Raw genomic sequence first — 115849 nt, 5'->3', positions numbered from 1 at the left:
ATCAAAATTATAATATCAATTATGAAATGTTTATATTGAAATAAGTTAAAAAAAATTGGTATTTTTTGATGAGCTAGGAATTAGTTAAAATTGAAATGTATTTATCGAAAATAGGCTAAAATTGGTGTTGCTGAAAGTTTTGATTAGAATTGACTACATTCGAAAAAAAATCGTATTTTTAAGACATTAAATTTAAAACCTATAGTGTATACTAAATACCATAAGTTATAACAGTAACCATTACAATAATGGACAAATAAGATCAATCTGAATTTGTAATTTTGATTTATTTGTTTAATTTGAGAGCATTTTTACGCACATCAGAGTAATAACAACCACCACATTAGACTAAAGCAAAAGTGAAGAAAATTAAACAATTCTCTTCAGGTTGTGGCACTAAAATATTTCAGAAATGAAAATACTTTACCTTAGAGATGCATTATATTTTAAAAAGAAAAAGAAGAACTTTACATGGAATAATTGCTTGAAAAATGCTTGATGAATTGTTTGATCACTACGTATAAGGTATTTGATGTCATTCAGTGATTGACTTAAAGATGAATAATGTACACTAATAATAATTATATTATTTGATGATAACTCTTGCCTGTGTTGAAATTAGACATGTTCATGGGTTTGAATATCCAGCCTGTCCGTCCAGATCCGTCCTTTTAGGGCCGGGTTTGGACATTAATTTTTAGTCCTAAGTCCGGTTCGAGCACAAATTCGAAAAAAGTCAATTTTTTTATGAACGGACTCGGACTTCTAATCTATATCTATACTATATATAAAAGCACGGATGGGGGGGGGGACAGGCAAATTTACTGAATAATCCTTTTCAGTTTACTACTAACTAAAGGTTTTATAGTCATTAACTAATTAGTTATTTAATTAATCACTATTGTAATTAAAGTTCTAATTAAAATAGATAGCTAAATTATCTCCAATTTGGTTTTTAGTATGTAAACAATAACTAAATTGTCTCCAAATCTATACTATATATAAAAGCACGGATGGGGGGGGGGACAGGCAAATTTACTGAATAATCCTTTTCAGTTTACTACTAACTAAAGGTTTTATAGTCATTAACTAATTAGTTATTTAATTAATCACTATTGTAATTAAAGTTCTAATTAAAATAGAAAGCTAAATTATCTCCAATTTGGTTTTTAGTATGTAAACAATAACTACAAAATTAGTATGTAAATTAGTAGGAATACCTATCTTTTAGTTTGATTGAACTACAAAATTAAAATACTGTATTTGGTCAATATATTATTATTTAAATTTCTATCTTATTATTTTTAAAGATATTATTAATAAAATTAAGTTAATTATTTAATTATGATTATTATAAGACCAAAAGAAGAATAAATTCAGTATGGAAATTTTTTTAACTAATTTAATAATAATTATAAATAAAAAATTGATATAATTATAATAAATTTACTAATATGTTCATTGACGAGTTACGTTACGAGCCACGTGCATAGCACGAAATGCGAAACTAGTATTATAAAAGAAACAATGTAAGTCCGTCCGAATTTGGTCCGAGCCTGTAAAAATAGTACATTAAAACCGGATTTGCATAGTATATTTAAAGCCGAACCGGGTTTGGGCGTGCTTGAGCTTGCCTTTAAAAAAAATCAAGCCCGCCTACGACCGGCCCGAGCCCGCCCAAGTCCGACCCATGAACAGGTCTAGTTGAAATTCAACCCTGTAAATATAGCAGTGATATTTACAATAGATTTTTTGTTTAATAGTAAATTACATTTATAGTATTTTCTAATTTTTTTAATGTTTGTATTGATAGTCTAGTTTCAACATTTTATTATTATTTTAGCCATTTTTTTACAATCAATTTTTTTTACCTTAATACAATATTTATTAGATTTATTTGACTTTTTCATTTTTTTATTTCAACCATTGAAAAGTTAGAAAATTTAGAATTAAATTTTAATAGTATTTTTTTTTTAAAATATTAAAAGTTAAATTTTGAAAATATAAAAATTAATTTTTTCTAATTACATAGTTAATTTTATAATTTTATCTAAAAATTGTAGATTAGAACAAAATTGGCTATAATTATAATGAAATAATAAAACGGGCCAATACTATAAAAATTTAAAAGTTTGGATAAAAATACAACCAATCATCAATTTTTAAATTTATTTTGCTATATATTTTTTTACGACAAAAACAAAAATATGAAAAATGACAAAATTATTTATAAATAAAGATTAAATCTTTTAATTTAGAATATATATTTTTGACTATTATTTTTCGAATAATTATGTAGTTTTTTCATTTTTAGTTAAATTAAAATTATTATTTTGGTGTCATTCATTTATTTCCTTTCTTTCACCAATCTTCCATATTTTTTTTGCCAAACCAATTTTCCGTTCATTTCCTAGGAAACAAACAAGTCCCTTAAAATAATTTTTTTTTTGCCAGAGCCCTTAAAATAAATTGAGAACCTACTTTTCCTTCAAAAAAGAAAAAATATTTGTCTCAATTACGCATCACCACTACCACCACCACGACGACGTCTGAACCCTAGCCAACCTTGCCGGACACTGAATCGGTAGAAATCCCTAACCACCGTCACCCATGAACCGTCCTATATTAATCTAAACCAATTATCGTTTCATTTACCCTTTTCACTGCCGCTGATGTAGAGAAAAAAAAAGTAAAATCTTTTCACATTTTCCGTCAATTTTCAAAGTTCCGCTCAGTTTTTAATTATTGGTGTGATCGCTATCAGTAGCAAATAGTAAGCTTCTGAATTTTTTTGTATTATTCTAGAATGTTTTTATTCTTGTTTGATGGCTGAGAAATTTAAAATTTTATGCATTTTAATTATTTTTGTTAGTTTGACTCTGAGTACTGCAATTTTAATTTTAGGCTTCCAATTTCTACATTAAATTTAAATTTTTTTGAGCATTTTTTTTTTGTATTTTTCTAGTAGATATTAATTGCTTATTATTGCAGTGGAGTTTGGAATTAATGGTGATGCTAATAGTCTCATGGTGGAAACTGTTGAGGTGGACAGTAGCAGGGCAGGTGATGAGAGTGGCATTGGTGTAAGTTCTTGTGAAGGGGATTTTCAAGAAGATGAGGACGATAAATTGGATATAGAATTATTCAACAAGGATAAAATCGGAGATGAAGTTCCGTATGTAGCTGCGGTTCCTGCAGACGAGCCCTTTGTGGGACAGGAGTTTGAATCTGAAGCTGCAGCACATGCATTTTACAATGCTTATGCAACTCGTGCGGGATTTATCATCCGTGTAAGTAAACTCTCCCGGTCAAGGCGTGATGGAACTGCTATTGGTAGGGCACTGGTTTGTAACAAAGAAGGCTTTAGAATGCCTGATAAGCGTGAAAAAATTGTAAGACAGCGTGCTGAGACTAGGGTTGGCTGCAGGGCAATGATTTTGGTGAGAAAAGTTACCTCTGGTAAATGGGTTGTAACAAAATTTGTAAAAGAGCACAGTCATTCATTGACACCTGGCAAAGGCCGAAGGGATTGCATTTATGATCAGTATCCGGTAAGGTTTTTTTTTCTCCTGCTGTTATACTTTCTTGATTGTTTTTTGCACTATTAGATTGTATAGTTTCTTTTTTTTTTTATATATAATTGTGGTCTTTAATGTTGTTGAAGAATGAAAGAAGAGGGACATTAACGTGATAGGATTCACCGCGGTTCATTCTTGTGATGCGAGATGCTAGTGTATGGAATAGTCTTTATATTCCCAAATATGTCTCTGAATTTTAAAGTTACAAAGTAGATAAATAGTTAGGATCATTAAAGTACTTTTCCATTTAAAATATTGTAGCAGGTAAAGGTATTTCATTCAATGATGAATTTGCAGAAATGTCGAAATAGTTTGAAGAATCAGCAGCATACCTAGGCTATGAGAGTTGCTGTCACCCAAATTGCATAGTGTATATATAGTTTTAAACCCTCAATAACCTTAAAAATTTACTGCAGATTCAATGTATTTATTTACCTTGCTTTACTTTCTAATTTGTCGTCCAGAAACTTTGAATGAATAACTCTGTGAATGATTTTGACAAAGTATTAGCACGGATGCATTTTCCTAGCAGACATGCAGGGTTGTGCTTTGTTTATTTAGTATTTGATAGTATTGATACTAGTCCACTATTCTGTAATCTATGCAGTTCAGGCTTTAAATGTCTATGATCAACATGAAATTTCTATTGATCATATGATATTTCTTTTGATTGCTGTTAGCTCTTTTTATATGGATATTTCAAATGGTTTTTGGTAGAAATGACTGACTGAAGCTAAATTCTATTAGGTTCTTGAATTTGGTTTAATTGTGATGTTAAGAATACTGTTGAATGTTGTGTTCATAAGAACAACTTCTGTTTTTTACTGTTCGATAGTTTTGTTTTGAAATTTCCTAACTATGCTATGGGTTTTAATCTTGAGTTTATTGAATATTTCAGTTGGCTTACTCTAGTCCTCAACTAAAATAGGTCTTTAAGTCTTTTTGTCATTTGGCAGCTACAACTCTCATGATAATTCTCTATTGATTATATCTTGGATCGACTCCAAACTTATTCTTTTGTGCTATTGGCAAGGTTCTCTTGTTAGCCTTGAGTCCTAGATCCTACTGGTAGGAGATCATCTTATTTTGGTTGCTCAGCTTTCTTTGCAATTATGATCATGATATCATCTGTTTGTTATCCTTAGGTCCTGACCCTATATTTAGATTAGATGAGTTTTTCCCTTGGCGTCCTATATCAATTGTTTATTGAATTTTACTTGGACTATTTTTATTGTATATGGTGTTTATCAAGCTGCAATATGAGCTGGTCTAAATAAAAATGTCAACTAAGAAGCCTTATGGCTATTAGTTGACATTTGAAGGATAAAGTTGGAAATCAACTTACTATATATGAACTTTCAGTAGGTATTCCATCTGATATGCTAAAGTGTTTAGAGCGATGTCAACTACTGTGTTGCGTAATCATGATATTGATGGTATTGCAACTTAATTTGTAGTCTAATTGTTGGCAGAACGAACACGATAAAATTCGGGAGCTATCGCAACAGTTGACTATAGAGAAAAAGAGAGCGGCGACCTATAAAAGACATTTGGAATTATTATTCGAGCAAATCGATGAACACAATGAAAGTTTATCAAAGAAGATCCAACACATAGTACAGAGTGTGAGAGAGATTGAAAACCAAGAGCAGCAGAACGGTGTATAGTTCCAGCAATTTTGTTTCATTTTTTTTTGGAAGTACAGAATCCACAGTCGATATACAAGAAAGAGCAGCCGAGTAGAGTAGATGTCGCATTCTGACTGGCTCTAGTTTGTTAGATATCCAGATAGTTACACAATGTGAAAAATGTTGAGGGATAGCAGAATTCCTTGGATAATTGGTATAGTAATGCTCCTATGTTGGGAGCACATGGTGAGTAGGAGATGTGAGGTTTGTGTATAGTTCTCCTATCCATGTCTGCACAGTCGGGCCAATTTTATCTTACTCAAGAGGAAGGGGTTAGCTTAAGCTGCAAGGAACCTGAACAGTGCATTTTATGCAGAATCTGGTTTCAGCTTCTGGTTTTGTATAGGATGAACATTTTTTCCTTTTAAGATATTGTATTTATTTTACCCTTTAAATTCATTTATTGTCTCCGGATTTGGAACTTGTTTTTGATTTCCCTAACAAGGATGTCAGCCACTTGTGGCCATTCTGCAATACCCACAATCTGCTAGGATGTCAGCCAGTTGGGCGTGTAAAATATGAACCAGGCCAATAAATTGAATCGGTTGAATAGAAAAAAAAATGTTGGGTTTGGATTTTGGTTATTTGATATGTTTGCAACTAGAAATATTTAAAAATATATGTATATTAAATATTTTAATTATATAACAATTTTTTGAAGGGATCGAGATGTAACTCCTAATTAAATAAGGTACCAAATATGTTTTCTATTTGACTAATTTTTTATTCCTTGTATTTTTATAAATTAGAAATAAAAATACACCCCTTCTCAGTTCTTATATCTTCTATGATTGTAAGTCAATGTGGAGAACAATCAAAGCGTGCAATTCTATGTCTCTTAAGAAATTCTAAAGGTAAACACAAATTCTAGAAATACATTTTCAACTTTAGAAAGTAGAAAATTATATGAAATGATCTCCAATAGCTTAAATGGTATAAGCGCTGGGTAGCAATTTGTGAGATCTATTCCTCCCACTGCCCAAAGCGCTCCCCCTATCCCAATTATAAAAAAAATATATGAAATGATCGAAAAGTTAGAGCATGGAAAATAAAGTTAAATACATTAGATTAGTGTTTCTTTTAGAAATTGGAATAGTGGTTTAAATACCAAAAACCAGCAAGATAGCCCACAGTTTAGCAGCTCATTATATTCTCCTCAATTTAGCTTTTAGGCCTAATGCTCAACATCTGGAAAAGAAAAAGTCGAGCATTATGCCCCACCTAATTGATTTATTACCATATATGTATATTTATGGACCTCACAATCAAGCTTACTTTACATTTTCACCCCCCCAAAAAATCAAGATTACTTACATTTTCACCCAAAAAATCAAGATTAGATACACTCATGTTATTTTAGGTTAGTTGACAAACTTAACTATCAAGTATTCAAAGCACACAGGATTAGAAAAATTAAAATCTGATATATTTTTCCATTTAATAGACCTGTTACTAGCTTCTGTTCTGTTCCTTCCATTCCAAGTCTTTCTTTCTTTATACGACAAACAGTTTTTAAAGAAGCTAGCACCTTCAAGAACCTCCAAAGCTTATATTATATATAAGCCTGGTAAGTTGGTAGCAGAGCTTACAAATCTAAAACAAAGGCTGAGAGAGATATAGAGAAATGGAAAACGCTCGTAACGTTGGGATAGCCATGGATTACTCTCCGACTAGCAAGTTAGCTCTCCGTTGGGCAACTGAAAATCTGATCAATTCTGGGGATTTGATTATTCTTATCCAAGTTCAGCCGCCTAATTCTGATCATACCAGGAAGCTTCTCTTCGAAGCCACCGGATCACGTAACATTTCTTTCAGTATATATAATTGCTGATCATCTTTTTTAAAAAAAAATTGGTTGAAATTTAATTTATAGTATTTGAAGTAATTTTGGTTTTTTTGACGAGTTCAGCTTTGGTGCCTCTTGAGGAATTGAGAGAGATAAACTATTCAAAGCAGTATGGCCTGACTCATGATCCTGAGGTTCTTGATATCCTTGATACTGTCTCCAGGACCAAAGGGGTACGGATATTTGTCAAATTTTTATATTCAAGTTTTATTTTAATAGAAAAATAAAATTTCTACCTCCGTTCCATTTTAGAAGTCTCGTTTTCCATTTGAATGTAAAAGTGAGTTTGGTTTTGGAGATGCAGGCTAAGGTGGTAGCAAAGGTTTATTGGGGAGATCCAAGGGAGAAACTGTGTGATGCTGTGGATGATCTCAAGCTTGATGCTCTTGTCATTGGAAGCAGAGGTTTAGGCCCTATTAAAAGGTACCAAAACTACGCAAAATTTAATCAAACTAAATTGATATTATTATTTTTTTAGTTCGGTTTGATTCGATGTTGATAAATATTTGGATATGACAGGGTATTACTTGGAAGTGTGAGCAATTATGTGGTGATAAATGCTACATGTCCAGTTACTGTGGTTAAAGGTGCACATCCATCCAAACCATAAATTATTACATATGCTTATGCTTTGAGAGCTTCGACAAATTGATGTGGTTTGAGTTATTGAGTGAAAGCTATGGTATTGCTTGAGATATTTTTATATATAATGAATTCAATGTGTGGTTTTTTATAATTGGCTAAGGTCTTTGTATGACTTGTTGTCTTTCTTTTGGCATTTTGCAATTATTGTTATGAAAAAGATAAGTATTGATCAATCATCATGCTATTGCTAACCACTCCATCTCTAAATTTATGAATAATTACCATCACTCTCTAAAATTAGTTAAAAATATTGATGAATTTTCTCTACATTAAAAAAATGCACTACTTATCCTAAAAAAACACCATTTTCTTCTGTAATTTTAATTTTATTTAACTAAAACAATTTCAGTTAGATATAAATGAAATATAAGAAACAATAATATCTAACAATTAATATTAAAATGTAATAACATTGACAAATTAATATTTAAATTATTTAGATTTTGTTCATCAAACAAAAACAAAAAAGGAGTTCTCATGAATCAAAATTGTGGAAATAAGCAATAAGATTGTAATAACATAGAGAATTAGTTCATGATTTATAGTAGCTAGGTTGATGAAAAATGTTTTCAACAAACACCATTCATCTTCTTCTTCTCCATAACAAACTTCCTCCAAACCATGGTTACCTCTCTTTGAGTCTCTATAGCAGTTTTCTTGACAACTACTTTATCATCTGCACTTATTGAAACCCTAGTCTCAAGTCTCGATGGCAAAGAATCAAGTTCATGTAACACTTTCCCTATATCATTCAAAAGACGTTCCGCAAGAGTTCGAGAAAAATCTTCCCTAATCACCACTCGAAGCACCGTCACATGTTGTGCATCCGGTGGCATGGTGTACGCCGGAATGATCCAGCCATACCGCCGGAGCATGTCGGTAAGCTCAAACTCATTGTGTTTGCTGTTATCTTTCAAAGAAAATGCTACCAATGGTACTCCGATGTCTTTCGATACAATGTTGAATCGTCCTGTTTTCTCCAATCCGTCTTTTAGTACTAGCATGTTGTCTATACAATTTTCCATTACATTTTTGTAGCCCTAGAAATTACATTAACATGTTATTGTTAGACTTTATATTTGTTCGTGTCGCACCTCTAGGTCGTGCCGATATAAAAAATGCGGAAAACAATTAAATGTTAGACTATATATGTATAGGGTTGGAATTACCTCGAAACCCAAGCGAATCAATTGATAGTATTGAGCAATGACTTGACAAGAACCTGTAATGAACCAAACAAGCTTTTTCAATTCAAATGTAAGGTTTGACGCAAGTGAATTTAGAAAGGGAATAACTTAATATTTTGCAGAAGTTGATTTTGCTATTTAAATATATATACCTTTAGAGAAATTGAGAGTGAAAGTAGGCTGATCAGCTCCAAGATAATTAATATGGAAGATGAGATCTTCAGGCAAATCATCTTTGCTTCTCCAAATGACCCAACCAATACCAGCATAGACAAGTCCATACTTATGACCACTCACATTAATACTCTTCACCAATGGTAATCTAAAATCCCACTCAAGTTCTGGATGCAGAAATGGTGCAATAAATCCACCACTTGCTGCATCTACATGAATTGGAGTATCCCATCTGCATAACACAATTCCATATTACTAAATAAGGCATAATGTGGCGGAAATAGAAAGTGTTTTCGTGAACAAAAACAAAATGTTGAAACATAGGACTCAAAAGTTCCCAAGCAATTAGCAGCTTCCCATTATAACTAGTTGATTTTTTGCACATAGTGTATATGCTCATATAGGCACACGCACACGCACACGCGCACACAACTAAATGAGCGGAAAGAGACAAGAGTAGTTTACCCAGTTTGGCTGTTCTTCTCAACCAAAAGATCATTCAAACGCTTGACATCTTCAAACTCTCCATTTAAAGTAGATCCAAGGATAGCAGCTACACAGATTGTGTTTTCATCAACCATTTCCGCTGCCTGTTCGGGGTCCATCACATAATAGCCTTCCCTTAGTTTCACCTCTTTCAGCTCCACTTCAAAGTACCTTGCAAATTTCTCCCAGCAGACCTTCATAAAAAAAATGAGAATCACAACCAATAAAATCTTGAGCTATAAAACTTTATTGATTTGAGCATTGGATTTAAAGGCCCAAACTAATTCTAACTGTCTCTGTTATAGGTCCGAATCACACCTCCGTCACATCCTAAACACCGGCTCACCAAGTCATACGAAATCCATCGATAAAGAACAGTATGGAAAAAAATACCTGAACATTGGCACCAGTGACAATGTTAGGATTATCAAATGGTTTTCCCTCAGATTTTCTCCTGTGCTGCCACTTCCTCTTGAAAGCTAAACCAGCAAGCATTATTGCCTCAGAAGATCCAACAGTCCCTACTCCAACTGCTGTCTCCGACTCTCCAAGTGGCGCATTAAACAGATGTGCTATCATGTTTACACATCGGTTCTGTTCCACCATGACACAAGTTTCCGAATAATTAAAAGATAAACATAATCATTACGTCAATAAATCAATTTATACCCACTATATATTACTCATAATTCATATGATCATACATGCATAACGGACCTAATAGGCATATATAAATTTACATTTTACTAATTTTTCTCATATTATAAACTTCCAGTGCCCATCTTATAGAAAAAAAAAATCTGTCATGAAAGAAAAACAAGGTTTAGAAAGCTCAGGACGAGTACTAGCCTGCAATTCAGTGGTGACAGGATACTCATCCATGTCAACATAATTCTTATTAATAGAAGCCATGATAAGCTTATCACACTCAGGTTCCATCCATGTCGTCACAAACGACGCGAGGTTAAGCCTTGGATTTCCATCCAACATTAGCTCATCGTTTATGAATTGAAACGCTGCCTCCTTCGGAATAGAATTATCAGGCATCCTGAACCTGAAAAAATCAATAAAAAAACACATTATATATTTTTAATCTATTTTTTTTAAGAAAAAACCATGGATGTAAAGAAGCAATGAATGATGATGATGACCTGGGAAGGGAAGTTCGAACATAACGAGAGGCGAATGTAGAATGAACAGAGCCATCTGAGTCTATACCAGCCCTGGAGAGAGCCATAGTTATGTAATAATCTGAGTTTAATTAGCAAAGTGAAATGTGATTAAAATTATAGGAGGATGATTAAAAGAGATCGATGATTAAAGTGTTTAATGTTAATAGTTTCCTAATGAATCGGAATTAAGAGTGAGTGATAAGCATGAATATCGGTTTTGTTTGATCAGTTCTTTGTGTCCGCTTTGGTTGGAATAATAATTGGTTAGAGCGGATCATTTTTGTTAAACTTCAAACAAAGCTAAACTTGGTATAAACTGTAACTATGCTTTACTGTAACGCACACGTGTGTGCACGTACGCAAGCGCTTGACACGTTATTGTGTGCACTTGGCACTTGCTGCTTGGGTAAGTGGCAAGAGAACATGCCAACGTGGCTAAATCAGCATATTCACTATTTTTAGGAAAAAAATTACAAAATGACACTAATATTTACCTAAAATCTCACTTTAATTTTTTTTTCGGCTCTCAATTATTACTTTCATATTTGTCTCCTCAATTTGTAAAAATTTGTTAAAATGGGACTAATTATCCATGATCAGCGAATTCATAACTGATTTATCTACACAATTAATTTATATATTAATTATCCATTATTTATAAGATAAGGAAATAAATTGCTACTTAAATTGAATTGCCGCCTATTCATTTGGCATGTGAAGTAGCTCCACTCTTAAAAACCCAAAAAACAGCTTTATTTTATTATGGAAAAGTAAAAAAAAGCTGAATTTTATTTAATTTCATGAAAATATATATAAACTTGTATTTAATGAAACATTGTAAAACTATAAATCTGAATAAAATATTCATTTTATGAGAATAAGAAACTAACTAATTTTATGAAAAATGAAAATAAAAATAAAATAGTAATTATCTCGTTTTATTTTAAAAAAATAAAAAAGATTGGATTTTATTGCATTTCATAAAAAGATATTTGGGTTTAATTTTCAAAAAAACATGTTTGATATTTGTTTATTTTTTGTATATTTATTAATGTTTTCTATTTTTAACTATAGAAGATACTTTTTTTAGTTTTTAGTTCTTTTTTTATTTTAAACATTAAAAGAAATAAAAAAATTAAGAAAAACTAAAAAACAGTTTAAATTAGAAAAATATAAATTGAAGAACTCTTAAAACGATCTTGAAAGCCTCTTGCATTGCGGAGAGAGCTACTTCAGTTTGCAAGGATTCTCCAACAATTTCATTAGGCCATTAAATTTGAAAATAAATTTTTTATTTATATTTATGTCAAAAATACATTTAAAGACTAAACTAAAATTATATTTTTAATTAAATTTCTTGAAGTAGTTGATTAACACTAAAATGAATAAAATTAAAATATTATCGGAAATAACAATAAAAGACCGTGCCATTTGATTTTTAAAAACGAAAAAAAAACTATAAACTACGACAATATGGGAGTAGTGTTGGAGTAATTGCTCTTACTCTCTTAGTAAAATAGTATGATCACAAATGTATTACCCATAAAACAACAACAGATTCATAAGATTCAAATTGGTTCACATATAAGTTTATGATACTTAGATACTATACATGAAAGTTAAGTTATGTAGCCACATACAAACACATAATATAATTTGCTCTCATGAAAAATCCATACAAACGATACAACAAAAGTGATACAAACTCATACATAGATAAAAAGAAATCATCATCATCATCCAATTGAAAATAAATTACCTCTTAACAAACACCATTCATTTTCTTTTGAAGAACAAATTTCTTCCAAATAGTAGTAATCTCCTTTTGTGTTTCAACTTCAGTCTTCTTCCCATTTTTATTTTCACTCTTTGCTTTGTCTTCAAGAATTGCAATCTTTTCAGTAATCCTAGAAGGAAGAGTGTCGAGTTCATGCAGAACCCTTTCGATGTCAATCACAAGTCTCTCAGCAAACGTGCGAGAAAAGTCTTCTCTAATGACGACGCGAAGAACAGTAATGTGTTGGGCATCGGCAGGCATTGTGTAAGCAGGAACAATCCATCCGAACCTCCTTAGCATTTCCGAAATTTCGAATTCGTTATGGCAGCTGTGGTCTTTTAAGGAAAATGCTACTAGTGAAACTCCGACATCCTTTGAGACTATGTTGAATTTTCCTGTCTTTTCAAGTCCTTCTTTTAGTACCATCATGTTGTCCCTGCAGTTTTCCATTATGCTCCTGTATCCCTGCAAATGATTGAATACTTTCCGAGTCTTACATTTTGGCGTTTTTATTATATTATATAAACGGTTCTGAAACTACTAAAGTTTAACCAAACATTTTCTCATCAATAAAAATCCACTTATATACTAAGTAGGAGTACGCAAAAATCGAACCAAATTAGTTTTAACCGAACTGAACAAGTACTAATGAATTTGGTTTAGTTCGGTTTGATATTTTAGAAAGCTAAGCAAGTCTATATCAGTAATTTATTTTTATAAAAATTGCGGTTTCGACTCTTTTCTATGTAAGAAGCTATGATTGCAGAATAAGCTGAATATGAATGTTGGACTCACCTCATAACCCAACCGAATGAGTTGATAGTATTGAGCAATGACTTGACTAGAACCTAAAAATAGACGCACATAGAAAGGGGAAAATTAAGGATTTGATTGTAAAGAAAAAGAAGGGTCTGAAGAGAATGATAATTAAGAATAAATAAAAGTACCTTTGGAGAAATTGAGAGTGAAGGTAGGCTGATCAGCTCCAAGGTAGTTAATATGGAAGATGAGTTCTTCAGGCAAGTCTTCTTTGGTTCTCCAGATGGCCCAACCAATACCAGCATAGACAAGCCCATATTTGTGGCCACTAACATTGATGCTCTTCACCAATGGCAATCTGAAATCCCACTCTAGTTCTGGGTACAGAAATGGTGCAATAAATCCACCACTTGCTGCATCTACATGGATTGGAGTATCCCATCTACATAATAAATATTTAAAGATATGTATCAAATAAGTAACCAACCCACTTCAAGAAATTCATAAATCTATCCTACATAAAAAATTAAAAATAAAATACAATTTGGGTATTAAGTTCTTTTATGACAAATTAGTCCATATTTTTTTTAAAAGAATATCATAATTTATTTGATAATTACATAAAAATCTATAAACAGGTTTGATCATAATATAAATATTTTTATAAAATTAGATAGGTAATTTTTTTTAGAAAAATGATAAATTTTCTCTAATTATAAACCTGTTTTTTTTTATAATTAGAGAGTGGAAGCGCTTGTGAGAAAATTTATTTTTATCAATTAAACATTTTTTTACTATATAAATATAACTGAGATAAATTACAAAATTCAGACGGGAGTTGCACGATGTTTTGTTCATTAATCCATTTTTTCCAATAAATAAATATTAGTCTAAAACTTTGTGAAAGATTTGAATCAAGTTGTATTATAATGCATCAAAATTGGGAATAAAGAAGGAGAAAAATACCCAGTTTCTTCGTTCTTGGCAACCAAGAGATCATTCAAGAGCTTGACGTCTTCAAATTCTCCATTAAGGGTGGAACCAAGAATAGCAGCAACACAAATTGTGTTCTCATCAACCATTTCAACTGCTTTCGCTGGATCCATTACATAATACCCTTCGGTCAGTTTCACTTCCTTCAACTCCACTTCAAAGTACCTTGCAAATTTCTCCCAACAAACCTGATCAACACAAGTTTAATTTAATATTAGACACTACAGGCCTCTAATTAGGAGTGTCATCATACCAAATCGAGTTGAAATATTATCAATGTTTTCGAGCCAAATTATATTTAACATTTAACATTTAAATTTGATACAGGCAGTTTAGCTCATGTACTTTGAGATAGAGATTGACTCAGATTAATATCGAGTCAATCTCGAAAAGCTCATGAATTGGCTTGACTCGATTACACCCTAGCTCGAATGAAATGAATATGTATACCTGAACGTTGGCACCAGTGACAATATTCGGTTTATCAAAAGGCTTGCCCTCAGCTTTTCTCTTGTTTTGCCACTTTCTTTTGAAAGCCAATCCAGCCAACATAATAGCCTCTGAGGATCCAACAGTTCCAACTCCTACTGCTGTCTCTGACTCTCCAAGTGGTGCATTAAACAGATGTGCTATCATGTTTACACATCGGTTCTGTATCCTCAAACAATCATAATAGTCAGCTCCATGCTCATTTTTTTATGGCTACATGATTCCATGCCATTCTAAATTACCATATATTCATTTTTTTCTTTACTACAAATTTTATATGCAAATTCACAACATGATAATATTATTATTTATGGCATCTATTACAAGGTTAGGATAGCTCAGTTATACTGCATGATCTATCAATATAGGCAAATTGTGGAGGAAAAAAAACATGGAACTTTTTCAAAAGTTATAAAAATCAGCCGTAAAAAAATTAGACATTGTTCGCGAGTTTTTCAACATTTTGCCATCAATATAAGTATCACTAATTTTAAAAAATTATTAATTGAAAAAGAGAGAATACTTGTGAAAAAATTTAAATTCATGACCTAATAATTTACTACCCAACATGATTATCCATAATTAATTCTTCATTTCATCTGATTCCTATGAGACTCTTTTATAAACTAATTATTTAAAATTATAAATAGTGAAAGTACCAATCAATATAAATTTGGATAAAGATGTGGGTAGATATGACCAGTTGAGTTTAATTCGGTTAAGATACAATTTCTTTTATTTAAATCCAATTCACGAATTTGATTCTTATTTTATATCATTTTAAAAGAAAAGTTTAAAATTCTAATTTTAATTAAAAACTCAAATTAAAATTTATTTCAAAACAGATTTAAAATAAATAGAAACTTGCATTAAATTTAATAATAAGATTAAGTGTTTTAGTTCAGTTTAAAAAATATCTAGTCCGTTCAACATGTCTAGATGTCGGCAACAAATTATGAAAAACTATCGTTTTGTCAAAGACCATATAGACCAATACAATGATCACTTAATTTCCCTACAAAGCAATTGTGAGTACTGACCCACTTTGCACCATAATTTAATAACAATATTCTCATTATCTTTTTTAAAAAATTGACCAATTAAATTAAAAATATAAAAAAATTAAAGATAAAGTTGTGAAAAATTAGAGTGTTAATCATATTTCTTAAACTGTGTGAAAAAAAAAATTAACTATTATTTTAGGACGGAGTGAATATTATATTTCAATTTTTATGTATTACTTAATAATTTTTATTAGGGTATTATTAATATTTTTGAATAATTTGAAAATATATATTATATCAATTAAATAAGAGAATAAAAAATTAAATCTCCAACGGCAAAAAAGTAATTTTAATTGACAAGTTGTTTCTTCTAAAAAAATGTTTTTTTTTTGCCAAATCTTCTAAAAAAAAATGTTACTGAGAGGTTCATGCATGTCCGTCGTAGGACCAAAAGAAAAGACAGGCAGGTGATTGTTGACTGTGGGATGTATTTTAAAATCGCAAGGCTAAGCTCAAACCATGTACCGTGAATTGACCACACCAAGTTGATATAATAGTATAATAGTCTATAAAAGTCTCTGTATTTTTATCTGCTTACAAGTTCTATCAATTTTTTCTATTTCAATTTAAAAATTAATATGCATAAAATTTTAAATTTCCATATCTCACAATTATTGAAATAGTACAAGCATGTGAAGCCATTTCCTCAAAACAGGAATAATAAAACAAAAAATGCACCTCGACAAGGATAGATTGCTAAAGCAGCAAGTTTTTTTCTTAAGGAAATTCACATATGAATGTTTAGATATAAATAAGCCTCCTTTGATTACTAATTAGTAATTAATTACTACCATAGAATAGACGAATGATTCATAAAGTGACTAAGGTTGCTTTAAGTCCAATCAACCATATAATAATGCAAAAAGATATTTCAAAACAACCCAACTCCTAGATGAAGATGGGTATTAATTGGATATTGTTTTGTACATCTATAGTCATTTTCATCTAGAAATCTAAAACTATATATATTTGATTTGTAACTTGTCAAGAAAAGTAAAAGGAAGAAATAGTGTGGAGCTACAAAAAATTAAAAATCTAAACCATCATTATTTGAGAGTGATATTTTTACTTTAGGCTATAGATTTTGAGATCCACTTGTCCTTGTTGAAAATCTACATATAATAGTAATACTATATCAAAGGGCATCAAAACGCGTGAATATTGCAATTAGGCAGGCAGCTAGCCAATCAGCTATAAGGCAATTACTTAATTGATGGAGGTAATCACTTTAAATCATGTGGTTGCCATCGCATATTACCCGATTTTGATATTTTAAATGAATATTAAAATTGTTTTCATTTTATAATATTATATCAAAATATCATTTTATTAAATTCTTCATTAGTGGATATCATTAATTAAAAATAAGTACTAGTACATACATAGAATATTAGCATCTTATATTAATTGACAAAAAAAAATTAATAGAAATAGAAAAGTAGATACTTAGGAGTAGATGAAAGATTGTTTTTAAATATTTTTAAAATGCCAAGAATAGATCTGTGTAATATATTAAATTTTAGGGAGTTTTTAATAATAACTTACTATAAAAATGGATTAAATTTTTAATCTTTTGGAAAATATGAATTTATAGCGTTTATAGAAGAATTTAGCACCACAATTTGAGAAGAATGTTGCTAAATATATGTATTATCTGAGTTATAATCCGTTCATAATAAAATGGACTTTTAGCATAAAAAATAAAAACAAAAAAAAAGTTTAATTTGTTTTTTAAAATTAAGTAAGTCTAATTAAAAAATATTTTATTTGGAATGTAATGGATACTAAACTATTGTAGTCTTAGTTAAAACTGCGGGAGGTAACATCTGGTGAATTAACGTGCAAATACTAACCTGCAAGTCGGTAGTGACAGGATATTCATCCATGTCAACGTAGTTTTTATTAATACCCGCCATTACAAGCTTATCACATTCAGGTTCCATCCACGTCGTCACAAATGACGCCAAGTTCAGCCTCGGATTTCCGTCCAACATTAGCTCGTCGTTTATTATCTGATACGCTGCATCTTTCGGGATCGAGTTCTCCGGCATCCGAAACCTAAAAAAATAAAAACAAATTTAAAAATGCATTCCACGATTCCAGCGGAGATTATAATTAATCTAATCGGACATAGTCAGATACTAATTAAAATTAATTTAAAAGAAATTAAAATAATTAAGCGTTGAGTGAGGATATTGTACCGGGGAAGTGGAGCGCGAACATATCGGGAAGCGAAGGTTGAGTGGACGGAGACGTCGGATTCGGAGACTGTTTTGGAGAGAACCATGGCGGAGAGAGAGGAGACAAGTGGAAGAATGAGTGAAATAAAGTGGGAGTGATGAGGAGGGTGAGGAAATGAAGTGGTGGGCTGGGTTTTTATAATTTAGAAAGACATGTGAAAATGGAAGGACAATAAAGAAATTTAACATTTTTCAGTCATTGTATTTGACTATTTGTAGTTTTGTAGTACTCCATATAAAAATATTTTGACATGGGATATATGGTGTAAAAAATTTAATTATATTTTACCTTGAATTTTAGGTATTTCATTTTATAGTAATAACTTATAAATAATAAAAATAATTGATGACCGACGATTTAAAAAATCGTACATGATTTTCTATCATATACTCCCTCCGTCCCGCTTAAAACGGTACAACTATTTTTTACACATAAATTAATAAAGCAATAAATATTAATATATTTTTATCCCTATTAATAGCGGTCTTATGCATAGAGTAAAAGTCATTAGCATTAGAAAGAGAATGAGGATATAAGAAAAATTTCATATAAAATGTCATAAAAATCATAATGTGGCTTTTTAAATATCCAAAAATGTGATATGTTCCTTATTAAACGGGACGGAGGGGATACATGTGTTTGTCATATATATATGTATGTGTGTGTATATATATATATATATATATATAAGAGTTAAATAATAGTGTTGATACATAAATTTCTTATTTTAAATATTTTATTTTGTTTTATTTTTTTAATTAACGTTATTTATTATTTCAAGGATTAATTATAATAAATTTTATTAATGGTAATACAATATATTAATAAAATTAAAAGAGTAAAATATTATTTTCATATTAAAAGGTAAAAATGTGATATGTATTTAAGATTGACTCATCTTTTTATAATTTAAATATATATTTTAGACGGGAGGAATATAAATAAAAAGCTAGGAATGTGAGAAGAAAGAAAGGGGCTGAAATTGATTAAACTCTCTAATAAATGGTGGAAATGAAAAAAGAATGTTACTTCGGTTTACTTTTTGAATAATCAGTTTTTAAAAAAAAAAAAAACAAGTGGGACAAAGTAGAATTGTTATGCCATTTTTAAAAATTTAACATGTGAATTTCATTGATATAGTTAAAAATAAGTAGAAAATAAAAACCCTTGCCGCATAGCATCCTCTCCCAATAAAAAAACAAACCCTAAACTTGGTTTTTTTCAAGACCACCACCGATTAATATTTTAATCGGCGGTGGTTTCGTTTTTTTTAATTCAATTTTTATTTATATATTTTTTATATATAATCGTTGTTTTTGCTATTTTATGTTTTATTTATGGTTGTTTTTATCTCTCCTTTTATGGAGTTTATATTTTCCTCCGTGAAAATTGTATATTGCCCGTTATGGGATTTGATGTTCACTTTGTGGATCTTCTATTGCGGTGCAGATTTAAATCGTTTATGATGGAATTTTTATTTTAGGTTTTCAATCAAATTCATTCAAAGATATAATCCAGTTGAACAATTTAGATTGAAACTGTCAGAGCTGTAGATTGTATTTTGATAAAGTGCAATTTGAATCTAATGTCCAGTTGACGAAATTCAAATCAGTTGCTTTCAAAAGATATTGTGATACTTTATCAACAATTTGCAATTGTCAATTTTATATAGCTATCATCGGGAATTATTATTTTATTGATTTGCACAAGAGGGTTACAACTTTTGTTATTTATTTATCTTTTAATATATTCGCAAGAAGCTACATGCATGAGTTGTAATACTTTTTCTAGTGTTGCAATAAAATCTTATATTTTTACTCGGAAAAAAAAAGTGAATTCCATTGAAATCGTAATACTATTGATATTCGATTCACAAGCTACAATAGTTGCAGAAACTCAATTTTATAAAAATACAAATAAAAATCTTCTAAAAAACAACTTCAAATCAAATACTTTTAATTTTTTTCCCATCATGATAGTAAAAATTTAGTTTTCCTAAAAGATAATAATTCTGATATCGTTTATACAAAACAATTCCAGCCATTAGATCTAATTCAAATATAATCCAACAATTAAAAATATAGTCATATATTTAATTTTTATGAAAATGAATTCTGCTCTCAAAACGATTGCCCTTTATTTGATCAGGGTAAACATATAAAAGATCATTCAAGTTATTCACAAAGAGAAGATAAGTCTTTTTAGTCCTTTTTAGCATTTAAGCCTTCTAAGTTTTTAAATGTTGCAAAAAATCTTTTAAATTTTTCAAAAAAAAAGCACTTTAACCCTTTTAGTTTATTTATTTGACATTTAACCTCTCATATCTTTAGTTATTTATGTATTTTTTTATTTCCAAACATGAAGTATATTTGTATCATTTTAAAATATTGATGGTCCAAATGGCTAAAAAAAAACTTAAAAAATGTACGTATTTTATTTAATTATTTATATAAAAAAAATTAACCTTCCGCCTTCAATTAATATCAGCCACTTTCTTCATCCTATTATCTTGTTTATATTTAACATATACCTAAAAAGAATAAAGGATCAACGTGCCCTCCTGAATTTGTGACACATGATCATTTAATCCGGTTTTTACTCTTTTGAGCAACTGACCCAAAACTATTCCTTTTTGGGTCAAATTACCCCATAATTTATATTTTTATTGCAAAAATAGGTTTAGGATAATTTTATCGCAATAATTGGAGAATTTTCTAATTATTTTTTCACATCACTCACCTCCAATTTGTATTTTGCGGGTTTTTAAAATACAATTATGGGATAATCTGACCTAAAAATGAAAAGTTTCGGAGTTAATTGCTTAAAAAAATAAAAATTAAATTAAATAATTTTATGTTATAAATTTTGAGGGCGCGCTCACTTTTTGATGTACCTAAAAATAACTAGGTTAGGAATGTTCAAAAAGAAAGAAACATGATGTTGGGCAGCAGGAGTGACCATTATCCAAAATAAACTAAATTATGCACTATCGATCTAACCTATTTCCTTAAATTTAAAAGAATTCTTTCACATCATTGACATAATTTTATTATTAATTAAACCCTACCTACTTAATTAGTATGATTTTTGGAATAATATGATCAAGTAGGTATATATCACAACTAATATTTTAATTGCAAGACATCAACATGTGGTGCAATTTTAAAAAATCCAAATCGAACATCTACTCCATAGTGCATTAGCCATGGATGGACCACAACAATTTAAGTAAACATTAGCCGCCATCACCTAAGACTATTGATGCTTCCGTTTACAACTCTGTGAGCTTCCTTTTCTCTCTAGGTATTTAAATCCAAGTTGAATTTTTTATAGTAAACAAAAGTTAATTTTACTTCATGAACTTGGCACAAATAATCGATTAAAGCCAATTTTATAACTTTAGAAGAAAAAACACATTAAACTTGGCATTTTGGATAGTTTTACCTTTTTAGTTTTAAACTGGCAATAATATTACTACATCAGTTTTTTAATTTTTTTATTTTTTTAACAGAGATAAATTCATATTAAAAAAAAGATCAAAGTACAAATATGAAAGTCATACAACAACAAACAAATATATGGTCTTTCAAATACTCTAATCTAATAAGAAAATATGAAATAATAAAAAATACAAGCAAAAGATAATAATCGAAAAAGAAAAATTAAGAACCAAATCCCGCTAAGGTGACGCAACGAAGAACAAAATTCCGTTGGAGCGGCGTCTTAACTTGATTCTCGATCGACTATACCGTTAAACCGCTTGATCCTTTAAAACTTCAAATCTTGTAGGCACATTCTTCATCATGAATTTAAAGTTAGAAAACCATCAACAACCATCAAAGCATATATTAAAAAATCAAACAATTAAAATAAAATATTGAAGAAAATCTTCAATATTTAAAGGTTCATGGATCATCATCTAGACAAGAAGTTTTTTACATGCAAACCATGAAAAACTTCAAAATTTCTTCTTTGGATCATGGAGAAATTTTGAAGTTTTTCATGGTTGAAATAAAAACAACATAACAATAAAAATTAAAGAAAAGGGTGGTGGAGGAGGTGGTTTTCCGGCCAAAAGGCCAAAAAACCACCCCATCTAAGCTAAGTTTGTTGAGTTTTTAGTTTAGAGAGAAGGGGGAGGGTTTTTTTAGAGAGAGAAAGGGTTTTTCAGCTTCAACATTTATATAATGTTTCGATTATTTGTTGATACGTCATCTGAGGATGTAAAACAAACTAAATATCAAATTAATTGTGTTTTTATTCCTTAAATTTGACCTTAATTTATCTTTTGTGCCAATTGTAGGCTTTAAAATGAACCTTTGTTGTTTGTATAATATATCAAGTTAACTTGTTAAGTTTTTATTTTCTTTTTATTTAGGCCAAATGTTGTAAAAAAGTCAAACCTTTCATAAAAGTTTCACAAAAGTCATGACCTTTCAATTTTATCGATTTTGGCCAAAAACTGATTATTTGGTTTCACAAAAGTCCTGACCTTTCAATTTTATCGATTTTGGACAAAAATGAATTATTTGGTTTCACAAAAATCTCAACCTTTCAATATTTGGCATTGCCACATAGGCGGCACATAGGCGCCACATAAGCAAATTGAAATCAAATTGAGAGTTGGCCACAATTGAAACCAAATAATTTGTTTTTGGCCAAAATCGACAAAATTGAAAAATCAGGACTTTTGTGAAATTTTTATGAAAGGTTTGTCCTTTTTACAACATTTGACCTTTTATTTATTACACTAGCAGAAAATGAGATTTGCGCATACCATTTTTACATTTTAAAATAATTTTACTATTAGATTATACTTAACTGAATTTATTATTATGTTATATTAAATTTGCAACAATTAATATAAAATTTATTTGTTTATATCATTATCAGTTACGGAGCTATAATTTCTACATCGGAAGGGTAAATCGCTGTATATGATATATGTGGAGAGAATTTTGTTTTTCTTTAAAAAATAGAAGAACAAATCGCAAAATATTAAATTTACAATTAAGTCGATTCCACATGTCATGGATTAAAAATCCATAATTTAGTAAAATATATAAATTTTAAAAACACTCAATTCAAACGGTGCCTTAATTATTTATGCATATTGTTTTAAGAGAGGTTATTAGGAATAATTGTATACTTTTACTAAATGCCTATACTTATAACTAATGGAAGATTTCTTTTATCTCAGCATAAAAATCAAAGGTTAGTTTTTAAAAAATTGGGTCAAAGGACTTAATAAATAGTATTAAGAAATAATTACTACTGTTTACATGAGATTTTATCAAAAATATTACTTTTTCTATAAATTAAAAAATGATAGTATTGTTTCCCCTTTTACAAGGGGTATAATTAACTGAAACATAAAAAAAATATTTTTTAAAATTCATTGTATTTCAGACAAAATCTAATTGGAATAGTAGTAATTCTTAGAATTAAATTTCATCTTAGTCCTTAAAATTATTTTAACACAAATATAAATAAAAGTTATATATTTACAATATTTAATAATTTAGTGAATTTATTTTTAATACTTTAATTAGTTTAATTTTTTCAGTTTCAAAAAACAAGAATAAAAAAATTACAAAATAAAATAAATAAATTTATTAAGCCATTAGATTTCATATAACTATAGTTTTTGTTTGTATTTATATAAAAAATAAAGTTAAATATTTTTTAATTATACCATTTAATTTAATTGACTTTCATTAAAAAATAAATGGGGTATTGGCGAAACAAATCCCAACGTTTCATTTTTTTAGCGATTTAAGCCTAACGTTTAAAACTTTACGAAACAAATCCTAACCTTTTCAATTTTTGTAAATTTGTAGCCCAATTTCTAATTTTAGCCATTTTGTCATCTGTTTTAGGCTACAATTTGCAAAAATCCGAAATGTTGAGATTTTATTTGCAAAAGTTTAAAACGTTGGGATTTAATATACCAATAATATGGCTGCCACATAAGCAAATAATGGGTTTGGGCTACAAAATCAAAGATTGGAAAGGTTGGGATTTGTTTCGTAAAGTTTTAAACGTTGGGCTTAAATCGCAAAAAAAGTGAAACGTTAGGATTTGTTTCGCCAATATCTCAAAATAAATAATAAATTCAAAATATTAACAAAAACAACAATGAATAATTATATCGTTTGATTTAAAAATAGGCTAATCGGCTGGGAAAAAAAATCCTAACCTTTATTTTGGTTTTCAATTTCACCCCGGCATAGCAATTCTTTCAACTTTATCCTATTTTGGATTTTTGGTTTTCTATTGCACCTTAAATCATTAGATTGAACTCTTTTCATTTGAATAGTATTTAAAATAAATTCTCATATTTATCAAATAATTCAAATATTATTTAATGTTATAAATTATAAAAAAACCCCATTTTCTTCATAAAATTAGAAATATATATATATTTTTATTTTTTTAAGTTTTCGGAGGACCGGCAGCTCCTCGCTTGAGGAGTAGCAACTCCTCAGGCGAGGAGCTGTTGCTACTCCGGCAAGGAGCATATCTGCTCCTCAACGAAGGAGCTGTTGCTACTCCGGCAAGGAGCAGATCTGTTCCTCAACGGAGGAGCAGATTACTTCTCGGAAGAGGTGAAGCTCCGATTGAAATTAAAGAAAAATAATAAAAAAAAGAATATGTTCGGTGGTTTCTAGTGGGGTGCCGGTGGATGGTTCGAGCGATGGTCGATAACGAGCAGAGTTTGGTCGCTGGATCCGGTGATGGCGAGTCCGATGAAAGCGGAATGGGACGTAGTGAAATTTAGTAATTAATTATAATTAATGGTTTTATTTAGAATTTATTTGGAACTCTTTTAATTTTTTTGATAATTAGAAAGGGGGGGTGAGACTCGAACACGAGACCTCTTACCAAGATATCTGTGGTTATTACCACTGTGTTACAAGAGCACTGGCAACGTTTTCAAATTTTAAGGCTTGTTTAAATTTGTCCAAATGAAAAAAAATATGAAATGATCCTTGCAATTGTTTTATATATTTTTATTTTTATAATAATAAAATCATTTAATTTTTTAATTTGGAGTACAGTTGAAAACCAAAAATTTAAAAACAGAAAAATTGAAAAATAATTTCGCCGACATGGAATTGAAAACTAAAATAACAATGAGGGTTTTTTCAGGCCATTAAGAAATGAAACCGATAGAATTATATCGAATAAAGAGTCAACGCGCCCCCTAAACTTGTAACACGGGGTCATCTAATCCAATTTATACTTTTTTGAGTAACTAACCCCAAAACTCTTTAATTTTGGCTCAAATAACCCATAATTATATTTTTTAAAATGTGTAAAATATAAATCGGAGGCGATGGATGCAAAAAAGGTAATTAGATATTTCCCTAATTATTGAGATATAATTATTCTAAATCTATTTTTTAAAATAAAAATATAAATTATGTGCTATTTGACCCAAAAATGAAGAGTTTTGGAATTAGTTGCTCAAAAAAATATAAATTGGGTTAGATGACCCCGTATCACAAGTTCAGGGGGCGCGTTGACCCTTTGTTCGAATTATATCAAAGTAATTTGCTGATAAACCTATTCTCATTTTACTGGTGCCTTATTTTATCCTTGGAATAGACCAACTGAATTCCCAAACAACCTATGAACTGTTATTTTGGCGCCTCCTAAACTACCAAAAGAATCTACAGAGACGGCCAACAAAAAACCCCAAGCCCCCTAACGAACCCCAAAATGACGACGTTTAGCTCAAGTTTCAAGTTTCCCGCGAAGCCAAAAACCGCTCTGTACCTAATAACCGCCACCGGCCTCACCTTCTACACCGCCAACCGCCTCAATTTTATCCCATTCTCATCGCACGACGACATTAGGGCTCCATTTCACGCCGTCGCTCGCTCCTCCCGTGCAATATCCGCCGTACGTTTCTTCTTGTTCACTTTACTGTTATTTTTTCAATCTAATCAGTTATTTGACAATGCATTTTATTTGTATTTTTGGATTTTGGTAGATTGCTTTGACTGTTGCAGATTATAAGTACTCTTTGCGATCGCTGCCTGAGAACTCAGACAAATATGGTCACACATTATCTGAGGTTAGTTGTTGACTATTTGATTTTGAGTCTTTGTATTTGAATTGAATGTTTACGATGATACTGAAGTAGTAATTTATAGCTTTTCGTAACGAAATTTGCTCACTAATTAGTTAATATTACATGTTTAGAAGTTGTCATGAGTGTTGCTTGTAGGTTTGTTTACAAATTAATCATTTACAAAATCTTAGTTTCATATCATTCCATTTCTTTAATATCTCTTGATATATTCTCAATTGAAAATTCCGAATTTTACGGAATAAGCTTTTAAAAATTCAGAGTTGATTAAGTTGAACCGAATTGAACTGGCTTCTTGCATAGACTTGGGAAGAAAAGTTAAAAAAAAAAAAAGAGTCAGAAGACTTTGGTGCATCCCGTGCATCAGGCAGCTTCTAGATTGTAGTGCTAGCTAACTGAGGATTTGATCGTCTTTTTTTGATTTAGATTCATCTACGTTCAGCTAAGAGAATGCTGAAATTATGTGAAGCAAATAAAGGTTTCTATGTGAAAGCGGGGCAATTTGTTGCTGCAATGCGGCAAGTTCCAACAGAATACTCTTCAACACTTTCCTCATTGCAGGATCAGGTTTTAATTATATATTTTATTTATGTTCATTTTTGTTTCCTGTTACACTAGTTTTAATTTATCATTTATGCAGGTACATTCCAAGTGCTAAATTTCTTTTCAATATATTTGTAGGCTGTTCCTTGTCACTTCAAAGCCATAAAAGAAGTATTAATCAGCAATTTCGGTCAGGATTTTACAAAGATGTAGGCATTTCTTCACTAATTGTTTTTCCTATGGAGGGAAAGGGAGAAGCAGGTGTTATTGAGTTTATGTGCTTGACCATTAAGCTGTTGGCTGCATAATTTTTTTTTCCTTCTATGATTCAGCAACTACCAATATCCTTGTTGATTTTCAGTTCTAATGATATCTCATCTTAAGATGGTTATGTTTCGGGGCTAAATTTGTGTAAAATTATTTGTTTGAGAAAAACTGTGCATAATTATTTCTTGTGTATTTGTGTTAGGCTTTAATTGGTCGATGGAGGATGATAAACCTTACCTTTTATTTGTTTGTTTCCTTTTGTTTTTAATGGAAATGATTTTTTTGGTCTTCGATCTAATACTGTTTGCGTACCCTTTGATGCCTTCATGCTTCACATCATAATTTATGTGCGTCTGTTTATTGTACTAAACTAATAGTATCTTGCTTCTTAATTGAAGCTCTTTTACCATGCAACTGCAATGCCTTCAAAACATACTTTTAATGAATTAAATTCACTGAAGAAACAAAACAAGCTGTTTCTTTTACTATGGTCAAGACATAATTTTATCAAACAAGAGTTTATCATCCTAACATTATTGTATTTTAGGTTTCGGAATCTAGGATATCAATTTATGTTTATGAAATATCAACTTCAAGCTAATGTACTTTCCATTTAGTCTGTCTTATGTTTTAGCTGTGGTATGATATAGTCCTGGTAAAGTGGTAGTAATTGATTGATTGACTAGGGGTCAGATTTGGTCTGTTTACCCTTTTTATTCTCTTGTTTCTATTGAAGGAAATTACCAGTGTTTTATCTTGTTATCTTTTCCAAAATTGGAATAGCTATCTCATATTAGGTATAATATCTGTTTCGTAATAAACTTAATAAATTCTATATATTGGCTTCTAGATGTGTTAGTATACTGATGTCTTCTATGATGATAAGTTTGCAGCTAGCATATATTGGTGCTCATTACTTTTGATAATCACTACTTGAAAAGGAGTCTTATGTGCTAAAAACTTTTGTCAAAATCGTGTTGATAGATTTTGATCTGTCGCATATCTTATAGATATGTGCCATTTTTTTAGCAAGCAGTCTACCCTTCATCCTGATATATCCTCTCATTAAGACAACGTTTGCATATCAGAACAGCACTACCTTTCATTAAAAAATGATTGCAAGTCAATGGCTAGAATGAACTGATGACCTTTTTAATCTTTTTCTGAACGTGTTAGATTTTTATCATTTGATGAACGACCAATAGCTGCTGCATCTATTGCTCAAGTACATCGCGCCATGCTGAAAGATTCTCAAGAAGTAGCAGTTAAGGTATGTTTGTAAATTATACTCAGTTCAACTATCTTGTTGTTTTACCAACTTTTTTTCTTCTGTATGGTTATCATTTGCAATTTGTGTTTACATATTGTGAGGAGAGTTTTGTATAAAAAAATACTTGCATTAAAATGCGCATGCACACATTTTTTTTGGAATCCAATAATCCATTTGCGAGTATATAAAGACAAGTACACTTTTGACACAAATGGCACACTCAACTTGCTGCAAATAAAAAATCCACATCTGTGACAAAGATTTCACACTCTGCTTATACATGTTTGGTAACATGGCTAAATGTTTTATACAATTAATAACTACAATGTATTATTTCACACTCTGCTTATACATCCTTTTTTTATGATATATTTTATCGGTGTTATACACTACACCTTTAAATATTTTAATATTTTTTGTTATCATTTCTAAATTTGGATCTTATAAAACAATTTTTACATTACAATAATGGTTTTACTATTTTATTTGAATTAATTATATGTTGAATATTTTACAATGATTTTCTTTATGAATTGAATATTTTACAAAAAATACTATAACCATTCATCTAAATTTAATTGAATGATATTTTTATAATATTCACATTATTTTCTTTTACTAATCCATACTTTATGGATACTTTTCTCCCAAACAAGAAAGAGTTGGAAAAATCCAACCCTTAGTTTACCTCCCTTTACTTTACTCATATATTTTCCAAACACACTATTAAAATTTAAAGTATTATTTATCAACTCTTGTAGAATCGCCTGATTATTATAGTTTGAGAAGAAATTAAAGGTGATATGGCAATCAAGAAAGCTATGGTATCATCATAAACCAATAAATGCTAACAAAAAATTCTAATGTTGCTGGTGTGTTGTTCACAAATCACTATCATCTATATCATAATCATCATCATAATTTTATTCTGCTATCTTATTTAATGATCTTTGATTTTGCTCATGCGTAATTTTCATTGGCTTTGTTGCTCTCGTTTTTGCACACCCATTTTGTTCCTCATTAGAAAATCTTTGATGCTCACAGACCATTTTAATTGTGATTGTTTTTTCATTCTGCCCGTAGGTACAATACCCTGGGCTGGAACAGCAGATGGCAATTGACACGACAACCATGTCATTCCTTTCAAAATCAGTTGCATGGGTGTGTGTTTGTATTCCTACCATTCGTCTTTGCTTTTTTGTTAATGCACCATTTTATTGTCATTGTTTATTTTGTTTCTTAAACGATTTTGGATGCGGACGAGTCTTTTCATGATTGCAAATGAAGCTGTTATCCTTCTTAGTCTTTTGACATCATAAGTTGTACCTATAGGTTTATAAAATGGGCTTCCAGAGGATAGAAAATATGGGATGAGGTCTCGAATTTATGCAATGCATCTTTTTTAAGTGAAAGTAATGAGTTATTTTTTTCTTTTTGGAATTGCTGCCTTTATAAGCAAGTTTATTTCCATCGTAATTATTGGGATTTCTATATCACACTGGAATCTTATAGGTATTGCTGTACAATGTTTCTATATTCACACTGAGTGTTCTGAAGATTCATTTAGAGGGAAAATTGAAAGACCCTGAAAAGGATGAAATTGTTGGGTTATGTTTCTGTGTGGTTTGAAGTTATTGGAAAACAGAAAAAGAAAGGGACTATATAACTAGTCATGATTTAGAGCAGTGATAACTGCAAATCTGCAACTGCTAGCACCTATACATCCATAAACTTTGTTTATGCAATTGTAATGCATTGATTTTCAAGGGGAACTACCAGCAAAACTTTCTCTAATAGGCATCATTGTTATCACTTGTTGGATTCAATTGTTCTTACACATCTCTCTCTCTTTTAATTTTTATTTTCCTAAATATTTTAAGTTTAACCTTTTCTATTTTGGATGCGGCTCAACTACTTTATTCATCTTAATTCAGTGTTCTATCTTAAAATCTTCTCTCTTCAGTTTTTCCCTAATTATAGGTTTGATTGGTTGGTGTCAGAGTTCACAAAGGCTATTTCTTCAGAACTCGGTGAGTTGTAGTTATGCATGTTTCTATTATCTTGTACTATTCCTTCAAAACCTTGGAAAATTTGTTGGTAATTCTTTTTTTTTTTCTGGTAGATTATCTATTTGGTAGTACCTATTTTTAGTTCGTTGCTTTCATTCCTTCCGCTTACTTGGGAGTTGAGACCATGATGCTGATTACATCTTTGAAGTTGTTTTGAGGACAAATAAAAAGGCCATGCCTTATACTTTTCCATGGTTCTGCAGATTTCACGCAGGAAGCTAGAAATTCTGAAATAACTGCCAAAAATTTTAAAACCAAGAAGATGGTCAAGGTTCCTCAAATATTTTGGGTATGCTAGATCACATTTGAGGTTCTTGCTTTCGTTATTATTTTAATCTTCTGTCAATTGTGTAAACACTGATATGCTGTTGAATCTTTATGCATGTTTGGCCAAGCTGACTGCACTTTTCAATTCTTCTAGGATTTGACAACAAGACACGTTCTAACAATGGAATTTTGTCGTGGACATAAGGTATATGAATATGATATGATTCTTATTTTCATCTTCATCCCTTTGAGGTTGAAAAGATAAAATATAGACTGATTGAGTATCACGGCAGAACTAGATAGGCCCTGATCGAAATCCCTGGCTCATATTGGTAAACTAGTAATATTGATATAAAATCTTGTGGCAATCCCTCTAGAACAGCCACTTTTAGGAAGTCCAAAAAGTTGATGTCTTGTTTGATATTGAGATATAACTCTTAGTGGTCAGGAATTCTGTTGAACTTCCAACTTTATCTTCCAATTTGCAGAGCAGATGTATTTTTAGTTGCACTGTAGATCCAAGATTGAGGACATCAAGGTCCTCTAAAAGTCAGGTTTGTTGGGTTTATAATATCAGGGTACACTTAATAACTCACTAACTTATAGCAAGTCAAAAAGCCATGTAAAACCTTTTTCTTTCCTTTCATGGATGATAATGTTGCTGTTACACAACCACACATATGCAGGGGACAACCAATGGAATTTTCTGTCCATTGCTCCAAAACTTAAACCGAATTGCCCATGACAACTCTACAAAATAGATGCTGTCTTAGCGTGAAAACTATTGCTTTTTGTGGTAAAATGATGGAAACTCAAGTCCATATTTTGGAGTGTTATACTACATAGCACATGTTAGATTGGTTCGCATGAGGAAATTATTTGCTGAATAAGGACTTGCTTATATCAAGTTCCTTGGAGTTCTTAGGAAAAGTTCTTTCTGAAAAACATTGGTCAGTGTTAGTTTGAACTGTAATATATTAGGATCAATTAGTAGCTAAACGACTAACTGATTATGATTGCTCGTAATTGATTATTTCCTAGATCGGGATTTCCTTACTTGAATAGAGTTTCTATACTAGTATAAATACCTATGTAACTGTTGAACATAATACACGAGAAATTCATTAGTGTTTAAGTTAATTTTTAGATAAATAATAAAAAAAATCAGTTTTTTAATCAATTCTAATCGGTTCGATGTAATCCGAATTTACAGTTCGGTTCGGAAATTTAACAAACTTCGGTTGGTCAGTTTTTGGCTGTTTCCGAACCGAACCAACCGATGCACAACCCTAATCATAGGAATGAAAGCTCCATGGTCTGTTACATTCTAGATCACTTTAGCAGAATACTATAACAAAGAATTATTAAATAATATAATTCAGAGGAGAGCCTTTTCTTTTGTACATTAATTGACCTTTTTACATTTTTCGGATTTTTTTATCTAGTAGCCATTTGATTTGACAGGCTATGCACCATTAACAGAAAGTTTATTTGATTTCAGGTTGATGATGTGGAACTTTTGAAGGAAATGGAAATAAATCCTGTAATGGTGAGTTTGTTTAAACTCTTTCTGCTTTTGCTTATGTAAATTTAAAATTACTTGGTTCCTGGAAATTGAATTTGTTCCCTATTGTGAGAGAAACTTGGATTGATGGATCCTTGGACTTCGTAATACTTGATACTAAATTATTTATTCTTATCACTCAGCAATTTGGCGTATTTGATCTCAGTTCAATTATTAGTTAGTTGTGTATTCTGATTATATCTTATCTGCGAAGTGTTTGTCATGAATAAATAATCTAAATTTTCTTTCATGGCTTGTCATCGCTTGGTTTGGGTTGTAGGTAGCAAAAGCATTGGTTGAAGTCTTTGCTGAGATGATTTTCGTACATGGGTTTGTCCATGGGGATCCACATCCTGGTAACATATTAGTTTCTCCAGAGGGTTCAAATGGCTTTTCTTTGGGTATGTCAAGATCACTCTGGTCAAGTGGAATTATCTTTTATTAAAATAAAATGCAGGATTTTTATTAACTATGTTTATGTATGAAAATCATGAAGTTCTTCTTGATCATGGAATCTACAAACAATTGGATGAAGGATTTAGACAGGACTATTGCAAGCTTTGGAAGGCGCTGATTCTGCAGGACTCTCATCAAATAGAGCAGCTTGGTGAACGATTTAATGTTGGGAAGTATTCTATGTACTTCCCTGTAATTTTCACAGGAAGAACTATTAACAGGTGAAGTTTGTTTATCCTTTCACTCTGTGATAAGCGAATACACTTTCCTGTGAAACAGTCAAGCTCTGTGCTGAGTAATATTTCTTTATAGAAGTATAAAAGATGTTTACATGGATGAATGATCACAGAGGATTCACAACCACTGACAAGAAGTCAGCTGTTATTGTTAGCACAACGACAGAAGTGCTTCCCCTTCGTTAGTGTAGAAAATACAAATTTCTGATTAATTTGACATTTAATAAGCAACCAATTAATGGATATAATCTGGCTGGTTGCTTCTGCTGATGAATATTAACAATTATGTAACTCTTGGAACTTGTGTATTGTCAACAGTAAATCAGCTCTCGGAAGAGGATTGTCAGCTGAAGAGAAAACAATTTTGAAGCAGGATCTGAAGTCCTTAAAGATGGAGGACATATCTTCATTTATGGAATCTCTACCTTCCGACTTCCTCACAATCTTGCGTACAGAGTAATTCAGTTATCTTAGACCACTGGATATTGAATGAAACCAGTGTTTGAAGGCTGCGGCTGTTATATGCAATCCTAATAACTCTTTAGTTATCATTTTTTTGCAGCGGGATTCTGAGATCAGTTCTTAGCAAGTTGGGTGCTCCACAACAAGTCAGACTGTTAACATATGCCAAATATGCAGTATATGGTCATTCTTTGAAACTGAATCCTGAATGTGGTAAAAAGCATCAAACTTATAGTTCTTTATTGTGTATTTTTCATATACCATTTTGTTTGTAACTAGAAAAAGCTCAACTCCCTTTGAGGTTAGGTCAAAATTACTATTTTTCTCATGAAATTTTAAAAACTCATTGTTCACTCATACTTTTAAGTAAGATAATAACTAAAATGTCCCTTGCTATATGGTCTTGTTAATTGCTAACTTTATGCTTTCAGATTCTGCAATGCAAATTGCTTTCTTCAGATTAAAGACAAGCGTTAATTACCTGCAGCTGCGGCTTATTCTTGGTAAGAGAGCATGTGAGCTATTGTTTAAACCTATTAATGACATCCAAATTTGTAGCATAATGAGTAACTTCGTCGTGTTTCCATTTGTAGAGGTAATGGAGCTGTTTTCTTGGGTGAGGGAGGTCAAGCAATTTCTTTATTCCTTTTGTAGAAAAGTTTGGGTGTGATGGCACTATAGGGGAGTTCGCCTCAAGGAAGTATTGCTGAAGTAAATACTGAAATTGAAAGATGAAAACATGCATCTATTAAATGGCTAATTGTAATTAAAAAAAGAAGAAGAAAGGTTTTTCATTTTTTTTACAGGTTCTATTGAAAAACTATCTTTTCCCAATTCAATTAGGTTGATTTGATTGTAATATACAATCATTCAGTGATTACTAAAGCAAAACTGGTATCAATTAATGAAATTAGACAGATTTGTCTACAATTTAAATAAAATACTTCCATGCAGCAATTGGCAACTGGCAATTTTTGTTAGGATTGATAATAACGTAAACATATGAATTTTCTAAGTTTTACTAAATTCTACATATTTAAATACATTAGTTGCGGTTAGTGTGTGCTTCATCTCACCATACCTGTGCTATACTGCTATGTAGTGGGAATGAATTCGTAAGATGATACACAAGTATAGAGATACCTAGATAACTCGGCCTACAAAGGATTGCTTGTTTTGACTAGCCATTAGGAATTTCTTGCACCACTCAGTAGGAATTTCTTGCACCACTCAGTAGCAACTCGCTCAGTTGCTTCTCTGCCTCAACATATGTTTTTCGTGGTTAATGCTATCAAAATAATTTCTCATGCATGTAAGGTGAAACCTCAACCTTCAAAGCATCTATACTATATTGGTAACTCATAAGAATAAACCAATCCTATTCCTTTAACCAATAACATCAGGGGGAAGTAGAATTAGCCATGGCACAAAAGTTGGCAGAAAAAATAAAAATTAAATAAAAGCTTCAAGCGTATCGTTCATGAAACAAAAAACATTAAATTGAAGTCAGAACATGAGGGATCTGCTAAAGCAAACAAGAGATACCGAACTGAGCCCTGACCCCTCTCCCTTTCTCCTAAACCTTTATTTCATCCCAATAGATTTCATTCTTCACACCCTTGGCGCGCCCTACAACCAAAAGTCAATTTATAAGTTAGATCACCTTCATAAATCATTCAATCATGAAGCAATTTATAATACATTCATTCTCATTTAAGTAATGCAGGCGGGTCGGTGATAACACGCTCATAGTGGTGTCAACTTTCATCACAGCATATTTTTAGTGAGTCGTTAGCACAAAAAAAGACCCGACTAATCAGATAAGCAGACTTACTAGGCGGTCATTGATTCAAATTGTCGAAATGAATTTTCCATAAAGATTTGTAGCCAATATTATTTTGTAGGGAGCACATGATAACAATCATAGACCGAAGTTAATGGATGTTAAGGACAATGCCAGGATAGCATAATTAGAGCTAGTCCATTGTCATGCATAAGTAGAGATGTGCATTCGGTTCAAACTGAACCAAAAAAACATTTTTTAGAAGAAAAAAAACTGAACCGAACAAAATTTACAAGAATTTAAAATATTCCAAACGAACCGAACCGAGCTAGAAAGTTCAGTTGGTTTATCAGTTTGAATTGGTTTGTATCAAAAGTGAAATGAACTTTTCTACTATCAAATTGAACTAAACCGAAAATTCATTTTTTTATGATATCAAACCAAACCATATTTATTGGTTCGGTTTGATTCGATAAAAACCCCTACATAGAAGAGAGTTTTCACATACAATCATGCTTTGCTGAGTTTTGATGTCAGCTCTGCTGCAACAGCATCAATGAACTCTTCAGTATTGAGATACTGTTCTCGCGTAACCCTACACCGCAAATAAGAAGAGTATTATTAATACTCATATGGAGGAGCAAAATAAACTCATGCAGAGTACATGGAAAAAAAATCCTAGCTTTAAGATAGCTTTTGGTTTTGTAAGTGGTACATACTTGGATCCATGAATAAGCAATGCAAGGTCCTTAGTCATCTTTCCAGACTCCACCACGCCAATACAAGCTGCTTCAAGCTTCTCAGTGAAATCCAAGAGTTTGGCATTGTCATCCAACTTGGCCCTGTCAATAAGGACATGATCAAATTCTCAATTAAAGTTTATTGGGACAAAATTTTCCAGGTTTAACAGGGTTTATTCATAATATATAAATAATAGTAAAAATAACCTACCTGTGTGCAAGACCTCGCGACCAAGCAAAGATGGAAGCTATACTGTTTGTGCTGGTCTCACCACCTTTCTGATGAACCCTGTAGTGTCGAGTAACTGTACCATGAGCTGCCTCTGCTTCAATAGTCTTACCATCTGGGCAAACCTGAACCCATAAATAGCTTTATTGAGTTGAGGATGATAAAACATGCAGACACACACAAAGTGCCGTAAAGAAAAGTTAATACGTCCATTGACAAATTTTACTGCACTCAATGCAGCATGAAAATAAAAAACACTGAAACAGAAAGAAAAAATAGGAAACAGCGTAACGCTTATAAGAATATGTTATAATAATAGAGTTTCGAAGTTTCATAAGTGTTTCTGGAAATGGAAACAAAATGCTGATACGTAAGAGAGGAGAAATTTCCATGCCACGTAGGCTGCACTACATACTTCAGAAAAATTCATTATTCTTTTATTTTCATCCCCTTTTCCTCAGTACTATCCACACCCTAACCTAATGAACATGCAGACCTTTACTAATCATTTCATGAAATGTGATAAATTAACAGATGTGAATTCAATTCTAACACAAATGTATCTAGTAAATAAGTCTTGATAACGAAATGAAAAATCGTTATCATAGAAAAAGGGTCATAGGGAGCTTACAGATTAAGAAAGCAAGACATCTATCTATTCTAGAAAAGAGACAACTATGTAATAACATATTTGAGTATAGGTACAGAACAGCGAAATTACAACTAGACCAACGATGTGAAATTTACCAGAACAGATGTCATCAATCCAAGTGACCCAAAACCTACAAAAATCAAAACATGATTTAGTTGTTACAGTATTTATTGCAACAAAAAGAAACATAAAGTCACATATCAGTGATCACACGCAAAGGTATTATAACGGCAAAAGTAGTGCGTTCCACTTTACAATGGACTGATACAAATTACAGAAAGTTCTGTTAGCTTATGGCTGCTAAAAGTTTATTACACATACCTTGAGCTAAGAAATCACTCTGCACATCTCCATCATAGTTCTTGCAAGCCCAAACGTAACCACCTTCACTCTTGACAGCATAAGCCACCATGTCATCAATGAGCCGGTGTTCATACCTTTGTTCAATCATATAAGAAAACTATAAATATAAACATTTCCATAACCAGCATATTTCATCAACTTAAATCATACATGTTTACTCACCAAATTCCTGCAGCCTCATACTTTGCTTTCCAGCTGGCTTCATAGACTTCCTCAAAAATGTCCTTGAATCTTCATAAAGTAAAAAATTGATAACAGATATTAGTCAGATAAACAAGATTGATAGAATTGATTTGGTTAAGCCAGAGTAAGCTAAGATCTGTATACCTTCCATCGTACTTCTTAAGGATGGTATTTTTTGTGCTAAGATAAAGAGGCCATTTCTTCTCATATGCAACGTTCATAGAAGCATCAGCGAAAGAACGGATGGACTGCATTTTCAAGACAAGTGACAGAAGATTATTGACCTGCAATCTTAAGCTCCGGGACGATCATAAAAGAAGCAGAAACAAACCTCATCAGTGTTGTACATAGCCAGCGCCACTCCCCCAGCACCTTTAAAGTCAAAGATCTCTAACTCTGTCTTCTCATCTTTTCCTTCAGGCACTGCAGCATGATACCGATGAACAATAAGAAAACCGAGAATTCAGCAGAATAAAAGTAACTTTCCAACATTTATCAAAGCTAACGAGCAGCAGAAATGTGCACCAAACACCAATTTGAGTTTGCCAGCTCCTTTAATAACTGCATCAGTTGCTCGGTACTGATCACCAAAAGCATGTCTCCCGATGCAAATTGGCTTTGTCCAACCTGACAACAACAGCAATCAATTAGCTCCAATCCATTTATTAAAGTACAGAACTGCAAGATTAGCACAATTAGAACATACCTGGGACGAGCCGGGGAACGTTCTTGCAAATAATTGGTTCTCTGAAAACAGTGCCTGCAGAAAGTACAAATCAGAGAATCCATTGCTAATCAAACATTAGTTACATTTAGATTGGGAAGTGAAAAATAGCTAGAAGGGCAACCATGAATGCATGTTCACTAACCATTTAAAATATTCCTGATTGTCCCATTTGGACTCCTCCACATCTGCTTCAAGTTAAACTCCTTCACACGAGCTTCATCTGTCATCACACAGCTTATTGTTATTTTTGTAGCCACACGCTTTAGAGAAAGATTAACTAGTGCACATAGTATCCAATGAACATGTGCCTATTTGGAAAGAAATGCATGCATACCTGGTGTTATTGTCGCACACTTGATTGCTACATTGTACCTAAAATGATTTGCAAGAATCATAATGAGTTTCAAATATATCAGTTAATATTAGTATACCCACAAAGATAATAAGGATAGCATAAAAAAGAAAAAAAAAAGTATGATAGGACAAATACATATACTATTGTATAAATATCACTAACACACATCATCTTTCCAAATTCCTTACAAACTAAATGCCCATGTCGAACAAAGAAAAAACTACATAATGATTATACATGTTCAACCATGTAGCATAAGACAAAATAAACACAAACAGATATGTACAAAAAATCATCAGTTGTTTCAAAAGCAGTTGAAATTAAGAGAAAGAAGCTAAATCTTACATTCTGGGGAGCAGTTCTTGTTACAATACAATTTAAATAGAAATGTATAAACACTTACTTAAGAGTAGCCTCCGCACTTTCAATTGTAACTTTGTCATCAGTGGCATCACGATAAGGAAGGCCGAGGTCATAGTACTTTATGTCTAGGTCCAAAAAGGGGAAGATAAGCTGCAGATTGTTCAAAAATAAATAATTAAATAAGTAATCAGGAAAAATTAAAAGTAACCAAAAGAATAGATTTAAAAGATATGCACATGCAGTATTTAATCACCTTGTCCTTGATTGATTTCCAGAAAACCCGAGTCATTTCATCTCCTGTAATACATGATTAAATACATTAGAACAGGACTACAATAATGAACTTAATACACATATTTAACAAAGAAAAAAACAAAGTTAAAGTTATCTTCCCAGATTCCATGACATGTAATGAATAAGACAATGTGATGAAATCCATACGCGGATTCCATTTTATTCCAATTATTGTGGTCGAAACTCCTTAACCAATGATTACATTTAGAGATTCATTATCTAAACGGCTTGAAGCTAAAATCCATTCAGAGTCACAAGACAAAACAGAAAACGAAAGAAAATCAACATTTAAATCACGCGAACATCTCATCTCAATTGTTTTTAATCAGCTTTGCATTTTTACCAATATCACTTTCTAATCATATGAACATAAAGAACTCATTATATAGATTCTCCTTAAGGCAAGCTACTTTGATTAAAAATATTAACTTTAGAGGCAGATCTCAACTAAAAACTTTATATCCATGTCATTCACCATTAACAAGATCCAAATCCAATTTTACTACAGAAAAAAAAACAGTAAAAAAAACTTGGAATTTATATGTTTTTACCAAAACAAAATTATATCATCATAACCTGCAAAGCTAAGCAGATCCTTCTAGAGGACCCACCAAACAAAGATCCAAACTTCAAATATATCTAAACCAAAATAAATGTTAAAAACCTAACGAAAAAGATCAAAACTTTATTATATGATGAAATCATATAATAAAAACATGTACTAATATTATATGATGAAATCATTCAAAAGATAAACAAGCAATGAACTTTATATAATAAGATCAATCAATAAGATTACAACACAAAATAGTAATGATTATGATTAAAAATGGTCTCACCATCCATCTCAACGATGGGGTTGGCAACCTTGATCTTCTCAAAAGCCATAGCTTTTTTTTGGTAATTTGAGGTTTGATTCGTTCAAAAAATGAGATGGGTATTGATTTTCAGAGATGAAAATAATGGGAGAACTTTTTTGAATGGATTGTGTAGCAAAAAGTTGAATAAAAAGATGTGGAAAATGGTGTGAATGAGCTGAGAGTGAGTGAGAGCCAGAGGGTAGCAGCCGGCATGTGATTTCACAAATGTTTCTGAAATATTGTATTTATATAATTATTTTATTTGAGATTCCATATTTTTAGTCCATTTTATTTTTACCATTTGATGTTGATAAAGTCATAAAACAATAATAATAAACAAATTTATTTAATATTTTTCATTTAACTACTCAATATACTTTTTTAGCAAAAAAAACTATATTTTATATTAGTTGCCAGCAGAAGTTAACATGAATTAATCAGTATTATTATGTATTTTCTAAACAGATAAATTGCTGTTTGGGAGAGTTGAGGGTCGAATTTCTGACCTTATACACTGGCGAAGGATTCGATCATTAAGCCAACGTATTAATATTAATTAGTTTCAATTTAAATTAAATAGAATTGTATTTTATTATTATTGATATATTTTAAAACTGAAATTCGAGATTGAGAGAATTATAGGGACCATAATAAATAAATATCATGGTCTATCCTTTCATGTTTGTAAGCAAATGATATTGGAAAATGATTATTGTGTAGTTGAAAATGATCCAAATTAGAAATCTAAATTGATGGCCTATGATGATGATAATGATATGATAGGCCATAGGATAAGAGTTTCCCATTTTCACCTAACACACAACACTAACCTAACTCCATCCCTAAAATTAAAAAATATCACATTCATGTCTTTTTCTTCATTTTAGTATTTCATTTGAAAAAGGTTTAAATATGATCTTAAACTTTTGATTAAATACTATTGATATTTCTAACTCTAATTTGATCCAAGATAGTCCTTAAACATATAAATTACGTGCAAATCAGCTCTTCATATAGTATCTTTGGTATTCCATCAGAAAAGGGGTTCATTTGCATCAATTTTATAAGTTTAAAGATTCGGTTGCAGCAAGTTATAGTTTAAGGGTATTAATCTTCCTTTATTAAAAGGTTAAGGGTGTATAAAACCTTTTTGCCTGTATATTTCTTCTTTGTTAGTATTTCAGTGGGACGCTGTCGTTTTCTTGGCCTGTGCTCTTTCCTTTTAGAGGAAATTAAACAAAAGACTCTCTTTTCTAATTTATTTGCAATGAATACCTCAATTTTAAAAATTTATTTTTTTACCTCATTTTTCTATTGTTTTTAGTTGTACTCCCAACTTAATTTAATTTATTTGTATTTTTACTCTCCTTCTTATACACACATGCACACCTCATTTTTCTTTTATTTTTCTCTCTCTTCCTTTTCACTCTTTTTCTTTTCTCTTTCCTCTTCTTCCTCCTTCTCCTTCATCTTCGTCTTTTTCTTCTTCTCTTCATCTGTAACTTTTTTTTTTCATTTTCTTCCATTGAATATCTTAGCAAATTCTATTTAAATTCCCTATAATTTATTTAATATATTCGATTTATAACACAAACAATCAGAGATCTAAAACAAATAAGAAATCAAAGATGAAAAAATCCATCGTGTCCGTCTCAGAGAATTTGAAGCAACAGAATATTACGCCATCGTCACCGTCATATCCTCTTATTCTGGATCTTCTTCTTCCTCTTTCTATTTTTTTATGTATTAATTTTTTGTTCATACGTTTGAAACTATTGTAAACTGTTTGAAACTGTTTTTAAGAAATCGTTTTAAATTGTTTGTTTGAAACCTTTATAAACTGTTGAAAACTTTATAAACTGTTTTAAACTGTTTTTATAACTAATTTAATTTTTTTATGAAATGTTTGAAACTGTTTTTAAAATTCGTTTGAAACTGGTTGAAACCATTGTAAACTGTTCGAAACTTTTATAAACTGTTTTTGAAATTTTTGTAAGTTGTTTGAAAATATATATTTTAACTGTTTGAAACCTTAGTAAACTGTTTGAAACTGTATTTAGATAAAGGTTGCAAATTGTGTTTTATGAAACTGTTTGAAACGCTTGTAAACTGTTTGAAGCTTTAAAAAAAAACTGTTTGAAACGCTTGTAAACTGTTTGAAACCTTTGTAAACTGTTTGAAGCTGTTCTTTTGAAACTGTTTGAAACACTTGTAAACTGTTTGAAACCATTTTATAAACGTTTTTTAAATGATAATAAAACTGTGTTTTAAAAACTTTTGGAGACCGTTTGAAACTGCAATTGCAACTGCATTTGAAACTGTTTGAAACCGTTTTTAATAAATTTTTAATGAGAACAAATAAATTAATAATTTACAGTTTTCTTTGTTTTTGGAGAAAGTTATGATCGTTGGATTTGAATTCGAAGTGAAATTTGAAGCGATTTGATTACGAATTAAACATTCAAGCGGATCGGAAACTAAATTTGGAACTTACAATAAATGTTTAAAAAAATAATGATAGAATTAGAGAAGTCAGTTTGTTTAATTGTTATGAGCTGAAGATTTTGAATTAAATTGCTGAATTGATAGTTATTTTTTTTGAATGAGTTGAAGAAGAAGAAGAAGAAGAAGAAGAAGAAGAAGAAGAAGAAGAAGAAGAAGAAGAAGAAGACGATGACGAAGAAGAAGAAGAAGAAGAAAAGAATGTAAAGTACAAATGGAGTATAAAAATAAATAGGAGAGTAAAAAAATAAATACCTGATATGTTAGAGTAGAGAAATCAAGTTGAGATTTTTTAGTTAACAAATGCAAATATTTTCACTATTTAGGTATTTTGCTAATTATCCCTTCCTTTTATTCTCATTGGACCATCACATCTGCGTGAAAGAGTGGGAATTTGGCCCACTTCGTGTTAAAACTAGACTTATTATAAATCTCTTTCGGATTAGTAGATAAACTGTAAATAAATAAATTTTTTATTTAGTAAAGATGTGATTGGGGAGGTTGTTGGCAAATAATCGCAAGTGTACGATATCGCTCAAGTAATATAACTTGGAAGACCAAGTATCGATCCCACAGAGACAATGGACTTAATCACTAATTTCAAATATTCTTTAATCGGCTAGCTAGAAAAATCAATAGGGTTTTGTAATTTAATTAAACTAATATAAACTGAAAACAAATAATAAAATAGGGTTTAAAACAATAAGATTAAAAAGTTCAAGGATTGATAATCCCAAATAAATAAGTAAAATTATGGAATAGGATTTTTTAGTGATTTTATCGCGAATCGAGCTATTCTAAAGCACCGAATCCCGCCCTCTCAAGCCTCAAAGATCCGAATAAAATCACAACCTAATTAACTAACCAATTATTAACTCGCTCTCACGATATTAAAACTGAATTAAATAATCAAATTATAATTATGAAGCAAACTCAACGACTACCTAAATTCCAACCCGCTCTCACGGCGTTTTTCTCTAAGTTCTTAATTATCTATGTCTATTTAATTAACAATCTCTCAATTAGTTAACTAAACACAAAATCATGAACTAAGTAGCTAATTTAATCCAAGCAATAAGATTAATAATTAAGACACGAATTAACACTAATCCATCCAATCCAAGTAATTACCAATTTATAAGTTCATATCAACCCTCGAACAAGGGTTTTAGTTACTCATATTAAAACTGAAACAAAACAAGAAGGATGATGAAGAAGAAAGCATAATTAAACAATAAATACCGGAGTTGTCAATCTCGGAGAGAATCGTCTTGATTAAGCTTGAAATCTTCAACAATCGTCTTGCAGAAACTAATTATAAACTACTTATAAACTGCTGAGAAACAGAAAACTAAAACGCTAATCTAAGAGAAAATAATTAAAACTAATGTATTCTAAATTATTCTACATTATTCTACATATTAAATTGAGGCTAATACAAGGTCTTTATATAGTAGGAGAAGTTCCGGAGTCTTCTAATTTGTATTGCAAATCAATTTGTAATAGGAGTTGTAATTGTGAGTTGAGGAAGAATTTCACTCCAAATCAAATCCTGAAGCATGCGTGTTTTACTCTTGTTCCGTTCGGGAAGCCCTTGGTTCCGTTCGTGACATGCCTAATTTTCTTCTTTCCCGAACGGAACAAACCATTCACGTTCGAAAAAACTGTAGACCGAAAGCTTTGATATCAGATTCCTTCTTGAGTCCCGAACGGGACAAGGCTTTTCCGTTCGGGACACAATTTCAGCTGCGAAACTACTAACTTCAAAACTTCATAACCCGATGTAGAAAACTCCAAATGAGTCGGTTCTTGAACCGCTGGAAAGCTTAGGATGTCTACTTTATTTCTTATGAAGAACATAAAGTCATTTGAAGTCATTATCTGCTCCAAAATTGCCAATGAATGCGCCGGGGTCAGATTTTCATGTGTGCAAATGTGCTTTCTTCATTCCCAAGCTTCACGACCTCGATCTAATCCACGATTTATACTCTTTATTGCTCAAAATGCTCCATAATCACTAAATAATCCTTGAAACACTAACACACACCATAAAGCATAAAAATACTAAATAATGTATGCATAATACGATAAAAGTGATTAAATACGCTTAGAAACGACTCGGAATATAGGAGTAATTTTACTCCTATCAAACATCCTCACACTTACCCTTTGCTTGTCCTCAAGCAAGAAATAAATCTTACTCTACAAAATATGTTAGAAAACTTAGCACAATCTTAAAAATATATCAATAATAGAAATCCCCAACCCTATGAATAATATGAAAAACAACCTTCTAAAACCAACAACTAAATAGTGATGCAATCAAATAACAATAATAATTTTATGACATAATTCAATATAACAACGGTTACTAACTCATTAGTACAGGGTCAAATTGAATCTCACTTCAAGCTTTACTATCACTTACGGGACATGGAAAATAATCAATTTCTCACTTAGGCAAATCATAGCACAATTTAGTAAAAACTAAGCTAATGGCATCAATATTTCAACAAGTAGGGTATATAACAAAGAAAGCTCACAATTGAAAACATGAATACTCACCATAAGCTTGCTCATAGTCCCGGACTCCGCTACTTGATTCGGTAATCAACAAAAATCATATGGTCTTTTATTGGGTTGTAATGTGGCTAAGGTAAAGGGTAGGTAACAAGGTTAAACAAAGGCTAATTATCAACTTAATATACTATTTATTACTACTATTAACTTCTAGGTTGATCTAACTCCGGTTTTGCGTTTATGTGAACTTATAACTTTCTTTTATTTTTGAATTTACGCTCTACTCATTGCTTTTTGCAATCTCAGAATTTTTCTCTTTTTGAAGCTTTTTGTTTGCAAATTTCTATCTTTTTTTTTTTCTTTCTTTTTCAAGGCGTAACTTTATCTTTTAAGCACAATGTAGTTCACTTTCTCTTTTCATTAATCTCGAGTTATTAATCACCTATATTTATCATAGTCATAACAAATAATATATAAAGTCGATAAGGTAAACAAAAGAGGTAAAGCATAGAACGGTAAAGGGTAAAATACGGTAAAAACAATAAAAAGGCTTAAGGCTCAAATTGGTGTAATCTAAGGGATAAAGGGTAGTCTATTTAAGTGGTTTAAAAGAAAGGTTATACCTAATTGCCATAATCATCTAATTGTTGAAAACTCAATCGTGTAACTTTAAACGGACACCGAGCAAGTTCTAGGAATAAAACATGAAATCAACACTCACAACAAGAAAATTAAGCTCAAAACTCTCAAAAGTGTGTAGTGTTATGCCATAAACTCAATTCCTACTTAAATTATGCTACTCATGCCAAAAGTTAAAAAACGACTATAAAAATAAACAATCAACATGTCATGAATCCGCATCAAGTTATTCAATAATGTTTCAACGATTTGAACAAGTCTAAATTTTGAATTCACCCTTATTTCATCGGATTATGTCAACGAATTATTAAGTCATTAAGCAAGCATCGCTTATTAATTGTCGAATTAAGAAATCGCGTTCATACATTCATCGATTCGGGAAAATCTAAAATTGACAAATTTAAAAGATAACACCAAATCAACTAACACTTTCATATTTAAAAGACAAAGATTTAAAGCGATACAAGACCTTGAAATAAACTAATTTAACACCTAATACAATCTACTAAAATACAAAAACACAAGAAAAACAACAATAATAAAAAAAAACACAAACTAAACCTAAGAAAACATAAATAAAGAAACAATAATAAAGAAATAAAAATCCTAACTAAACGATATGTTTTTCCCCCATCCTCACACTATTTCATGCAATGTCCTCAGTGTAATGAAATAATAAAAAAAATTTGAAAAACATGAGTGTAAGATGAAAGGAAAATAATACCTCTTGGGATTGCCTCCCAAGTGCGCTTTAGTTAGAGTCTAAAGCTTGACTCTTCGCGTAAGGTTGCTAAAAATACAACCTAACATGAGGAAGCCGTCTTGGTAGCATCTTCTTCCTCTTTTTCCTTGTTGGCTCCTTCAAATAAAACTCGGATGATATAGAGTATGCTTGTACTCTATAGTAGGGAACATGAGGAGTATGAAGCATATTCATATATTTAGTATTATTTCCATCATACTCGGAATCAAACCCTTCTAAGAATGGATCTTTAAAATCAAAGGTTTTATTAAATTCCTCGTAGAGTACCGTAATACCAAATTGCTCTCCACTTTCATTATTTAAGCTCATGGATGTTGTAATTGGGTGGAAAATCGGAGTTTCAAGTTCACCATCCTCACACTGTTCTTTTTCGGCATCTACATGTACCTTTGTTGGATGATGTCCAACTAAGGCATTGACATATGGAGTTTCAGCCATCTCATCGTCACTATTGATCGGCACATCGTCAACTTGAACCACCTTCGTAACATATGGATTGTCAAGTGATTTTCCGCTTCGAAGCTCAATTACTTTTACTTGCTCTTTTAGATTTGATTCTGTTGTAGATGGTAGACCATCTTGAGCTATATTTTGAATCAAAATAGCCAATTGAGAAATTTGCGTCTCAAGACGGTGGTTGACCGCGGCTTGATTTTGGAAACCGGTTCTCATCTCCTCAATGAATTCGTCAATCTTGCTTCCTTCATCCACATTCCAATTTTGCTGAAAATCCGGTGATTGTTGTGGTTCATTATCAAAGTTGGAATTGAAATCCCATTCGTTTTGATGTGGATGATAACTTGAATTAAAGTTCAAATTTTCATTGAAGTTCTCCCAAGTATCGTTCCAACCATAAGTTTCACTAGCTTGCCATTGATCACCCATATAGTTGGCATGTCCATTCCAATCTGGATAGAGTACATGACAGTCAGCTCGAGTATGACCAAAATCCCCACAAATTTCACAGTTATACTGAAAATTTTGGTACTGCATATAATTTTGATTCCATGCCATTACTCTTTCCAAAATAGGTACACCAAAAACAAATTGAGGAAAAACCAACAAATATCAAATTTCCTGCACACCCAAAAACAAGAACACCCCACGTAAAATCCAATAAACACAAAAAAAATAAAAATAAAAAACAGAAAATAAAAGCTAACACAATCAAGAATATAATACTCTTAATTTATTAAATACGCAATTGTCCCCGGCAACGGCGCCAAAAACTTGTTGGCAAATAATCGCAAGTGTACGATATCGCTCAAGTAATATAACTTGGAAGACCAAGTATCGATCCCACAGAGACAATGGACTTAATCACTAATTTCAAATATTCTTTAATCGGCTAGCTAGAAAAATCAATAGGGTTTTGTAATTTAATTAAACTAATATAAACTGAAAACAAATAATAAAATAGGGTTTAAAACAATAAGATTAAAAAGTTCAAGGATTGATAATCCCAAATAAATAAGTAAAATTATGGAATAGGATTTTTTAGTGATTTTATCGCGAATCGAGCTATTCTAAAGCACCGAATCCCGCCCTCTCAAGCCTCAAAGATCCGAATAAAATCACAACCTAATTAACTAACCAATTATTAACTCGCTCTCACGATATTAAAACTGAATTAAATAATCAAATTATAATTATGAAGCAAACTCAACGACTACCTAAATTCCAACCCGCTCTCACGGCGTTTTTCTCTAAGTTCTTAATTATCTATGTCTATTTAATTAACAATCTCTCAATTAGTTAACTAAACACAAAATCATGAACTAAGTAGCTAATTTAATCCAAGCAATAAGATTAATAATTAAGACACGAATTAACACTAATCCATCCAATCCAAGTAATTACCAATTTATAAGTTCATATCAACCCTCGAACAAGGGTTTTAGTTACTCATATTAAAACTGAAACAAAACAAGAAGGATGATGAAGAAGAAAGCATAATTAAACAATAAATACCGGAGTTGTCAATCTCGGAGAGAATCGTCTTGATTAAGCTTGAAATCTTCAACAATCGTCTTGCAGAAACTAATTATAAACTACTTATAAACTGCTGAGAAACAGAAAACTAAAACGCTAATCTAAGAGAAAATAATTAAAACTAATGTATTCTAAATTATTCTACATTATTCTACATATTAAATTGAGGCTAATACAAGGTCTTTATATAGTAGGAGAAGTTCCGGAGTCTTCTAATTTGTATTGCAAATCAATTTGTAATAGGAGTTGTAATTGTGAGTTGAGGAAGAATTTCACTCCAAATCAAATCCTGAAGCATGCGTGTTTTACTCTTGTTCCGTTCGGGAAGCCCTTGGTTCCGTTCGTGACATGCCTAATTTTCTTCTTTCCCGAACGGAACAAACCATTCACGTTCGAAAAAACTGTAGACCGAAAGCTTTGATATCAGATTCCTTCTTGAGTCCCGAACGGGACAAGGCTTTTCCGTTCGGGACACAATTTCAGCTGCGAAACTACTAACTTCAAAACTTCATAACCCGATGTAGAAAACTCCAAATGAGTCGGTTCTTGAACCGCTGGAAAGCTTAGGATGTCTACTTTATTTCTTATGAAGAACATAAAGTCATTTGAAGTCATTATCTGCTCCAAAATTGCCAATGAATGCGCCGGGGTCAGATTTTCATGTGTGCAAATGTGCTTTCTTCATTCCCAAGCTTCACGACCTCGATCTAATCCACGATTTATACTCTTTATTGCTCAAAATGCTCCATAATCACTAAATAATCCTTGAAACACTAACACACACCATAAAGCATAAAAATACTAAATAATGTATGCATAATACGATAAAAGTGATTAAATACGCTTAGAAACGACTCGGAATATAGGAGTAATTTTACTCCTATCAGAGGTGAAACATAATATTTGTGATATTCTAGTTTATTAAAAAAAATGAAAATAATAAAAGTTGAAATTCTGAATTCCTATCGAAGGTGGGAAGGAAAAACTAGTTAAAATTGTAGCTCAATCTGTGCTAAATTACATTTCGAATAGTCTTCTCATTGTTTTATAGTAGTATATATTTGTGATGAACTTAAAAGGATATGAATTCTTGTTTATTAGTAAAAATAATCAAGTTTAGAATATGGGTATAAACTGGGTTTAATAGGATTAATTTTGCGTTCCTTAAAAAATTAGTGGAATGAACGCCGTGCTCGTGGCTTAATGTTTCCATTTTGGCTAAACAAACTCGAAGACTTATTAGTACGAGGGATAATGTTGATGTGGGTGTATATGCGAAATTGGATTTTTTTTAATAAAATAGATCGATGATCTGGATAATAACAGTTTTGTAATTATGTCCAAATTGAAAATGTGCGAGTTAGACGAATTTTTAGCCCAATTTAGACCTATTGTCTGGAATTTCCTTATAATTTTAGATTAAGGTTTTATTATTTTTGGTATTTATATTTTTACTATTTGAAATAAGATGTAAAGATTTGGTATCATTTTGGCTAATAGTCCGCATATATATCAATGCAGAATGTTTTTATCATCGCTCATCGGGATTATTTTATAAATATCTTAAAAATGTAACTAGTACATTTCATATGATACATTTGATGATTTCAAAGAAGAAAACGATACTATACTATTAATTACATACATTAAATTCATAATAATTATCCTCGCTAGTACCAATTTGAATTTTATAGTTACCCATAATTAGTTCCTTTACCCTAACATCCTTGATTGTGAGCTGCATTAATAGTTACAAAGCTCATTATTAACCTCTTCATTCAAAAGACATTGATGGAACCATTTACAACTTAAATATACTCCTAATTAATTTGATTTTCAATCTCATAATTTGCAATTTCTCTAATATTTAAAAAGAAATTTAAGTATAGCTGGAAGTCAATCTTTGTTACATTCAAAGACTAATTAATAGTAATAAAATCCAATTAGAAATTCTTTTAGAAATTCATAATAATAAAAGGTAAGCAAATTAACTGCATATTTCTTTCTTTATTTGTCCTAGCACTTGGCTAACAAGTAAAATTCAAAAGCAAACCACCAATTAACTCAATTTCCCTCTAATTTTCCTCCAATTTTTTCCAAGCCAATAATCAATCTCAACAAAGGAATCCTATTTCCACTAGTATGGAGATTATTTAAAAAAAAAGGTTAATTATATATAAAATCACCACCTTTACACGAAATTGCAAAAATAACACGACCTTTAAAACGTGGCAATTCAGGGCACCACCTTTCATTTCTTTTCAAAAATAACATGGGCACATTTTTAGTGGCGTTTTTGCTGACGTGGCATGACACAGACACTCCCATTGGGTGTCCAAGTCAGCAAAATTTTATCTAAAAACGTGCTCATGTTATTTTTGAAAAGAAATGAAAGGTGATGCCCTGAATTGACACGTTTTAAAGGTCGTGTTATTTTTGAAAATTCGTGTAAAGGCGGTGATTTTATATGTAATTAACCAAAAAAAAAGACCCATTAAGTACATAAAGAAAAAAAATACAAATTTATGAGCAATTAAAATTAAATGAAAGGAAATAAGTGCATGGTACTCCAAAAATTGGCTAAATATTAAGTCAAAATGTTAAACTTATCACCCTAAGGAAAACGGAATAATTAGATACGGATATGACAAAAACAATATTATTATAAAATTTTCTATACTAAAAATGAAGTTTTGTGCCTGAAATGTTAAGTTTTGACATATTTCCGAAACAAATATTATTGATCGAATGAAATGTCCATACTGCCCAACTTATATCAAGGAAACCGCGTATTTCATAAGAATTTCACCACTCTTCAATCATAAAATACTAGGGTTCACTCATGTGAGAGCGGTCCACGGAAACCGGCGGGCCCGGTAAGAAATTTTGCCAAAATTGGTAGGTTTTTCCTTTCATGCAAAGCATATCTGAAGAATTGACTGTGTGATAGGTACTACGTGTGATGCAGTTGATGGGATGAAAAAAAGAAAATAAAAAATGAGGAGAAAACTAGAAAGAATCCAAAGTGTAAACCCAAAAGAGGAAAAACTGAGATTCAGATATCTCAACTTTATTGGGTTTGATTTGGTGTTCATTTGTTGTCCTTATTTGGAATTCTTCTGTTACTCCTTTTTTTGTTAATAAATTCTCATATTACACACCATTTTCATTACAACCTTTTTTTTATATATTTTATACAAAAACAAGAACTACACAGAACAATTAGAATGGAGTTTGCAATGGGGAGCTATGGTTCTGGTGCTTCTGGTGATGAACAAGATACTTCCAACTCTAGAAGGGGCAAAAAGAATTATCATCGCCATACTTCTCGCCAAATTCAGCTGCTCGAAACGTATGATATTAATCCTTTTCCCTATTTTTTTTATTTCAGTTTTTTTTTAATTTTTTTGATCCTGGCATATGATGTTTGCTTATTTCTTGCATATTTACTTTTTTAATTAAATTTATTTAAAAGTGTGTTTTAAATAAATATTGAACTTGCGATCGTTTTTGATAGTATCGGATTGTTATCGTTGTCGTTTTCTTTATGAAATACATTTTTTTTTTGAGAAATTGATTTTACTATTACTATGTGAATGTATGTCTACTGCCATCAATTCTTTCTTAATTATCTGTGATTCTGCTGTTGTGTTTCTGAAGTTACCAAGTTTTGTTAGCTTGTAATAGTGCATTAAATTCATTCTTTGTTCATAAGCATAAGCGTTCATGTGCCTTAAATTTACTCTTAAATGTTGTTTGGCTCATGTTCTTTATGTTTTTTCATTTTTCATTAATGTGTCTTTTTCTTTTTTCTTTTTAGGAAGAGTTTATTCATGATTCTCAATGCATAATTAATTGTAGGTAGTTTATGTGTGGACTACAAAACTAAATTACTAGTATTATATTATCCATCTCCTTCCTTTTATGTTTTTCTTATTTTATTATAACAACTTAATAATTAAGTAACTGAGTAATATTATAAATTTTATTTTCTATAATTCAAAATTTTCAATATTGAATTTTCATATATTCTGTATTTGGAATTCTTCAATAACAATATAATATATCTAAAGTTTTTAATATTGTGACCTATCTATTAATTAATTCAATTGCCTTGATATAATATGTTAGGTTAAAGAAAGGCAAAACACATTTATGTGGACCCTTTTCAAAATTTGATCCTTCTATTTTATTTGTCAATATTGAATCTTTACACTTATAATTTTTTAGACATTAGGTTCTCTGTTATGAAAATGAAGTGTGTGTATTTCACAGTTCACATTGTTTACATTAAATTTTGTTAAAATTGAGTCTCTACACTTCTATTATTGTTTAAATCTTTTAATCGTTTTTTGTTGGTTTAACTAGACATTATTAACACTTTTTGAGGCGGATGGACCTAATGTCTATCAAATTAAATTACAATCGACTCTCTGATAATTAATATACATGGTAGATCAAAAATTTATTAATTATTATATTATTAATTTATTGAATTTGTATAGAAAAATTATAAAAAATATAAAATATGCTTTAAAACATCTGCATTCATAAACCTAATATTAATATTATATTATAAAAAAGCCACCTAAATACACTTCACAATTACTTAATCCAAAGAATATATAACTTCGTGTTCAATTCAAAAAAATTCAACTTGATATTAAATTAAAAAATAATTATCAAAAAATTGTATTCATAAAGTATAACTTCTAATATCTTTTTATAATAACTTCTCTTAAATTTTCTCAAATGAACAAGAAAATTATAATTTGATAATATTCAGTTTTCACCTTACGTCAGGCTAGTGTTGCCCAAATAAATCATCAATTGCTATATATTTTTTTTAAAAAATCTCTCTAATAATTAATATTCATATAGAATATATTTTAAATTTTAAATTTTATTAATTATAAAATAATAGAATTATTAAGTATCTGACGTGGAACGAAGTTGGTTTGCTCAATTTTCAATTAATTATTAAAATTATTAATTTATTGAATATTAACTATTAGAGGTGTATGTAAGGACTCAACTTATTCAATTTATAATAGAGGGACCCAGTTCAGAAAAATATGAAAAAATAAGGATCCAAAAATGCGTTTTGCCAAAGAAATTTAACTCTTCTTTTAAAGCTAGTGTAACTAATTTATCTTGAATGCCAAAGTCAAATTTCTATGCTAAAATAAGGGAAATTTATATACATTGTGTTGTAGATTTTTCAAGGACTGCCCACATCCAGATGACAATCAAAGGCGGCAATTGAGCAAGGAACTTGGTCTGGAGCCAAAACAAATCAAATTCTGGTTTCAAAACAAAAGAACTCAAACAAAGGTATATGTAAATATATGTGTTGGCATTTATCTATTTTTACACAGGTTCATGAAAATTGTGAGCTGACATGATTGATCAGACTCAGCATGAAAGAGCAGATAACTCGGTTCTTCGAGCAGAGAATGAAAGGATTCAATGTGAAAATCTGGCCATAAGGGAGGCACTCAAGAATGTTATTTGTCCTGCTTGTGGAGGTCCTCCTTTTGGAGAAGAAGAACGCCAGCGTAGTTTGCACAAACTTCAGTTGGAAAATGCACAACTTAAAGATGAGGCTAGTTCTTTTATTCTTTATTTTATCTTCATATATATAGAGAGTGAACATTGAACCAGATTCGAGTCCAATCGAAACACCATTGAACTCATCTCGATTTCATTCTAAAAATTAGAGACTTGAACCTCCACTCGAACTCGATTATCAATATACTCAAGGATTTCAGAGTTCTGATGCTTTGTCAGGATTATTTTTGCAGCATGAAAAAGTATCAGCACTTCTCGCGAAGTACATCGGAAAACCAATTCTGCAAACCGATCCAATGCTTTCTACACACGGATCGCCCTTCGAATACATGGCAACAGGTCTTCCAAGTCAACGAATGCAAAGTCCTTCTCTTGACCTTCACCTGAATTCATCAGCATTTCCTCCTGACCATTTCTCAATGCCTTACCGATTTAAAGGAATTTCCGAAATGGAGAAGGCGCTCATGTGCGAAACTGCAGCTAGCGCCACCGAAGAGCTACTCAGGCTCTTGCAAATCGACGAGCCTTTGTGGACAAAATCCCAGTCTGATTCATCAAAATGTGTTATTCATCGCGACAGCTATGATAAAGTATTCCCCAGAAGTAGTCACTTCAAAGGCTCAAATGCACGGATTGAGTCGTCGAAAGAATCAGGAATTGTGGCAATAAATGGAATTAATCTAGTGGAAATGTTCCTGGATTCAGTTAGTACCGATTTCAGAATTGGTTATGATATTAAATTATTTTCCTGGAAAATGGAGTAGTATAGTAAACTGAATCAAATTCTCTTATACTGCAGAACAAATGGGCGGATCTTTTTCCGACACTTGTTACGAGAGCTAGTACAATTCAAGTAATTGACACAGGAACGATGATGTCGGCAAATCGAACTAGTTCCTTGCAACTGGTATGCAATTTTCACTCCCTAAATACTTTTAATGCAAAGCTAGCCTTATTAGTTTATATGGTACCAATAATATATCATTCTGATACCGAAACTTTAATTTATATCAAAATGGTATCGTAAATTTAATTATATTTCTAGCGATGCTCCTTATACAAATTTAGGGGGATGCATATCGATGTGGTATATGCGAATTGGAAAAATAAGTATTGTGGAGCAATGTGTGGAACTAATTAAAGAGATTGAATCGCAGCTGTATGAGCAAATGCATATACTATCACCGTTGGTTCCACCAAGAGAATTCTACATTCTTCGACATTGTCAGCAAATTGAGGCTGGCATGTGGATTATTGTTGATGTATCCTATGACTGCTTCAAAGAAACTATTCCTTCGGCTCGTGCTTGGAAGCTTCCTTCTGGATGCATGATCGAAGAAATGCCTAACGGTTGTTCCAAGGTAACTAACTCACATTTATGAACTATTTCAGTTCTATCTATGTGGCTGTTTAAAATTTATGATTACTGTTTTATCTCCCGTAAGAGATTTATCCTGCTTGAACAGGAATTAGTTTGAATGTGTCGGCTCATTATTAAAACTCTTCAGGACACGTCATGTACCTATAGAAAAAGTATTTGAATGGTACCTAAATTTAATTATATATTTCAAATAGGTATCTAAACTTTAATTTATATCTTTTAATATACCTCATTTCAATTTCTGGAGAAAACAACTCAATATATTTCGACGAATTTAAGATCCTGTATTGACAAATCGGCTGAGGCATATTTTAGAATATAGTGTCACATTGGTTGTCATGCTAAAGTCACTTCAATACATGACAATATGACAACTGACATGATAATATATTCTAAAAATATGCTACAGCTAATTGTAAATTGATTAAATTTGGTCGGAAAATATTAAAGTACATTCACCTCAGTCAAAGTAATTTGAAATATAGGGTTAAATTTTGATACTATCCATCCATTTAACTCAAAACCAATTAGTTCATTTTTGTGGAGCTAAGTATGATGAATAAAACCTGAGGAGTTACTAATTTTGGTTATATTAAATGCAACTGAATTATATCATGTAATGATCCAAAATACAAACGACAGGTAACTTGGGTAGAACATGTGGAAGTAGATGACAAAACTCAAACTCATAGACTCTTCAGAGATCTCATATGTGGAAGTTCTGCATTTGGTGCTCAAAGATGGATTGCTTCCCTACACAGAATGTCCCAAAGGTTGGCTCTCTCCTTCAGAGAAACTTCGCCTACTCAAGAACTTGGTGGAGGTAATTCATTAATCTAGTCGCAGAGAAACTTATCGAGTCCTACATTTTAAACTTTTCATTTTGTACTATACGTAAAGTTGGATTTTCAAATTTATCGAGTTCTACATTTTGAACATTACATTTCGAACTTGTTGGATGTTGCGTATACGTAGGAATTACGTCATCCGAAGGCAGAAGAAGCTTAATGAAACTATCCCACAGGATGGTGAAGAATTTCTGTTCCATGTTGAGTATGTCATGTAAGTTGGATTTTCCACAATTGTCTGAAGTGAATAACAGCGGAGTTCGAGTTTCGGTTCGTAAAAGCGTCGAACCGGGGCAGCCTGGAGGCACCATTGTGAGCGCTGCTACCTCTCTTTGGCTTCCTCTCCCGCCTGAGGATGTTTTTGATTTCTTCAGAGATGAGAAAAATAGAGTTCAGGTCAGCTTCTTAAATTTGGAACAATATTATTCTTTTTTTTTTTGGTACAAGAAAGGAGGCAAAAGCCTAGACAAAACTAATTAAGAACTCTACGCTCATAAGAAATCCCTTGCATATCATGAAATAACCATGGAATAAGGCTAGTAGGAGGCTGTTCATGCCAGTATATACCAATGCTATTATCATGCATCATAGAAGCAAGGTGGTCTGCAGCCATGTTTGCCTCTCTGTAAACATGTGTTATAACAACTTCCCAGTCCAGCTTAAGAAGACCATGGATAGAAGCAAGGAGGCCTGAATAACCAGCTGCATAAGAACTAGAATTGATCTTCTCAACTACCAACGAGTTGTCCACTTCAAGGAGAACTTTCTTAGCTCCCAACTTCCACCCAAGCAAAAGACCATGATAAACACCTCTAAACTCCGCTCCAATGACCGAATCATTGCCGATGCACATCATAAAACTGCCGAGCCAATTACCGAGCGCATCACGGGCTAACCCTCCTGCTTTCGCAATCTTCGTCAACGGGTTAAAGGCCCCGTCGGTGTTAATTTTAATCCAACCATTATCCGGCCTCTTCCAATTGATAGACACAATTTTATAATTCCTCAGATGATTAGTCCGAGTCTTGCTGCTAGTTTCAGCCTTGATAATGTATTGGACCATATCATCAATCTCTACAATCAGAGAAGCAATGGAATTCCTATCCCCCTCAAAGATAAATTTGTTTCTCCATTTCCAAATTACCCAAAGAGCAACTCCAAAAACAATATTATTCTTTTAATTGCGTGTTTATATATATATATTGAGAATTTAATAATGGGTTTTTTGGTTATAATTGTGGTAACAGTGGGACATTCTGTCCAATGGAAACCCAGTTCATGAAATTGCACATATCTCCAATGGAGCTCATCCTGGGAACTGCATTTCCATCATTCGGGTAATTTCCAAAACACTTTATAATATCATATTGAGCGGAACCAAATCTAGCTATTTAATTATATTAGTATTAGATTTGGTTCGGTTCGGTTCAGTTCGGTTCTTGCATGCCATACTCGGCAGAACATCTAGTAAAAATTAATTTAATTAAGGTGGCGGGTTAATTATGAAACAGCCATTTATACCGTCGGAGAACAACATGCTGCTACTACAAGAGAGCTGCATAGACCCATTAGGATCATTAGTAGTATATGCACCCATCGACATCCCGACAATGAACATAGCAGTCTCCGGCGAGGATCCGTCGATGATACCGATTCTTCCGTCAGGTTTTGCAATATCCGGGGACGGCAGACCAGCTGACAAAGCAAATGTTGCCTCCACAAGTACAGGAAGACCATCAGGTGGCTCACTTCTAACGGTAGCATTTCAAATATTAGTTTCAAACCCTAATTCATCGTCGTCGTCATCTTCTTCCATTTCTACTAAGGAGATGAATATGGAGTCTGTGGCCACTGTTAATACTCTTATTAGCTCTACTGTTCAGAAAATTACAGCTGCTTTGAATTGCTCTATCTTGGACTGAGATTTTATTTTTTAAGTCTTTTTTTTGTTGTTGTGGTAGTGATTTGAGTTTATTACATGATAATAATAACTAGCTAGGAAAAGGAAACTAAAGTGTAGTTTATGAAATAAGTTTTTTTTGTAGTTTGATGGGTGTTTTGTAACTCAGATTGAATTCTTTATTTGGTTCAAGTGTAACATTTTTCTAATTTCTCATTATATTTTATCATTTTCATATATATTTTTTCCCACCAGTTTAGCATCTTTAAATTATTAGAGCATCTACAATGCAATGTTAAAATGGAGTTTTGATGCTATAATTTAGCATTAAGTCTTAAAATACAACTCCAATGCAGTGTTATAAGAGCATCTCCATTGCATGTTGTATTTTTTATGCTATTTTTAGCACAAAATAAGATAAAATGCTATATATATTACATATTATTGAAATTCACTCCATTGCAAAATGCTAAACTAAATGCTAAATTTATAATTTTATAAATGATTATCATTATTAATGGCAAATCAGTAAATAATTTAGATATAAACAAATTTGGCATATGCTAAACTTTCTAACAAATTTGGCACAAAGTTTAGCATATGCTAAATTTAGCACATGAAATATAAGTGCAATGGAGATGTGTTTTTTATATTAAATGCTAAATTATAGCATTGTGAGGTATTTTAGCACTAGAGTAGAGATGCTCTAATTTGTGCTAAATTTAGCATATACTATATCACATGCTAAATTTAGCACAGACTATAACATATGCTAAATTACAACAACCAATAGCATTTCTTTATTAATTACAATTTACAACGGTTATTTTTTTTTTGCATTTATTATTTTAACATTTTTTTACCATTTTATTTTCTTCATTTAAATTTTGTGCTTCAATTTAATTTTACAGTCTCGATTTGATTTTTTTAATAGTAGACCATATATTAATATAATAAAAAAATTTATATAAAATATTTTTATATAGTTCATCGATAATTCGATTTTTTTACTTATTTCTTTTGAAAAGCTCATTATAATATCAAAACAAAAATTACATTAATTTTTTTTAAATTATAAAATAATTAGGAACTTATAAAATTCAGAATAATTATCTTAATAAATGATTATAACACTTATTTTTAATTTTGTACATTGGAGAAAAAATTAGAATGCTATGTTATTTATAGCATTTTAGCACTTTTTCATGCTAAATTTAGCATAAAAAATAGCACTCCATTGGAGATTATCTTAGTTTAGTAGGAGAAAACAGCTCTTATAAGCACATTGTCAGAAATTTAGGCCTCGCTTGGTTCGTTTTATAGAAATTTCTGGAAAATATAGTTCCTGACAAGTTAACTTCTCAGGAAGTTTCATAAATGTTGCTTGTTTCGATTTTTACTTCCCGGGAAGTACGAAATTGATTTTAATATAATATACTAAATTTTTAATTAAAAGACATAAATGTCCTTTGATAATTTTTATATTGTTAAATAAATAAATATTTTTTAAATTGATCAATAAATAATTTAATTTTTGCTGATTAACTCTTATTTTACGATTCAAGTACTATTTGAGAGAGTTTTTAAATATTAAAATTTAATAACTATATTTTTTTTATTTGAATTTTATAATATAAAATATTTAATAAAAATATTTAATTTTATTATAAATAACAATTATAGAATAATATAAGTATATTTTTTGAAATAAATAAAATTATTTATATTAGAATTTTAAAAGAAAAAAAAGAAAGAGATAAGGTTAAATTTGGAAAATCAAATAAAAATATTAGGGAAGTTCTACTTACTTGAGTTTTGCTAGGAAAGTTACTTCCCTACTTAAAGGGAAGTCAAACATCCAACTTCCCGGAAAGTAAAATATAAAAATTGAACCAAACAAAAATAATTTGCTACTTTTCGGAAAGTAAAACTTTCCTAACCTATTTATCCCCAACCAAGCAAGGCCTTAACTTGCAAAATCACTGTGATAATACAGTTTTGAGAAATAAAATTAACAACCACAAATAATATGAAGAAAGGAAGTTACTTCCAATTTTGGATTAATTGCACTATCAATATCCAAACTTTATCTAATACATCAAATTTAGATAATTTTCACTAACCATTTACAATCGTGTCCTTATTAATTTGTATCTCAAGTATTTTAAACTTCTACTATTTAATAATTTTATTGTCTCCACCATAAGTAAATTAACTCTGTTAGTTTTTTCCTATGTGGCATCTGATTTAAAAGTGCATTCGATGACATGTATGCCCATATTATTATTATGGCTTAATACATAGTTTGACCCCTGATCTTGTACCCTTTTACCCATCTAACCCCTAAATTTAACGTCTCACCTATCGAATCTCTGAAGTTGTTAAATAATCCGATTTAACCCCTGAATTTGATAAATATGTAAGTATTGAACCCTTCGTGTCCACCTGTCACTTGAAATGTTCTAGAAGAAATTGTGTACGGAGGGGTTAAATGTTTACGTATTTATCAAGTTCAGGGGTCAAATCGGGTTATTTAACAAGTTCAGGGGTTCGATAGGCGAGACGTTAAGTTTGGAGGTTAGATGGGTAGAAGGGTACAAGTTCAGGGGTCAAACTATGTATTCAGCCTTATTATTATTAAGAGAAGTTATTTTTTTTAATTCAAAAATCTCCATATTTATAAACTTTACATTGAGAAATAATTTTTTAGCTATATGTAGTCATACATGTCAACAAATATATATATTTTCTAACTCAAATTTTATAATTAGGCTATGACTGAAACAAAAAAATAATCAATTAGATTAAAATTGACAACATTAAAAATCTCAATTATAATTAATAAAAATCATTTGGATTTTTTTTATTCATTAGCTCCTATTTTATTTTTGGACCTCACTGATTGATGATGTTATACATAGGTGTATTCATCATATTAATAGAAGAAATTTAGTTGTTTAAAAGGGTTTAGAGTCGAATTTGGTGGAGGCATGACTTTCCATCAATAAGATGGAATTCATTAAATTCCAAGTATTGTTTATAGGTGATGCTTCGATATGCAGGTGGGTTAGTCTCGTCTACAAGATCTTGGGCCAGGCTCACCACTGTGTTCAATGACGGGCCCATAAACATTGGCAGAGTCACCCTTCTTGCTTCGTTGTTCACAGTCACTCGATGTACTACACTCTTGTACTTGCCATTTGTTAATATCTGTCCAAAATTAAGTATATATGTCAATCCGAATTGTGGATTTTATAATTAACGGTTAAATTGAATTTACAAGCCATGCTTTGGGTAGAAAAATGGGTAATTTACACAAATCCCTCAAAAGTGGTCTACTCTAACATTTTTATTTCAGCTTTTTATTTTTTGCAAAAATCACTCAAAAAAATAAAAAAGTTTCTATAAATCCCCCATAACCCAAAATAAGTTGGGTTTACCATAAAACATGACAAGCTTACCCTTATATATTTAACACGTCAACAATTACAACTGCCAGTATAACAGAATACATGCATGCAGCATACTTGTTAATGTAAGTGAATGCATGCATGCGTGACATGCTTGTTAGTTTAACAAACTCAATAAAACAACTATCTTTCTAGTTATACTAAATAGGTTGAAAATAATTAAACAAATTAAAAAATTATGAGTGTGCATTCAATTATATCAAGATAAAAAATATATTAAACATATAAATAAATAAATACTCGTTAAATATTTCAATTTATTTTTTATAGAGTAAATTTTTAATTAATTAATTTAATTTAAATAAATTACTTTTAAATTATAATAAATTTATTAAAATTTTATTTTATATTATTTTACTTTAAATTTACATTTAGTTAATATTAAATTTATATTGAGTTTAAGTTAATTTTACATTCATTTAATTTTAAATTTACATTTGATTTACATTCAACATAAATTCAATGTCAACTTAATGTAATTTTTTTGGTCAATTACTATAAATTTAAAATTAACTTGGTGCAATTAAACAAATTTATTAATATTTAAAAAATTATAACGTGATAAATAAACTAATAGTAAATTGAAAGTACACTGTCTATTTTTCCCGTGGTGTTTAGTGTAAAACTTAATGTGAACTTAATGTGAACTCAATGTGAACTTAATGTGAACTCAATATGAACTCAATGTCAACTCAATATAAATTTATTTATAAATATTATAAATTTAAAACTAACTTGGTGCAATCAAATTAATTTATTAATTATTTAAAAATAAATTTCTAAAGTGATAAATAAACTAATAACAAATTGAAAGTAAATTATGTAAGTTTTCCGCGGTGGTCGGTGTAAACTTAATGTATACTTGATGTGAACTTAATGTGAACTCAATGTAAACTTAATGTTAACTCAATGTGAACTTAATATGAACTCAATGTCAACTCAATATAAATTTATTTAAAAATATTATAAATTTAAAACTAATTTGGTGCAATCAAATTAATTTATTAATTATTTAAAAATAAATTTCTAAAGTGATAAATAAACTAATTATAAATTGAAAGTAAACTATGTAAATTTTCCGCGGTGGTCGGTGTAAATTTAATGTAAATTTGATGTGAATTCAATGTCAACTCAATGTAAACTCAATATCAACTCAATGTCAACTCGATATGAACTCAAAGTAAATTAATCTGAATTAAATTTTTAGTAAAATAATTATAAAATTAAAATTAACTTATTTTAATCAAACTAATTTATTAATAATTTAAACTATCAAAAATAAATTTATTATAGCTTTAAAAATCTGATAATAAATTTAATTTAAGTTATAAATTTAAATTTAAATTATTTATTTATAATTTATACTATTTAAAATAAACTTTTAAAATGACGAATAAACTAAATTGTTATCTAAAAGTAAATTATCTAAGGTTTTATTGAAATTAAATAGAAAATACTGTTAGAATAAACTTAAAATAACCATAATGTAATTCAATGTCAATTTAGTGTCAATTTAATATAAACTCAAAGTTTACTATTATTTTTAATGATTGTTGGTATTTTTTTTTCGTGAAAAAAGAAGAAGAGCATGTTTGACAAATATTTAATGAACATTTGTGGGGAAACAAATAGCAGGTAGGGGACCATGAAAAACAATTGGTGTGCAGGTGTGAACAAAAATTAAACGAGCCGGTAAAAATTAAATTAGCATGTAGGGACCATGGGTAATAATCATGTGGTAATACTTCATAAGCAAATAGAAAGAAAATAGTGGAAAAATAGACAATATGGATAAGATAGGAATGACATTTATAAAAAGGTAGCATGAATTTGTTTTTGAAAAATTGAGGGATTTTTGCAAAAAAAAAAAGTTGGGTGATTTATACAAAGTTTTGAGTTTTTGGGTGATTTGATGTAATTTTCTCTAGAAAAATTACATGGAGTGAATGTTTCAGGATTAATTTCTTTTAAAGAATTACACAAGTGGTGTATGAACTTTTTATATTTTAGTGTTTTAATTTTTTTTAAAAGCCTGTCAAATAAGTGCTTTAGCTACTCTTTTTTATCACCGGATTATTAATAAGATCAAAATTATTTTTTATTGTTTCATTTTTATAAATATAAGTGTAATGCATTGTCATTTTGTAATTAATATGACATAAAAAAAGTTTTTTAAAAAAACAAAGCTTATTTTTTTTATAACATGTGATAAAAAACGGCTAACATATCGATTAGATACATTTTGAAAAATTGAAACACTAATAATAAAAGTTTACACCACTGATGTAATTTTTTCTCTTAAGAAGATTGGACTCTTTGCATAACTAATACTCCTACGAGCTATGTTGCACGTAAATGAAACATTAACGAACAAAAATGATAAAATAATAATTTTTACAAACATATAATTTTAAATTTTAAATTTTAGAAGTTTTTTAGAAATAAAAATGAAAATTGCAAGTATAAGCATTTACAGATATACCTCCAGATGATCAGCAACATTAACCAAAATCGAACCCGGCTTGAGATTGACATTGAGCCACTTGCCATGGTGCTGAACTTGTAAACCGCCGCTCACATTTTCTATAATGAAGACGAGCAGACTTGGATCTACATGAGGACCCTGCCCAATATTTTGTTTCTCATAATTTTGGAGTGGTGGATAGTCATTTGCTGTAAAGAAATCATACCCTGATTTCAATTTTAATTTCTTCTCTATATAATCTTCTTCAAGTCCCAGTCCTCTTAACACTAATGATAGAAATCTTAAATTAGATTCTCTCATTTCTCTGTATTTTTATTTATTGTGATGTGCGAATTTGGATAGTATAATTTGTGATGTTTAATTTCTGATGTTTAATTTGGATTGAACTAACTCACATCTTCGTAAATCATTTGACTGCTACAATGCGCTAGAAGATGATCTTGATTATCATAATCATGAGTACTCATCATTAACTTTTGAAGAAGCAGAAAGTAATTGTGACGAGGACACCGATTCCGTCCGCCGTTCATTATCCATTGCCGCTCGCCAACAATATCATGCAAAATGAACCCATTCGGAAGAGCAACCACCATCCGTTAGCAAAGGCTACAGGATCACATACAGAAGTAGCATGTTCTCCACTGCCTGCGCATCCACCCACAGTCTCCTGCATCTTAACTAATTTGACAGGTTTATTAAAATTGATTTGTGAGACAAAATTATGCATGCAATTGGAGTATTACAGGTTTGCTCCACTATACTCATTTTACTTTATGGTTCTATTTTGGATTTTTTTAAATGCAATTCACCAAATTAGTCTCCTGTTTGTTCATATGATTGTTTGTTTTTGACTTTGTTTTTGTTTTTTACTATTGAAATTATAATTATTAATATTGGTAATGCTAATGACTATTATTGGATTCAGTTTTTTAAATCTATCCAATTTCTTACTAAATTTTACAAATAATTTGATAAAATAATTTAGATCTGATGAAATTATTTGCTAAACATATGAATCAACATTTCTACGAAATAGTAACTTTTCAAAGAGGTTAATGAATTTCAGAGACTATCTTTTTGTTAAAAACTCATTGTTTGAAACAATTAACCAAATGATTTGCAATTTAGATCTAATCAACATTACAGTTCATATATTTCTATGCTTTGATAAAATTACATAAACAGTTTTTTTTTAAAAAATAACCGCCATCTTACCAATTGTTGTTTCTGCCTTTTGCTAATGTCCAATATTTTATTTCATAATTTAATTTAAAGTTGAAGTGTTAATTATTCAACTCATAGTTATAGAATTTTATAGAATCTGAACTGGTTTTTGATAAGGAAATATATATTTCTTATTAAGTTTTACCTATTAACCAAAAGAACAATTTCAAAATTGCTACAAGTTACAATTAACAATTTGATTTAATTGGATATTTCATATCATTGCCAATTCTTATCAAGTTGATTTTGATAATTTGTTGTTTCTATTCCATCCCCAATTGGGTGTTTATTTTCTCTTTATGAATAAAATATCACATAGAAATACTATTTTATAAATTATAATTGCTAATATTTTCTTTTTTTTTGTGTTTTTTGGTGTTTTGGACATGTACATCTAAAATGGGATCTCCAAGCATTCATTCTCTCCATCGTCAATTGATTCAATCATGTGTTTCTACAAATCAAGGTGATATTTATATTATGTCATTATATGTCAACAGTAAATTGGTTTTTCTATAAGTAATTTATTTATTTTTGTTGCTACCGTTCGTTTAGCAAATTATGCAAGTTTTGCTTTTTAATTTGTTAAACGAATGTGTATTTGGATGGCTCAATTAGTAGCCGTGAAGTCCACTTTATTTTCCTATGTTTAAGAATGGTTCATCACCTTCATGAGGTGGCCATTCTTCTCATTGTTATATATTGTTATCTTTGGCAAAAAAAAAAAAAAAAGTCCCAGTCCTCTTGAAATCCCTCTCAGTAATTCCATTCCTACTTCTCTCACTTTTTGGCTATATTCTTGTATAGTTTCACTGTTTTTAAATGCATTAGAAAACAAGAATTGGCTTCATTAATTTATCAAAAAAAAAAGAATTGGCTTCATTAAATTAATATCATGCTTGTGGATAATAATTTATTAGTTTTAGTGGCGGAATCAAAATAATAAAGAAAGATTCGGTATATTAGGGAGGGACTAGGGATAGCGTATACGATATGGTACGTTTTCAAGATGAATTGAGGGTAAAAATAGTTTCTAACCGGAAAAAGATGGTGTGAGAAATAAAGAAAAAATGACGCCAAAGAAAAAAAAAGATTATAAAAAACAATCATGACTTACAACACGATTGATCCGTCATCTTACCTCTTAGTTCTGATACCAATCATTTTGGTGAAAATGATTAAATTAAATTAAACAACCTTTGATTAAGGTCATATGTCTAAATTAGCTCAAACTTTTTCGATCTTGAAAATTTATAAATAATTTATTCATATAAGTAGATGTAAGTTATATGTAAAAAAAGATATCCATTACACTAAAGAAAATAAATTAAATCATAAAACCAACCAAGTGAAATTTTATATGTTGCAAGTTCAACTTTAGAGAGTAGATATCCAAGCCAATCATCATTTGAAAAATAAATTTCAAATGTACAGCGAGAACTTTGGTAAAAGAAATAACTTTGCCAGAAATGTCCGAATTTTTGATAGTTTGATCAAATGCCTAACGAGTAAAAAGTATTTACAAAATGATAAAGAACCATAAAACTATTGCAGGAAAATTAAAATTATAATCAAACTTCTCGGGTATCTAGGCACATTTGGAAAATTGAAGGATGGTAACGCCAAAGGTTGAAGCATAAGTTTTCACATAATACTGATATCTAGGAGTTGTAAGACAAACAGAGTTTATAAGATTGTATTTATAACAAAACAGGTCATGAATAGTAGCATGACATTTAGTACTCAGACACAAGAAAGAAAACCGCTCTCCTTATTCTCCGATCAAAACTACATGGACATTGTAAGATGGAGATGCGACTCCAAGAAGAGTCTCGATGCTCGATGCATTCACGGGCCAGGTTTCTTTTTACAGGTCCTCGGGGCCATTGATCACCTGGAGGGAAAAAAGATTAAATGAATTTTATTGTTACAAATCAAAGAAAAGTGACCATGATAGAAGAGAAAAGTAAGTTGAGGGACTGTTGGTACAAATTACATGAAGGCAGCTAACTGTTTTGAGAATTAAAATTTAGATAATGAAAACATATACCTTGTCCTCAATTGCAGCTTTATCAGGTATTTCCAATTTCACACCAGACTTTGCTGCAACGGTCACTTTACCCTGCGAACAAATTAAAGGGAATAGATTATAATTGTCCATTTATAAATTGAAGCAGGTTAAGCATATGATTACGAACAAATGTTTAGACCACTCGTACGTCAAGGCGCATGTATCACGTACCACCATATACAAATATAGGGAGGCCATCTTTATACACGACTGAATTTATAGATTTTGGTTTAATAGCAAATATCTAATCAAACAAATAATTGTTTATATGCAGTTATTATGTTCATGCATTCAAACATTAGGGTAATCGAAAGAGAGAATGGGTAATTATCATAAAGGGAATAAGTACATATAAAAGAAAGGGAAATCACACACCTTGTAATTCAAACAAGACTCGGAATAATTAGAGGATCGTTAAGCTTGATTACGGTTTTTCAAAGAGGAAAAAAGATGTTACGTATAGGGCAGCCATTATACACTACTTTATAACTACAGTGATGCTTTCGAATATAAGAAAAGAAATATTAAAAGCAACGGTGGTGCATGCAATACCTTGAGTGTAACGCCAGCGCCAAACCATACATCACCAGTCACCTTAAGGCTGTCAAGCTCAATGATGCTTGGAATTGACTTAAATCGACTCAAGAAATTGGCAACCTACGAAAAATAAAAGAAATCAAATGGTTTCCGAGATTAAATTTGTCTAGATAAAAACCAAACTAATCATTACCTTCTTAAATTCTGGACCCAATTCAATAGAAGGATTGGCAGGATTTTTCCTAGCTTTATTTCTGATAACAAAGCCATCTTCCAAGGTGTAAAGATCAGACTGCCAAAAACGATAACACGGCAATTTAGGCGTGTTCCAAACCTGGAGTAGAACTTGAATACAACAAATAGAAAAATAATGTTAACCTGGACAAGAAGTAAATCGGAAGTTGCCTTCACTGGAAGGAATCGGGATCGAGGAACATTAATACCAATTGCATGATCGAAAAACTGAATGATAAAAAGGGTAACATTAGTATCACAAAGAAAAAAGTCACAATGTCAAACTATCATAAATTTATGTCATCATGTTGTATGTGTAAAACGTACCCTAATAGCTGCACCAGCCGCAGTTTCAAGCTGAAGAACTTTGACTCCATCCACTTCCTGGAAATGTCAACTATTAGATGAGAGATTTGGACATCTAAAAACTGCAATAAGGCATCAAACAGCAGTCGAAAAGAAGCTCTCGACCAATAGAGAGTTATAAATAGAGATATACCTTTGGGTTAGGAATTATCTCCATCTTTAGTGCATCAGCTTCCACAAGCCTTTTAATTGCTGACAAGTTCACCCACCTATAAATAGCATAAATTATTAGTGCTTCATCAATGACTAATGACCAGTATTACATTAGAGTAATGATAGAAAAGTTGACTTACAAGTTGTTGGTATTGAAAATTTTGAACTTCTCTATTGACTTGAACTCGTCAACCTGTTTCAACATAATAAATTAAATTTCATAAACCAGGAAAACATATTCTACTAAAATATTATGAAAATGAAACATTATCTATAGAGGTCAAGGTACTTCTCCTGCTAAATTAGTACCACTTGCCCTTACCCACAAGCTGAAGAAAATAAATTGTAACTAAAATACTGCTAGATTTCCAGCGTAGAGATAGAAAGATAACATGATAGAACAAACTATCTATACAAGTACAAAGATAATGTCACACTTACATGCTCATTAGGAACCTGTGCAATTTCCAGTAACTGCATCACATAATCAGGAAACATAATTAGTCAATGCAAATCATCATGTGCACGGGTCTGCTAGATTAGATTATTATAATTTAAGCATTTGTGAGCAGATAATTCTCAATGATTCAATTTTTTTGTTCCTGATTTAATGAATGCCTGGAACAGCTTTTCAATTGTCTCTTCCCCATATCACTGTATAGCTACTCCTTTAATATATCCAAATTACTTCTATTTAACCAAAAAGCCATGGATGCCTAAGTAGGCTGCATTTTGCAATAGAAAAATAAAATGTAAAATAAATACTAAATGACATAAAAATTATATTAAGTTTCTAAGTAAAATTCAAGTTGAAACCATTCCTAGAAGAAATAAAACATGGGAAAACTACAAAAAAGAAAAAAATCCTGCAACTGCTAGGACAATGAGAATCATAAATGCAAGTAAACACTTAAACACTAACAGGAAAACCATGCAGTTGAGTTCTTTAAAATGTTGTGATCATTCAGTAAGCTCTTGGGATGTGTCAAAATTTATGGATGTTTTACGAACCTTAGTTTGTGGCTTACCGTGTGACATGTGGCAATTCTAAAAAAATATCATGGTTGATAAAAAGTTAACAACATATTCTGATGGGCTATGAAACAGCTTTCTACCTTAACTACAATTAAATTTTGAAGTTAACATGATTGAGAGTTTCCAATTCCTAGCTTGTCTTCAATGCTCTTGTATAAACTACCTTAAAAATAATACTATAAAATAAAGGAAACGTTCAAGTTTCAACGAAATTAAATTCTCCTAAAAATGCATGGTGGAAGAAAGAAAGGTTTTGGTAATGCCCGAGTCTCTTGCACTGACCGTAAGCATTCTCCTATTCACTACAATAATTTCTAGAAGTGCAGCATCCAATTACAATAAAACATGGGCTACAACCTACAATTTTTATTTATTTTTCAGATTCTCTCACAGTTCTAAAAATATATAGCATCATATTTGGAATTTAAGTTTAATAAAATTGAGAATATCACTCATCACGAGGTTTATATACAGATAAGTCCACTTTTTCTAGATTTATAAAAAAGCAGGAAGTAGAGAAATATTTCATGAGAGATACATACCTGAACCTTCCCTTCGTAAGAGATGAGGGTACCACCCTTTACATCTGCCAGGGTTTTGGGTGTCACCTACAAGAGTGTGAAAATATAAGAGAAAACATATTCAAGACATCAACAGCAATTAATTTGCTGAAGTCATCTCTCCTTACCTCCATGCAATACTCATTCTTGTTTCTGATCAAGTGATTTAAAATTTCTGTAGCATAGAGTCAAGGAGAATGCTTGAAAGACATAAGATCAAACATTTTCATCATTTACATACATCAGTAGAGTACAAAAGTAAATGGCAGAAACTGAACCACAATGAATTGCAAATCAGGATACTCAAATCAACAAGTGCACCAAGGTTATCTGAGTTGGCAACAAACACGTACTCTTTACCCTGTCAACCAGAGAAAGAAAAACAAGAGAAGTTTAAGTATGCTCGAGCAAAAGCTACTTGCACGCATCACAAAGGGTCGCGTATACTGTATCGTTCACCAACCTGAGATAATAGAGCATCAAGCTTGCCACTGTTCTTCAAGGACGGGAATACATCACCGTGTCCAGGAGGATACCTTCACGTACAAATTAATATAATTAGCATAAACAAAATAGCACTAACTAGGATATGTCAAAAACAAGATTGAAAAATACTTGAACAGTCCACAACTTGTTTGAGCCACTAACAGTAACATTAAAATACAGAAGGTGAACAATATAAATAGAAACTATACCATCCATCCTTGCCACTCTGTCCTTTCAATGGCAATGGTTGGAAATCCTCAACAACTAGGCGAGGATATTGACTCTGCATAGATCCAACACATACAATCACAACTCCATTCTTTTCATGTATGTTATTACTAGCATGGTCAAGTATTAGTACTATGTACCTGATTAAAAGTATGAATATCAACATTTGCTTTTGAGTACTTCTCAATGATCTAAGGAGAAAAAGACAAAGTTAATCCAAGGGTAACAACTATTAGCGAAAGAGTTGACGAGAAATGGAGTAAAGATCAAGATCTGGGACCTTCTGTGTATCATCGTGAGTGTTGAATGAGTTCATTAAAAGCAACGGAACATTGCACCCATACTTGGAATTGAGAGTCTACAATAATGTCAAAGTCAGTTGCAAGAAGTGATGAAACAACCCACGGATATAAATAAAACAAATTAAATTAAAGCAGAATAAAAAAGAAAAATCAACAACCTCTATCTGAATCACAATAAGATCAAGGAATGTCAATCCATTACGAACTTCAATGACAGACCTGCATAGCCAAAAAAAAACAAATTACATAAATTAAAACCACAATTATCGTCCATCACAGATCCACAAGCCACTATATTAGAAGAAAAAACCCAATACTTGGGTCCAGTGCATCCCATTGTTGTTCCGAGTCCTCCATTAAGCTTCAAAACAACAAGTTTATCCAAAAGACTCTTTGTTTCAGCTGGATCACAACAAGCCAGATGACAATTAGACATTTTAAAAGATAAATCAAACAGCAAAAAATTAAAAGAACATACAATTCAGTTCAATTGAATCGAACCGAATGATTTAAAAAGCATATTGATCTTAAATTAATGCAGTCACCTTCAGAAACAGGAGCCAAGCTATCATAAGGAACAACTACTTCATCAGTAGGTGTTTGAATCTTACTCCATTCCACCTCTTGTGCTTCCCCGCTTTAAAACACACAATCAAACAGTTCAAAAACAATAACTTAACAAATCTAAAAAACATTGATTAAATCTACTATAAACCTCGAAATCACTAGTAATTAAATTTAAAATTTAAATCCAAATCACCTGAGATAGCGAGCAACGAGATTAATGCATCCATTCTTCTCACTCTCACTACAAAAACAAATCAAATTCAGATCTAACACACATAAATCAATAAATAAAAAACTGATAATACATAAAAAAAACTGAATCCAATACCTGATTTGATTGAGTCCGGCAATAGAGGACTTGAGCTGAGTGAGCTTATCAGTAGCAGTAGCAGCCATTTAGAACTGTGATCTAAACAAACAGATACAAATATTAAAATGAAATGAATTACAAAGGTGATATGATATATGCGTACAGGATACACCAATGCTGCCCGAAATTCAAAGGAAATGTGTACCTGGCAAAATGTTAAGATTCAGAAGCGGACAAATTGAGAGATTGGATCGTGGCGAGAGTTAACGGGTGTGGACGGTGTTAGGATGAAGATGCTGAAGAGAGAATATGCAAATCGAATATAACGCACAGCCCATGGTAAAGCCTAATATATGGCGCCTCTTTTACGCGATATCGGACAGGTTTCGCTTGGTCTTTGGGTTGTTTTTATGATTTTTTTTTGTTGTCCGATGAAATTAGTTTTAATACCAAAATGAAAGAGGTTATATTAATTATAATTCGTTTTAGTTCATTCTAATTATTTTAAGAGCAAATTAATAAAACTCTCCGCATATATCATAATTGACATTTTGATATTTTTTGTTCTAAATTTTTATTTAACTATCTATCACTTTTAATTTCATTAACTATTAGGCTCTTATGTTAATTGGGGGTATTAAATCGTTAACAAAATTAAAAGTGAGGTATCAAATCGTTTGAAAGTGAGGAAAATTAATAAAAGTAAAAAAGTGAGGGACCAATTCGCTAATGAAATTAAAAATAGGATACCAAATTGTTTGAAAGAAAGTGCCAAAAATTAACAGATGAGTTTGATAGTTAACATAACTGAAAGTGAGGGAGTATTAAATAAAATTTTGAAACAAAAAGTATCAAACTGCTAATTATGATATAATTGAGGGGCTTAGAATAAATTATTCTTATTTTAATTAGGAATTATTATAAATCTGGTGCGTGAACTAGTTTAAAAATAAAAACTTAGTGTTTGAATAGAAATATATTACGATTTGGTGTTTGATTGTTAAAAAAATTAAAAATTGATGTTTGAACTTGCTAAAAAATTATAAATGAGTTTTCCCACCAAGTCATCTTTATGTCACAGGTTACCACTATAAAAAAGAGTAAATTTGGTTCATATAGTTTTTCAGAGAGCCGTACTGATTAGTACAAAAAGAAAAAATATTTTCAATTTACTTCATCTCTTTTAATTTTCAAATAAAAAAATAAATTTTTGAAATAGTATAGAAAACATTATTTGAAAAATAATTAATTAAATTAAGTTTAATTAAATTAGTTTAATGAAGATTCCAACCGACAATTCAGACTCTAATCATCTAAATTTATAATTATCAATTTGAACAATATCTATTTCAGAGTATATAACTAATAATGATGAACTTGGTTTATTAATGTCAACTCTCGATTGAAGTATTCATTAAAATGGCTTGATTAAAATTAATTTTATTAATTATTGTTCAAATAATATTTGTATACTATTTCAAAAAAAAATTGAGAATTAAAAATGATGGATTAATTTGATTTTTTTTTTTACTTATCGGCATGACTGCCTGAAAGTCTAGAAATCAAACTTATCTTTCTTTATATTTAAAAATCAGTTTAGTAACCTGTAACTTAAAGATGATCTACCAATGGGGGTTGGTTCAAGTGGTAAGCTGTTTGGTATCGATTAAGCAAGGTCTCAGATTCGAGTCCTTATGAATGCAGAAAATTTCCATTGGTAGACTCACCCACCATGCCAGGTGCGCGACGCGGGTCGGATCCGGATTAGTCAGGGCGATGCCGTAGAAACCGGATGGGCTTACCAAAAAAAAAAAAATTAAAGACGATATACTAAAATGACTTGTTTATAATTTTATAGCAAGTTCAAATGTCAATTTATAGCTTTTTAATAAGTTAAAACATCAAACCGTAATAATTTTATATTCAAATACTAAATTGTTATTTCCAAACAAGTTTGCACACCAAACTTATAATAATCTCTTTTAATTATATCTTTCACATTATAATTTATTTCTTTTTAGAATAATTATGACAAGAGATCTTGAGTGTCCAAAATAACAAAAGTATGGAGGATTGCAATTGAGTAGAGAGGATATTGCGGAGGTAGGTGATGATGTTAGAGCCTTAAAAGAGGTCCTTTTATAGCATTCAGGCTTTAGAATTAAAGCTCCCATAAAAATAAATATGCCCTCAAATGCAAAGATTAAGGAGACCAAAAAATATATTTTCTGACATTTTTTGGAGCTGGTCTCGAAGTGGTGTGAGCATACCAAAAGTGGTGCACTCGCACCATTTCTGTTGTGGAACTCTCAGTTAAGCTCACACCAAATGGTGCAAGCAGCCCAAAATTTAAGTTGTCCTTGCACTAGAGCTAGTGCTTGGTGCAAGCACACTGGCTTCGATGATGCCCAACTTCAAATTTTATAATCCTCAAGAGACACCTCATAATGAGTCGGTTATCACTCTATGGAAAATTTAGAATGTCTACTTTATTTATTATGAAGAACATGAATTTAATGGAAGTCTTGAAGTACCCTAAAATCTCCAATAAATATAGAGGGGTACAAATTGCAAGTTGGCACTTGAGCTCTCGATGCCCATCTTTTTCGGCAACCTCCAAAATAATTCAATTAAGTTCAAATATTTTTGATATCTTGCGTTTGATCCTGAAAATACTCCAGCTTAATAATAAGTTCAAAATGCTCCAAAAGATACCACAAATATATAATTATTAACGAAAAAAACACCTAATAAATAGGAGTATTCCTACTCTTATCAATGGTCATGTAATCTATTATACTTATATGTTCCATTAGATACTCATATCTTTTTAATACGGGATTTACATCACACTTGATATTCAACAATCTCCCCTTCAAATGCAAAATCTTTCCACATTAGATCGCTTCTCATAACTCGACTCTAGTCCGTGGGTATCCGGAGTGGCTAGCAAAATTTTCCGTGCTTTATATTTGGAGTCACCTTACAAGAGAAGAGGGTGGTATTGTTCAAAGTGGATTAAAGTTAGACCTGCTGATAATTTTTTTGGCACAGGCCACTTAGCTTCTTTAAGGGATGATCATATCATTGGATTTACAAACATGATGCTCTTCCAATTAGTTTGATTCCTTAGATTATGTATGATTAATGACTTGCATGAAGATCCTTATAGATGAAAGGTTCAGAATATAGCATAGTTTATATGTTTATCTCGATTGATGATTATACGTCACACATTAATAAATTATATTTATTATAATCTTTTAAATTTATAAATAATTTTTTAAACTTTCTTTTTCATTTATCATTATATATTAATGTCTTCGTTCCAAAATGACAAGCCATTCAGATAAACAGATGATTAAAAAAAATATGTATGATTAAGTTAGCTAAAATTTATTATTTTGTCTAAATTTTTATTCATATCCTTTAACATTTTTATAGATATGTAAATAATATATTGATGAATAATTCTTTTATTAGTGTATTTTACATTGTTATTAAAGATGATATATATTTTATGTTGAAATATGAAGCAATTAATTCTATTTGAAGATAACAATTCATATTTATTAGGGATGAGTAAAACTTTAGTTTTAAAATATTATTTTATACTCCATATAAAAGGTGATTTATAATTTGAGACGTCAAAAATAATAAAGTGTTCTATCTTTTTTTGTTGGGACGGAAGGTTTATTTTAATTTGACGCCGTCATTTAATTTTTTATATATTAACTTTTAGTTTCAAATATAATATTTATTTTTGATTGATTTTATCATGTTTATTTTATACAGTGAAGTTCCCGTGTTACAAGATAACTATTATAGTGATGTTTGCACTCAGATTTTATATTGTACTTTTCAATTAGTAATTGTTAATATGGTCCGCAATGACAACAACAATCAACGCCATTTTGGTGGAATGGTAGATGGCGAAACACAGGATTAATCTGGTCCTTCAATTTGTAATTTATGATCAAACAGCTCATTTTCAACTATTTTAATCAATTAATGTTCATATTTTCTATATTTTTATCGATTAAAAATAAATTGTGCAATATAAATAAGTTCGGAGACTAAAATGCCTCAGATTTATCCTTAATTAAACTAAAACCACAAACTAAAAATCGAAAATATTATTTTTAATTCAAAATAGTTAAAAGTAAGTTACTTTATCATGGCTCATAAAATTTAGAGTATTGTTATTAATGGGCAAATATTCATTTTTATCGGTGAAAAATAGTAGTAATATAATAACTTAACCCACGGCTAACTTATATTTTACTATGTTCTTATTCGGTCTTTAGATTCTAAAAAAAATTACTATTAAATTTTAAACTTTTTTGTGAAATGACGACATCAAAAACAATATGATCTTAGTAAACCGAGGTAGATCGTTTGTTCATGCTTCAAACGCATTTGCATGAGTTGTGTTAGGATAATGTTAATGTTGAGTCTCATCTATTAATTTAAACTTTTAACTGAATTAATTATTTGACATTATAAAATTAAAATTAAATAGACTTTTTTAAAATTAATTTTTTATTGAAATTACATTAAATAAAATATAATAGTTGGAGGATTTTTGGGTGGTTGTAGGTTTTTTTTTTAGAAAAAATGTTTGCTCCCTAGTTTGATAGTACTTTTTGGTCATATCTGGATCCTCAGATGATTTCATTTAGTTCTTAATCCTCCATAAAAAAATTCCAAGTTTTGATTTGTACAGCAGTCGTGCAAATACCGGTTTGATCTTTAGGGCTCATTCTTTTTTGAAAAAAATATTATCTAATCATATTAAGATATTGCTGTTTTTTAATAATTTTTAAATATTGCTGTTTGTATCCTAAATTGATAAATACTTTTTTTTTCTAAAAAGAAATATGAAAAGAATTATTTTTTAAATAAAATAAACTAGTTTATTAAAAAATAAAACATGCTGCTGCTAATCCATCTGCTGCTGCCACTTGATAGAAAATGAAGTAAAAAAAATGATAAAACGTGTAAAAACCTTCCTAATTTTTATTTTAAAATTGATTTGATATTTGAACTTTTAAGATATTTAAAATCATTAAGTGACAATTCAAAAAAACTTTTTTAATATTTTTGTGTTAAGTTGATGGGTGAATTGATCTCTTGTTCATTATATTAAACATTTAATTTGGGCATTGTCTATGGTTAAATTACTAGTTCAACAAGGGTATTAGCGGATTTAACAGTGTCAACTATTAGGTCAATTAGGTCAAATATTGACTCAATCAAAAATTCAGCCAAATTTTATTAGTTCAATATGATTGATTTGTATTTTCAGTTTTAAAATCAATTGGACCAGATAACTAACTAATTTTAAAAGAACAAAGGGTCAACGCACCTCCCTAAACTTGTGTCACTGGGTCATCTAACCCAATTTATACTTTTTTGAGCAACTAACCCCAAAACTCTTCATTTTCGGGTCAAGTAACCCATAATTGTATTTTTAAAACGCTTAAAATACAAATCGGAGGTGAGAGATGCAAAAAAGTAATTAAATACTTTCCTAATTGTTGCGATATAATTATCCTAAATCTGTTTTTTAAAATAAAAATAAAAATTATTGGGTTATTTGACCCAAAAATGAAGAGTTTTAGGGTTAGTTGCTCAAAAAAGTATAAATTGGGCTAGATGACCCCGTGTTACAAGTTCAGGGGGTGCGTTGACCCTTTGTTCAATTTTAAATTCAATCGGCCAATCTATTTTTTTAAAAATTACTTGAATTAAAAGATTAGTGAGCGTCCATCTATTTGGAATAAAAGTGGTATAACAATTAATTGAAAGTTAACAAGAGAATAGTTAATTTTAAATTATCATAAAAATAATTGATTTAAAAAAATTATAATACTAATAATTTGGACAAAGATATTGAAGATGATGCTTAGAAATTATATGCATCGTTCAAATATTGACATGCTTCCTTGTTTATTGAATAGTGTGGTATCTACAATTCAATAAAATATGAGCATGGTGCATAGTTTTTATTTATTAAAATGATATTAATACAAAAATATCATAAAAAAAATCCCACCCAATAAAATGTATGAATAAATGAACTGAAAATTAATAGGATAATAAGTCAATAAATTTAAAATAAAAAATTAAGACAATTAATATAAAGAAAATAACGAAAAATGAGAGCCACAACTTTAAGGTGACTGGCCCTGTGACCCATACGCAAATAAAGCACAGAAGAAATATGGGACCCATGCCACACCATCTCCCAAAACAAACTCAAGCAACATATCAAGATAGATCTATATTCTACATCTTACCTTTACGTTTTTTTCTTCTTCTTTTGCAACGATAAATTGTTTATACAACACACAAATTACATCGTCATCAATATGACGAATGATATAATATAATATCAACATTATATTGTCTCAATTTTTTTAAATAGTTTTAGTAATTCTTTAAATTTTTTAATTGTTTTTCAATTTTGTACCTCATCTTTGACCGCTAGAATATAAGATCATAAATATCTCACTATTATTATATATTTAAAATAATTATTAAAAAAAATGGACATGATCATGTAATTCAACCGGTTCGGGCATAAATTAATAGTCACATTAGTTCAATTTTTAAAAAAAAATTGAAATAACAATTCAATCGGGTTGAACTGCACAAAAATTATATAAATTGGTGATTCCATGAATCAATTAAACTGTAAAAGAATTAGGCAATTTTATTGATCTTATTATTATTTATTCGAACAAATTATAGAATTTAATATATAGGTTTTAACTGTGTTATTTATAAATATTGTACATTTTTTTTAAATATATATATTTAATAGGTTAATGCTATCATATAACACAATTTTTCGCGTTTTTTTATTTTAAGTACAAACTACAATTTTCTCATCCATAAGCACAATTTTTTCAAACTTTTCATTATATATCCCGATATGCATTTTATGCTTTATTGTTTTTTGTAAAAATGACGTCATTTTTTTGCCCTGTAAATGACCAAAACGACGTCGTTTAGACATTTGTACTATATATACCACATAATGAAAGAAAGGTTACGCTATTAGGTGAAATGAGACGTTTTGTAGCTTGTTTAAATCGAAAAAAACGTGATCGCTGTATGATGACATTAATGCTATATAATATAATATATAAGAACATAATTTTTTTATTTAAACCGTTGAAACGATTTAATTGGCTAGACCTTGAAAAAATAGTTACTCCAATTATATTATATGTTCTAATTTTAAATTCATGGTTATAATAAGGGTTAATGTAATAAAAATTCACAAACTTTACACGCTGACGTGTCACTCATTCATTGGTTAAAAATGACTTACACCTCAGCAATTGTACCAATGAATGAGTGTCATGTCAGCACTGTGTGTGAATTTGAAAATAAATGAAAGTTAGTGTATTTTTATGAGAAATTTTAAATAATATAATTAAATCAAAAAAAACGTGTAAAGTTTGTGAATTTTTATGATATTAGCCCTTATAATAAGTTAAGTAACTAATATTATAAGAATTATTGTCCCTTTTATACTAAATTATTCATATTTAAAAAGAAACCGAACTTTTCCTTTTTTATTCTCCCTATTTCAATATGTGTAATTGTGAAATCAAACATCATTTATATTTGACCTAATCACTCAAAAACCCCTCATCTTTAGAATTTTTTTCAATTCCACCCCGACGTTGAAAAATTGTCAATTTTACCCACTTTTGAATTTTCCGTTTTCAATTGTACCCCAATTTTTTAATTTTTGTTAATTTGTTTACTTAAATGATGAAATCATTCAATTAACTAAGTCTAAAGATGAAATTAAATTCTTTTTTCTTCAAAAAATACAAATAAGTCCTTTATTATTAAAAACTAACTAAAACCATAATCAAATTAACACTAATTTAAATTCTTAATTAATTTAACTAAATTTAAATAAATTTTAAAAACATACAATTAATATATGCTAGGCATGGAGGATGTTTTTAAAAAAAAATTCAAGTAAAAAAGACGTTAATTTAATATTTCAGGGTACAATTGAAACACAAAAATGCAAAATAGAATAAAATTGACAAATTTTCAACGTCAGAGTATAATTGAAAAGGGGCTAAAAGGTCGGGGTTTTTTTAAGACATTAGGCCTTTATATTTTATCATTAAGTTTGAATATGAGATTTGCATAAATGTGTGTTATCAATTTTATGGCTCTGGTCTTATTCTGTCCCGTTTAAAAAATATATTTTATATTTATACACGCATTCTATCCTAAATTAATAGGTATTATTTTAATTTCCATTTATCTCAAATTATAGGCATCAGATATTTATTTTATTAAGTAATTGTCAAACATACCCTCATTAATTATATAAAATATCTTAGAAAAACTATAAAAAGTTAAAAATAAAAATTGTCACTATATTAAATGAGGGCATGTATGATATATTTTTATATATTAACTCATTTTATTTAGAAAACCTAAATTTCTTAATATCCGTATTTATCCTAAACTGCCTATCAATTTGGGACGGGAGGAGTATCTTATTTAAAAATTTATATAATGTTTTAATGGAATTTTATATGAGACTTTTTTTATTTTTTTATTTTTAAAATAAATAAACTAAACAATAAATACAATGTACAAATCATCATTAATAAAAATAGCATAAAATAAGAATTTTAATAATAAAAAATCCTCATCTTTTGTATTTTCTTATTTAAACACATAAACTTTTCACTTTTTAGCATAAAAAATTATGTTTTTTATTTTGCAACATTTGTAGTCAAAGTATTTATACGATGTCGCTTTTATCATTCAAAACTGTCAAAACAATTAAAATAAAATTATTTATACTTTAAAAACACTTAAAACGACACTAAACCGTATGATGAGAAATTTGAAAAAGTTGTGATATGAGGTGAGATGTTTGATATATTGTGCTTCAACTGGAAATAAAATAAAGATATTTTACGATAATAACAAAAATTAAGTAATTATTATTATTTTTAATTTATGTGTAAAAAGTATATTCCATTTGCTATCTGTATGAGATTTGTCCGACTTCCATAGAGATTAGTCTGAATATAGATAGTTTAAAGATATCTTGGTAACACAGAATCATGAAGAAACACTGCTGCAACACAGAATTCATCAAGCTGACAGAATTCACCAAGCTGCTACCTTTTCTATTGACAGCTCATTTCCAGCTGGATTACAGCTCATTTAGCATGTGAGAATAGCTCATTTAAGCATGTGAGAAACGGTTATTGTATTTTCTCTATAAATAGAGAATTGGTTTTTGTAATTAGATTTAAGTTTGTAATCTACAAAACTTCAATCAATATAGTCTCTGTTCTCTGTTTGTTTTCTGATATGGTATCGGAGCAGGTCCGAGCCCGGGATCAGGTGTTGCCGCCGGTGTTGCCGCCGCGATTCAGTTTTATTGTTTCTTCTCCGGTTAACTGATCTGGATGTCCAGTCCCAGCAGTTCCGTGATTTTGATTTCAGTTTATTCTCCGTTGTATCGATCTGGATGTCCAGCCCCAGCGATCCGGATTGATTTCAGTTTATGAATTTTAAGCTCTGCTTCGGTATATCTCAGTATTGAATTATTGCTATCAATAATTTCAACTTTAATCTCATACTACAAGTTCAATTTCAAGTTCTTATCATTGCTATCAATGATTTTCGGCTTCAATTTCAGGTTCTTTTTGATCAATTTTGATAAGTTTCAATTCATTATCGGTTTAATTTCAAAGTCTTAAGTTCCGGTTCAGTTCATCGCTATCAATTGAATTTTTTTTATCGTGATTGTCAGCTTCAATCTCAGATTCTTTGTTCAAATTTCTTTTATGTTTCAGTTAATTTCAAATTCTTGTTATTGATCGTTCTTAATTCGACCTGTTTTTCCAGTTCTCATTGATTTGGATTAATTTTCCTTATCTCTTTGTCATCATTTGAGTTTTAATGTCAAATTAAAATCAGTTCAATTTTTGTTCAGTTCAACATTAATTCTCTGTTTTTCAACTTTTCTTGATTCCTGGATTTTCTTAGATTTACATCATTGTTTGCTTTAGGATGTAGCTATAGTTGATTTGCGGTATTCTGATCTAACATTTTGGACAAGCTGTATAAGAACAGAAATTAGAACTTGTGAAACAAATAAGTTTTCAGTCTTGTTCACTTTGTGTTTGATTAAATTCCTCAATGAAATAATACTCACTAAGGCATGAAAAGGCTGCTGCACACATGAGTCAAAATTGATGGAACATTATGGTTGTATGGTGATATGCTGGAAGGAGCTGTTTACATATGGTGTTATGGTGCCATACTTCATGTTTGCTTCTGTGATGCACCAAGCAGAATTTAAAAGGCAGAGTGTTGGTGGTGTGATATTCCAGATTTTCTATAATCTTCTTTATCAAGCTAGGCATATTTGGCACATATGCGCAGCTTGAGGGGGGCTAACAGAGATCAAAGATGATGCCTACATTGTTACGGTTTGATGCCTACATTGTTACTGCCTATTTTCAGCTGCTCTTGTGTGAGTTTTTGCTTGATGAAGATTATTTCTGCTGCCGCAAAACTTTTTTTTTTGTAAAATTGTTGCTTTATCAAGCTAGACATATTAAATACATATGTCTAGCTTGAGGGGGATAACACAGAATCATGAAGAAACACTGCTGCAACACAGAATTCATCAAGCCGACACCAAACTGCTACCTTTTCTATTGACAGCTCATTTCCAGCTGGATTACAGCTCATTTAGCATGTGAGAATAGCTCATTTAAGCATGTGAGAAACGGTTATTGTATTTTCTCTATAAATAGAGAATTGGTTTTTGTAATTAGATTTAAGTTTGTAATCTACAAAACTTCAATCAATATAGTTTCTGTTCTCTGTTTGTTTTCTGATACTCGGCTTATAGTTGAGACTCGTATAGGATGATTAAATAATTATTATTAAATATTATTTTTAATTATTATTGAGTATATTTTTACTCTATGAATTATCTTATGTTTTAGTCTATCGCTATTGTTTTTTTTTTTTTTAGGAATTGCTGTGAAAATTGATGTTGTCATGTTGAGCCTCTCGTTCCAATGTTGACTAGAACCCTCCACGTTCATTGCCACCTAAATGGCTTTATGGTGCCAGCCAGCCAGCCAGCCAGCAGCATTTTCTTCTCTAACTTTCCCCATATTTCTCTTTCTTCTTCCTTCAACTTATTTTGGCTTGTCTAGATGCCAATGCCATCCATATCTTATCTTCATTCCTAATCAAATTATTACATTTACATTTTTTTCTCTTTAAGCTTTAACATTTTACTCCTTGCGATCTCTTAATTATTTTTGTATTACATTAAATCTTTAAACTATCTTTTTCTTATTTAACCTTTTATTATAATTTTCTTTTGCCAATCTAACCACTTTTTGTCTAGAATGATAAACATTTTCAAACGTTTAAAGTTCATGAAGGAGAACTAAATTGTACTAAATTGTACCAATTTTATATATTTTTCAATTTTATCATGCTGTTTATTTTTTTTTTTATAAAAATACATCAATTTTTTTTTTAAAAAATTCATGCACAATATTAATATGGCATTTATGCATTAGTTAACAATGACCTCCAACTCAGCAAATTAAACCAATGAATGGATGTCAACTCAGTACCGTGTATGGATTTGAAAAAAAATAAAAATTGGTGTATCATTATAATAAATTTTAAAATATGTGATTGAATTAAAAAAACGTGCAAAATAATAAATTTATGATATTATGTTTATATTATATTAGAGTGGTTTCTATTTAAATAGTAGTAATTCTCCACTGATTGCATATTCATTTTGATTAGTGGATAATTATTTTTACGGTCCGCCAATGTGTGTTTAACTATGAATCAAGTAAAGTGTTATTTGTTTATTTTTAATGTGTCCTTGTTTGTTGAATTAAATTAAAAAAAAAATCATTTAAACTCCTAAGGTTTGTGTAGGTTAAAATAATTAAAACTTATAAAAATGAATATAAAATCAGTGGAAAACTACTATTTAAATAGACACCACTCTAATATAATATAAATATAATGTCATAAAAATTTATTATTTTGCACATTTTTTCAATATAATCATATTTTTTAAAACTTATTATAATGATACACTAATTTTTATTTTATTTTTCAAATCCACACACGGTGCTGAGTTACACCCATTTATTGGTCTAATTTGCTGAGCTGGAGGTCATTTTTAACTAATGTATAAATCCACATTAATATTCTGTATGCATTTGAAAAAAAAAATTGATGTATTTTTATAAAAAAATAAACGGTTTGATGAAATTGAAAAATATATAAAATCGGTAAATTTTTATATTAATCCTATTATATAGCATTTAAATGAAGCACTCATTGTTAATTTAATTTTTTTATATAAGATATAACTCAAAAGGATCAAAAACCAACAGAGAAGTCACATGGAAATCGACCACCTTTCGTAAAAAAATTATACTAACATTTAGTGTAAATTAGTTCTAATTACATAATTATAGTCATGTAAAAATAATTTTAATAACCAAACCTTTTTATCTATGGTCATTAATAGTTGAATCCATCAAACTAGTATAAACACTGACGGAAGATGGGGAAGATATATGAGAGTGTTATTGCCCCCTCCAAATTTAAAAATTGTTAAAATTAATATCAAAATCTTAATATTTTACAATTTAACCTTTTTAATTTTTAATTTGTCTACTTTATATACTATTGATAGATCAACATTTGATAATGATAAAATAAAACATTTTATTTTAACAAAACACTATTGATAACATAAAAATGGATTCAAATTAAAAAAAAAGAATAATTTTATTAAAATAAAAAATAACCATATTAATTATTATTCTGAAAACAGCACCACCAAATTTTTATTTATTTAGAGTGATTATTAAACAAATGGATATGTTTTTTTTATGCAAGACAAAAAATTAGCTACTTAACATAAATTGCAAAAAATACCCCAATCCGTTCAAATTTAAGTTTGGTTAGACTTAAACCAAGTTCACTTTTGGGGACAAGTTAGGCAATAATTTGAATGTATCATGAGCTTTTAATCTAATCATATATCACTAATCAATCAATGTGCTATTAGATTTGGAGATCAAAATTCAACCTTAATATATTAAAAAAAATTAAATAAAAAAGCACATCACGCTCAACCACTGAAGTACAAATCTAGAAGTATAAAAGAAATAAAAATAAATAAATAAAAAGAGTACATTATAGTCAAATAAGAACGACCCTATTGTATCCCAATATAATAAACAGAAACCCTAAAAGCGAGAAAGAAAATATGTGGCTACAAATATTTGGGGAATAAAAATAAAACAGAATAGAAATAGAAACGAATGGCGTACAATAATCCATATCCTTTCACTTTCCCTTTTTTTCTATACCAAAAAGTACGCGTGGCGGCCTTGATTAGTAAGGGCGGCCAGTGGATCTGACGTGGCGAAAAGTGCATACAATGTCTACCTGAAACATCTTATCTTTAATTAACAATAGTTTCCTACTAATTAGATAAATTTAATAAAAATATTTCTTTTGTATTTATTAATTTTTATTAAAAATATTTTTATATTTTTTGAAGTGATATTTATAATATTTATTTTTTAATAGAAAGAAAATATATTCTATAATTATCTATTATGAACATGTGTCACCTTCTGGTGTCCCTTTTTGCAATCCAGAACTATTGGTTTGCCTGTTTTCTCTCACTCTTTTGTTATTTTTAAAGGCTGGAGATATTTTAGCTTTTCTCCTAGTCACAAAATATCAAAAATGATTATTTTTTTCATTTCTTTTTAAGATATATACTCAAATAAAATATCCTTATCTTGTTTTCTGTCTATTACCTATACTCGCGATATAGTTCTGCTTCTCTACTCGCGCAGTTACACCAATCATTTTTCGCTTTGTGGTACCTAATCTTCGTTTTGATATTTACGTGTGGGTCACCACCGCTGGATTTCTCCTTATTTAGAAAATCAAGAAATAAATCAACTTTCTATTTATTATAATTGAATATGCTCTTAGTAAATATTGCCTATTGATATGAGTTAGGTTTATTAAATCAGCAATAAAATTCGATTATTTGACATGGAAATTATAAAAAATAAAATAAAAATAGTTACAACATAAATTTTAACGGTTTAATTTTATAGCGATTTAATCATATTATTCAAAATGTTGCAAAATAAATTCAAACGTTTTACGTATTTTCATTTTGCAGATCCAATCTATTTTTCGGCAATTCTGTCCTCTTTTTTAGATTACAGAGTGCAAAAACGTAAAATTTTAAAATTTTAGAATTTGTAATTTTTTTAATACATCCTGAAATTTACTATGCCAATAAGATACATGGCTGCCAAATATGCATAAAGTTGTAAAATGCCAAAAATAAAAAATGACATTAAATCGCAATAAAATTGAAATGTTTGGAATTGTTTTTCCAATATTCCATAAAATAACACATCATAAATTGCACCAAATAAAGTTTAAACGGAAGATATAAATTCTATAATATATGATGCGTTAGTAAAATATAAACTGTTTCACTTATTTTTAGCTTAAATTATTTTAAATATGAATAAATAATTTAAAAAATTAACAAAACAACATAACAATTTCCCTATAATTCAGGTAAATTTAAATAATTTTAAAATAAATAAATATCAATTATACTAAAAGATGTATTTAATAAGAAATATTTTCATTATTTTTTTAAAATAATTTATACTAAATTTTCTAATGGAAGTAAATTATTTATGCTAGTTCAAAAGGATTTTTTAAAAGTAATTTATAAAATTTATTCGATCAATATTAAATATTTGTTTACTTCCTTTATTTAATTAATAATAAATATTTATTTATTTATAATTTTTAAATTAAAGGTGAATCAACTTAATTTGCTAGCTTTTATTCATTTATCTATTTATTTTAATTGATGCTATATATAATTAATATCTTATTTAACTCAAATTGACTAATTCAATGATTTGGTTCTTTTAGTAATTCAACTAATTTGATTTAGTTAAAATATAAATTTTGGCATGTTTGATTAAAAATCTAAAAACTAGAAATTAGAAAAAGTTCCTTGACTTCAATCTAAGCTGACCAAATACAAATTTATAATTAGTTTGATATTCTTCCAGTTTGGAGATATTTTATTATGACTAGTAATTTTACTTTTTGCATTTAAAATTGAGATTAATTAATCAACTCATATATCATGCAGATAGATATTCTATTGACATTAATCATCTTTTACCAAAATTCATTACACTAAAAATTGCTACAAACCTCCAAAATTTACCGCTTCAATGTATTTGACATTATAAGTCGGAGAATATCCATTAGGATCATTGTATTTAACACATAATTTACAAAAGTGAATTTGACTAAAGGCTATGAACATTAGATATAATACAAGTTTATTTTTTCAGTTTAATTAATATCTTTTATTAAATTACTTAAGGAGTAGAGATAATAAAATTACTTTTTTACTTAATTAGTGGCCAAGCATTAATTTTTACCCATGTGAGAAAAATGAGATTTTGACTGTAGACTGAAGCGCAGTTTTCTCACAGCAATACAACTTCTAGAAACATAAATAAAAAAATTTACTGCTTTTACTACAGCAAATTTTACCTTTATCATTTCCAATTAAAAACCAGCCACAAATAAAAATCCACATGAAAAAGCGAAAAATGGACATGCAACGTGTCATTAAAGTAGTGGAGAGTGTAGAACTGAAGGGAGAGTAGCTGCGAGTATAACAAAAACAAAGCTATTTATCGCAATATTTTAAAATAAAAAAAGAAATAATTAATGATAAGGACATAGACAAACGAAACGCCACGTGGAATAGTTGTCTTTCGACGTGAGCCACAAGATTCCACGGAATTCTCCAGATTTCTAAAATTTAATTTCGAAATAATTTCAATAAATATTTACATTCTGACGTGGCATCTTCTCCTTTCTTCTTCACCTTTTTAATATTTTTATTTTTAATTTACAAAAAGCCAAATAAGACTAGAGAGTACTTTACTTATTTTCCCATTACTTCTCCCTTCTCTGTTCCTCTGCTTAAAGCTCTCTGTCTTCTTACAATTTTTTTTACTTAAGTTTCTTGTTCAAAATCTGGGTTCTGCTTTAATTATTTGTTGCTGACTAGATATTATTCTCAGGTAAAAATTTGCAGCCTCTTCTTTTTTCTTGCTTTTTAATCATTTAGAAGTTTGAGATTTTGGTTTGTTAATTTGTGGATAATTTTTTTGGTTGGATCAGGGTGTTTTGACTACTGTAGCTGCAGAAATTGGTTGATTTGAGGAGAAAGAGAAAAGAAAAGGGGACGGAATATAATTAATTAAAGATTGGTGGCGATAAAGGTTATAAAAAAAGATTGTGAATTTTATGAGAATTTGGCTTGATAATGATCTGTCTGAGATTCATAGAGAGACAAGTTTTGTAGCATTTGGAAGTTTGCAAGAGATAAAAGATTTTGTTTTTTTGGAGAAGGGGATCTTGTTAATCTTGTTTGGTATTGCTGCTATCTCCTGCTATGGCTGTTCAGGTTTGTAATTTCACTTTTTATTTTATTTTTCCATTTTTGTTGGTTTAAACAAAAAATATTGGGCTTTACTTATCTTTAGTTATTCAATTAATTTTAAGAGAAATTGATAAAGAGAGGAAAAAAAAACCAGTTAATTTTGTTTTTTTGAGAGAATTTGGTGAAATAGATCTAAAAGCATGATTTTTGAGATTTAATTGCTGGTAATAACTTGTGTGACCTGCTATAAAGTGTTAAAGCATAACTGTTTTGATGATGCTTCATGTTTTCTCAAGATTGAGTGGTCTGTTTCTGTCTATGTAAGCAACTTGCAATAATTTTCATGTGATTGTATTTTTGTTGGGAGTGCGAAAAGAAAAAAAAGTAGCAGGTGATTTTCCTTTTGGTGATTACTGATCTTTATTGTAATTATTTCTGGTCTAGGTTTTTGTAGGACACTGGGATGTTTCATTTCAGTGATGTTTGATTTTTTTAGGTTTTTTGGATTTGGCTAGTATGAATTTTAACTAGTATGCAGTTCTAATCAGTTTACTTTTACACTATCTCAATGAAATGTAGTGAATTGTTTGTGATTATGCTGAAAATGGGTGGACATGTTTCTTAGTTTTGCTGTTCCTTTGTTATTATAGGATCAGTGTGGCGGAAACGGGTCGAATATAGTTATTCCAGCAGGCAATGGAATGTCAGCTAATACTGGGCTGCATACTGTAACTAGTGCTCAGATTAAGGAGCAGTTTAGCTGTGTGGATGATTTCTCACCCAAGGTTTTTATTCTGCGCTATTATACTCGGTTGGCTTTTGTCTAATTGGTGGTGGTCTCTTGAGTCTTTTTCTAATTAATTGCTTGTTTTTCATTGTTGATTAGGCTAGAAAACCTTACACGATTACGAAACAACGAGAGAGATGGACTGAAGAAGAGCATAAGAAGTTCCTTGAAGCTTTAAAACTTTATGGTCGAGCTTGGAGACGCATTGAAGGTACAATCGGGAGAGATGTTATGTTAGTTGAGTGTATTTATGTTCTGTCTTATTGAGTTGCTAATAATTTTGTTTGTTTCCATCACAGAGCATGTAGGCACCAAGACCGCAGTTCAAATTCGAAGCCACGCTCAGAAGTTTTTCTCTAAGGTCTCTAATACCAGTTCCCATTCTCTTCCATAATTTATATGTGCCCTGTATTAAAGTAAGTTCTATTTTCTCAGTGATCCTACGGCGTGTAAACGTTGTTAAAAGGGTTCACCTAAAATGCGTGTATATAGTTCTTAACTCTGTTTTGTGCTTGATATAGGTTGTGCGAGAAGGAAGTGGCAGCAACATAAGTCCCGTTGAACCAATTGAAATTCCTCCTCCTAGGCCAAAACGGAAACCGATGCATCCCTACCCTCGCAAAATGGCGCATACGCTTAATAAAGAACTTGCATTACCAGAGGAGCCATTGAGGTCTCCATCGCCGAACTTTTCCCTTTCAGAACAAGAAAATCTATCTCCAACTTCGGTGTTATCCGCAGTTGGTTCAGATGTACTTGGTTCTGCCGATTCAAATACACCAAACCGTAGCTTATCACCTGTCTCATGTGGCGGTGGTTCTCATCCTGCTGATTTTGCAACTTTTGAACCTAACTTGACTGCTGAAGATGATGGATCGCCATCACTTATCCCATCAACAGCTGATGGTCGCAGTGAGCAATCTCCAAAGGTAGCAGCTAAATCCTTATCAAATCAAAAAATTTGAGCTTCTAGTAAATTTAATTTTTTTTAAAGCTTTTCAGTTTTTTGATTAGTCTTTGCTATTTATTTGAAGGTCACAAAACTTGAATTGTTTCCGGAAGAAATCGACTTTCCTGAAGGTGGTCTAGTCGAGGAAACAGCAACTCGGAGTCTCAAGCTGTTTGGAAGGACTGTATTAATTACCGAATCCCACAGACCATCTTCTCCAGCTATTGGAAATTCCAAGCTAGACGCGAACGACGAAAAACCTGTGCACCCAGTGCCACGGAAATTCGCGGAGACAGAACAACATTCTGGCAACGGAGAATGCAACTGGAGTCGGACCTCTCAAGTAGCACGAGAAGCCCTATACTACTTGCCAATCCAGAAAGAAAACACCAACACAATGGAAGCTGGTTCAGCCACTCCATTGCCGTGGTGGGATTTCTACGCAGGAATCCCCAAGCAGAAGGCTACAAAAGAACACATGGATTCCGATGGCGAAGAAAAAGAAATCCAAAAAGAAGGCTCGGGGACTGGTTCCAATTCGGGATCAGTAAACGATGGGGAGAATGTAGATAAAAACATGGACTGCGAGACAGAAAGCCGACACGAGACAAAAGAGCTATATCCATCAGTAAGTTTAAAAACAGGTTATTCTTCAAATAGAAGTATGAGAGGTTTTGTACCGTATAGAAAACGCGCAGCAGCGGAAAGAGACAGTCAGTCGTCAACAATTACAATGGAAGAGAGGGAAGAACAAAGAATTCGGCTGTGTTTGTAGCAGTGAGATAATCTAACCAGTTGAAGAGGTAAACAAGCTTAACTCTTGAACAATGGCAAATTCAGTTGCTGGATAACTCAAGATAAATGTGAGAGATGAAGAGAATGGAGCTCAACAAGATGAAATTCTCTGCAACTTTACTATTAAATTACTTGCTTCATTTTTACTATTATATTTTTGCCTTCAACTGTCTAAATCTTTAATTACAACTTTTTAATTTTGCCCCCTTCAATTTTTTTTTCCCTTTATGGTTATGTAATCCTTAATATTCTTTCTTTACTTCTTTGAACAGTGAATCCCTTAGCTCCTCTTTTTATTTTCTTGGTCTTTTGTACAGTATTTGCTGAAAAGTAGTGCTCCTTGTAACTCTGAATGCTATTGGTAATGCAAATAAAAGCTAGACCCAATTTTATTATTTGCAGATTTTATTTTTTCTAATGTATTCACCATGTAAGGATCAAGTTACAATTAGCTTCTATGATTAAAATTTATTAAGTTGGTTATCAAGATTCAAGACTTCATTCCAAAAAATAGGAAGGAAGCAAATATAAATGGCTCATATAATCTTTTCCATACCTTTCAAAAAAAAAAAAATCTATATGTTTGGTTGTCAGTTTCTGGATGTGGTATTTTTTGGGAGAGAAATGATGGAAGGTTTTATTCTCTTTTTTTCTTTTTACTTATCATGGGGGAAAGGAATTTAAATTTTCACGCCATCTTTCAGTTTCAACTAAACTTTTTTAAAATTAAACTTGATCAAGTTTTCTGTTTTTTTTATTTATGGATTAAATTTTTAAAATTATCAACTTTAACATATTTTTTAATTTCAATTTCAATTAAAATCAAAAAAGTTTAAATAGTGCCCTTCTAATTGTTTCATATTGACCAATTTGTCTTTCTAATATCAATAATTTCAAACATGAAACAATACGTAGAGCTTATTTAAATTTTTATCAACTTCAGTTTAGACAAATAACTACAGTCAATACTGAAGACTGAAAATAAACTAAATTTATAAAATTTGAAGTTTGTACTATAAATAAAAAAATTAAATATATTTCAATTATAAAACTTTAAAATTTTAATGAAGTTACAATAGTAGAATGGGCAAGTGGCTCATTAATACACTTAGCCGGCCCAGGTAGAAGAGCAACCCAGTAGAATGGGCAAGTGGCTCTTAGCCCACCCTGGTAGAAGAGCGACCCAGCTTTGAGTAGACCCACGTTAAGCTGTCCTTTCCACGTTCCGTGTTTCGCACAGCCACCCCTTAGTGTCCCACTCTTTCATTTCTATTTTATTTTTACATTTTGGTATTTAGAGTTACCATATAATAAAAGAATTTAAAAATTAAAATATAAAATTAATAAACGCATGTTTTAAACGGATTAGATAAATTTAACTAGCTATTTTGATCGTGCCATAAACTTGTTGATCCTTTTATGACCTTAATTCATATGAATCAATCTTCGTTTAATTTCGTGATGTGTTGTTAACCGGTTTGTATTGAAAACTAGCAGTCCTAGATAGGGGGTGTAAATGGGTCGAGCCGAGTCCGAATTAGGTCAAGTTCGAGCTCAAAAAATAACTGAGTTATTCGAGTTCGGTTCAAATTCAATTATTAATTAAATTTTATAATATTTGATGTATTTTAATTTGTGTACTATAGAATATAGTATTTAATCAGTTTAGATGATATACATTTAAATTTAAAGATATATTAATTTAATATAATTAAGAAAATAAACCTTTTGTTAACTTGTTTTGCAATGTTCACTGACAGTTCCATCAACGTTCATGATTCAACGGTAAAAAAGAAAGTAAATCCAAAAAACTGACAAAACGTCACCGCTCAAACCCATCACTCTCTCACACACTTTGTCTTAAAACTATTAGTTAGATTGCACAGAGAAATGTCACCACCGCCACCGCCACCTCGAAATCGCATTCACACTTTCCTCCTCCTGCTACTGACGCTGACCTCACCGGCCACCTCGCACACCCCCACAACAACAGGCCAACCACCGCCATCATCATCCCTCTCCGAATGGCGATCCGCGCACGCCACATACTACGCAGCATCCGACCCACGAGACGCCGTGGGCGGAGCATGCGGGTACGGAGACTTAAACAGCGCTGGTTACGGAATGGCAACAGTAGGACTGAGCGAAGCATTGTTCGAAAGAGGACAGATCTGTGGGGCTTGTTTTGAACTGAGATGCGTTGATGATTTAAGGTGGTGTATTCCGGGGACTTCTGTAATAGTTACTGTTACTAATTTTTGTCCGCCTAATTATGGATTCACTAACGACGGCGGCGGTCATTGTAATCCTCCGAACCAGCATTTTATTTTGCCGATTGAATCTTATGAGAAGATTGCCATTTGGAAAGCTGGTAATATGCCTATTCAGTACCGCAGGTATTGTATTTCCAGTATTCAGTATATTTCCGAGTTTATTAATGCTGACTGTGACTGAGTTCAAATATGATGCAACTCGTGCAATAATTAAACTATATCCCATTAGTTTTTACTTTAGAATGTTAAGATTTATTTTTTAGGTAGAATTTAATAACTTTAGCAGTTACTCCTAGTAGTTAGATTTTTCAGATTTTAAAGTGGCTCTAAACAACTGGTCTTATTAAGATTCGAAACCTAGACCTTAGGAATGTACCGCTTGAGCTAGACCTCGAATTAGTGGTCGAATTGGGTGAGATAGTTGTATACAATGTTGCATTTTATGGATCTGCAAAAACCTGACCAAACTGAATAATCAAATTGAATCTATATATTCGGTTTAAAGTCAAAATTTTAATTTTCAGTTAGGTTCAGTTTTAAAAGTAAAAAAATTAATTCACTTTCGATGTTTGGTTTGATTTTTTAAAAAAAAAAAATTGGTTCGGTTCTATTCGATTTGAACGGAATGCACTCCTCTAAATTTAGTGGAGTGAATTAAAATTCGTTTTAGTGCTTAGTATCAATGTATAGCATCCAAGTTGATTTGAGCATTAGGGGAGCACTTGGTTTATTATGTGGTGAAGAAAATAAAAGTAAGATGAGTTATTAGAAAGTGGGAGACAAACCTTTAAGGCAAGTCCCTATCTCTACATCAAAAGAAGTACATTTTGAATTTTATTGTATTTTGTTATGCATTATAAAGACTAATCTGCTTAGGCTTGGACATTATTTCTCAATATAAGACTATAAAGAGTACTACTATTTTGCATTTTCACATTGCTTTCTATTAGTAAAGTGTTTTATGCTATTCTCTTCTTTTAAAAAAGACTTTAGTAGAGACAAAAACAGCTTATTTGTTTCTTTTTAGGCCTAATTTCTTCGACTTTTTTTGTTTACGGTCCAAACTTTTAAAATCGTCAAATTTAGCCAATTTTTAAAATTTTCGATTTCAATGTAGCCATTTGTTTAAGTTTAAAATGTGTGTATATGCATTTGTTGTAGGCTTTGCATTTGATAAAAAGATGAAAAATTCTTACATAGACTCTCTCTACCATATCATATGTGGGAATAGTCGATATATTATAGTTAACGTCAATTTCTAACTTATAAAATTAAAAATATGTAGAATTTTATAGTATGGTTTCTATATTGTGATGAGACATGTTTCTTATCAGTTATAAAGCATAGTTCTACTAACTTGTTATACACTACGTGTTTGAAACAATTCTGGATTCTTGATATGTAAATTTATTTGAACAGGATCAAATGTAGAAAGGAAGGAGGAATCCGATTTACGATAACGGGATCTAGCATATTTGTTTCAGTGCTGATCAGCAATGCGGCGGGTGCTGGAGATGTAAATGCAGTGAAGGTAAAAGGTTCAAGAACAGGTTGGCTTCCAATGGGAAGAAATTGGGGCCAAAATTGGCATATTAATGCTGATTTAAAGAATCAGCCTCTCTCATTTGAAGTTACCAGCAGTGATGGTGTCACAGTTATATCGTACAATGTTGCCCCTAAGAATTGGGACTTTGGACAGACGTTTGAGGGCAAGCAATTTGAGACCTAGTGTAATGGTGCGAAGGCAAATCATATAGACAAAACCATTTTTTGTATGCTATCTATTAGAGAGCAAGTTATTTTCAAAGCAGGATATAATGTTGTAAGAGCTACACATGTTAATATAATGATCAAATCTGGGTTTTCTCATGTCTACTTATGTACAAGTTGGATTATCCTAGTTTTGCATTTTATAAAAAAAAGAGGAAATGTCTACATTTGTACAAAAATGCCCTATATAATATGGACATTTTATGTATTGGCGTTTCCCATCTGAATGCCAAAGCGATTTGAACATCTCCAAACACTGACCAGTTTCATCTCTGCCCCGCCTATGTTGCACGGAAATCTATCGAGTATTATGTTTTGGTGTTTAGTTTCCGTTTCCAAAAACGCTTCTGAAATTTTAAAGCTTTATATGTATAAACTATTATTGTATAAAATTTCATTTTGCCATTTTACATTTCAGAGTTTCTCATTTCCGTGCAACATAGCTGCCCACCAATGACAAACCAGCATCTTCAAATTGCAATGCGGCAGGATTGACCTCATCTATAAGCCTATGTTGCTCCCATAAAAAGTATCCACTTAACCAGAGCATATATGTCAACATCTTTTTCAGTAAGTAAATAATACGAACAAAAAGCCAAGGATTAAAAGCCATAAATCCTATTCAATGGAAACACCTGACGTAAGAGATAAGGAAAACAAGATCACATGTATTGAAAATGTACTTTAACTTTATCCAAAATCCTTTGCTTTCAAATATTTAACAATCAGTCGAGTAGATTATCCTTCCATTCAAGGAATAACATGGTAATCCTAATAAAAAAACTAACTAAATAAAGAGTACCGCTATGCTAGAAGTGTCATTGACAGATTGACAATTTGTTTCAAGCTAACCTCTATCCTGAAAAGCCTCAGATCGATTTAATCAAAAATCAATAATGGAAAGTGAGTTTGGATGGTGCAGAGGATGAATGCAGAACTAATCAGCTTTAGATATATTTGGTAGCTAGAATTGGAAAAGACGCGAGCAAAGTGATAAGCCTGCATGCTTAGCAATGACAGTTATTATAGAGTCGGAATTCTCGATTAAATTCTCCTTTTATGATTTTTTCACTTATGGAACAGATTTCTGTACCAAATGATAGATATATCACAACAAATAGTATTTTAGATATAGCTAAAACACCGACTCCAAAATGAAGTTACTAATAAATGAACAGCAGAATCTCTAACAAGCTAAATTTGAAAAAGGAATTTAAGAAAAAGATTTTCACAGGATGCTATAGACTGCTAAAAGGCATTTGTTGACCATTGGCAAGAATCTTTCTTCTTTCTGTTGCTCATATAGTACAAACGTAGTAAATTCATTCACTTGAATAGATGAAATAAGAAACAAAAGAATTTTAATATGTGAATGTGTTTATACAAAACTTTACTCCAGAGTTAATCTAAAGGCAGTAGGGAAAAACCTGGAAAACGAATCAAAGATGCAATAAGCTGAAAATTGAGCCTTTCATGCGAATCAAAAGCTTTACGACCGTTGAATAAGCATTTCACGCCTTCCGAAAGTTAGGTGCACAATTCAAATATAATCCGAAACTATTTAGATCCCAGTTTCTGATGAGATTCAATAAGCAATGCATTCAGCAATATATGAATAGCAGCTTCATAAACAGCTAGATCATAGTGCATCCCATCAAGAGTACACCGAGGTCCACAATTCCAGCTCATGGACTGAATATCCAGCAATAGAAGCGGACCACCATATCTACGCAATAATCTACTGTTACGCAGCGCTCTATCATAAGCATGCCACATTTCATCACTCATCCGTTCTCTCTTTGCCTCGGTGTTCAACATCCCATTGATCAACATTGGCATACCAAGCCAAAACAAATGCGGCGATCTAACAGAAACTGAACCTGTAACAGGACCATCAGTCCCTAACTCCGGCGAAAATGGCAACAAAGATACAACAGAACTCCTCAATGATTGCAAATCAAATCCATAATCAGAGGCATTAGTCACATGAAGCATATGCCAAAGCCCTGCTCCCATAATCAAAACATCAGGATAACTTCTATTATGCTTAAAACCCGACACCAAATCGGTTAAATTAACAACATAAGGAGCCCAAACAAAATCCAACTTCAAACCAATGTCATCAACAACAATCTGATAATCAGTATGTCTCTTAAACAAATCACCTTTGACAGACTCCATTCGTTCGGAATCAAGAACCAAACTCAACAAAGACTGAACGATTAACCGCGCTTGCGAATCCCCTGCAACAACAACCCATGATCCATTAAGCAAATCTGACGCATCAGATTTATCCAATCTCTGAAACTCACAAGCCTTAATCTTTCCAACTTTGGACCAATCCCAAATCTTTTCATAGCTCAAAGAACCATTCTTTGTATCATCACTAAGAGAAACACTATCATTAGGTTTAACATCCCAAACAATTTCATTAACCAAATTAATGCAAGAATCCTCACGATTATCAAAAACGACAACGGATTGCACAGAGGAAACAAAATCAGAAACAGAAGGGAAATAAGGAGTTAAATGAACACCAATGGCGAGAGTAATAAAAAGTGCACCGCTAAAGAAAAGCATTTTATTACGGCTTAAATGCCAACCGGCCATACCCATTGGCACAAATAATACAATACAGGCAGCTACAACCCCCAATTGTACTCCTCCGAACATAATTCTTTTCCTTACATAAGATCTTGATTGAAGAAGAGGGTACGATTGGATTATTCTTTAAGTTTTGGGGTTTGGATGATTGAAAAATTTAATTTGGTGGGTTGTGTGAAATTGAGTGAAGGGTTTGGTGCAGAGGGAAATTGTGAATGAAGAAAGTGTAAATTGATAGGAATTGGACAACAATAAACAATTATAACAACAAAATTGTCCTTTTTTATGGTTTGATTTTTGATTCTGTGAAGATGAAGTGATCTTTCTTCTGGTTAAAAACGGTGATCTAACATTTTACCTTCTGAAAACAAAACGGTGATCTTATTTAATTGCTAATATACTTCACACGTGCGGAGTGTTCTAAACTCATGATAGTTATTAGGAGAATTTCACTCTTGGTATTTGAACTTTCTTCTTTTTACCATTATGATACCTAAACTTTAAATCATTATACAAGTGACGAATATTTTATTAATAAACATATTTTTCTGTTATAAAATTTGTAGATCAAATATATTATACAAATTTAAGTTGAAGTAGAAAATTAAGACACTGTAAATATAAATTTCATAATAATTAAATTGGTTATTGTTTTCTAGGATAATTTTTTAATCAAAACTTAGACCTATAAATTATGAAGAAAATGTAATATTTATTTTGAAGATTAATTTGATCTCATGACGATTTAAACTATTTTATTACTATACCTTCCACATTTTATTTTTATTTGATTATATTTTATAACTCATTTTGTTAATAAATTATAATTTTATAAAACTTAAAAGATACATGTATATAATTATGTTTATTTATAAAAAAATTATATAATATAATATAATTCATTTGAACCAAATGAATTATGACTAATATTAATTAGTGGTTAAATCGATATTTTTATTTGATAAAAAAAAATCAATAATTTTATGTTACAAATTAATCCTTGAATTTATTTAAAAAGTATTCTCGAGTACCAGGCCTGTTCGGATCTGGTTAGCTCTCGTTTTGTTATGGGCGGGAAAGGCCCACCCATGGTTACGAGCCATGGTATCAGAATACTGTTCTTAATTGCAAATTAGCATCGAAATTGTCAGAGTTACAAAATCAAAAATCCCGCAGATCGAATCGCCGTGGAGTTTATAATCTCTTCGGCGACTTGAACAAGATTCTTCATTATTCCAGTCGCCGCTATTTCTTTCTCTTTTACTCCGTCGCCATTTCTTTCAACTTTGGGACTATACTATACATGTCCATAAAAATCAGCGTCGCTAAAAAAAATTAAAATGACGGAAGCACAAAAGTACGTATGGGAGGGAGCAATTCCACTACAGATTCATCTCCACGAATCGGATGTAACAACGCTTCCGCCGCCGCCTCCGGCGTTTATATTAGCTCCGAGAATAGGCTATTTGCCTTTGCTTATTCCTCTTATTAAACCTTACTTCTCTACTACTCTTCCTCCTGGAAACGACACTGTTTGGTTCGACTATAAAGGCTTGCCTCTCAAATGGTAAAATCTTATTATTGTTCGCAACTTACCTGAAGTTTTTTTCAACTGTTTTTGAGTTTTTTTGATTTGTTTATTCTTTTGGAAAGGTATATACCGACCGGAGTTCTCTTTGATCTTTTATGTGCTGAACCGGAAAGACCTTGGAATTTGACGGTATATGATTCTCATTATCAGATTTTATTAAGATGTTTTATGTTCAATACATAGTTTTTAATTTCAGTATTAGCAAATATATGAGTATTTTGTTTAACAATGTATGTGTTGTTAGTGCACCAATGGTGGTTTGTAAACCATAATTTTTATTTAGTACCTATAAAATGTTACTTAGGTAGCACGTACATAGGGACACGGGACACTTGGACATGGATACGGCAAAACGGTGTTATTTTGAAGTTTCCTATATAAAAAATGAAGTTTCGTGTCCGAAATATTAAATGTCTGAAACATTTCCGTGATGTCAATGAAAATGTTTCCGAAACGTCAAGTGTCTAAAACGTTTCCGAAATAGGACACGTTGATTGAATGAAGTATTTGTGCTACCTAGAATGTCACTGAACTAATCGTGAAATTATTATTCTTTTGTTCTTTTGGAATTTATTAGCTATAAAATTTGTGGATTTATATACTTATTTATTGAGCTGTAGTGACTTCTAAAATGTACTAATTCAGGTTCACTTTAGAGGATATCCAAATAATTTGTTGATCCCTTGTGAAGGTGAAGACTCTGTAAAATGGAGCTTTATCAATTCATTGAAAGAGGTTAGTGCTAGTTTTTTTAAATTAACTGAGCTGAATTTGATGGTTAATTAGATAATTTTACGAATACACATAATATATAGTCATGTGATTTTATGAATTATTGTTCTGCAATTTTAGATTTTTTATTTGTCAAACTTGGATATAGTTACAGACTGGTCATTTTTTGTAGAAGTGTGAAGGCAGAGAGGTATTCTAAGTATGTCTTAATGAATTGATTCTCTTATCAGTATAAATTTATACATACAGGCAGATTATATAACCAATGGAAACTGCAAGAACGTTATGAACATGTCTCAGTCGGATCAGGTTGAGCTATGGAATTCTGTGATGAATGGTATGTCGATCTTTCTGGTTGGGATCAATACAAACTATACATGTTCATGTTGATTGTTGAATGTTTTTGCTTTCTGGTTTGATTTGTAATGGTTATTCACAAAGCAAAAAAAATGAGGGATATGGTGGTGTATTTTACTGCAGATCATGTGCATCAATGCTTTTTTTTTTCTTCCCCTTTATCAACAAAAGTATGATTTTGTATTTTTCATATGATGATAAAATAACAACAATGTTGTTTGGATCCATTTCTAGTTGCAAGAGTAAATTATTATTGTGTAGCTTGAGTTGATATGTGCATGTGCATTTCTGAGTTTCAGTTCTCTGCTGAAGTTCTTAGGATATGGCGAGTTACGAGCATTGCTTCATTCGTTTGGCAGAATTTTTTACTTGTGTGCCTAAGTTTATAATGACATCTAGACATTCATATTCCCCATTTATAGTATGTTCCATTTGTATTTCAGCAAACTGGTCATCTTATAAGAGGTGTTGCATAGAAGAAGTACGTAAAAAATCAGAAACTGGTAGACAAAGAACATGTTTTATTAGTATCAATTGGGAATAGGAAATAAGGATTTGTATCATGGCTTACTGTTGTATTATGTGATGGGTAAACATTAAAAGAAAGCAGATTGTGAAAGTATACGTTACTTCTATTCCCCCTTTGGATAAGAATGCAACTGATCCTGATCCATAATAGATCTGAAGGCTCATGTAGTTCTGTTGTAGCAATTCAAATCAACATGATTTCTGAAAGATCTTCATGTATTTGATTTTACAATATGACCAATTTCCACAGTCAGAGTTGAGATGAAAACATTGACATTTAGGTTTACCAATATTTCTGTTAGGACACTTTGCATATTTTCATGCACTGATTTCTTAAAATCACTTTTTAGGCTCCTTTGTTATGCAATCTTGTAGACAGAGGCATGCACAACATCATCTTTACTAACTTATTGATACTTATTGCAAGATTGAGTAGTGGTTTTAATTGGTCTTGGTCCTCTTGGATCTTTGAATTTACTAGTTTTGGCCTAAATTATAGTCATGCTATCTTTGAATGTTAGGTATTTTGCTCAACTTACAATGTTCTATGTGGAATAATGCTTTTTTGTGGCAGGTAATTTAGAAGCCTACATGCGTGCATCATCTAAGCTTAAACTTGGAGTAATTGAGGATGAATTTTCATTAAAGTTGGATTTGTGCTCACCAAAATCACGTAAGACCACTAGTGAGGTTGAAATGGCTGGGCAAATGAAGACAGGTTAGCAGAATAATATACTCGAATCGAATATTAATAACATAGCTATGTAATTTAAGTTCAAAATATAGAACTTTGCGAGTGAGTATGTTTATTTGGCTTCATCCTAGTAAGTTAATGAGCTAAATCAGATCGAGAACTTGAAGTAAATCTGAATGTCTCTATACGTCTAGACTCTAGAGTACTTTCTGGTATTATTAAGTTTGTTCATCATTTAAGCATGGTGGTATGTAGCAAAGTCCACTTCATCATTATGGAATTTACTGAACTCCTCCTTGAAGATTTTGCCTCCATATTGAACCTGCTAAAATGAACTATTTTTGCAGCAGAAGAAGTTTATCTTTCTAATTTTTTTTTTCTCTTATGCATTTCAAAGATAAAAATTTAATTTTTTAATGTAACTTCTAACAGTGTTAGCCCAGTTAAATAATGATTTATAAATTTGCAGCAGAAAACTTTGCAATGCATGTGTGTTTAAAGATTACGTAAGGGACATGCATATTTAAACTGTAGTACTCAAAGATGTGACCAAGGGAATAAAGTAATATGGACTATGGCATGATATGCACGCCTGATTGCAAACTTCCATTTCATCCCAACCTGTGCTCTCTTTTGGGAATTGATTTTTCTCTTGGAGTGCTTTTGTATTTGAAATTCGAAGTTTCTTTTAGAATGCTGTACTATTTAATTGGTTTAAAAGGAATTCGGGTGATTGTTTTAATTTGACTGCTAGAATCTGTAAATGTGTGGAATGATCCATTGTTTACCGAATATCTATCAAATGTGTGTTTTCTTTGGCAGATAAAATTCCAGTTCGGTTGTATGTTTGGAGTGTTAGTGAGGTTTTTGAAGATTTGGAAGATATACCTAAAATCGATAGTTGGGACAAGATTTCTTACATAAATCGGCCAATCGAGATTCATAGAGAAGAAGGTAATTCTTCCCCCTAGTAGTTTGAATACATTGTTATCTTTATTGATCATTTTATTCTATGTATTTTAATATTTCATAAACCATGAAATGCCAATATGGTACATAATTTTTTGAAATATGTATAATTTCTATATGCACTGTCACTATCATGCCTTGTGGTGATTTCAGATGAACTTGCTTATGCTTATGCTTATGAAAAACCTTAAAAGAGCCCCTTAAGTCCGTTAACCCTTCAACTGGATGTATTTAACAGGGGGACAAATTAATGTTTGCACAGTGAATGTCCATGTTAGCAGAAGCAATTATTGAAAGACTACTATTAATGTCACATGGAGATAACTGAAAATTACTTAGAGGGATTTTGGTACTGGTAGTGACTAAGAGTTACTATTTTACGACTCGCTCTGTTCCATTTAAAAAAGTCCCATTGATAATGTTCCTTGTAAGAAGTCCACTTTGTAGTTTTAGTACTTTATAATTTAATTTGCTCCTTCATCCATTTTTTTAATCTTAATATCTGAAAACAGTCCACAAGACAATTATTTACTAAGGTCATATTTGGTTCGTGGAATAGAGTACACATGAAATAGAATATAGCCATTCTTGAGGAATACAATAACTATTCCTTTTATTTTATTCATAGCCTATTCCATGAACCATACATATTTTAAGTAGAATTCCAAAGCATTAGAGTAAAATAAGCGTAAATATATCAATTTATTTCTTTCTTAAATGGGATGAAGGGAGTATTTCAACTCTAATTTTGTTGTATGGAGCATAGCATCCAGTTTGTATGTCTGATAGTTAATGTTATGGATCACAAACATTCTTCAAATATCATGATGAAGTTGAAACTTTTGATGCCAGGATTAATATTTCCAAGGGCTTACCAACAGAAACAATTTTGATGAACTGTTGACATATCAAAGTGACAATAAAATCGATGATAGTGGCCTGTACATTTTAGAAATTAGTTGTTCATTCTCACCTATGTTGTGCTTAAACGGAAATGGGAAAGCATGTCTTAATGCCATGTTTCTCGTGTGAACAACGATTGGCCTATTTTTATTCTTTTAAAATGATATGCGTTTGCTTATTTCTTGAACTGCAGGTAAATGCTTCACCCTACATGATGCCCTGAGAAGTCTTCTGCCTGAATATTTGGAGGACAAGTCATTGATTGTTGAGGAATCAGTTCGAGCTGACGATGAGGATGAGCAAAAAGTTTCAACCGAAGAGGTAAGCAGCGACACGAAGGCAACAGAGGGGGAAGAAACTTCATGCCAGTCTGCAGGGCCTTCCTGCACATCTTGTGCCACCGAGATTAAACTTGTCCGCATCCAAGGCATTGAACCAAAACTCGACATACCTTTCTCCTGGGTAGTGAACAATTTGAAGAATCCCGAGCATTTTCTTCATATATGTGTTTGTCTAGCATTTCCAAACGCATAAACTCTTTTTCAGATAGGATAATATTTTTGATTCTTTTACCATTTTTTGGCCTTACAGTTAGTCATGGGCTTTTGCAATTTTAAGATATTGCATTCCCTGTATAGAATTAGAATGTACAGAACAGTTCCTCGGGATAATTACATTCATCGCCCTTAGCTTTGGCATTGTGCGTAGATTACAAAATAGCTTCTTATTATGCTATTACAAAGTTGGACAGAAGATTCAATTGGGGATATAAATGAAATATTAAAATCAATAGTTTTTTATCTCAAACAAGGTACAAATATATCACTAAATAAACCTTAATTTTTTAAAAACGGTTCAAGTCTCCTTTCATATGAGAAATAAATAAAAAACTTATTACTGAGCCAAATATTAGAGGTATAGTTGCACCTTTTACCATACATAAATGGCCACCATATTTTGGTCTGTAGCAGTAGCACCCATGCAAATGAAGGCAAACTTATTTGTCATCATAGATAACACTATAATTGTATCTATCAATCACTTGGTGCCAATGTAATTGTGCTAAGAGGCAATGATGATCACAAGGCGGTTTTAATTCCAAATGGAGCATAAAACAAGAATATTTGTTTCCAATACAAACTTCGGGACTACCACCAATAAGCAGAGCATGTATTCGGTTCGAATTGAAATCAACCAAATTAAAAGTTAATGAACTGATTTTTTTTTAAATCAAATCGAACTGGTTAGTTCGGTAGATTTTTAGTTCTATTTGATTATCCTAATTTAGTTTGTACTAAAATCAATGGCAGAACTAAAATTTAATTTTCAATTCGGGCTATATTTCATCTCATCACCTCTGACATTCCGACAATTCGAGTTTAGCCTCACTCTAGTCCGACTTTACTATAAATTTATTTTCTTCTCTTGAAAATTTTCAAAAATTTCCGATCTAAAATCGAACTGAACTAAACAATTGAATATATTTTTATAAATATCAAACTAAACCAAATTTGCCGGTTTGATTATTTGATTCAGTTCATTTTTACACATCCCTACCAATAAAAACTTCATCTCCTATATAAATTGCTATACTCTCATAACTTGGCTACCATCAGAAACTGAGATTAAGTAAAGAGCAATGTCAAAGGCAGAAATAGTAGTTCTTGATTTCTGGGCAAGCCCTTTCTGCATGAGAGTGAAAATTGCACTGAATGAAAAAGGAGTGAGTTATGAAGCAAAAGAAGAGGATTTATTTGGTGGGAAAAGTGAGTTGTTGCTCAAATCAAACCCGGTCTACCAAAAGGTTCCTGTGTTTCTGCATGATGAGAAGCCATTGAGTGAGTCTACTGTGATCGTCGGCTATATTGATGAGACTTGGCCTACACCTGCCTTGCTCCCTCCTTCTCCTTATGCACGTGCTCAAGCTCGCTTCTGGGCTGATTACGTCGACAAAAAGGTTCATTTCATCTTCAACTTTTTTTTCCAAAAGGTCCAGAAATAGTTAAATCAAGAAACACGGAAATTTTGACAAAGTTGCGTGTCCCGTTGCGGAAACTTAAAACTCTTGGAAACTACACACTCTAGGCTGTTTCGACAAATAAAACTAATCATACAGCTATAAAAAAATCTAAAAAAATTTCAACAATTTTTTTTAATTAGTTGCTCACGGTTTTTATTATTCACACTATCTATAATAGTTTTTTTTATTGAATTTAATTATGTTTGATTTATTTTATTAATTGGCACAAATATATAAATAAAATTTAATATATACAGTATTCTTATTATTTACACGTTCCTCCTTGTTTTGTGTTCTTTCATTTTAGAAAAATATTATTTTCCGTGTCTGTTTCGTGTCATTTCTATTTCCTATCTCCGTTTATGTGCTACTTAAATAAAGGTATAACTTATTTTTGCATGGGAAATAATCAATGGGGCAGGTATTTGATGCACTCGGCAAAATTTGGAGGAACAAAGCAGAGGCTGCAGAGGCAGGAAAAATAGAGTTGATAGAGATAGTTAAGGTACTGGAAGGAGCCCTTGGAGATGCTGATTTCTTCGGAGGTGAAACTTTTGGTTATGTTGATCTCATAACCATCCCTCTAACTTCTTGGTTTTTGGCCGTTGAGAAATTGGCTAATTTTTCTGTTGAAATTGAGTGCCCTAAATTTGGTGCTTGGATCAAAAGGTGCTTGAAAAGAGAAAGTGTGTCCAAGATCATCCCTGATCCTGAGAAGGTTTATGAATTTGTTGTCATGGCCAGGAAGATGTATGGAATTGATTAATTCTATTATGGAGAGCTAAGATGAGGGAAATTGATCATTTTCTTCTGGCTTTGTATTGTATTTTATGCATCTACTTGTTTTATTTTGCTATAATAAATAAATTTTCATGTTGCTCATTTACATCACTTGGTAAACTGATCAAATCTAAGTATGGCAAGTTCATGATTTACGTGATGCTCATATAGTATATGATTCAATATATTTTGGTTTCCACGTTAAAGAAACTTCATGAAATATATTATATTGTATCATTCAAATATAAATGGATTGTTGATTTGTCATTTGATATGATATATATGATTGTTATACTTAGATCAACAAAAATTTGAGCAATTTTTATAAGAAATGCTAGGAAAAAACTATTTAACCCACCATTTTGTACCACTTTCATTGTCCCTCCTTACGTGGCGGCATTTAATTCGTCAAATCCACCTCCAAAAGTGTATATCTTAAATTCCAACTTCTAATTCATCCACTCTTTTAATGCCACATAAGGTGGGTTAAAAAGGAGGGTTATATAGCATTACTCGAAATGCTATCTCTAAAATGTAAATCAAAATTAAATGGTCGAGATAATGTAAATTAAAGTTGGGATATCAATGTGATACATTGTACAAAGTTCGGACACCAACTGTGTAATTAACTCCTTTATAGCTTATCTTTTTCAGTTGTTGGGCTTAAACTTGGCTGGGAAATAAGACCCAAACCTTTGGGTCAAAGCTTGAGCTGGGTGAAAAGGCCAAATGATTATGTATAATTAGGCCCTGGCCTGATTTTTGAATGGGCAATGATTCTCGCTACCAGCCTACCATAGACAGTTATTCAAATTAAGTTATTTCTCAAAACTGGTATTTTATGAGTTTCAATGTCTTAAAATGAAAATGAACATGACAAACATATGTTTAATGTAGGAACGAAGCCATATTTTTGAAGAGAGAGAAAAAAAAATTGACTTTGGTCTAAAAGATAAACAATATATTTCATAGAATAAGTTAAATACAGTCGACCCTCCTTATAATTAATATACATGGTGGATTAAAAATTTATTAATTATTAGAATTATTAATTTATTGAATACTTTATAAGACGTAATATCGAAATTGGTTCCTTGAAATTTGATTAACTATTAAAGTTATTAATTTATTGAGTATTAATCATTAGGGTGTCAACTATATATAAAAATAGTTTAACAAATTAAAAAAAAACTGCTAATTGGTGGATAGTTTTATACATTGAACTTTAAGGTGATTTGGCTCCTTATTTGATGCAATCTTAACCATTGTTAATCGTGTGAGAAAAATATTCAACATTCCTGAAAGTATATTAACGGGATAATACATGTTCCATATACCCTTAAGTTACATTTCTATGCACAAAATGATTGATAAGAGTAATTAGAGATACAAATTAAACCCATCATTTTTTTAATGTGGATGTACAATATTTACCTTCAAAATTTCAAAATATGAATGTGCATGTAGGTGCATAATCATGGGGTGAAGTAAAAATGCATATTTGGCCGATCACCAGTTGTTTTTAATTTTTTTTTTCGCTCTTCCCTCTCCAATTATATAAAAAAAATATCTCATTTTATTGTCTTTTGGTAATCACCAACTATTTCTTTAGTACGGAAATTGTATGTATGGATAATTTCTTTCATTTTTTTATAGTATGTTTTTTTTTTTAATTCTTAGGCTTGAACATATTACACAATATTTCATAAGCAATATAGCCATAAGCCGCACCAAAATAATCTTTTTTCTAAATAATTTTATAATATAAATAAAAGCTCAAGATGCAACAAATGGTTTAGATTGGATGAAATCTTGATTACCTAATCAAGGAATATTACATCCATAATTAAGTGAGGCGATACATAGTATTAGACCATATAATTATGCCACAAAATAAAGAGACAAAAATAAAAGGCACCCACATTAGAATCCATCCAAAAAATTGATAAGATGTAAAAAAATAAAAATGGGAATGATATAAAATCTTAGTTAGAGTTAAGTGCATGGGGGCATAATGGGTGATGTTGAAATAAAGCAATAAATGGCAACTTTGTATGATTGTCTCCTACTACTTGTCAGGAAATGCAATGGTTATGTTTTGTAGCATCTTGGCATGAGCATGTGGACATTAGCCTATGCCATTGAACATTAAATGGTTATATCAATTTGGTTTCATTCATGTTTATGGTGCCCATCCCATTGATGGCTTTAGGGATTGACAAGTCTTTCTTTAGATGTCCCAAGTTGTCCCCCTACTTCATTCTGCTAAACTCAACTTATGTTCTTTGTAATTAGGCCATTCACATGCTCCCAAGTACTTATTATTCTACTCATTGTTTTTCTTTTGCCCTATGCTCTCAGAAAATATATTCTCTTAAGTTGTTTTGATACTAATTTTAGATGGAATTAGGTGAGTTTTATATTGTTTTACTTATACTAATAATTTAGTGGATTTCATATTATCATATTGACATCATTTAAAAAATTGGCGTAGCTTATATAATTTTTTATGATAATGTGCATTTCATGTGAATTGTTAGTTTGATCTTTAAGTTGAAAATAATAATATCTGGTGAACTTGTCAATTGGTAATATCCACCTAAAATTCACTCAAAAGTCACCTATTAATAATAAATATTAATATCTGTTCAAATCAACACTCAACAGACCACTGACGGATAATCCTTAAACCGCCGCATCTAAATATTTAAAAGACAAAATATTGAATGTAACAGTGTTTTAAAAACCGAACCGGATCTGCCGGTCAGACCGGTTAAACCGCAAACCGGTTAGTGGTCCGGTCTAAAATACAAAAAAAAACGGATATTTTAGTTGAATCGGGTTGGACCAAATTGAACCGATAAAAAACTTTTTTTTAATTTTTTTTTATTTATTAAACCAGTTGAACCGATCATTGAACCGATTTAACTAGTTGAACCGAAAACTAATGGCCTCGCCGGTTAGGTTTTTAAAACACAGGAATGTAATGCAAAAAAAAATCACTGTAATTTTATAAATAAATTGGAAAGTAGGTGAAATTTATACATTTTTCAATATTTTTTCTTCCTTCAAATTATATCTTGGCGACTAACTGCTATTACATTAATTTTTTACATGTATTTATTAAATTAGTGATAAATAGTTTTAGTGATATATATTTACTAAGATAAACATTTAAGAAACCCCTTACTTTTTATAACTACATCATATTCAATAGAAATTCAATAATAGGGTATTAATATATTAGGATTAGATAAGTATTTTCTTCTTTATTAATACAATTTTATATGCATTATCCTAAATCTAACAATTAAAAAAATGAAAGGAGAAGCCTGTAAAGTTAATAAAGTTTAAAGCATGAGATATGCAAAATTCTAATTATTTCAAATCAAGGAAAAATATAATCTTATCCTTAAAAAGAACAAATTCTGCATTATTAACGAGATCTAAATGAAAACTAATAACAGATAATCATGTATATGATCTCAAAAAGGCCAAAAAAATAAACAAAAGGAAAGAATGAGAGACAAATATGTAAGGTTGTAAAGGGAAATTATGCAATAGATTACAATCTAAATTAAGAGCTTTGGTTCTTGTCAAGGTAGAATGATATGTGGGTATTATACTCTGAACCTCCTTTCAATAATTGATAAAAAAAAAAGTTAGAAGTGATTTATAAAAATTGATAAAAATGGCTTTATCAACAAATAATTGTATTTTTTTATAGAAAATTAATTAGGTGTCTAAATACATGGTTATCCTAGTTTAAATGTAACCTTTCATTTGGTTAGGTAGGTGAATATGCTGTCCTCACTAGAAGCATTTTAACAAACTTCTCAAATTCCACTTAAAGTGTCTAATTTATACCAACAATACATTAACTAATTAAAAGCATATGATTTCTCATTAAGTAGCTATTGATGTGTTATCCAAATTTGGCATGACAATGAAAATTAATAACATAAATGTTGTTGATATTCTTCTTATTGTAGTCTAGTAGTAAAAATATTATGTTTAGCCTTAAATATACAAAATACGCCCATTTCTTTTCGCAATTGTAATAAACCACAAAAATTATTATTATTAGTAGGAGTGTACATCATACTGAATCAATTGAAAAATCAAATTTTATCAGACTAAAAATATCGATTCCGTTTGTTTATCGTAATTTTTTTAAATATTTTGATTCAATTTTTATTTTCAAAAACTAAAACAATTAAAAAATATATATGTAATAAATTTATAAATATTAATAATATATTCTTATGTATTCAAGTGATTAAATATAAAATACATTATTATTTAATTTAGTTTTGATCAATATCAATCTAGAGATATGCTTTGAGAGTTCTATAGAGATTTTTTTTTTTTTTTAAGGGCATATACGGTGATTTGTTTTTTGATTTATGGCCAAAAATCATCATCCCTTTCCCTATATGCTTTTATACTCTCTATGTTTGAATAAATTGCTTCCTTATCAAAATTTACATGCAATTTTGGTGTGTTTTGAGGATGTTTAATTATTCTTTTAATTCTTAATTAGATCAAACAAAAATTAATATTTGTTCGAACTTTAAATTAAATCGATTGATGAATTAAAGTTATGTTCACCTCATTGAACTATATTACAAATGGAGCATGGCAAAGATGGAAATTATTAAGGTGTAAATGGTGTAAGAAAGTTTTCACCATTTATATTCTACTTGTTTATTATCACAATTAAAATTTATTTTTTAATTTTTGTTTGTGTTTTATTTTCTGCAATTAATCAATTGTTTGATTTAATTTATTACTTTTATATCAATTGATTTACGTTGTACTCCCATGTTTATTTTAAAATAACAATTCTTTTTTAGGAAAAAGAATGGTTTTGATCACTAATTTTGCACATCCCTATTGGCAAGACCCCTATTGACAAGTACTTGGGCCTACAAAGACTTTATAGGCAAAATACCCATCAAGTGATTTCTAATAAAAGCCCATTTCCATAATTAACTTTTATATTGCCTTATTTTGTAGTACACTTCTTTTTCAGATTTCACCCTGACCACAAAAATAAAGAAGCACACTCATTATTAGAATTTTAAAATAATTAAAAGAAAATCTCTATCTTTTCTTTCAATTCAATTTAAATGCTTTGGGCAGGACATATTTTTACCCTTCTTCATACTTTGAAATCACAGCGGTTACCTCATTGAATTTATGAGTGATAATAATGTTTGTACTTTCAATGACATTTGCTGGACTGTTCTTTTTCTTTTTAATCTGTAATTAAATAATTTTCATAAATATCCATTCTGATTAATCATTATTAGTAAATTTAAGAATTACAGTTTATTTGATTTTTGATAATTATGTCTTCTCACCAAGTCAATTAAAAATAAGAAAATACAATAAAAGAGTATGATACTAATAAATAAAGGAATTGTCAAGAGTCAAAAGTTCATATACATATCTAATTCTATTTCAGATAATAATGATAATTTCTCATATAACGTTACTCGAACCTTCAGGTATGGGGAAACTGCATGGTATATTGTCACCGGATTCCTGGAAATATTTTGCCCAAATGGCTCATATTTAATAGAATTTCAGGCTTTTTAGGCCGATTATAAAATGAAGCGTAAGAGATCGATGTTTTTTCTAAATTGTCAAGAGATTGCTATTCTTTAAAATTCGTATTTAAGCCTCCATAAAAATATTAAGTTGATTAAATTTGATTGGAGATTTAAGAGAGATGCAAACCGATTTTTTTAAAAAAAATTTATATGATGCCGATGTATACATTTAAGAATTGATTTTAAATTGAATAAGAAATTAATGGATTAAATTAATAATTTTTTAATAAAAAATTATAAAAATAAGTTATCACATGAATTTAGCGAGATATTAAATGATCTTTTTTAAAATTATGAATTATTGAAAAACTTAAATATATATCGTATAAACAATGAACTTTATTTATATATATAGATTTCATTTACTTTAAATTAGTTTTTTTTTATATATTTAACTTTATTGACCATTAAATTTAAACTTAAGCATCTAAATATATTTCATATTTTCAATTTTTTCGCTTATGGGCGAAACTTTAAAATCTTCAATTTTAATCTATTATTCACCTTTTAGTTTGAATTAAGCTATTGGTCTGAAAAAACCTTCACCTTTTAACCCCTTTTCTTTTGCACTCCGACGTTGTCAAATCGCCGATTGCACCAAAATCGGCACCTTTCTTTTTCAATTGCACCCTCAAGCATTAAATTAATTTCTTTTCATTTAAAAAAAGTTCAAATTAATACTTTATATTTTAACATATATTTTAAATAGCGCTCAATGTTATATTTAAAATAAAAAATTATTCTTTCCAAAAATTTAAACCCAATAATATTTTTTTATTTAATACAAATAAATATTATTATATTATAAATATAATTTTTTTATTTTAATTATAATATCGAGAACTATTTAGAATATATGTTAAAATATGAAGTATAGAAAAAAAAATCAATTTGATGTTTGAGTACGCAATTGAAACCAAAAGGTGTGCATTTTGATGTTTGAGAATAAAATTGAAACTCAATTAAAATACTAATTTACCAGAGCTAAAAGTTTCTGTCCAACAGAATAGTTTTTTCTCTCCGGTTTTGCGAAACCATTCAGAATAGCTCTTTCCATCCGAGATGGATATCTTGTCATTGTGTGAGTCATTATCTTTATCTGACGATGAGGATATAGTAGTCTGCAATCTTGGTGATGAAGCAAGATTGGTTGGTGAACAGAAGGTTGCACTTTCTTTAGTTGGGAAGATCCTGACTACAAAAAGGGTGAACAGAGAGGGGATTATTAACACTGTTAATTTCTTATGGAGGACTAAAAAACCGTTGGTGGTGGAGGTGATTGGCATCAACATTTTTGTAGTCCACTTTGAATCTCAGGAGGATAAAAGACGAGTATTAGCAGGAGGTCCATGGAATTACCAAGAACAGATTATTGTTTTGGAAATTCCTAGAGGGACTGGCGATTACGCTGAAATGAAGTTTGATACAATTCCTTTCTGGATTCAAATCCATGGTCTGCCTTTGATTTGTTTAAACAAAGAGGCAGGACGTTCGTTGGGATCTCAGATTGGAGTGGTGGAAGAGGTGGACCTGGGGGCGTCTGGTGATTGTCTGGGAAAGTATCTCAGAGTCAAGATTAAGGTGAATATTACCAAACCCCTGAAGAGAGGTTTGAAGGTTCAGGTGGATAAGGACAGTAAGATGGTAGTGACAGCTCTTAGATATGAGCGCTTGCCAGAACTATGTTATAATTGTGGAATCTTGGGTCACCCCTTAGTTGAGTGTGGGAAGACACAAGGGAGTGAGCCAAGTAATTTAAGGTACAATGATCTAATTCGAGCTGGCTCTAATCCGAGATTGGGGAGTAGTAGTAAGAGAGTTAGAAGTGGGGAAAATGTTCATATCGGAATCGGGACTTCCGGTAACTGGAAAAATTGGCCATTGATGAACAAAGGAAGCTCTGAGAAGGTGGAGAAGGAAACAAACGTGGATTCTGGAGACAGGGGAGCCAAATCAGGAACGGTTACGGAAAATCAGGAAATAGATGTGCAAAAAGATCCCCATGACCATAATTTGAATTTGGAAAGTGGGGAAAGATCTGTAACAGAAGGAGATTTAGTTGAAGTCTGTGTTAATAAGGTCTATGAAAATTCAATTTTTGAAAAATTGGCGCGCAGTAAGAAGAAGGGAAAGATGGATGATGGGCCGAAGAGCAGGCCGAAACTTAAGGCTAGACAAAGGGGAATGAAAAAGCCCACTGGTAAGAGTAGCCCAGGAAACATAAAAATTAACGATGATTTGTTAACCTCCATTCCTCTAGGGGACATAACAAATTTGGGGAAAAAATCAATTGGGTTTTCTTGTGACCTAATTGATGGTGCTGCTAATGGAGGATCAAGAGGAGAGCCAGGAGAGCTATCTCAATCTAGAGACTGCAATTTTGGTGAAGATACAAATGTTTTATCGGTGGTGCCTGCAGTGCAGGACCGCCGTTCACAATGAAACTGTTAAGTTGGAACGTTCAGGGATTGGGTCCCCTTCGAACGTTCAACTCTCTGCGGGATCATATCAAGGATCTCAAACCCAAGTTTGTGTTTCTGATGGAGACGAGAATGACTTCGAGTAAGATGGATCAGGTGAGGAGGAGGCTGGAGATGGGAAACTGCTTTTCAGTGGATAGTGAAGGCCAAAGTGGAGGTTTGGCTTTTTTGTGGGAGGACTCGGGTAACGTAACTATACTGAGTTCTTCTAAATTCCATATTGATTGTATTGTGGTTGATGAAAATGATCAGCGATGGCGCTTTACTGGTGTGTACGGTAATCCGATTCAATCGCAAAGAGTTCATACGTGGACACTTCTCAACAGACTCTATGGCATGTTTGATGGGCCGTGGGTTTGTGGAGGGGACTTCAACGAGATCTTGAGGGATCAGGAGAAGATTGGGGGAGTTCCTAAAGCAGATTATCTGATGAGGAATTTCCAAGACACTCTTGATAGATGTAGACTTTATGATATTGGTGGTAGAGATGGCGAGACTACATGGTGGGGGAATAGAGGTTCTGGCATTATTAGAGAAAAGCTGGACAGGTTTGTGCTGAACTCTGATTGGCATTTGTTGTATCCAGACTGTGGTGTTCGCTATTTGGATTACTGGGGGTCTGATCACCGACCAATAGTCCTTATGAGCAGACCGGATAGCCAAACAGATCGGGGTAATAAGGTGAGGAGGAGTAGATACCACTTCGAGGAAGCTTGGACTCTCAAAGAGGATTTTGAAGAGGTTGTGAAGGAAGCTTGGCAGCAAAATCCTCGGGTGCATAGTGTTAATGACATGGCTCATAAGTTAAGCTCTTGTGGGAGGACTTTCAAAAACTGGGATCAGTATTCAGCCGGCAGGCACAAGCAGGAGATTTTGATAAAGAAAGGGAAACTGAGGTCTCTTTTGAACTCCTCTAACCCTAATATCAGTTTTGAGACTATAAAAAGTGCCGAGCAGGATCTGGACTCTCTACTTCATCAGGAGGAAGTGAGATGGAAGCAAAGGTCTAGAAGTGAGTGGTTAGCTCATGGTGATAGAAATACACGGTACTTTCATCTTAAAGCTTCTAAGAGAAAAGCTAGAAATAAAATCAAGGGGCTTCAAGATGAGTTGGGTATCTGGAAAGAAGAACCCGGGGCGATGGAAAAGATAATTCAAAAATATTTTACCTCAATTTTTGAATCTTCTAATCCAAGCAGGTCTGAGGTTGAGGAGGTCACTAAGCATGTTAAGGTTGGGGTTACGGAAAGTATGAATGAGAAGCTGTGTGGGACCTTTGTAGCAGCTGAGATTGATAGAGCTCTTAAGGAGATGGCTCCCACGAAGGCTCCGGGAAAGGACGGATTTCCAGCCCTGTTCTACCAAAAGTACT

General features: G+C 30.9%; 15 protein-coding genes across 24 annotated transcripts; 9 read left to right on the top strand and 6 right to left on the bottom strand.

The window, feature by feature from the left end:
- Positions 1–2398: 2398 nt before the first annotated feature.
- LOC126679200 (protein FAR1-RELATED SEQUENCE 5) lies at positions 2399–5665 on the top strand. Of its 3 annotated transcripts, XM_050374180.2 has the most exons (4): positions 2399–2773; positions 2992–3551; positions 3665–3733; positions 3840–4109. In XM_050374180.2, coding segments are annotated over exons 1-3 (588 nt in total). In that variant the 5' UTR covers positions 2399–2772; the 3' UTR covers positions 3692–3733; positions 3840–4109. The 3 variants fall into 3 exon arrangements, with proteins under 3 accessions (XP_050230137.1, XP_050230136.1, XP_050230135.1); XM_050374179.2 differs by having other exon boundaries at positions 3665–4109; XM_050374178.2 differs by lacking the exons at positions 3665–3733; positions 3840–4109 and adding an exon at positions 5051–5665 and having other exon boundaries at positions 2406–2773.
- A 928-nt stretch (positions 5666–6593) lies between these two features.
- Positions 6594–7930, top strand: LOC126679070 (universal stress protein PHOS32). The gene is made up of 4 exons (XM_050374007.2): positions 6594–7065; positions 7176–7285; positions 7417–7535; positions 7632–7930. The coding sequence occupies exons 1-4, from the start codon at positions 6891–6893 to the stop codon at positions 7720–7722; spliced, it is 495 nt and encodes a 164-aa protein (XP_050229964.1). The 5' UTR covers positions 6594–6890; the 3' UTR covers positions 7723–7930.
- A 239-nt stretch (positions 7931–8169) lies between these two features.
- Positions 8170–11056, bottom strand: LOC126679069 (glutamate decarboxylase 1-like). The gene is made up of 7 exons (XM_050374006.2): positions 10756–11056; positions 10454–10658; positions 9998–10198; positions 9584–9798; positions 9097–9350; positions 8927–8979; positions 8170–8797 (listed from the first exon to the last, which is right to left on the bottom strand). Exons 1-7 carry the CDS (start codon positions 10839–10841, stop codon positions 8327–8329), a joined length of 1485 nt encoding a protein of 494 aa, XP_050229963.1. The 5' UTR covers positions 10842–11056; the 3' UTR covers positions 8170–8326.
- A 1256-nt stretch (positions 11057–12312) lies between these two features.
- On the bottom strand, positions 12313–18220 carry LOC126679068 (glutamate decarboxylase 1). Its single transcript, XM_050374004.2, has 7 exons — positions 18060–18220; positions 17712–17916; positions 14756–14956; positions 14279–14493; positions 13501–13754; positions 13349–13401; positions 12313–13018 (listed from the first exon to the last, which is right to left on the bottom strand). The coding sequence occupies exons 1-7, from the start codon at positions 18143–18145 to the stop codon at positions 12539–12541; spliced, it is 1494 nt and encodes a 497-aa protein (XP_050229961.1). The 5' UTR covers positions 18146–18220; the 3' UTR covers positions 12313–12538.
- Positions 18221–25684: 7464 nt separating this feature from the next.
- On the top strand, positions 25685–34295 carry LOC126676649 (uncharacterized). Of its 8 annotated transcripts, none has more exons than XM_056105648.1 (17): positions 25687–26007; positions 26099–26182; positions 26624–26764; positions 26879–26949; positions 28184–28277; positions 29361–29438; positions 30241–30307; positions 30550–30635; positions 30768–30818; positions 31102–31167; positions 32115–32156; positions 32458–32578; positions 32674–32854; positions 33188–33325; positions 33432–33544; positions 33763–33834; positions 33925–34295. In XM_056105648.1, the coding sequence occupies exons 1-17, from the start codon at positions 25825–25827 to the stop codon at positions 33999–34001; spliced, it is 1665 nt and encodes a 554-aa protein (XP_055961623.1). In that variant the 5' UTR covers positions 25687–25824; the 3' UTR covers positions 34002–34295. The 8 variants fall into 8 exon arrangements, with proteins under 8 accessions (XP_050226861.1, XP_055961623.1, XP_050226858.1 ...); XM_050370901.2 differs by having other exon boundaries at positions 32115–32162; XM_056105649.1 differs by lacking the exon at positions 31102–31167.
- A 469-nt stretch (positions 34296–34764) lies between these two features.
- Positions 34765–40103, bottom strand: LOC126676650 (isocitrate dehydrogenase [NADP]). The gene is made up of 16 exons (XM_050370905.2): positions 39860–40103; positions 38980–39023; positions 38767–38876; positions 38343–38380; positions 38151–38228; positions 37988–38041; positions 37807–37908; positions 37613–37704; positions 37426–37529; positions 37261–37329; positions 37057–37172; positions 36831–36865; positions 36066–36208; positions 35834–35956; positions 35623–35709; positions 34765–34960 (listed from the first exon to the last, which is right to left on the bottom strand). Exons 1-15 carry the CDS (start codon positions 39906–39908, stop codon positions 35625–35627), a joined length of 1242 nt encoding a protein of 413 aa, XP_050226862.1. The 5' UTR covers positions 39909–40103; the 3' UTR covers positions 34765–34960; positions 35623–35624.
- A 10941-nt stretch (positions 40104–51044) lies between these two features.
- Positions 51045–58171, top strand: LOC126678808 (homeobox-leucine zipper protein ROC8-like). The gene is made up of 11 exons (XM_050373714.2): positions 51045–51172; positions 51514–51648; positions 53513–53630; positions 53710–53901; positions 54101–54571; positions 54667–54774; positions 55025–55228; positions 55891–56071; positions 56224–56492; positions 57344–57433; positions 57608–58171. The coding sequence occupies exons 1-11, from the start codon at positions 51045–51047 to the stop codon at positions 58016–58018; spliced, it is 2307 nt and encodes a 768-aa protein (XP_050229671.2). The 3' UTR covers positions 58019–58171.
- A 2754-nt stretch (positions 58172–60925) lies between these two features.
- On the bottom strand, positions 60926–64544 carry LOC126678652 (2-oxoglutarate-dependent dioxygenase 19-like). Its single transcript, XM_050373548.2, has 3 exons — positions 64343–64544; positions 63949–64217; positions 60926–61206 (listed from the first exon to the last, which is right to left on the bottom strand). The coding sequence occupies exons 1-3, from the start codon at positions 64542–64544 to the stop codon at positions 60964–60966; spliced, it is 714 nt and encodes a 237-aa protein (XP_050229505.1). The 3' UTR covers positions 60926–60963.
- Positions 64545–66804: 2260 nt separating this feature from the next.
- LOC126677523 (UTP--glucose-1-phosphate uridylyltransferase) lies at positions 66805–72396 on the bottom strand. Its single transcript, XM_050372186.2, has 22 exons — positions 72230–72396; positions 72043–72123; positions 71908–71955; positions 71693–71784; positions 71465–71549; positions 71306–71366; positions 71126–71203; positions 70986–71036; positions 70827–70900; positions 70595–70667; positions 70435–70492; positions 70260–70306; positions 70114–70179; positions 68978–69010; positions 68677–68729; positions 68517–68592; positions 68345–68401; positions 68162–68245; positions 67977–68075; positions 67799–67903; positions 67226–67297; positions 66805–67069 (listed from the first exon to the last, which is right to left on the bottom strand). The coding sequence occupies exons 2-22, from the start codon at positions 72108–72110 to the stop codon at positions 67043–67045; spliced, it is 1407 nt and encodes a 468-aa protein (XP_050228143.1). The 5' UTR covers positions 72111–72123; positions 72230–72396; the 3' UTR covers positions 66805–67042.
- Positions 72397–88113: 15717 nt separating this feature from the next.
- Positions 88114–91553, top strand: LOC126679313 (protein REVEILLE 1). The gene is made up of 7 exons (XM_050374312.2): positions 88114–88265; positions 88366–88651; positions 89278–89412; positions 89514–89625; positions 89714–89775; positions 89936–90343; positions 90449–91553. Exons 2-7 carry the CDS (start codon positions 88640–88642, stop codon positions 91136–91138), a joined length of 1419 nt encoding a protein of 472 aa, XP_050230269.1. The 5' UTR covers positions 88114–88265; positions 88366–88639; the 3' UTR covers positions 91139–91553.
- Positions 91554–92949: 1396 nt separating this feature from the next.
- LOC126677842 (expansin-A13) lies at positions 92950–95300 on the top strand. Its single transcript, XM_050372645.2, has 2 exons — positions 92950–93554; positions 94851–95300. Exons 1-2 carry the CDS (start codon positions 93049–93051, stop codon positions 95158–95160), a joined length of 816 nt encoding a protein of 271 aa, XP_050228602.1. The 5' UTR covers positions 92950–93048; the 3' UTR covers positions 95161–95300.
- Positions 95301–96504: 1204 nt separating this feature from the next.
- Positions 96505–98178, bottom strand: LOC126677841 (protein ALTERED XYLOGLUCAN 9). The gene has a single exon (XM_050372644.2). The coding sequence runs from the start codon at positions 97872–97874 to the stop codon at positions 96759–96761; it is 1116 nt and encodes a 371-aa protein (XP_050228601.1). The 5' UTR covers positions 97875–98178; the 3' UTR covers positions 96505–96758.
- A 727-nt stretch (positions 98179–98905) lies between these two features.
- On the top strand, positions 98906–104296 carry LOC126676208 (autophagy protein 5). Its single transcript, XM_050370363.1, has 7 exons — positions 98906–99372; positions 99459–99525; positions 100042–100131; positions 100378–100465; positions 101588–101731; positions 102530–102661; positions 103773–104296. The coding sequence occupies exons 1-7, from the start codon at positions 99146–99148 to the stop codon at positions 104111–104113; spliced, it is 1089 nt and encodes a 362-aa protein (XP_050226320.1). The 5' UTR covers positions 98906–99145; the 3' UTR covers positions 104114–104296.
- Positions 104297–105218: 922 nt separating this feature from the next.
- LOC126679544 (probable glutathione S-transferase parC) lies at positions 105219–106365 on the top strand. The gene is made up of 2 exons (XM_050374592.1): positions 105219–105536; positions 106021–106365. The coding sequence occupies exons 1-2, from the start codon at positions 105219–105221 to the stop codon at positions 106363–106365; spliced, it is 663 nt and encodes a 220-aa protein (XP_050230549.1).
- Positions 106366–113059: 6694 nt separating this feature from the next.
- LOC126678651 (uncharacterized) lies at positions 113060–114439 on the top strand. The gene has a single exon (XM_050373546.1). It carries the CDS (start codon positions 113060–113062, stop codon positions 114437–114439), a length of 1380 nt encoding a protein of 459 aa, XP_050229503.1.
- Positions 114440–115849: the final 1410 nt, after the last annotated feature.

This window comes from Mercurialis annua, linkage group LG4 (assembly GCF_937616625.2).
Source record: "Mercurialis annua linkage group LG4, ddMerAnnu1.2, whole genome shotgun sequence".
In the NCBI taxonomy this organism is placed as follows: Eukaryota; Viridiplantae; Streptophyta; class Magnoliopsida; order Malpighiales; family Euphorbiaceae; genus Mercurialis; species Mercurialis annua.
The sequence above is the reverse complement of the archived record's forward strand: the minus strand, read 5'-3'. Positions and strand labels throughout refer to the sequence as shown.

What these genes read in the sequence shown, in the direction of transcription:
- LOC126678652 (XM_050373548.2), bottom strand. Translation starts at nt 64,544, where the DNA reads ATGGTGGTTGCTCTTCCGAATGGGTTCATTTTGCATGATATTGTTGGC. An exon ending in AATGATTTACGAAGATGTGA is followed by an intron (nt 64,218 to 64,342) that starts GTTAGTTCAATC and finishes TTCTATCATTAG; the next exon opens with TGTTAAGAGGACTGGGACTT. An exon ending in ATGTTGCTGATCATCTGGAG is followed by an intron (nt 61,207 to 63,948) that starts GTATATCTGTAA and finishes AATTTTGGACAG; the next exon opens with ATATTAACAAATGGCAAGTA.
- LOC126676208 (XM_050370363.1), top strand. Translation starts at nt 99,146, where the DNA reads ATGACGGAAGCACAAAAGTACGTATGGGAGGGAGCAATTCCACTACAG. An exon ending in AAAGGCTTGCCTCTCAAATG is followed by an intron (nt 99,373 to 99,458) that starts GTAAAATCTTAT and finishes TCTTTTGGAAAG; the next exon opens with GTATATACCGACCGGAGTTC. An exon ending in CGAGATTCATAGAGAAGAAG is followed by an intron (nt 102,662 to 103,772) that starts GTAATTCTTCCC and finishes CTTGAACTGCAG; the next exon opens with GTAAATGCTTCACCCTACAT.
- LOC126678651 (XM_050373546.1), top strand. Translation starts at nt 113,060, where the DNA reads ATGGATATCTTGTCATTGTGTGAGTCATTATCTTTATCTGACGATGAG.
- LOC126678808 (XM_050373714.2), top strand. Translation starts at nt 51,045, where the DNA reads ATGAAATGTCCATACTGCCCAACTTATATCAAGGAAACCGCGTATTTC. An exon ending in ATGCACAACTTAAAGATGAG is followed by an intron (nt 53,902 to 54,100) that starts GCTAGTTCTTTT and finishes TTATTTTTGCAG; the next exon opens with CATGAAAAAGTATCAGCACT. An exon ending in TGGAAATGTTCCTGGATTCA is followed by an intron (nt 54,572 to 54,666) that starts GTTAGTACCGAT and finishes CTTATACTGCAG; the next exon opens with AACAAATGGGCGGATCTTTT.
- LOC126679200 (XM_050374178.2), top strand. An exon ending in GCATTTATGATCAGTATCCG is followed by an intron (nt 3,552 to 5,050) that starts GTAAGGTTTTTT and finishes AATTGTTGGCAG; the next exon opens with AACGAACACGATAAAATTCG.
- LOC126677842 (XM_050372645.2), top strand. Translation starts at nt 93,049, where the DNA reads ATGTCACCACCGCCACCGCCACCTCGAAATCGCATTCACACTTTCCTC. An exon ending in ATGCCTATTCAGTACCGCAG is followed by an intron (nt 93,555 to 94,850) that starts GTATTGTATTTC and finishes TTATTTGAACAG; the next exon opens with GATCAAATGTAGAAAGGAAG.
- LOC126679313 (XM_050374312.2), top strand. An exon ending in AGCTTGGAGACGCATTGAAG is followed by an intron (nt 89,626 to 89,713) that starts GTACAATCGGGA and finishes TTTCCATCACAG; the next exon opens with AGCATGTAGGCACCAAGACC. An exon ending in CTCAGAAGTTTTTCTCTAAG is followed by an intron (nt 89,776 to 89,935) that starts GTCTCTAATACC and finishes TGCTTGATATAG; the next exon opens with GTTGTGCGAGAAGGAAGTGG.
- LOC126679070 (XM_050374007.2), top strand. Translation starts at nt 6,891, where the DNA reads ATGGAAAACGCTCGTAACGTTGGGATAGCCATGGATTACTCTCCGACT. An exon ending in CTTCGAAGCCACCGGATCAC is followed by an intron (nt 7,066 to 7,175) that starts GTAACATTTCTT and finishes TGACGAGTTCAG; the next exon opens with CTTTGGTGCCTCTTGAGGAA. An exon ending in CTGTCTCCAGGACCAAAGGG is followed by an intron (nt 7,286 to 7,416) that starts GTACGGATATTT and finishes TTGGAGATGCAG; the next exon opens with GCTAAGGTGGTAGCAAAGGT.
- LOC126676649 (XM_050370901.2), top strand. Translation starts at nt 25,825, where the DNA reads ATGACGACGTTTAGCTCAAGTTTCAAGTTTCCCGCGAAGCCAAAAACC. An exon ending in CAAGGTCCTCTAAAAGTCAG is followed by an intron (nt 31,168 to 32,114) that starts GTTTGTTGGGTT and finishes ATTTGATTTCAG; the next exon opens with GTTGATGATGTGGAACTTTT. An exon ending in GCAGCTGCGGCTTATTCTTG is followed by an intron (nt 33,835 to 33,924) that starts GTAAGAGAGCAT and finishes TTCCATTTGTAG; the next exon opens with AGGTAATGGAGCTGTTTTCT.
- LOC126679068 (XM_050374004.2), bottom strand. Translation starts at nt 18,145, where the DNA reads ATGGTTCTCTCCAAAACAGTCTCCGAATCCGACGTCTCCGTCCACTCA. An exon ending in GCCAAGAACGAAGAAACTGG is followed by an intron (nt 13,755 to 14,278) that starts GTATTTTTCTCC and finishes TTTATTATGTAG; the next exon opens with ATGGGATACTCCAATCCATG. An exon ending in CACTCTCAATTTCTCCAAAG is followed by an intron (nt 13,402 to 13,500) that starts GTACTTTTATTT and finishes GTCTATTTTTAG; the next exon opens with GTTCTAGTCAAGTCATTGCT.
- LOC126677523 (XM_050372186.2), bottom strand. Translation starts at nt 72,110, where the DNA reads ATGGCTGCTACTGCTACTGATAAGCTCACTCAGCTCAAGTCCTCTATT. An exon ending in CTTGGCTCCTGTTTCTGAAG is followed by an intron (nt 71,550 to 71,692) that starts GTGACTGCATTA and finishes GTTGTGATCCAG; the next exon opens with CTGAAACAAAGAGTCTTTTG. An exon ending in CGGCTGGTGCAGCTATTAGG is followed by an intron (nt 68,246 to 68,344) that starts GTACGTTTTACA and finishes TTTATCATTCAG; the next exon opens with TTTTTCGATCATGCAATTGG.
- LOC126679069 (XM_050374006.2), bottom strand. Translation starts at nt 10,841, where the DNA reads ATGGCTCTCTCCAGGGCTGGTATAGACTCAGATGGCTCTGTTCATTCT. An exon ending in GTTCGAACTTCCCTTCCCAG is followed by an intron (nt 10,659 to 10,755) that starts GTCATCATCATC and finishes TGATTTTTTCAG; the next exon opens with GTTCAGGATGCCTGATAATT. An exon ending in CACTCTCAATTTCTCTAAAG is followed by an intron (nt 8,980 to 9,096) that starts GTATATATATTT and finishes GGTTCATTACAG; the next exon opens with GTTCTTGTCAAGTCATTGCT.
- LOC126677841 (XM_050372644.2), bottom strand. Translation starts at nt 97,874, where the DNA reads ATGTTCGGAGGAGTACAATTGGGGGTTGTAGCTGCCTGTATTGTATTA.
- LOC126676650 (XM_050370905.2), bottom strand. Translation starts at nt 39,908, where the DNA reads ATGGCTTTTGAGAAGATCAAGGTTGCCAACCCCATCGTTGAGATGGAT. An exon ending in GTGTGCGACAATAACACCAG is followed by an intron (nt 38,229 to 38,342) that starts GTATGCATGCAT and finishes GTGTGATGACAG; the next exon opens with ATGAAGCTCGTGTGAAGGAG. An exon ending in GATTGATGACATCTGTTCTG is followed by an intron (nt 36,209 to 36,830) that starts GTAAATTTCACA and finishes TTATGGGTTCAG; the next exon opens with GTTTGCCCAGATGGTAAGAC.
- LOC126679544 (XM_050374592.1), top strand. Translation starts at nt 105,219, where the DNA reads ATGTCAAAGGCAGAAATAGTAGTTCTTGATTTCTGGGCAAGCCCTTTC. An exon ending in CTGATTACGTCGACAAAAAG is followed by an intron (nt 105,537 to 106,020) that starts GTTCATTTCATC and finishes TCAATGGGGCAG; the next exon opens with GTATTTGATGCACTCGGCAA.